Source organism: Clytia hemisphaerica, unplaced genomic scaffold, assembly GCF_902728285.1.
Source record: "Clytia hemisphaerica strain Z4C2 unplaced genomic scaffold, Clytia hemisphaerica genome assembly, whole genome shotgun sequence".
Taxonomy (NCBI): Eukaryota; Metazoa; Cnidaria; class Hydrozoa; order Leptothecata; family Clytiidae; genus Clytia; species Clytia hemisphaerica.
Genome location: NW_027103445.1, coordinates 50,041 through 194,219, shown reverse-complemented (window position 1 = coordinate 194,219; position 144,179 = coordinate 50,041). Strand labels below are relative to the sequence as shown.

Genomic DNA, 144,179 nt, shown 5'->3' with positions numbered 1-144,179 from the left:
TCAAAAGAATATACTAATATAAACTAAAGAAGGCAGCGCCAGAGCGGTCCTTATAAGCAACCAATGACAACAAAAACAAGCCAGACAAACCAACTTCTATCAAAAACATATGGCGACATGCCTACTTTTACATGCCCCTATGGCAGCATTTTTATAAATGCTCCGAAAACACTTCATAACGCTTTATCAATAAGCACCAGTATTATCCAAATACTGTAGTAAAATTCATCAAAACCATCAAGTAATCAAAAACAAGCCAATCACAACAGTCAAACATACACTTTCCAGATTCCAAAACATTCAACAGCTTTTTCGCATCTGCTCCCTGTTTTGTAAGAGAGTCAGCAAGTTGGGACTCACTAGGCAACCATTTAACGATTCATTTCATTCTTTGTCAACATATCTTTGATGTATCGCGATATCGACACGTAAACGACGCTCTTCAGCCATTGTCGTAGAATGAGCATTTCGGTAAAGTGATTCATTGTCCGTCAATGCGTTGATTGGTATGGTATTAAATCCTTTGGCACCAGGATTTCGGTTAAGACGGTTGAAAGGTAGGAAAGCTGTATCGAGGGTATCCACCATAGCACTTGTTTCAGCAGCCAGTGTGCTACGAACAACTCGACGTAGTGTTTTTACTTTTCCCAGGATAGCGGTGCGCATTCCCTTCATTATCGTGAAGAAGACAATATATCCCCCTGAACTTTGACTGTTTTGGAGATTCCCAATGAAGCATCACTGAAGCAAGTAATGAAGCACTTTTCGAGATTAATTCTTGGAAATTTGATTTTCAAAGGATTGGATTTGACTTTTCGTAACACTTTGTTTGCTTTCAAATGTCATTGACGGTAGGTGATTTCATTGAAGAACTAAGGCGAGATACATCAAATGAAATATCTGACGGTTTGTGTTGCAATCCAATTTAGTTTACCGACTATTTACAGTATTCGTTGGCTTCAGACACGGTACAAGGTGAATCCTTCAAGGTTTGACGATTCCTCTCCATCACGATCGGTTCAGTTTTCTCAATATAGTCTAGCTGTCAAGAGTGATACTGCCATCACTGTTTTGCTGCATATTGGCACCGACATACTGAAGGATTTTGAAGCTGTGTGACTAACTTCAAAACGATTACAGATACTATCAATAATTTGTTTTGAACTCAGGTGTACCCGCCCAAAGAAATCGTCTACATGGGCAAATAGTACACCAGAAAGTTTATCATTTGAGTCTTTCCAGTAAAGATTCCATAATCGATGGACGATCGCTTACATCCGAGACGTTCCAATTCATCCCAATTGCAAAATACCACATACGGGCTGCATCGTTTAGCCCGTAAACACATTTTTCTAGCTTCCACAGTTTATTCCCTTTGGTTTTGATTGGAGGGACAATATAAACATCACGTTCGATAGGTTTACCTTGTAAGAACTCAGCTTTAATGTCTAGTGTTTTGTAGCGTCCAGTTCTTACTAGCCACGATGGAAAGAATAAGCGATTGCTTTCTTTGCTACCAGTTGGCGAGTCAGCAGGGATTGAAGATTTCTCTTGAAAACCTTTCACAACAAACCTTGCTTTAGGGAATGTTTCACCACCATTAACAGTTTTACGAGTGCAAACCCATCTGCCTGACAATGTTTCTTGGGCCGACATCATCAACTTCAGTGTATGCTCCATACTTTTTCCACTTTTCAAGTTCTTGTAATTTAGCGTCTCTGAATCATCAGGAACGGAAGGCTACGGAAACACAAATCTCATCTTTGGAAGGATCGATATTGCTAGATAGTTTCCACTCGTCCACCAAACTCCAATCGATCGAATAAGTTGATTCGTCACTTCTGACATCAACCAGTTTTGATGGACTCCTCCTTTCTTTCCAGCCGGCCAAGTAAACTTAACGGTTTTCCATTGACTGTTTCTGGACATTTGTATGACACGGTCTGGTTTCGTTTTGGCAACATAATTTGGTCAATGATAACTGGAGCAGTTTTGTGTCCGTCAGCATCTTGAACCACGTCCCCAGTTGGCTTTTCGACAGTATTTTCAATACTTTCATCAGGGATTGGAGCTTCGGGATCAGTTTGGGTCTCAATGTTTTTTATTTCAGTTTTTTCATGTTTCTCAGAAGCCTTTGGTTCTGTTGTATACTGCAGTCTACATGGATGTACTCGACGAACAACACTTCCATGTCTTAGCATAACAACCTTTCCGTCTACTCCAATTACTGTGGCGGGTCCTTGCCATCTACGGTCATCGGGCAATTTATAAAAAACATGATCACCATATTGATACACACGATCACAATATTCACGAATGGGATGTTGTAATGCTTTCCTGAGTTTCGAGCTTGTCTGGCATGAATGAAAGCTTTCCGAGCAGAAGCAATAGCATTTAGATGGGTAGCAATGTTTGGACTAGTTGTGACTCTCCTTCCAGAGCAGGCAAATCGTCATGGAGTGCTGATGGTAATCTTGGGTTTTGTCCAATGGCGAGCTGTGCTGGGGTAAAACCATGTACAACATGCACGTGTTACGGATGGATGTGGCATATTGCAGGGCAAGAGATTCCGAGAGCTTTGGATTGTCCTCTAGCATTTTCTCCATCATAATGTCTATGGTGCAATGATTTCTCTCGTTAAGACCGTTAGCCCCACGGCTGTATGCTGCGTATGTTTGATCGATATACCAAATTGATTTCCAAGTTCTCTCATTTCATCATTTGCAAATTCTCCCCCGTTATCCATATGAAATGTATTTGCAGCTCCAAAAATTGGTACCATAGTTCAATAATTTTTGAATTAACAACATGCTTTTCCTTTGATTTGACGAAATCTGCTCGAGTGTAACGCGTTACCATATCAATGAGGTATAGTATATGTTTACCCGTTTCTTTCTTTGAGATCAATGCTGAAAACTTCATTAAATTTCATTTTATCGGGAGTAAAACAAATTACCGACAGCTGGTTTTGGAATCGATGGTTTGTAGCGTTTACACACTTCACAGTTCTTGGTAATTTTCAAGGATGTTCAAAAATTCCTTGTCAGGATCATTCAAGCCACTCAAGACTTTTTCATAAATTCGAAAGTTGGATGGCAAAACTGTCGATGAATTTGTTTGGCTGCATGCGTTTTTTGCTCTCTGGACATTTCTTTGACGGAAAACATAACATCAACTACTTCAACGGGAAATCCAGGTTGAATATTAATACACCAGTGACCAGACGGAGCATTAAACAGCTCTACATTGTTCTTAACCGAATTTATTGTAATTTCTGCAGTGTCATCACCTGTATTTATCAAACGTTCCACTCTTTCATGTTGTGTTTCCCAGAAGTAGTGGAAGATCGGTTTCAACAACATCAAATTCGATGAATGTTATTTGATTTGAATCATGATAGGTGCTTTGATTTTTCTTTATCGATTTAAAACTCGTCCACCACCAAATTGAATTTATTACTACTACTCTGTTCAGTGACCTTTTACGCATACTGTCACTCATTGAATCAAGAAAGCAATCAGTCCATACAGATCCTGCAACATTCTGTGGGCAACCTGTGTCTAGGATCATGTAATTCAAAGCTCCTCCAGCAGATGTGTCAGCAGATCGACATCAATGATGTTGTGTGTTCTCGGTTTTACTCATGGATGAAACAAATGTATGGTTTTCATCTGAAGAATTGTCTCGATTTTTCTTCTTTTCACGATGCGGGCAATCTCTTGCAAAATGTGCGATGGATCGGCAGATACGACATGTTAACGGTCTACATCCGAGTTTAGTGGATTAGTGCGAATTGGGGAGCGTGGGGTATATCGGTTGTTTGGTGGCGGTTTATCCTTTGATCGATATTGTTTCCATGCCACATACGATTCATATTCTTCAACGGATGTAAACAATGTTTCTGTTTTAACATTTACAGCTGCAGATTGCTCCGGTTGCGGTTGGTTACTCGAAACGGCAGATAACCCAAATATTTTCTTTAGTGCTTTCTTAGCTTGTTTATACATCTCATTTGGTTGGTCACCGTCAACCTCTCTCATAGCTAATCTTAGGTCAGAGTCATTTAGATTGCCCCACAAAGAAGATTCAGGCCATGAATTCTATCACCCAGGTTCATGTTGTATCTTTCCATTCGAACTTTGTACTTTTCATAGTGGCATTATATATTGTTCAATTGTCTGTCCTTCTTTCCGAGAAAGAGTTCGAAATTCCTTCCATGTTTCAATGCGGAAGTATTATCATCCTTACTATAGTAAGTCTCAATCAATTCAATGACTCTCTCCCAGCCATTATCTCCTTTCATTTCATTAGTATCAAAGTGTGTCAAAAAACCTGGCGACGAATTTCACTACTGTTCGGTAAGTGTAATGCCAGTTGTAAACCATGAACATTTTTAAGTCCTGCAACTCCTGCAGTAGCCTCTTTCCAGGCTTTCACTTCACGTAACCATAAAGAAAACTCCTTGTTTTCTTCGTCCCACTGAGGTGGGTTTAGAAAACCACTACTTGCCATCACAACCAACGTCTGCTACCATGAAAGAATTGATACGGATCGAGTGATTGATAGTGTAAAACCCACCAAAGTGTTAATGTACTACTCTATAAAATATAAACGTAAGATAATGTAGAAACAACAGGAATGTTGACAATCGAGACTCGGATTCTCCATAAATAATGCTTTCCCTTGGATATACAAAGCGTTTTTATATTGAGTGAAACATTTTATGGAAGACATTCGAAAAACATATTTTCAATTTTTTTTAATTTGATACAATATTCTCATTACATTAAGTCAAATTATAAAGTTTTGAAGTATTGCAAACAACAAAATGGCTAGCTTTAAATCGAGGACATTTTTGCTACTAAATAGAAAAATTGAGAAACTTGACGCTTTCCGAATGAAAAATTTGGCTTTCAAATCTTCCAGTATTTCCAATTATATAAATAATCATTGTATGAAGAGTCAGGGGAATTAGCTTATCTGGCAGAGCACTTGCTTCGCATGCGAGAGGTACCGAGATCGAGACTCGGATTCTCCATCAATAATTCTTTCCTTTAAAAATGGGAAGTGTTTTAAAATTGAGTGAAACATTATATTAAGACAGTGGAAAAAGATATTTTCAAATTTTCTTATTTTGATACAATATTCTCATTACATTAAGCCAAATCATAAAGGTTTAAAATATTGGAAACAACAAAAATTATTTTTCGAGATTCTTGAGTCAATATTCTAATTTGTTTTAAATGGAGGACATTTTTGCTACTAGATAGAAAAATTGAAAAAACTGACGCTTTCCTAATGAAAATTTCGCCTTCCAATCTTCCAATCTTTCCAATGATATAAATATTTATTGTAGTTAGAGTCAGGGGAATTAGCTCATCTGGTAGAGCACTCGCTTCGCATGCGAGAGGTACCGAGATCGAGACTCGGATTCTCCATCAATAATGCTTTCCCTTGGACATAAAAAGTGTTTTTATATTGAGTGAAACATTTTATGGAAGACAGTCGAAAAACGTATTTTCAATTTTTTTTAATTTGATACAATATTCTCATTAGATTAAGTCAAATCATAAAGTTTTGAAGTATTGCAAACAACAAAAATTATTTCTAGGGAACCTTGAGTCAATTGTCTGGCTAGCTTTAAATCGAGGACATTTTTACTCTTAGATAGAAAAATTGGAAAACCTGACGCTTTCCGAATGAAAAATTTGGCTTTCAAATCTTCCCATATTTTCAATTATATAAATAATCATTGTATGAAGAGTCAGGGGAATTAGCTCATTTGGAAGAGCACTCGCTTCGCATGCGAAAGGTACCGAGATCGAGACTCGGATTCTCCATCAATAAATTCTTCCATTAAAAATGAGAAGTGTTTTTAAATTGAGTGAAACATTATATTAAGACAGTGGAAAAAAGAAATTTTTAAATTTTCTTATTTTGATACAATATTCTCATTAGATTAAGCCAAATCATAAAGGTTTAAATCATTGGAAACAACAAAAATTATTTTTCGAGATTCTTGAGTCAATATTCTAATTTGTTGTAAATGGAGGACATTTTTGCTACTAAATAGAAAAATTAAAAAAGCTGACGCTTTCCTAATGAAAATTTCGGCTTTCCAATCTTCCAATCTTTCCAATGATATAAATATTTATTGTAGGTAGAGTCAGGGGAATTAGCTCATCTGGTAGAGCACTCGCTTCGCATGCGAGAGGTACCGAGATCGAGACTCGGATTCTCCATCAATAATGCTTTCCCTTGGATATAAAAAGTGTTTTTATATTGAGTGAAACATTTTATGGAAGACAGTCGAAAAACGTATTTTCAATTTTTTTTTAATTTGATACAATATTCTCATTAGATTAAGTCAAATCATAAAGTTTTGAAGTATTGCGAACAACAAAAGATATTTCTGGAGAACCTTGAGTCAATACTCTGGCTAGCTTTAAATTGAGGACATCTCTGCTAATAGATAGAAAAATTGAAAAACCTGACGCTTTCCGAATGAAAAATTTGGCTTTCAAATCTTCCAATATTTTCAATTATATAAATATTTATTGTAGTTAGAGTCAGGGGAATTAGTTCATCTGGTAGAGCACTCGCTTCGCATGCGAGAGGTACCGAGATCGAGACTCGGATTCTCCATCAATAATGCTTTCCCTTGGACATAAAAAGTGTTTTTATATTGAGTGAAACAGTTTATGGAAGACAGTCGAAAAACGTATTTTAAATTTTTTTTAATTTGATACAATATTCTCATTCAGTTTTGAAGTATTGCAAACAACAAAAATTATTTCTAAGGAACCTTGAGTCAATTGTCTGGCAAGCTTTAAATCGAGGACATTTTTGCTACTAGATAGAAAAATTGGAAAACCTGACGCTTTCCTAATGAAAATTTCGCCTTTCAATCTTCCAATCTATCCGATGATATAAATATTTATTGTAAGTAGAGTCAGGAGAATTAGCTCATCTGGTAGAGCACTCGCTTCGCATGCGAGAGGTACCGAGATCGAGACTCGGATTCTCCATCAATAATGCTTTCCCTTGGATATAAAAAGTGTTTTTATATTGAGTGAAACATTTTATGGAAGACAGTCGAAGAACGTATTTTCAAATTTTTTTTAATTTGATACAATATTCTCATTAGATTAAGTCAAATCATAAAGTTTTGAAGTATTGCAAACAACAAAAATTATTTCTAGAGAACCTTGAGTCAATTGTCTGGCTAGCTTTAAATCGAGGACATTTTTGCTACTAGATAGAAAAATTGGAAAACCTGACACTTTCCGAATGAAAAATTTGGCTTTCAAATCTTCCAATATTTTCAATTATATAAATAATCATTGTATGAAGAGTCAGGGGAATTAGCTCATCTGGAGGAGCACTCGCTTCGCAGGCGAGAGGTACCGAGATCGAGACTCGGATTCTCCATCAATAATTTCTTCCTTTAAAAATGAGAAGTGTTTTTAAATTGAGTGAAACATTATATTAAGACAGTGGAAAAAGGTATTTTCAAATTTTCTTATTTTGATACAATATTCTCATTACATTAAACCAAATCATAAAGGTTTAAAATATTGGAAACAACAAAAATTATTTGTCGAGATTCTTGAGTCAATAATCTAATTTGTTTTAAATGGAGGACATTTTTGCTACTAGATAGAAAAATTGGAAAACCTGACGCTTTTCGAATGAAAAATTTGGCTTTCAAATCTTCCAATATTTTCAATTATATAAATATTTATTGTAGTTAGAGTAAGGGGAATTAGCTCATCTGGTAGAGCACTCGCTTCGCATGCGAAAGGTACCGAGATCGAGACTCGGATTCTCCATCAATAATGCTTTCCCTTGGACATAATTAGTGTTTTTATATTGAGTGAAACATTTTATGGAAGACACTCGAAAAACGTATTTTAATTTTTTTTTAATTTGATACAATATTCTCATTAGATTAACCCAAATCATAAAGTTTTGAAGTATTGCAAACAACAAAAATTATTTCTAGGGAACCTTGAGTCAATTGTCTGGCTAGCTTTAAATCGAGGACATTTTTGCTACTAGATAGAAAAATTGGAAAACCTGACGCTTTCCTAATGAAAATTTCGCCTTTCAATCTTCCAATCTATCCGATGATATAAATATTTATTGTAAGTAGAGTCAGGAGAATTAGCTCATCTGGTAGAGAACTCGCTTCGCATGCGAGAGGTACCGAGATCGAGACTCAGATTCTCCATCAATAATGCTTTCCCTTGGATATAAAAAGTGTTTTTATATTGAGTGAAACATTTTATGGAAGACAGTCGAAAAACGTATTTTCAAATTTTTTTTAATTTGATACAATATTCTCATTAGATTAAGTCAAATCATAAAGTTTTGAAGTATTGCAAACATCAAAAATTATTTCTAGAGAACCTTGAGTCAATTGTCTGGCTAGCCTTAAATCGAGGACATTTTTGCTACTAGATAGAAAAATTGGAAAACCTGACGCTTTCCTAATGAAAATTTCGCCTTTCAATCTTCCAATCTATCCGATGATATAAAGATTTATTGTAAATAAAGTCAGGGGAATTAGCTCATCTGGTAGAGCACTCGCTTCGCATGCGAGAGGTTTTTAATTTGATACAATATCCTCATTAGATTAAGTCAAATCATAAAGTTTTGAAGTATTGCAAACAACAAAAATTATTGCTAGGGAACCTTGAGTCAATTGTCTGGCTAGCTTTAAATCGAGGACATTTTTGCTACTAGATAGAAAAATTGGAAAACCTGACGCTTACCTAATGAAAATTTCGCCTTTCAATCTTCCAATCTATCCGATGATATAAATATTTATTGTAAGTAGAGTAAGGGGAATTAGCTCATCTGGTAGAGCACTCGCGTCGCATGCGAGAGGTACCGAGATCGAGACTCGGATTCTCCATCAATAATGCTTTCCCTTGGACATAAAAAGTGTTTTTATATTGAGTGAAACATTTTATGGAAGACAGTCGAAAAACGTATTTTAATTTTTTTTTAATTTGATACAATATTCTCATTAGATTAACCCAAATCATAAAGTTTTGAAGTATTGCAACAAAACAAAATTATTTCTAGGGAACTTGAGTCAATTGTCTGGCTAGCTTTAAATCGAGGACATTTTTGCTACTAGATAGAAAAATTGGAAAACCTGACGCTTTCCTAATGAAAATTTCGCCTTTCAATCTTCCAATCTATCCGATGATATAAATATTTATTGTACGTAGAGTCAGGAGAATTAGCTCATCTGGTAGAGCACTCGCTTCGCATGCGAGAGGTACCGAGATCGAGACTCGGATTTTCCATCAATAATTTCTTCCTTTAAAAATGAGAAGTGTTTTTAAATTGAGTGAAACATTATATTGAAGACAGTGGAAAAAGACATTTTCAAATTTTCTTATTTTGATACAATATTCTCATAACATTAAACCAAATCATAAAGGTTTAAAATATTGGAAACAACGAAAAGTATTTTTCGAGATTCTTGAGTCAATAATCTAATTTGTTTTAAATGGAGGACTTTTTTGCTACTAGATAGAAAAATTAAAAAAACTGACGCTTTCCTAATGAAAATTTCGACTTCCAATCTTCCAATCTTTCCAATGATATAAATATTTATTGTGGTTAGAGTCAGGGGAATTAGCTCATCTGGTAGAGCACTCGCTTCGCATGCGAGAGGTACCGAGATCGAGACTCGGATTCTCCACCAATAATGCTTTCCCTTGGACATAGAAAGTGGTTTTATATTGAGTGAAACATTTTATGGAAGACAGTAAAAAACGTATTTTAAATTTTTTTTAATTTGATACAATATTCTCATTCGATTAAGTCAAATCATAAAGTTTTGAAGTATTGCAAACAACAAAAATTATTTCTGGAGAACCTTGAGTCAATACTCTGGCTAGCTTTAAATTGAGGACATCTTTGCTAATAGATAGAAAAATTGAAAAACCTGACGCTTTCCGAATGAAAAATTTGGCTTTCAAATCTTCCAATATTTCCAATTATATAAAAAATCATTGTTTGAAGAGTCAGGGGAATTAGTTCATCTGGTAGATTACTCGCTTTGCATGCGAGGGGTACCGAAATCGAGACTTGGATTCTCTAACAGTAATTTCTTCCTTTGAAAATGAGAATTGTTTTTAAATTAAGTGAAACATTATATTAAGACAGTGGAAAAAAGGTATTTTTAAATTTTCTTATTTTGATATAATATTCTTTTTACATTAAGCCAAATCATAAAGGTTTAAAACATTGGAAACAACAAAAATTATTTCTTCGAGATTCTTGAGTCAATATTCTAATTTATTTTAAATGGAGGACATTTTCGCTACTAGATAGAAAAATTAAAAAAACTGACGCTTTCCTAATGAAAATTTCGGCTTTCCAATCTTCCAACCTTTCCAATAATATAAATATTTATTGAAGTTAGAGTCAGGGGAATTAGCTCATCTGGTAGAGCACTCGCTTCGCATGCAAGAGGTACCTAGACCGAGACTCGGATTCTCCATCAATAATGCTTTCCCTTGGATATAAAAAGTGTTTTTATATTGAGTGAAACATTTTATGGAACACAGTCGAAAAACGTATTTTCAATTTTTTTATTTTGATACAATATTCTCATTCGATTAAGTCAAATCATAAAGTTTTGAATTATTGCAAACAACAAAAGATATTTCTGGAGAACCTTGAGTCAATTGTCTGGCTAGCTTTAAATCGAGGATATTTTTGCTACTAGATAGAAAAATTGGAAAACCTGACGCTTTGCGAATGAAAAATTTGGCTTTCAAATCTTCCAATATTTTCAATTATATAAATAATCAATGTATGAAGAGTCAGGGGAATTAGCTCATCTGGTAGAGCACTAGCTTCGCATGGGAGAAGTACCGAGTTCGAGACACGGATTATCTATCAATAATTTCTTCCTTTAAAAATGAGAAGTGTTTTGAAATTGAGTGAAACATTATATTGAAGACAGTGGAAAAAGGTATTTTCAAATTTTCTTATTTTGATACAATATTCTCATTACATTAAGCCAAATCATAAAGGTTTAAAATATTGGAAACAACAAAAATTATTTCTCGAGATTCTTGAGTCAATATTCTAATTTGTTTTAAATGGAGGACATTTTTGCTACTAAATAGAAAAATAAAAAAAAACTGACGCTTTCCTAATTAAAATTTCGCCTTCCAATCTTCCAATTTTTCCATTGATATAAATATTTATTGTAGGTAGAGTCAGGGGAATTAGCTCATCTGGTAGAGCACTCGCTTCGCATGCGAGAGGTACCGAGATCGAGACTCGGATTCTCCATAAATAATGCTTTCCCTTGGATATACAAAGCGTTTTTATATTGAGTGAAACATTTTATGGAAGACATTCGAAAAACATATTTTCAATTTTTTTTAATTTGCTACAATATTCTCATTACATTAAGTCAAATTATAAAGTTTTGAAGTATTGCAAACAACAAAATGGCTAGCTTTAAATCGAGGACATTTTTGCTATTAGATAGAAAGATTAAAAAAACGGATGCTTTCCGAATGAAAAATTTGGCTTTCAAATCTTCCAATATTTTCAATTATAAAAATAATCATTGTATGAAGAGTCAGGGGAATTGGCTCATCTGGAGGAGCACTCGCTTCGCATGCGAGAGGTACCGAGATCGAGACTCGGATTCTCCATCAATAATTTCTTCCTTTAAAAATGAGAAGTGTTTTTAAATTGAGTGAAACATTATATTAAGACAGTGGAAAAAGGTATTTTCAAATTTTCTTATTTTGATACAATATTCTCATTACATTAAGCCAAATCATAAAGGTTTAAAATATTGGAAACAACAAAAATTATTTTTCGAGATTCTTGAGTCAATATTCTAATTTGTTTTAAATGGAGGACATTTTTGCTACTAGATAGAAAAATTAAAAAAACTGACGCTTTCCTAATGAAAATTTCGCCTTCCAATCTTCCAATCTTTCCAATGATATAAATATTTATTGTAGTTAGAGTCAGGGGAATTAGCTCATCTGGTAGAGCACTCGTTTCGCATGCGAGAGGTACCGAGATCGAGATTCGGATTCTCCATCAATAATGCTTTCCTTTGGACATAAAAAGTGTTTTTATATTGAGTGAAACATTTTATGGAAGACAGTCGAAAAACGTATTTTAAATTTTTTTTAATTTGATACAATATTCTCATTAGATTAAGTCAAATCACAAAGTTTTGAAGTATTGCAAAAAACAAAAATTATTTCTAGGGAACCTTGAGTCAACACTCTGGCTAGCTTTAAATTGAGGACATCTTTGCTAATAGATAGAAAAATTGAAAAACCTGACGCTTTCCGAATGAAAAATTTGGCTTTCAAATCTTCCAATATTTCCAATTATATAAATAATCATTGTTTGAAGAGTCAGGGGAATTAGTTCATCTGGTAGATTACTCGCTTTGCATGCGAGAGGTACCGAGATCGAGACTTGGATTCTCTAACAGTAATTTCTTCCTTTGAAAATGAGAATTGTTTTTAAATTGAGTGAAACATTATATTAAGACAGTGGAAAAAAGGTATTTTTAAATTTTCTTATTTTGATACAATATTCTTATTACATTAAGCCAAATCATAAAGGTTTAAAACATTGGAAACAACAAAAATTATTTTTCGAGATTCTTGAGTCAATAATCTAATTTTTTGTAAATGGAGGACATTTTTGCTACTAGATAGAAAAATTAAAAAAACTGACGCTTTCCTAATGAAAATTTCGGCTTTCCAATCTTCCAACCTTTCCAATAATATAAATATTTATTGAAGTTAGAGTCAGGGGAATTAGCTCATCTGGTAGAGCACTCGCTTCGCATGGGAGAAGTACCGAGTTCGAGACACGGATTATCTATCAATAATTTCTTCCTTTAAAAATGAGAAGTGTTTTCAAATTGAGTGAAACATTATATTGAAGACAGTGGAAAAAGGTATTTTCAAATTTTCTTATTTTGATACAATATTCTCATTACATTAAGCCAAATCATAAAGGTTTTAAATATTGGAAACAACAAAAATTATTTCTTCGAGATTCTTGAGTCAATATTCTAATTTGTTTTAAATGGAGGACTTTTTTGCTACTAAATAGAAAAATAAAAAAAAACTGACGCTTTCCTGATTAAAATTTCGCCTTCCAATCTTCCAATTTTTCCATTGATATAAATATTTACTGTAGGTAGAGTCAGGGGAATTAGCCCATCTGGTAGAGCACTCGCTTCGCATGCGAGAGGTACCGAGATGGAGACTCAGATTCTCCATAAATAATGCTTTCCCTTGGATATACAAAGCGTTTTCATATTGAGTGAAACATTTTATGGAAGACATTCGAAAAACATATTTTCAATTTTTTTTAATTTGGTACAATATTCTCATTACATTAAGTCAAATTATAAAGTTTTGAAGTATTGCAAACAACAAAATGGCTAGCTTTAAATCGAGGACATTCTTGCTATTAGATAGAAAAATTGAAAAACCGGACGCTTTCCGAATGAAAAATTTGGCTTTCAAAGTTTCCAATATTTTCAATTATATAAATAATCATTGTATGAAGAGTCAGGGGAATTAGCTCATCTGGTAGAGCACTCGCTTCGCATGCTTGAGGTACTGAGATCGAGACTCGGATTCTCCATCAATAATGCTTTCCCTTGGATATAAAAAGTGTTTTTATATTGAGTGAAACATTTTATGGAAGACAGTGGAAAAAGTTATTTTCAAGTCTTCTTATTTTGATACAATATTCTCATTACATTAAGCCAAATCATAAAGGTTTAAAACATTGGAAACAACAAAAATTATTTTTCGAGATTCTTGAGTCAATATTCTAATTTGTTGTAAATGGAGGACATTTTTGCTACTAGATAGAAATATTAAAAAAATATTTACTGTAAACAGAGTCAGGGGAATTAGCCCATCTGGTAGAGCACTCGCTTCGCATGCGAGCGGTACCAAGCGCGAGACTCGGATTCTCCATAAATAATGCTTTCCCTTGGATATACAAAGCGTTTTTATATTGAGTGAAACATTTTATGGAAGACATTCGAAAAACATATTTTCAATTTTTTTTAATTTGGTACAATATTCTCATTACATTAAGTCAAATTATAAAGTTTTGAAGTATTGCAAACAACAAAATGGCTAGCATTAAATCGAGGACATTTTTACTATTAGATAGAAAGATTAAAAAAACGGACGCTTTCCGAATGAAAAATTTGGCTTTCAAATCTTCCAATATTTTCAATTATAAAAATAATCATTGTATGAAGAGTCAGGGGAATTGGCTCATCTGGAGAAGCACTCGCTTCGCATGCGAGAGGTACAGAGATCGAGACTCGGATTCTCCATCAATAATTTCTTCCTTTAAAAATGAGAAGTGTTTTTAAATTGAGTGAAACATTATATTGAAGACAGTGGAAAAAGATATTTTCAAATTTTCTTATTTTGATACAATATTCTCATTACATTAAGCCAAATCATAAAGGTTTAAAATATTGGAAACAACAAAAATTATTTTTCGAGATTCTTGAGTCAATATTCTAATTTGTCTTAAATGGAGGACTTTTTTGCTACTAGATAGAAAAATTAAATAAACTGACGCTTTCCTAAAGAAAATTTCGCCTTCCAATCTTCCAATCTTTCCAATGATATAAATATTTATTGTAGTTAGAGTCAGGGAAATTAGCTCATCTGGTAGAGCACTCGTTTCGCATGCGAGAGGTACCGAGATCGAGATTCGGATTCTCCATCAATAATGCTTTCCTTTGGACATAAAAAGTGTTTTTATATTGAGTGAAACATTTTATGGAAGACAGTCGAAAAACGTATTTTAAATTTTTTTTAATTTGATACAATATTCTCATTAGATTAAGTCAAATCACAAAGTTTTGAAGTATTGCAAAAAACAAAAATTATTTCTAGGGAACCTTGAGTCAATTGTCTGGCTAGCTTTAAATCGAGGACATTTTTGCTACTAGATAGAAAAATTGGAAAACCTGACGCTTTCCGAATGAAAAATTTGGCTTTCAAATCTTCCAATATTTTCAATTATATAAATAATCATTGTATGAAGAGTCAGGGGAATTAGCTCATCTGGAAGAGCACTCGCTTCGCATGCGAGAGGTACCGAGATCGAGACTCGGATTCTCCATCAATAATTTCTTCCTTTAAAAATGAGAAGTGTTTTTAAATTGAGTGAAACATTATATTAAGACAGTGGAAAAAGGTATTTTCAAATTTTCTTATTTTGATACAATATTCTCATTACATTAAGCCAAATCATAAAGGTTTAAAATATTGGAAACAACAAAAATTATTTTTCGAGATTCTTGAGTCAATATTCTAATTTGTTTTAAATGGAGGACATTTTTGCTACTAAATAGAAAAATAAAAAAAACTGACGCTTTCCTAATGAAAATTTCGCCTTCCAATCTTCCAATCTTTCCAATGATATAAATATTTATTGTAGAAAGAGACAGGGGAATTAGCTCATCTGGTAGAGCACTCGATTTGCATGCGAGAGGTACCTAGATCGAGACTCGCATTCTCCATCAATAATGCTTTCCCTTGGATATAAAAAGTGTTTCTATATTGAGTGAAACATTTTATGGAAGACATTCGAAAAAGATATTTTTAATTTTTTTTAATTTGATACAATATTCTCATTCGATTAAGTCAAATCATAAAGTTTTGAAGTATTGCAAACAACAAAAATTATTTCTGGAGAACCTTGAGTCAATACTCTGGCTAGCTTTAAATCGATGACATTTTGCTACTAGATAGAAAAGTTGAAAAACCTGACGCTTTCCGAATGAAAAATTTGGCTTTCAAATCTTCCAATATTTCCAATTATATAGATAATTATATGACTGATTTTATTTAGGTTGTGTACCCTTATCCTCCGGCGGGTTATTGTTTCGTAATAGTCCGCTTGATTTGTAATACCCCACCGCTTCATTTGTAATATCCTGCGCCACAAAAAAGACTTAGTTTACCCAATGAATACTTATTTTCTCCTAACGAAAACTGCGACGCACCATTTAGGAGAAATTCAGGTTCTATGCTTCATTCTTAGAAGAAATGATTCTGATCAAAAATATTTCCTCCCAACATGATTTCATGCGCCGTACAAGTGTTCGAATTTCCAAAACATTCGATTTAATTTTAGCAACATTCGATCTCCAAGGTGAACGAATTTGTATAAACAAACACAATTTTGATGTGGTCGTCGTTGTAAGAAGAATGCAGGATGAAAACGACAGATTCGAGCTACTGGACGATGATGTCATTCTTTCTCTATGGCAAAAATCTAAAAACCAAAATACAAATAAAATCACGAACACTTGGTTAAACGCGTTCAAAAATTGGGCAAAATTTCGTGGTCTTAATGAGAGCATAAATGAATACGAACCGAATAATTTGAACAATGTGTTGGAAAGGTTTTATGCCGAGATTCGAAAGAAAGATCTCAGGTAAGTTATGGCATGTCTCAAAAACCTGAAAATTACCATAATTTTTGAAGAACATTAGCCGGCAGAAAATGAGGAAACCAATGATTTGCAACGAATGATACCATGATGAAGTTTCGCTGTAGGGGTGTTACCTAATTGTTTACGCCCTTATTTTCGCGAAAAACCGCAAAAACCAAAAAGTGCTGACGTCAGCAAAATTTGTTTTTTAAATATCTCCAGTTTGGCTAATGTTAGAAACATGAAATTTGGACCAACGTTGAATATCATTAAAAGGATCATTTTGCAAAAAAAAATTTTTCGAAATTTTGCTGTCGTCAGCAGAAATCAGCAAAATACGAAATTTTGCAATAAAGTGCTGATGTCAGCAAAATTTCAAAAATTTTTTTTTGAAAAATGATCCTTTAAATGATGTCTAACTTCAGTCCAAATTTCATGTTTCTATCTTTGGCCAAACTGGAGTTATTCAAAAAACAAGTTTTGCTGACGTCAGCATTTTTTAGTTTTTGCGGTTTTTCGCGAAAATAAGGGCGTAAACAATTAGGTAACACCCCTACAGCGAAACTTCATCATGGTATCCTTCGTTGCAAATCATTGGTTTCCTCATTTTCTGCCGGCTAATGGCCTTCAAAAATTATGGTAATTTTCAGGTTTTTGAGACATGCCATAACTTACCTGAGATGGCACCGAATACGAACCAGATTCACTCAGAGTAATGCAGGCAGCTTTGCATCGTCATTGAGTTGAACAAAACTCTCCAAAGTCGATCATTTCAGATCTTGAATTCGTAAACAGTAGACGTGTTTTGGAAGGTAAAGCCAAAGCTTTAAGAGAACAAGGGAAAGGTAAAAAGCCAAACAAAAGTAAACCTATGACTATTGAGGAAGAGAAAATGTTATGGGAAGCTGGTAAACTTGGTGATTCTTCTCCTTCGTCACTTGTCCATACCATGTGGTTTTTGAATTTCCAACATTTTGGTCAGAGAGGATAACAGGAACATTCTAGCATGACAATAGAAAATTTTGTCAGAAAGACCGATGAATCCACTGGAGCCGTTTACATTGAGTTTTTAGAAAATCCCTCGAAAATACGTCAAGGAGGACTTCGTCCGAATCAACGTGTAACTAACCCAAAAATGTTCCAATTTCCATCGGACAGGTTACGATGTCCTGTTACCTTGTTTGGAAAGTACGTGTCTAAAAGACCAGCTGCTTTGAAAACTACTGGACGATTTTATTTATCACCGAGAGATGATTACAGAGACTCTGGGCAATGGTATAAGCAAGTACCACTAGGCAAAAATCCCGGAGGAGGGGGGTACTAGGGCAATATGGGTTACGGGGATGCTCCGCTGGTCAGGGTACCTTTTTCAAACTCTACGAGTCCCAGGTAGGGTCGCAAAAACACCAAAATAGAAAAATCAGTCCCTCGTAGAGTGCCTATTTTTGGCAAATTTGGGGAAAAAGTAGAAAGTTTTGGAATTTCAGTCCCATTCAGGGTCACTTTTTTCGCAAAGTTCGAGTCCCACGTAGGGTCCATTTTTCGAACCTCAGCGGAGCACCCCCGTCGGTCGACAAGGGTAGTACCCCCCCGCCCCCGGGGCAAAAATAAAATTACAGGCTTCATGAAATCGATCATCAAAGATACAAGTTTAGAGCATTCATGTCTTTTTTTAATCTTTACTGTTTTGCATATTATCCAACTAAATCCAACCACGGCTTTTTTGTTCCTCTATTTTTGCATACAAATCAAGATGGCGGATGGAAAGGCGAAAAGGTCTATGAATTTTCAAGCTTTATCAACAAATGTTGTTCCAGTAAAAAGAGCACCTTGATCATCTTCAAACCTAGTTTCTAATACAATTAATTATGAAAGGTAGATGTTATTTTGTTTATTTTTCGTCTGATGTGTGTTCTTTTTTATGAAATTAACATTTAGCATAATTTCTCTCTGTCTGTATCATAACTTAATGATATAAATATAAAATACAGATCGTCACTCCAGTATCTGAAGGGGCATTTAATTGTAACTGACAATAAATTACAGCTTTATGTACTTCAATCATGTGTAAATTCTTATTTTTTTAAAGACCAATCAATGTCTTTTTTCTCAGAATGGTAACAAACTTTAAATATTTTTGGGTAATGTTACTTTATATAGGACGAGTTCGATTAACATTGCTCTAATTTTTCACTAAACTCTATTCAATCAAACCTTCGGAATTATACCTGGGCAGCACAATATAATACAGGCTAAATAACATATATCCATTTTTGAACCTATGCTAAAATTGTTGAAAATATAATATAAAAAGGATATTAATTACAACTTTCATGCATTTAAAACCTTTTTGTTTACCCAAATTTTGTAATATCGAAAACTTGTGAAATAAGTTCCAAAATCAAGGCTTGGAATAAATGAAGAAATGTTAGGGTCAGTCTGGGGTTTTTATAAGATACAAATACTTTGAATTTTACAGAACAATAAGAAAAGAATTTACTTGCTCACCCTCTAAAATTCATTTAAACAAAAGACTTAGATTTGTTAAAAATGAGACATGTAATGTAAATGTAGAAACACTATTCCCTCTACAATATTCATTTATCCAAGGTCCCGAAGGTCCCGAGGTCCCAAGATGAGAATATACCAAATACACCCCAAAATATACATATACCCCCTTGGTCCCGAAGGTCCCGAGGTCCCGAGATGAGAATATACCAAATACACCCCAAAATATACATATACCCCCTTGGTCCCGAAGGTCCCGAGGTCCCGAGATGAGAATACACCAAATACACCCCAAAATATACATATACCCCATTGGTCCCGAAGGTCCCGAGGTCCCGAGATGAGAATACACCAAATACACCCCAGAATATACATATACCCCCTTGGTCCCGAAGGTCCCGAGGTCCCGAGATGAGAATACACCAAATACACCACAAAATATACATATACCCCCTTGGTCCCGAAGGTCCCGAGGTCCCGAGATGAGAATATACCAATTACACCCCCAAAATATACATATACCCCCTTGGTCCCGAAGGTCCCGAGGTCCCGAGATGAGAATACACCAAATCATTCTCATCTCGGGACCTTCGGGACCAAAGGGGTATATGTATATTTTGGGGTGTATTTGGTTTATTCTCATCTCGGGACCTTGGGACCTTCGGGACCAAGGGGGTATATGTGTATTTTGGGGTGTATTTGGTATATTCTAATCTCGGGACCTTGGGACCTTCGGGACCTATGAGTACAAGTATTTTATGGGGGGTATTTTCATCTCGGGACCTCGGGACCTTCGGGACCTAAGCGTACAACTATTTTTTGCAGGGATTTTTATCTCGGGACCTCGGGAACTTCGGGACCAAGGGGGTATATGTATATTTTGGGGTGTATTTTGTGTATTCTCATCTCGGGACCTCGGGACCGTCGGGACCAAGGGGGTATATGTGTATTTTGGGGTGTATTTGGTATATTCTAATCTCGGGACCTTGGGACCTTCGGGACCTATGGGTACAAGTATTTTATGGGAGGTATTTTCATCTCGGGACCTCGGGACCTTCGGGACCTAAGCGTACATCTATTTTTTGCAGGGATTCTCATCTCGGGACCTCGGGACCTTCGGGACCTATGGGGTATATGTATATTTCGGGGTGTATTTGGTGTATTCTCATCTCGGGACCTTGGGACCTTCGGGACCCATGGGTACAAGTATTTTAAGGGGGTATTTTCATCTCGGGACCTCGGGACCTTCGGGACCTAAGGGTACAACTATTTTTTGCAGGGATTCTCATCTCGGGACCTTTGGGACAAGGGGGTATATGTGTATTTTGGGGTGTATTTGGTATATTCTAATCTCGGGACCTCGGGACCTATGGGCACAAGTATTTTGTGGGGGTGTAAGAACTGGTTTGGTAAAATACACAGGAACAAATCATTAGCCGACGTTGTAAAAACTCCAGATCATCTGAAATGTTAAGTAAGTTAAAAATTGATTTAAAGGTAGCAAGCATACAATAAGAAGTCAAAGCTGTTGAGAAATAAGCTCAGATTTCATGGTTTTCACTTAGAAACAGTCCATAATTTGTTTTACTTTTATGTATGGAACATATTTACCAGGACAATGGTTAACTGGCACAACAAACATGGTGTTAAATTTCTTATAGAATACAAAAAGGGTCTCAATAAAAAATAATTTTCAATAGTTTTTCATCAAGTCAAAATTTGAAGAACTAGGATTCTGTGTTAGAAGATAAATTTATCATAAAACATTGTCCAATTAAAACATGATCATTAGGCCTTCTAAACACGTAAAAACTTATCAAATTCACCAACAGAAATTCTTTAAAAAAGAATTTCAATTAAGATCATCTCAAGCATGTAAGCTTACCAGAGCTGACAGATTTTGAAAACTGGAGAAGCCAACTGTGTTTAATTCAGGGGGGAGGGTACTTCGGCAAAATGGATACCAGGTATGTGCGAGCCATAAGTGTCTCTTTCTCATACCCTCGAAAGTCTCTCAAAGGGGTAAAAAACCTTTAAAAAGAAAATTGAGTCTCTTTTAAGGGTCCACGCCCGGGTGTTTAATTAACTATAGAGAGTTACAAATCTGCTCAAAAATTCAAGAATTTAATAAAATTTTAAATAAACTTTTAATAAAATACAGTTCTACGTTACTATTCATAAATCTCAATAACCATTGTATAAAAAATAGAAAAATATCAAGAAGTCTCACAAAGTATGAGATAGAAAGACAAAAGAAAAATCATTTCACTGTAGTGCAATTCGACCCCGACTGTCTAACCAAAGGGCAGGGCGATAATGCAAGTATCATATTTTCATTTCACATTTGTATTCATTGTCCATAAATAAAACTTTAAAGCTAACATTTCATCTTTCAATTCATCTCGATCTGTTAGTGTCATACTGTCATAGTTTCCTAGATCGAAAGATTTCTGATAGAAAGTTGCTTTAGTTTTCTTCAAGCTTGTATCATACACACCAATTTATTGTTCACACAAAAATCACGAAATCATAATAATTGATATGCAGCCTTTAGTTAAGATTGATATGTGGCCTTTAGTTAAGATTCTCATTATGTCATACAAGGATCCAATGATTCTAGTTCGTAACTCCAGTCTTTCTGTCAGTCTGTATGTAAAAAGAAACAAAAATTTATAAGGGGTGTGTGTATAAAATGAGACGATGACTAAAGATTATATATAGTGATTTTTAGAGGCAAGTTCACTTGAGTAGCTTTTAAAATTCCTTGATTGACAACCTTAAATCTGCCCTCCTCTTCCACTATTTTGAGTGTTATTGTGGTACTTTATAGAGTTGAAAAATACTTTAAATTTCATTAAAAAATAAATGTGATATACCTTAAGTGGTTAAATTTTGGCGTGGACTTAATTTGGCGATTGGCCAAAATACAATTTTTGACGGGGATTTAATTTGGCGATAGATCAATTTAGTAAAACTTGGCGGGGATTTAATTTGGCGAATTGGAAATTTTGTCACATTGAAATGGGTGAAAAATATACTAAAAGTTGTGATTTTTCAAATACTTCTCTTTTTGTTAAATTTGGCGGTGATTTAATTTGGCGAATTTCCAAATTTGGAAATTTTGGCGAGGATTTAAGTTGGTGAATTTTGGCAAAATTCGCCAAATTCGCCAAATTCGCCAAATTTAATCCCCGCTAAAATCTATCCACTTAAGGTAGGTGCTAAAAGCACTACCACTGAGGACGCCACTGATCACAATAAAATAAAATGAATAGAGCCCCTCGACCATGAATAGGTGTGAATCCAATTCAATCCGTTCGAGCAACTCTTCATCTATCACCAATCGAAGCAGCAATCCTATTCATTCAGGGAAAACCAAGATATTGCTCCATCTCTAACAGCCCCTATTTCAAAATGAAAGCCTGTCGGGCTTTCAAAGGTGCAAGTGTCGGTTTGCTTATCTCGATGAATACACTGCGATCTTTAGAGTAATGTTTAAAAATCGGGGAAATCTTAAGTCTGTTTTTGTAAAAAGTGAATAATGCCCTAGCATGTACAATTTTAACACAAAACTTTTTTTTAAGACAGTTGATTGAAATCGGATAATTTTGGAAATGTTTACTTTCAGCTCCCTCAATATCCCGCCACATCCCGCGTGAGCTCCCTCAAAATCGGAATTGGAATTAATCCGGATTGGAAAGGAGTAGAACTTTGAATTTTTCACTGTATATTCGCTTTTTAGTTCTTCATCAGATAAAGGAAAAATCAAGTCTTTAGACATCATCGATTTTTATTTATGACCAAAATTGAACATTTTTGAATCCGATTAAAGATCGCCGTGATAGAAAGTTTGAGAATTATTCCTTCTTGATATTAGTACAACACAATCTATGAATCCTCTATAAAAAACTCCATAGTGATAGCATAACGTTCGGCCCTTAAGGATAGGTTTTTCATAGTTCAGCTAGTGCACTGTAAGGGTAGGAAATTGCGATAAAAGGCCAATTTTTTGGTAAGATTGGCACAAAATTTGTCAATTTTGGAGGAAAAATTCCACATTTTCTTTGAAAATTGCAAAAATGTTCGCCCTTACGGGCGAAACATTCTGGTGAAGTGCACTGTAAGGGTATGATTTTTCATGGTAATTAACTGAATTGTAAGGGGCCGATTTTAGAAGCAAAATTTTGGGCCGAACGTATGGTCGTTTTCAGATCGAGTGCCCCCCCCCGGGTAGCATAAGCACAAAGAAAGATATTCTAGCTGCAGTGGTTGTTATGCAGGCGATGTCAGAAAATTTATTTTCGTCGCCATGTTGAAAATCTCCAAAATTCAAATTTTTGGCGGCAACGCGCTCCCTGCACAAAGGATAAAGCCGCGCTTTGTTTTTGAAACAATGAGTTATCCGTCCATCCGTTAGAGGTCGATGCTTAACCGCAATTAAGTAAATAGCTCAGAAGAATTATATTTTACATCTTTTTAGCCATCGTGGCCAGCCATCATGAAAGTTATGGGAGTCGCTATTATAATCAGAAAGTTTTAAAGAGCATCTGAATAAGAATTCTTCAAAAGTAATAATTATATTTGGGAGGAAGGTTAAATTTAACTCATCCAGTTCCATTCTCCCTGTATAGAAAATATTGTTTTGGCGTCTCAAAGTTAGTCTAGTGATAGGAAATCTGCATGAGGGGCAAAAATACCATGGGGAGAAGGCTTTGTAGAGCTTTGTTATTTCGTAAACTTTAAGCAAGGAATTATAAGAAACACTGGATAAATGACTCATAAAACGGTGGAGAGCGACCATTGTATTTCTTTTGTTTCAGAAAAAAATGATGCTCTAGCTTTGTTTCGCAAAGGACAACTGTCATGGCGGCTCGAATGTATCTGATTTTTAAAATTGTTTAATAATCTTATTTTAAAAAAGTTCTCTAGCGTTTTCTTTTCGTACCAGGGAAGAAACTTTAAAAGTATGGCTATAATACCAAGCTGGATGTGAAATGTAATGTGAGGAAATCATCATTAGATAAGAGAATCCAACCAAAATGCTTATAGTAACACGAAATTTTAAATTGGGAATATCTTTCAAAAATTGTTACCACAAGAGCTTAAAGTAACAAACATTAGACTTGAATGTCTTGCTGTCACTGGGGTATGAAAATATTTTGGAGGCACGTGGTGGCAAGGTGATTTTTTGTAGTTGAAGTTTGAATATTTCCGGTGTCAACATTCAATTTCTTATACACAACGCATCTTTTGCATCTTTCTCACAATTTGAAACGTCATAACGACATATAATTGGGAATTAAATAAAAAAATCTGACACTCACAGGAAAATTTTAACTCTTTTTTTGGAATTGGATGATATATTTTCGATAAAAACGCAATTAAAATGTTTCGAAAAATCATTTATAAACAGGGAAGGAGAGTTAACAGTAATATCATTAGTGCGGACATAGCTAGAACATGAGAAATCAGCAAAAATAAATTTAAAAAATCCTTGCTTCAACGATACGCTAAAATAGGCCTTTTCATATATTATTTTGAGTGCAACTTCTGTGTCCTTTGAGATTTCAGATCGTACTTTTATAGATAGAATAAACTTTTTATGAATTCCTCTATAGTAATCATAATTACCTTATGACATTACATTACGGATGACACGCCGAAATTCAGATGGCGTGCTGAAATTCGGATGGTACGGCGAAATTCGGATGGCAGGCTGAAATTCGAATGACATGCCGGGTGGCACACTGAAATTCGGATGGCAGACGCCTAAATTTCAGCGCTTATTTGCTTTTTCACCTTAAAAATCGCAGTTTTTGGCCAAGAAGAAAAAAGTGTATACCCCGAAGCTTTCGTAGTTGCTTCTCTCGCGTAATTCTTAAAAAGATATTTACTTTTTAAAAGGACGCCAAAGTCAAAATCTTCTAAAATTACCTCCCCAATTCGTTCAATTTTTAGACCCCACATCGTTATTGATTGAATCAACAAAATATCAAGCTCGTTGAATGAATCCGCTTGAAAATCATTTCGAAATCCTATTTACTGATTAATTCAAATTAATCTGGAATTAACTTTGCATGAACTAAATATGACATGTAATTTGCAATCATCTTTATTGAAAACAAGGTCAAGCTCTTTATTTCAACATTTTTTTAGACCTCTATAGCACAATGACTTATTTCGCAAGTACGTTCTATATATCAAATAAATGAATAAATTGAAAGCAATAAAGACCATATTTGTCATATCAATGTTTTAAGACGTGTACAAGTGCAAAACAACTTTCTTTTGGAAAGAAGATACAGCATATTGATCAATTGCTAGCTTAGAGGATGATTTTTTTTTTTGAAACTAGGCTATTTTTAAGGGATTATTATTTTTATAGATCTTAGGCAGGTATTCTTGCATCTTAAGGAAGTATTACTGCAAGGGAGTTTTGTAATATCATTTAACGTATCATGGACGTTGTGAACGTTAGATAAACGTTGAAACAACGTTGTGTGCCAGCTGGGAAGATACAGCATATTGATCAATTGCTATCTTAGAGTGATGATTATTTTTTAGAATGCAAAGTTAGGCTATTTTTAAGGGGGAAAGGTGTAGATCTTAGTCAGGAAGTATTATTGCAAGGGAGTTTTGTAATATCAATATGTTGATGAAGAGGTTCTGATTTCTGAAACACCGTAGAATATTGTCGTGTCGATGATGATTATTGTTAATACCACTAGAGAAGGGTGACGGATTTACGAGGAGGATGGAATTAGGAGGGAGTTACCCAGCTGGCACAGAACGTTGTTTCAACGTTTATCTAACGTTCACAACGTCCATATAACGTTAGATGAACGTTGAAAGAACGTTGTGTGCCAGCTGGGTATCGACGTTAGCCTATATTTTGGATTAACTAAGAAGTTTTATTTTTACATAATGTGCTCCCGTTTCAAATGTCTCATATTGTTATAGTGTGCTGAATAGACAAAAATGTTTAATTTGTTTCTCTTCCCGACCAATCTTGCTCCACATCTGTGTCAATTCAATGTGAAAAAGTTTGTAAATTAAAATTGACGTCTAAGCAAACGATATCACTTCTATTTAGCAAACGTATTTAAAAACAAAACCTTTAAGGTAGGAAAGTTCTATTTGCATACTTGTTCTAATTGATATTATGTCTTAGTGCTAAATACAGATAGCATTTTTGAAAAAGGTTCAAATCTTATAGATTAATCTTTCAAAGTCATGGATAATAGGCGATAAGCCTGTGCAAATCAGCTTGGTAATCATAACAACAAAATTCAATACAAACACTATAGACATAGAGAGAATCATGCAGAGCATAGGCATTTTATGAATAGATTTTTGAACACTATCTATACTTTGAAAAACATTTGTTGAGTAGTTAAGATATAAGTTATAATATTGATCCATATAAAACTTGACTGTCTGTCACATCTTGAAGTGTTGAAATCAATGAAAAAACGCTTATGTTTTGTCTACGATAGCAAATTAAGCTCACTGCCGTTAGTTTAATGAGGTTTTATTGAATGAAAAAGTTACTCCATATTTTTATTTAGTTGTTTGAAAATACCCAGTGTTGGAAAAAAGTTACTTAATAAAAAGTTTGATTAACAATCGAATACACTCATCACAGGTTAAAAATATTCATTCACAAACCAAAGAAAAATGTTGATGTGTGGTTAACAAAAAACTCTTTGGTAAAAGACTCTGAAATCACCGTGGAAAAGTTTTTCTTTGTATTCCTTAAAATTTGGGTAGACGAGCTAAAAGACGAACGAACGAAAATGATGTTTGTCCACCTCGTCCACCTCCCTGCATATATATAAAGCGAAATAGCCTCATTTCTTAATCTGTTAAAGTTATAAGAGAATGGGCGGCAGTTATTATTTAATTAGGTAGTTAGAGAGACAGAAAAATACTTGAAGTCTTTTGATAAAATAATATTGTAAAAAGCGTGGTTTCATTTCCCGTCCAAGAGATTCCCGTCTCCAATTCAAACTTTAAATTCAACGATAGGAGCCCATTCTACTAGCAAATTAGCGTTGCACATTCCGAAGAAGTATTGTAGAATGACACATTTTATAAGTCACTGCTAAAAGTTTTTTTGGTTTTCCTTTGTATCTTAATCAATTTTCATTCTAGAAAAGATTGACATACTCGGAGTAAATATACAACATTTCTAAAAGATTAAAAAATAACAAGAGAGTAATGGAAAAAGATACAACAATTCAAACTCAAGAAGCGGATGTACAACGTTACAGAGAAGCGTTTCGTCTCTTCGACATTCACGATACTGGTGACATTAGACTGGATGAGCTTAAAGAAGTTCTTAAAAATCTCGGTGTAGAGGCTAGCGATGACGATATTAGCCGCCGATTGGCTGAGGTTGATATTCGTAACAACGGTGTGATCAATTTCGATGAATTTGTTAGATTCGTATCTAAGGGAAACACAGAAATGACACCTGCTGACGAGATGAGGCAAATGTTTCGAATTTTCGATCCAGATCAAAAAGGTTATGTCACCAAGGACGAATTAAAAGTAGTTTTGAACAAGCTTGGATTACCATTTACTGAACAACAAATTAAAGGGATGTTGGATTATGCAGACATTGCTGGTGACGGTCGAATCAATTATTATGAATTCATACAAATGATGCGTTAAATGATATTTTATCCAGGGAAGCTTTTGTTATCGGTTTTATGTTCGCTGAGTGACATATGTGAGAAGCTCTGGAATAGGAACAAATCAGCTTTTCTAAAGCTCTCCAACGGACAGGGCTTAAAGTTTCGGTTAACACTCACACGCATCCTTTAGCCCTTACAGTGCCCAGGCTTTGAATAGCTCCCGGGGGGGGGGCACTGGGTTTGCGGACTGACGGTATGTGCGGACCAACAATTGGCTTTTAAAATTGCACCCTTACAGTGCAGCAAAAATCAGCGAAAATCATACCCTTAGGGTGCATTTTCCCCCAAATTTTCGATCCCTTTCGTGTAAAAAACGGTCAAAATTCTAGCATTTTTAGTCAAAATATCTAGATTTTTCAAGAATTTTCTGAAATTTCTACCCTTACAGTGCATCTCTAGTTTTTCCCACCCTTACAGTGCATTTTAAACATATTCGAAAAAGGTACCCTTAGGACCCGCACATACCCGTCGGTCCTTTTGCCCAGCTGCCCCCCCCCCGGGGAATAGCTTCACTCAATGATAAGGGCTCTGTGGGACTGGTTGCAGTGATTGAAGAAGATATAGAATTTTCTACTTCTAACGGTCTTTTTGTATAAAATATATATTTTCCTTTCCAATATTTGTAAATTAAAATATGTTTTATTTATTTCGTAACATATCAAGACTTCAATTCGTATTTCGTTCACTTAATGCAGATGTGATGGAGTTTTTATAATATACTTTAATAATTGGTTATTTGAATATGATAAAAATAACGCGTTCTTTTTAGAATAAGTTAAAAACTTTCATTACTGGTTAGCGACCAACCAAATCAAATAAAAAATTGAAAAAACTCCATCCCATCCCACCCAATGCTACCCAATATCATGGCCCCCGTCACCTGGGGGGCCAGGGGGGCCATGGCCCCCCCAATATTTTGCAAAGTATTTTTTTTTACTTTGAAAAATCTTATATATACCGTTTAGAGGGGAGAAATAAGGGCAAAAAGTCGAAAATTTTCTTCGTCGCCCAACCATGGTGGGCGACATATTTTTTTTGGCCCCCTCAATTCGATGCACACGCCGGGGGCCATGAATATCACAGACTTAGTGCAAAAATTTGGCCAAAAGTTTTGTCTCAAGAAATATCACTGAGATGCCCTCTCTCCCTTAATGGGGAGAATGTAATATGAAACCAGCAGGATATTTGAACTGCGACCAATCAAATACAAAACAGCCCACTCGTGATAAGCCCCTGTGTCACAGACTCGCTCGAAAAGTAAGCAAAAATTTCGTCCCCGGTGGGAAAATACCCTTGAATTTCAACCCCACTGGGAAATTGACTTTGATTTCATCCCTACTCGAAATTCCATGTTTAAAAATTGCACTCCAAAACCATCTCCGCTGGATTTTCTGGAATTTATATCCCCATTAGGATTTCAATAGGAATTTTTATCCTCACTGAGCAAAAAAGTTCCTCCGGGACTGTGAGACAGGGGTGTCTGTGATGAGCAAATAGAAATTTTCAGCACTCATTAGCGAGTACTGGGCTCAAAACATTCGAAAAAGTCGAAAAGTGAAATGGACGTTAATTGGGTAGAAAAATGCGGGTGACGTCTAGTATATGCTATACAATCATCTGCAGGGAGTTATTTTTTTAAATATACTGTCGCTACAAATTTATCTACGTGGTCACAGTGATAGGGGCTGTTATGTAATACACAAAGACAAGGAGACTAATGATGGTACCGCTTTTTTACAGGAATCGTAATCTAGTGAGATGCATTTGACTAAAACATCGTCTCAGTGAGAATGAGCTCAAGAAATATAGCAGAAATCACAGATTATTGTTTTAACCGAATATTTATATTGTTCTTTTACAAAACTGTTGTTTTCTAACAAAGCCTTAAAAAAGAAAATTTGCATGAGTCTGAAATACTCATTTTATGATAAATATTCAATAAATTACGGTTTAAACAATATATTTGACATATATAACATTTGTGCTGAAAATGTGTCAATTTTATAAAACCTTAATGTCAGAGAGGTGTGAAAACTTTAACGGTGTTGAAAATTATTTTATCAAACTGTAATATTTCAGGAGCTTCAAACAATAGTTTCCCTACCGAGCAACGAAAAGCTCCCTCAGTACGAATAGGGTTCTAAAATAAAGTAAAAGTCTGAAAACATAAAATTTAAAATAACAAAAAACTCTTAAATAACAAAATTCTTAAACATAAAAAAATCTTAAAATTTTAAATAAAGTAACAAAAAGACAGTAGATTAATATTAACTTTACACTCCAAAAAATTCATATGTCTAAATGGCTGGTTTTAACCAGTTTTTAACCATTGCGCTGCTTTTTTATTGCCCCTTGGGGTGTCCCTTCCCCGGTCCGAGCCTTTTGAATGTTTTTTTCAAAAAATGAAAAACTCTGAGACTGAAAGAGTTAAAAATCAGAAACAACTTATAGGATTTTGCGAATTGTTTTCCATCGCCAGGACTAATTTTACATATAAGACATTCACTCACATATCTCATCGTTGAGCTAAGCTCGAGTTTAGACGGCCCACTTTTCGACCTGCCCATTCTAATTGTGAATTAAAGTTGGCAAATAGTTGGCTGTCTAAAGTAAATGCTTTGCCCTCTTTTGACGTCTTCCTTCAGTCTCTTCCAAGCAAAGATTTTAACTGTCAACTTTGCGCCAACTTTTCGCCTACTCAAACAATTTGAATGTGCAGTGCAGAAAGTCGACCTTCTAAACTAGAGATACTTCTATGTACAAATTACAATTAATTAAAATATTCTGTTTCCAGAACAAATGTCTGGAAAAATTGAAACATATAATTTAAAAATATACAAAGCTTGCACTAAAAATGCCACCGTTGTAATAGGTTTTTATAAATTAATATGCTGATATTGTACAATTCTTTGTTTTGCTTTGTTAAAACTAATCACCTAAAAGTATATGACCGTCTTCAAGAATTAGAAATTTGATTCTTGTAGTATACAAAACGTAACATATAATTTTATTGCTTAAAAATTTATTTTCCAGGTGTTATTAACAAAATAAGAGAAGGTGCCAATTAACCTTATGACATATCTAGGCTAAGCCCGTTTTCACAAGGATAAGACAAAGGGCTTAGGCAAAATAATATTTTCGACGCTTTAAAGATTTTTTAATATTTATGGATTTTAAGTTTGCCTTTGAAGTCCCTTTGAATACTGGCTTACGGAAAAGCGAGTTCAAAAATATAAACACAGCTCTCGGTGGGCTTCTTATTGGCCAGATCAGGTCACATGATGTAAAAAAAAAGAGAATCGAGCTGAAAAAAAAAGTTGAATTCTAAAATTTCTTATTTCATACCATTTGGTCCAGAGTTGCGATCAATAAATCAAAAGAAAGATTTGTGATCTAACATTGAAGATCGTATGGTATGCAACATATTGGAGCAAGGACTTGCAAAAATTCTTACTAGTATGGTATTCTGATTCCAATTTCTGGACATAAAATTTCATATATTAAGACACCCCTGTGTCACAGACCCACTGGGACCCCAGCCCCACTGAAAAATTTGGTAAAAATTTCGTCCCAGTGGGAAAATACCCTGGAATTTAGCCCTACTGGGGAAATGATTTTGATTTCACCCACATTCGAAATTCAATGTTTAAAAATTGTAATCCAAAACCATCCCTGCTGGAATTTTTAATCTTTGAACAAGAATTTCTATCCCCATTGGGAATTCAATAGGAATGTTTATTATCCCCACTGAGGAAAAAAGTGGGGCTGTGAGACAGGGGTGTATTAAGGATAGTTACAAGATAGCATGAAGATAGACAGTTCTTGGTTTTGGATTGATTTGTGGCTATTAATATTTACGACTTGTCCATTCTAGTAATGTTTAAATTTTGAATTTTCTTTTGTAGCTAATGATTGTAAGAATGAAACTTTCAGTTTTCCATAAAAAAAAAGTTTAAACTTGTATTTATAATTTTCCTTTACCTCAGGTAAATTAACGCATGTCCAAAGTTTGAGTAATTTTTCAATATGATGAATCATACATCAAAAGAAACGTATTTCGATGTAGAAAATAAAAGTCACTGTTACTTAAATTTATTTTTTGCGTTTTTTTGCCATTTTGGCTCAAAATCTGTTTTTCAGGCCATTTGTGATGACGTCATAAAACAAAACAAAAATGAAATTTACAAGAGTTTTTTAACATAACTTCATGAAACTTTCACCAATAATAGCCATTAGCACAAGAATGATTTGGACATGTGTTAATTTACCTGAAGACGTACAGCACTGTCTTTTGTGATACTAACCCACCTTTAATCTTGATATGATTCACAACCATTTTCACATTCAGAGATGGGTGGTGTACTACCGGGACATGAGTCACGATTACAACTGTAACAAGGATAGAAATAATGTCCATGGTAATCAGGATAACAATCTGAATCCATGGGTCTCTGACATATCAATTTACAATCTGTGATAGAAGAACCCATTTGACGTAGTTTGCATGCATTAGAGCAAGAAAACTTCTGATTGCATCCAAAAACTGGCCGGATATCAGTGGCGCATGTCTTTCTGCATTCATCAAAACAAGCTTCAAGTAATTGCTCTGTAAACATAATATAAAGATACTAGCCGGTACCCGGCGTGGTACGCCGGTTTAGCTGTTCGCTGAACGCATTTAAAGTCCTTTAGATGTTGGGAAGGTGGCTTAAACACGATGAAATCAAAATTAAAGAGAAAAATTCTCTTCAAAGTTTGATGTCAAGATAAGCGGAGTGAAATAATCGAAAGCAGCCGGCGAGGCGACCTTTTTTTCCGATGTGTTCTGAGAGCATATTTCAGCTAGAAATTTTGATCTGTTTTGATCAGATCTTCGAAAATTAATCAGCTAGAAATGTCTAGAAATGATAATGTGTTCTGACGAGACAGGGGTATAATCAAGGTCATCTAACGTGTTCTTGTTGTCTAGGTAACCCTAGAAAGCTTCAGAACACATCTTTTAAGGAGACGGGTATAATCGAGCAAAAATTGATGTAATCTTGTTGCCTAGTAACCCTAGAAATTTTCAGAACACATCTTTCGTAGAGAAAAACAATTATCTTACAAGTTTGTTTTGGCGAACAGTTTTTCCAAGATTTTAGAACACATCAAGTCATAAAGTAGTGATAAGTTTAGGGAGACAAATAGTGCGCTAAAGGTTTCCTAGAAATCAGAACACATCATTTGGATAAAAAATTGAAAGGTCATAACATTTTGTCTCCTAGAAGATAAGAACACATATTTCTTAAAAATCCCTTCGCCGGCTGCTTCTAAATAATAGACATGACACGAAATTCGTCGAAAAAAAGGCAGCCGGGGGGGGGGGGGTACTTAGGCAAGAGAAGGGTATGGGTATGTGCCGGCCTTAAGGGTGCCTTTTTTGAAACATGGCAGTTTGAAAAATCGGAAAATCAAACTACAGTCCCACTAAGAATCGGAAAAATATTTTTGCCCCCAGAAAGATAGAAATTTGGTCAAATTAGTTCCAAAAAGTGAATTAAAATGCACACAATTTCCCTTGTTTCTTCTCCTCTTTATTCTGCTAAGGGTCCGAGGGGCAGGGCCGAAAGTCAGCTCGCAACCATAGTCCCCCTGGACGGCAGCTAGGACACGCAGACAAAAAAGCGGGATTGCGCAATTTTATGTTGCTTTTTATAAAATAAATTCGTCATAACTTCGATAACTTTTCAAATTCAACAATGACTTAGATTTACAGCAAAATAATTATCGACATAGATGTTTAAAGGTCCCTTTTTACGAAGAAAGAACTGTAGTTTTTACCGCCTTTTTGAATGTATTTTTAATGTTGCTGTTGTTCTACAAACTTGTCTTGTGATTCTTATGTTTTATTTTATATTTGTTCTTTTTCTTTACACGATTCTGTTTAAAAGATTTTTCTTTGTTTTTGAAAAGAATTCGAATGTCTCAAATCAAATAAGGTCGTTAATTACATTCGAAAACATAAAACAAAAGAAAAGAAAGAAAAAAAAAAGAAAAAAGTCTAATCTATCAATCAAAACAAAGTCTTTATAAAACGGCGCGAATCTGATTTGACACATTTGTGGAGCAAGAAGCAAAAGTCATCTTTTAAAAGAACAAAACATTGCTTGCGAAAACGAAAGTGACACACAAAAAACGAACCAACAAAAAACAAACACACATACAGACTACGGCTATTAATATATAGATTATAAAAACAATTATTAAAAACTTTTAAGGCTTGTCAGGGACTCAAAAACTTCAAACTCTTTGGGTAATAGAAAAAAAAAATGGTGAAAATAAAAACATTTTAAGAAATTATTTCGGCTTCAAACTCTTTAAGGCTTTAAAACGAAACTGCGACGTTCTTGAAATAATAAAGCATGTAAACATTTATGCCAAAAAAACTTGTCGGGTTGAGAAATCTTGAAATTTGGCAAATTTACTTTATCGCGAATTTGAAGAAAATGTGATTAATATACAAAAATGATTGTCTTTTGTCGAGGTGCTAAAGGTTCGAGCTTGCAAGTGAAATATTTCTCAATACAACCCTCACAAATCGGTGATTATCGTATTAGTACAACCCTCAGTAACCGGTCATTATCGTATTAGTACAACCCTCACTAACCGGTCATTATCGTATTAGTACAGCCCTCACTAACCGGTCACTATCGTATTAGTACAACCCTCACTAACCGGTCATTATCGTATTAGTACAACCCTCGCTAACCGTTCATTATCGTATTAGTACAATCCTCACTAACCGGCCATTATCGTATTAGTACAACCCTCACTAACCGGTCATTATCGTATTAGTACAGCCCTCACTAACCGGTCACTATCGTATTAGTACAACCTTCACTAACCGGTCATTATCGTATTAGTATAACCCTCACTAACCGGTCATTATCGTATTAGTACAGCCCTCACTAACCGGTCATTATCGTATTAGTACAACCCTCACTAACCGGTCATTATCGTATTAGTACAACCCTCACTAACCGGTCATTATCGTATTAGTACAACCCTCACTAACCGGTTATTATCGTATTAGTACAACCCTCACTAACCGGTCATTATCGTATTAGTACAGCCCTCACTAACCGGTCACTATCGTATTAGTACAACCCTCACTAACCGGTCATTATCGTATTAGTACAACCCTCACTAACCGTTCATTATCGTATTAGTACAATCCTCACTAACCGGCCATTATCGTATTAGTACAACCCTCACTAACCGGTCATTATCGTATTAGTACAGCCCTCACTAACCGGTCACTATCGTATTAGTACAACCCTCACTAACCGGTCATTATCGTATTAGTACAACCCTCACTAACCGGTCATTATCGTATTAGTACAGCTATCACTAACCGGTCATAATTGTGAGTGTTAATAATGCAAGAGGTCAAGTAACTGATCGAGGGAAATTTTTCAGAGTACGGCCCGATAAGAACTAGCCTATCTTTATACCAACACGCGATTTTTTTATCACTCTGTTGAACAGTGTCGAAGAAAAAGCCGTGGTCGTCTGGCACAGGTAAGATAAGAACCAATTGCATTGCGCAAAAAGCCCTGTAGCCTACCCTAAGTATCAGAGGTTGAGAATTTTTCAACCTCTGAAGACCATTAATATAAATTTTATCGCGCATGTGTCAATCTAATCACTATAGAAAAAGCCAAAGATGAAGAGCAAATATTACCATATTAATGTCTAGCAGACGTAATGCAGTTTATTATTTACGAATTCCCCAGAAACCTCTAAGTGTTATTGAAACGGGTTTCTTTCAAAATAAATCTTTTACATGATTCCCAAATGTATTACAGTAATTACTAGCATTAACTATCGCTATAAATGCCCCCCATAGCCCTGAATTTATGATAATTTAATAAGGAATGCTACTTTTATCCTGAGTAATCGTAGCTGTAAACTACTTCACAGTCTAGTTGTTGATACTTTATGTTCTGGTTTACAGCCTAGGTCTTCCTAGAGTGATTTGCATTCTCCATATGAGAATGCAGTCCGCTTGCTTGCGCTCACTTCGCTAAAGCCGTAAGGACCAATCTACACGGTGCGGAGCAATTCTGAAGCGAAAATAGGATAGTCCTCCACTTGCTAGTGAAGATAGAGCTTTCTGTTACACGAAAGCATGAAAAAGAAGAAACAGAGGCAAGTTCATTTTCCAAGAAAACATGGTTGGTCATGATAATGCATGCAAACTTGTTCATGGACTCTTGTGTAATCTTTGGATGTTTTAAATGGTTTTAGATCTTGTAAGGCTGCTTTTATTAAGTTCTGTTTTGCTGCCCTGGGTTGGCTAGGAAAGTTTTGGAAACATGGGTTTGTACTTTCATTCTCTAGGAAGACCCAAGCTCTACAATTTTAGAACTTTGTATGTTGAGGTAAATTTTGTTTTTTCTAAGATTTTGAGCTTGGATATCCAGGATAGAGTAATCGCTGTACCGTTACACTCTTATTTATTTATAAGCATAACACTTATAAGTACAATTTAGCTAAAATTTGGAAAATAATAAGGCATAATCCATGAAAGATAAGCACGAAGAGCTAGAATTGAATCTTCTTGGTAGGATTTGAAGCCTTCCTTCCCACAAAAGTTGCGCGGTCTTGAGCGGCTCGCCTGGCTTTTCTACAAATGACAGACTGAAGCTAACATTTTCCGCTAGCTTTCAAAAAATATACCATTCAAAAACCAAATCCGCCATTAAAAATTGCATTTATAAGGCTTTACTTTTTGTTGCTTGAGAAAGGTTAGAGATTTCCATGCTAGAGTCCTAGCCTATTCGAGCTCATACTTCATCGGATTGCTAGAAATGTTTCTTATCGCAAAAAAGCCATGGTATCAAAGTATTGAATTCTCAAATTTCAAATAAGCAATTATAATGACTAATGTCCTAAATTTTCTGGTCTACTTTCTTAATTATGAACATCTTTTCAACAAAAATTGTTATCAAATCAAATAAGATCATTAGCTATAGCTACCATTTGAGTGTAATGAATGGAAAACTTCTTTATATTTTATACAAATGGTATAAATATATAATAAGTTTGATAAAAGTACAACCTAAATAATATGTACACTTAAAAACGATTAATAGTATATATGCCGATGATTGCATAAAAATACTTTCTTTTTAAAGATTTAACAAACCATTATCTATTTCGTTTAAATATATCATAAGGCTTGTTCTGCATGTGTATTTTTTTGAAAGACAAAACAGTATCACGTGTAAATACTGTAATCCTGACAAATATCTGCTAGATTACCGTTTTACCGTTAGTTTTAAGGGCTCTGGACATATTTTGATTTTACACCAAATTAAATGACAATTTCTGCATTTTAAAAAGATTAATGTATAACTTATTTTTTTTGTCCTGTTAAACCTTCCTTTTTAGAATTTAAAAATCGAAAAATTGAAATGAAAAAATTAAATGAAGAAGAAAACGAAGAGTTTTTCAAAGATGAGTATTTCACCTTTCAAAGCCCTAATCACGGTAAAAATCAAACATTTTGGAATTTTTTTTGGTTCAGGTGATGTATCTATTTAGTATCTCAAAATGCAATTTCGGAAATTTTTTGTGGAATTATCTTTCCCTTAAAATCTCCAAAAAACCTCATTTTTGGCAATTTTCTCCATAAATTTCCATATGAAAACAGCCATAACTTGGGATCAAGGATTTATTATACACTGGATATACAAGTAACAGATTTTTGCCGATTTCTCGTGTACTAGCTATGTCCGCAGTAATGATATTATTGTTCACTCTCCTTCCCTCATTAAACGTTTTTTCGAAGCATTTTTATTGCATTTCTTATCGAAAATCACTCATCCAATTCCCAAAAGAGACTTAAAACTTTCCTGTGAGAGTCAGATTCTTCCACTTAATTGATAATTATAAGTCGTTATGACGTTTCAAGCTGCTCAAAGAGGCAAAAGACGTGTTGTGTATAAGAAATTGAATGTTGACACCGGAAATTTTCAAACTTCAACCTCAAAAAAACCACCTTGCCACCACGTGCCTCCAAAGGATTTTCATACTACAGTGGAGCCAAGACACTCAAGTCTAATGTATGCTAATTTCAGCTCTTCTGGCGACAGTCTTGGAAAGATATTTCCAATTGAAAATTTCGTGTCACTATAAGCATTTTGTCTGAATTTCTTGTCTAATGATGGTTTTCTTACACCAGATTTCACAAATGTATCTAGCTTGGTATGCTAGCCTTACTTTCAAACCTTTTTTCTGCAAATGTACAAAAAGAAAGAGCTAGAGAACTTTTTTAAAATAAGACTGATAAACATTTTTTTAAATCAGACATCTTCGAGCCGCCATGACAGTTGTCCTTTGCGGACAAAGCTTGAACATCAATTGTTTTCTGAAACAATGAAAATACAATGATCGCTCTCCATCGTTTTAGAGTCATTTATCCAGTGTATAATAAATCTTTGTTGGGATGTAGCCGAATAGAAAATTTTTCCGAAAAAATCTAAATAAAGAAATTGTCATTAACTTAAAAAAAGTTTGAAACAATAAAATGATTTCCCCAAGGTGATTAGGCTTTTTTGTGAAAAGTATTTGAATAGCGTCGTTATGACGTTTTATTAAGGTCCATGCCACACTTATTCCTTAATTACTCATGATGTAATTACTTAAATTCACTTAAACGCAGTTTGTTCTTAAACATGCCAAAAAAGCGAAAACATAAGGTTTTATATTCAAATTCTGAACTTGATTTTTCACTTTTCTTTGCCACGGAAAGTCATGTGACATCTTTCTCAGCCAATAAAATTTAATGATTTCGTGGATAAAACAAACACTATGGTTTAACTCACTAAAAGATTATGTTTACTGAAAACAAATAATTAATCTTTATTAAGTGTTCTTTTGTACCCCAGCTCTGACGTCATGCCGTGGCGAAGAATGGCCAGAGCCCTTAAGGGAGAAATCCCGGTATCGGTGGAGGGCTCCAATTCCGTTTTCCCGTCACTTTTCTTGCAAATCCCGAAATACCGCTCATAAATAGGCCCGATCCCGTTATCCCGTTATCTCGGATGCCCCCATAAAAGCACACAATCATACTGTCAAATTACTATCAAGCAGGAGGTGGGACTATTTGGTTGTCTTTTACAAAATTTTATCTTTAGTTTACATTGTAACATTTTCTTTTTTGCAGAAATTCCTAACACTTCACACCCTGTATAAGTAAATTTTGACAGTTAGAAAATCAAACAAGACGACTTGAAGTCGAAAATTTCGCCGAAAATTTAAACAAGAAGTAGAGATGGAAAGGTAATCTGAAATCTACATTACATGAAACAATTTTATAAGTACAACTAGGCTCAAAATCGATTAAAAATTTAACCAATTTAAGCACAATGGTTGTTTAGTTCTTAAGATCTAATAGCCGAGGGGTAAATAACGGAAGGGTATATCACCGTCCATCAAGAGTTATTAATTTGATTCTTGTATAGTATATGCTTATAAGAAAAATAAATATACTCATATTGTGCGCCATCCCTTGTTTACTTTCTAAAAACTAATTCCCAAAGGTATATCATCATCTATCGAGAGTTATCGATGTGATTATTATAAAGTATATGCTTATAAGAAAAATAAATATATGCTCATATTGTGTGCCATCCCTTGTTTACTTTGTAAAAACTAATTCCCGAAGGTATATCACCGTCTATCGAGAGTTATCGATTTGATTCTTATATAGTATATGCTTATAAGAAAAATAAATATGCTCATATTGTGTGCCATCCCTTGTTTACTTTGTAAAAACTAATTCCCGAAGGTATATCACCGTCTATCGAGAGTTATTGATTTGACTCTTATAAAGTATATGCTTATAAGAAAAATAATCTAATTAAAACGAGAAGAAATAAATAAAAACTAGCCGTATGTGCAGCGTCGCACGCTGCGTGTCCCAATCCAGCGAAACACTATACATATAAAAAATCTCTGAAGGAAGAAAGATAGCTGCCGAAATAGGTAGATTCGCTGGAGTTAGGTATTCGGTATTCGGGATTCGGGATTCGCATTCGGGATTCGAAAAAGCTCACTAAAAACTTAACGAAAAAAGATATTAACTTGAAATAAAAAACAGATGCATGTACACATACTAAGGAATAAATCCAAGTAAAAAAAATTCAGAATATGAGCTCAGTTGTCACGTGACTATGGGAAATTCCCCTATTCGGGATTCAAATCCTGTCAGGGACCTTTCTTCAAAAGCTCGCCAGTCGTCAGTAAATGGTTGAATTGACTTCAAATAAAAAACGGATGCAAGTTCACATGTCAAGGAAGATATTCCAAAAAAAAAAATTCAGAATATGAGCTTAGTTGTCACGTGACTACGGGAAATTCCCCTATTCGGGATTCAAATTATTTCAGGGACTTTTTTCAAAAGCTTACCAGTCATCAGGAAATGGTTGGATTGACTTCAAATAAAAAACGGATGCAAGCTCACATGTTAAGGAAATATTCCAAAAAAGAAATTCAGAATATGAGCTTAGTTGTCACGTGACTATGGGAAATTCCCCTCTTTGGGAGTTATTTCAATTTAGAGACCATTTTTAAAAAGCTCGCCAGTCGTCAGTAAATGGTTGAATTGACTTCAAATAAAAAACGGATACAAGTTCACATGTCAAGGAAGATATTCCAAAAAAAAAATATTCAGAATATGAGCTTAGTTGTCACATGACTACGGGAAATTCCCCTTTTTGAGAGTTATTTCAGTTTAGAAACCCTTTTTGAAAAGCTCATAAAAACTCAAGGAAGAAAGGTATCGACTTCAAATAACAAACGGATGCAAGTTCACATATCTGGGAAAATATTCCAAAAAAGATTATTCAGAATATGAGCTTAGTTGTCACGGAAATTCCCCTTTTCAAGAGTTCAATTATTTTAGGGACCTTTCTTAAAAATGATTTGATTGACTTCAAATAACAAACGGATGCAAGTTCACATATCTGAGAAAATATTCCAAAAAAAATTATTCAGAATATGAGCTTAGTTGTCACGTGACTACGGGAGATTCCCCTATTCGGGATTCAAATTATTTCAGGGACCTTTTTCAAAAGCTTACCAGTCATCAGGAAATGGTTGGATCGACTTCAAATAAAAAACGGATGCAAGTTCACATGTCAAGGAAAATATTCCAAGAATGTAAATTCAGAATATGAGCTTAGTTGTCACGTGACTATGGGAAATTCCCCTTTTTGGGAGTTATTTCAGTTTAGGGACCCTTTTTGAAAAGCTCATAAAAACTCAAGGAAGAAAGGTATCGACTTCAAATAACAAACGGATGCAAGTTCACATATCTTGGAAAATATTCCAAGAAAAATTATTCAGAATATGAGCTTAGTTGTCATGTGACTATGGGAAATTCCCCTTTTCAAAAGTTCAATTATTTTAGAGACATTTCTTAAAAATGATTTGATTGACTTTAAATAACAAACGGATGCAAGTTAACATGCTAAGGAACAAATTCCAAAAAAAGAAATTCAGAATATCAGCTTAGTTGTCACGTGACTATGGGAAATTCCCCTCTTTGGGAGTTATTTCAATTTAGAGACCATTTTTAAAAAGCTCGCCAGTCGTCAGTAAATGGTTGAATTGACTTCAAATAAAAAACGGATGCAAGTTCACATGTCAAGGAAGATATTCCAAAAAAAAATATTCAGAATATGAGCTTAGTTGTCACATGACTACGGGAAATTCCCCTTTTTGAGAGTTATTTCAGTTTAGGGACCCTTTTTGAAAAGCTCATAAAAACTCAAGGAAGAAAGGTATCGACTTCAAATAACAAACGGATGCAAGTTCACATATCTGGGAAAATATTCCAAAAAAGATTATTCAGAATATGAGCTTAGTTGTCACGTGACTATGGGAAATTCCCCTTTTCAAGAGTTCAATTATTTTAGGGACCTTTCTTAAAAATGATTTGATTGACTTCAAATAACAAACGGATGCAAGTTCACATATCTAAGAAAATATTCCAAAAAAAATTATTCAGAATATGAGCTTTGTTGTCACGTGACTACGGGAGATTCCCCTATTCGGGATTCAAATTATTTCAGGGACCTTTTTCAAAAGCTTACCAGTCATCAGGAAATGGTTGGATCGACTTCAAATAAAAAACAGATGCAAGTTCACATGTCAAGGAAAATATTCCAAGAATGTAAATTCAGAATATGAGCTTAGTTGTCACGTGACTATGGGAAATTCCCCTTTTTGGGAGTTATTTCAATTTAGGGACCATTTTTGAAAAGCTCATAAAAACTCAAGGAAGAAAGGTATCGACTTCAAATAACAAACGGATGCAAGTTCACAAATCTGGGAAAATATTCCAACAAAAATTATTCAGAATATGAGCTTAGTTGTCACGTGACTATGGGAAGTTCCCCTTTTTGAGAGTTTCCCTTTTTGGGAGTTATTTCAATTTAGAGACCTTTTTTAAAAGATAACCATGGATTGATCATGGATTGACTTCATTAGCGTTTTCTTATTTTTTTTTTTGAAGGACATTGATGTTTCTTTTATTAGAACACCTAAATTTTGATTGAGGCTGAATGTTCTTATTTTTTCAACCATTTTTAGCCTTAGATGTTCTTGTTAATGTTCCTATATCTGGGTCCAAATAACAAAAGAAATGTATTGTCTCGAGTGAACCGTAATAAACCCAACAGGTACTGAACGTTATCATAACGTCTAAACAATGTTGTCTCAACATCAGAACGTCAAATCTTTAAAATTTTCCCATAGATTAGTTTACTCCCTTTTGTGTCTTATACACCATCATCTGTTTCACCCACTATTATTCTGTCTCATTTTTCTCTACGCCCAAGCTACCTTTTTAACGCACCTTCCTTCTCTTCATATACACGCAGAGACGCTCCACTAAAATAATCAACTAGTCACTTACCATAGGTAAAAAATAATTCATAATAAATTCTTGGTGTTGAGTTAAATTCTTAATAAGGATGATTTCACAACTTATTGGTAATAACAACTTATTGTTAATAATTGCTGAAAATTAAGCAACTGTGAACCGGAAAAACTCCCTCCGAACCTGAAAAAAACTCCCTGTCAATCAAACATAACAACTTCCAATCAACAACTACAATCGGAGAGTTTGAATAAATAGAAGATGGGCAACTGCCAATCAAATTACAGCGAACAAATAAGAATAGCGAAAACAAAACATTATGTCTTCTTAAAACATTACGTCTTCCTAAAATATCAAACAATAGAATTACAAGGACTGCAGAACATCATCCTTTTTGAAAATTGCTGTAGAAGAAGAAGGACATCACTCTGAAAAAATGTTAGATGGTACGAATATATCTTTATCTCATTTTAGACTATCCCAATTAAGGACATTTACATCCAATCAACAAATAGAGTAATCAAAATAATTTATGAAACCATTTATTTAGCGCTACAATCAGTGACAAAATACTTGGCACAAAAGGGAAATTCACCGGGGTGTTTTGAAACCACAATCGATTTGTAAGTGCTCTAAAGTAGGTTCGAAGGGTAGAGTTTTAACGCTAGACTTAAGACTTAGGACCTCTCCCAGATAGAAATAATCGATGAAATCAAGTTGAGGGCCTGAAATTGACATTCTCACATCGAACTTTGAATTTTCGAAAAATGGTAAATTAGCCAAAAGTGCAAATATATTATGGCACGGATTGTACTTTTAAAATAACTACTGAGCTTGAGGATGTAGTATCTTAGATAGTATTGATACTACATGGCCCGCTGATCTATGAGAAGTTATTGAATTAAAGGGTCGAAAACTTCATATGAGTAGATCTGAGTCAACTGATGACCTCCTAAAAGCTCTTCAATCTAACAAAACGCAACAGATGATCCTTAAAATCCATGACATACAACAACAAACATTATCTGATATAAAAACATTATCTTAAAAAATCTCAATAATCCCAGAAGATAATGGGTTGTAAACCATAAAACTATATTATCTGTTGTACCAAATCATAAAAATAAAAAACTATTTCATTCATATCTTAATTGTTTGACTTCTTTGACCTTCAGAAATCTGACTTCATTATTTACATTACACGTTTTTTGTTTTATTAGAACACCTAAAATTTGGCTGAGCCTGGATGTGCTTATTTTTTTTGCAGTTTTCAGCCTAAAATGTTCTTAAATGCGTTCTTAATTGTTCAGACTACTCTAAATCGATAATATCATGCAAAATAAAGAGCACTTAAAATTGGTAAAATTGGGTAACATTCGACTCTCGATTTTAGAAAATCCATGCCTAAGTTCGGTTAAAACTGCTTGAAAAGAGTAGTAGAGGCCACTATGTCTTCCCGTGTGCAGCAGCTTGTGCAAAGGGATTTTATGATTGAATATTGTTCCTTGAATGTAGAAGATCAAAATTTGAGAGGTGGGGCCGGGTGTGACTACTCGTTGCTATGGAAACTGACGTCATTGGTTACTATGGCAACCAAAATAAAAAGTCGTCAAAATTGAAAAATTTTTGTTTCATTCGAAAGAGCATGAAAAACTGATGAAGAAAAAGGTCACAACCTATATCTGAAAATGAATATATTAGGAGATATAAAGGAAATAAGGCAAAATGACGTCATAAAACGATGACGTCATCGAAAAATAAAACTTTACCAAAATTCAAAAATTTTTGGTTTTTTGGAAAGAATACCTTCCAGTGAACAAAAAATATTATTACGAAAAAGTCTGAAAATCCTTTTTAAGAAGTCTATGAGCAAAAATTGATATTTTTAAATTTTGCCTGTAATGTGCTTGGGCAAGCTCCAACCTTCGACAGGCAAAAAATGAAATTGTCAATTTTGACCAATAGACTTTTTTTAACGAATTTTCAAACGTTTTCGTAATAACATTTTATGTTCACTGGAGGGTCTTCTTTTCAAAAAAGCAAGAATTTTCGAATTTTGGCAAATTTTGATTTTTCGATGACGTCATCGTTTTATGACGTCATTTTGCCTTATTTCCTTTATATCTCCTGATATATTCATTTTCAGATATAGGTTGTGACCTTTTTCATTATCAGTATCTCATGCTCTTTCGAATGAAACAAAAATTTTTCAATTTTGACGACCTTTTATTTTGGTTGCCATAGTAACCAATGACGTCAGTTTCCATAGCAACCGGTGGTTACACCCGGCCCCACCTCTCAAATTTTGATCTTCTACATTCAAGGAACAATATTCAATCATAAAATTCCTTTGCACAAGCTGCTGCACACGGGAAGCTTTTTCGCGACATAGTGGCCCCTACTAGAGGAAAAAATTGTAGTTTCTTGTCATTTTTTTCCAAACTGAGGCTGGAACATGTTCTTACGATGTTCTTAATTTTTCAACGAATTTCAGGCTCAATGTTCTTATAAACTAGGTTCTAATAAAAAAAAACGTGTATCTCTCTGTTACAGCTTAAGGTCTCTATTTCTTTATAAATCTTATCGGCAGTATTCTGACCTAATATATTTTTTTTGTTTTTGTTTTTCTTTTCTTTATATTCATCCATAGACATATGATAGTAAGAAAGACTCACAATGGCTATTTTCTTTTGTTCTAGCCGTACATGTTGAACTGGTGGTACATTCATAAAAAAATTCTTTCTCTTTTGTTAAAATTTTGATTGATAAGAAATGTGACGTAACCATACCATTGTTTTGCGAAAGGGGAGATAATTATGCGTGAAAGTATGAATAAATTTTCTTCCATGAATTTGTTATTTTTGTGTTTGTAGAGAAATATTTCAGTCAGACAGCAGGCTTCTTGTCGATTTATGGTAAAAGTCAGGAAGCATAACATATAGAAAACTTCCAAAAAACTCTTGCAAAATTGAATTTATGAAGCAAAAGTTTTAAGTTTGTTCTCGATGGTTTTACTTGGATTTACCCGTAACTCATTGATTTATATTGCAATTTTATGTTTAATTAAGTGTATTTAGAACAATTAATTTTATGGATTAAAACCTCCCAATTACTTACTTAATTTCCATGTTAACAAAAAATGCTACAAGCCCGCTAGATTGATTGATAAAAAAAGTTGCATTCACAAAATATCACTAATTATGCAAAAAAAATAAAGAAAAAAATTACTGACGAAAAATACTGTAACTTTGGATAGCCAAATGGCTGAACATTAAAATTTGGAGGGAAGGTACCTTTTATCATTGTTAACAATATATCCTATAGCCTTTTTGTAGCCCTTTGTAGTTAAGAAGATATGTGCTGGAGAATACGAAATACCTCGAAAACTGAAGTGTTATATTCAAGTATGAATATCTCCTCTTGTAATCAGTGAAAACTCCTAATTCTTTCTCCCAGTGAAAACAGAGGAAACCCTTGACAGATGGACATATTATTTGCTATTTGATTACTTAGGAAAACCCGCTAAATTTTACTGTAAAGCAAGCAACACTCTCTAAGAAAAACCCAAATGGCATAATTTATGCGTAAAAAATGTTGTTTATGCGCAAAAGAGAATGAGTTCTAACAGTTACGCTTCGGGACATATTGTTCTCGAAAAACAATAGGAAACCATGGCAACCCGAGCTTCGTTGTGAGTCTTTCTTACTATCATATGTCTATGATTCATCGAAATAACTCCCAAAAAGGGGAATTTCCCATAGTCACGTGACAACTAAGCTCATATTCTGAATAATTATTTTTGGAATTTGTTCCTTAGCATGTAAACTTGCATCCGTTTGTTATTTGAAGTCAATACCTTTCTTCCTTGAGTTTTTATGAGCTTTTCAAAAAAGGTCCCTAAGCTGAAATAACTCCTAAAAAGGGGAATTTCCCATAGTCACGTGACAACTAAGCTCATATTCTGAATAAATTTTTTTGGAATATTTTTCCAGATATGTGAACTTGCATCTGTTTGTTACTTGAAGTCGATACCTTTCTTCCTTGAATTTTTATGAGTTTTTCAAAAAAGGTCCCTAAACTGAAATAACTCCCAAAAAGTGGGAATCTCCCATAGTCACGTGACAACTAAGCTCATATTCTGAATAATTTTTTTTGGAATATTTTTCCAGATATGTGAAATTGCATCCGTTTGTTATTTGAAGTCGATACTTTTCTTCCTTGAGTTTTTATGAGCTTTTCAAAAAAGGTCCTTAAACTGATATAACTCCCAAAAAGGGGAATTTCCCATAGTCACGTGACAACTAAGCTCATATTCTGAATAATTTTTGTTGGAATATTTTCCCAGATATGTGAACTTGCATCCGTTTGTTATTTGAAGTCGATACCTTTCTTCCTTGAGTTTTTATGAGCTTTTCAAAAAGGGTCCCTAAACTGAAATAACTCCCAAAAAGGGGAATTTCCCTGAATAATTTTTTTTGTAATATTTTTCCAGATATGTGAACTTGCATCCATTTGTTATTTGAAGTCAATACCTTTCTTCCTTGAGTTTTTATGAGCTTTTCAAAAAAGGTCCTTAAACTGATATAACTCCCCAAAAGGGGAATTTCCCATAGTCACGTGACAACTAAGCTCATATTCTGAATTTACATTCTTGGAATATTTTCCTTGACATGTGAACTTGCATCTGTTTTTTATTTGAAGTCGATCCAACCATTTCCTGATGACTGGTAAGCTTTTGAAAAAGGTCCCTGAAATAATTTGAATCCCGAATAGGGGAATCTCCCGTAGTCACGTGACAACTAAGCTCATATTCTGAATAATTTTTTTTGGAATATTTTCTCAGATATGTGAACTTGCATCCGTTTGTTATTTGAAGTCAATCAAATCATTTTTAAGAAAGGTCCCTAAAATAATTGAACTCTTGAAAAGGGGAATTTCCCATAGTCACGTGACAACTAAGCTCATATTCTGAATAATCTTTTTTGGAATATTTTCCCAGATATGTGAACTTGCATCCGTTTGTTATTTGAAGTCGATACCTTTCTTCCTTGAGTTTTTATGAGCTTTTCAAAAAGGGTTTCTAAACTGAAATAACTCTCAAAAAGGGGAATTTCCCGTAGTCATGTGACAACTAAGCTCATATTCTGAATATTTTTTTTTGGAATATCTTCCTTGACATGTGAACTTGCATCCGTTTTTTATTTGAAGTCAATTCAACCATTTACTGACGACTGGCGAGCTTTTTAAAAATGGTCTCTAAATTGAAATAACTCCCAAAGAGGGGAATTTCCCATAGTCACGTGACAACTAAGCTCATATTCTGAATTTCTTTTTTTGGAATATTTTCCTTAACATGTGAGCTTGCATCCGTTTTTTATTTGAAGTCAATCCAACCATTTCCTGATGACTGGTAAGCTTTTGAAAAAAGTCCCTGAAATAATTTGAATCCCGAATAGGGGAATTTCCCGTAGTCACGTGACAACTGAGCTCATATTCTGAATTTTTTTTACTTGGATTTATTCCTTAGTATGTGTACATGCATCCGTTTTTTATGTCAAGTTAATATCTTTTTTCGTTAAGTTTTTAGTGAGCTTTTTCGAATCCCGAATGCGAATCCCGAATCCCGAATACCGAATACCTAACTCCAGCGAATCTACCGCCGAAATAATGATACGATTTCCATTTAATGAAAAAAAGGAAATAAAAGATAACATTGCATTGCAATTTTTAACCACAATTAAGTAAATGGCTTAGAAGAATTATATTTTCGATCTTTTTAGCCATCGTGGCTAGCCATCATGGGCACGGCTGGACATTCGAGAGTGACTTTGAAAGACTTTGAAAAGTGATAGGGAGCCGCTATAGTAAACAGAAAGTTTTAAAGAGCATCTGAATAAGAAATCTTCGAAAGCAAAAATTATATTTGTGAAGAAGTGTGATTTTAACCCATTCAGCTCCAATGTTGCTGTAGAGAAAATAGTATATTGTCGTCTCAAAGTTAGTCTAGTGGTAGGAAAACTGCATGGGTTGCAAAAAGACGTTGGTTCAACGCTGTGAAGGAGAGGCTATGTAGAGCTTTGTTAGAATTTCGAAAACCTTTTACAGAACGTTGAAAACACACACATTTTAGCGTATTAATATATAGATTTGTCCACTTTTATTGGGACACACTGTATCTTAAAAAGGCTTTTCATCAGGCTTAATAGAGTTGGCGATCACCTGAAACTATCGGAAAAGTGTTTCATTGTCAGGTGGTTCTATTTTGAATAAGTGAAAGGCGATGATTGACATAAAAAGAAAATTTTTCGTCACCAGATCGGTCATAAACCACATCATTGGGATTCGCTGCAGTTAATGCTTTTTAAGCTCCTAATCATATGGATTACTCGTTTACAAAAACGAGGATGGGAGTAATTTGGGTTGTCCAGGGGGGTCAACTGATGCTAGGCCGTAGGGGGGTAACAACAGTTGTCTGGGGGGCCAAAAGACACTTTGTCCGGGGGTAAATCACTGAAAGTTGTTATATCCTCTACCCCCATATTCAGATTTTTTCTGGAAAAGCCGATTAACTACTTTTACTCTCAGTGACCAGGATCTAGGGAATAAAAAATAACAAGCAATGTCAAGGAAACACAAAGCATAACCAGCTGGAATAACACAACGTCGCTTCAACGTTTTTCTAATATTCACAACGTCCATATAACGTTAGGTGAACGTTGAAACAACGTTGTGTGCCATCTGGGTAAAAAGATAAACCCGCTAATTTCCCCATGGCGTTGGTTACTCTTACCAGGACATAGATTGGTATTGCATGATTGTTCTTCTCGTTCATAGCCTTCACAATGCTTTCCTCCGTACTGACTTGCTGGATTATCACAAGCTCGTGTTCGATGCTGCGTACCACTTGCACAACTTTGTGTGCACGAAGAAAAACCACTCCAGCTAGACCAACCACCATCCACTAGAACAAAGAGATAAGTTACAAATACCCTTCATGCATCTTAGCGTCCCTGAAATTTCTCACAGCGACTTAGGTGGTCAATATACCTATCATTGGTAAAACTTTCAATTCAGAAGCTCCAATAGTTCCTGAGTTCCAGAGATAGGTTCATATTTGTTTTATAGACCGGTAGGAAGATGAGATACTTTTTGATGCTTTATAAATCTAATTTAGGGAAGATTGAATGATGTCGGAGATTTATTTCGCGAAATACATCAAGTTGTTATTCCTTTTCAGCTCCGTTGAAATAATTGTTAAATAACTGTTATAACAACCTTTTAAATAAGTCATAGAACAGGAATGTAAGGTCTGGATGGGGATTGTAGTCACGCAAATTGACCGGCGGCGGTATGTGCGGCAGTTAAGGGTATTTTTTAAAGATAACTGAACCGCACTGTAGGGTTGACTTTTTTTAAATGCAGGGTGGAACTTTCAGCAAATCCAGGAACAGTTGCACATTTTTGCCCGAAAATTCTGATTATTTTGCTCAAAAAGAGTTGAACATTCTAGGAAAATGCACTGTAAGGGTATGAATATTACCAATTTTTTGTTGCACTGTAATGTAAGGGTGTGATTCTAATGATTTTTTCCATACACTGGGCGAAATAAGAGATTTCCAATCCTGGGAATATCTTTAAAATATGATATTTCCATATAAATAGCAAAGGTGCTAAAGGTTCGAGAACAAGTCAGTCATTATCGTATTAGTACAGCCCTCACAAATCGGAAAATTTTTCTAAATTGATGTTTCAAAAGTTATGACTCTTTTTGTTCGAAAAGTTGGGATGAAAAATTGGCGAAAAGTTACTATTTTCAAGATATTGAGATAAAGAAGCTTTCCGAAAATCTATTTTTAGTTTGGTTAAAGATACACCATCTAGTGCAAAAATTTTTTTTTAAACTATTTTTATTAGCCGAAAATAAACTCCTCAAAGTTCAAATGCTTGTCTTCGCAAATGTCTTCATTTTCTTCGTCATCAAATTCTTTCAATGCAATTTTTGCATTTTCAGATTCAGGTATAGTTTACCTAATAGAAAATGTATAACATGCCATAGTTTTGTTAGTTACACCAGTCAGAAAACACATTTTATACACGACAATTATGAAATATTCACTATGGTCAGAGCTCTTAAAGTAAGAAATTTTGCGGAAAGTAGTTGGGCAGTTGAAGGATACCATTGGCGGCCGAAATAGCTTAAAAATAACTAACGTGGTGGAATACTTGAGATGGTTTGAATGTTACTTGCCAATTCTTTTGAATAAAAAACTTTGATTTCACGATCAGTAAGATTTGTGTCAGTTATCATAAGGACTGGAAATACATGGTGGATCCTTTTTCGTGTGATTTCTAATCTCTGTTGATTGGGTGTATCGTGACTCCTGGTAAAATCTACGAAGAAAATAATTTGAATTAGCCTGTTAGAAGAAAACCGCTTTTTTATCGCGATTTAACCTTTCTAAATTAAGAGACTGTTCACAATACCATTAATTGGAGCAGATTGAAGACTTAATTGGAAACTTTTTTGCTTCTATAGTTCTTTCGTTATAAAAGGGTTGTATCAAAATAATTTCCATAGCTCGCCAAAACTTCATCCCGATCCCGAGGATTCTTTTGTTTCGATTTTATGCACAGAACTTAAAAATTGAGACTAGATTGGACATCAACGCAAATCCTCTCCTTCCTATTCAATTGTCCATTCCAGTCTTTTTTTTCGAGTTCCGTGTTTTCCCGCCTTTATGCACTCCGCACGGAATCGACGTCACCCTCCACCACAGTGCGATAACTTTCGAAAAGCGCTTCAAAGTGTAACTGACCACAAACCAAAGAACAAATTTGGTTTGTGGGAAGGCACTGGCTAAATTTGAATATGATTTCTAAATCATCGCATCAAGCACATAACCTAAAGAATGAATTGATCCACCTTCGATGAAACACCCGATAGGGTATAAGAAAAACGATTAAGGGGTATTTTTTGACACCATAAGGGGTGGTTTAGGCATGGGCGTAGATGAGCTCCAAACTAGTGTAAATTCAGATTGATTCATAATAGCCTTGAATCCTGTCAGCTTTGCTTTATACCGCCCCCTCGATTTATCTCGAATACATAAAATCGCTACTGACCGACTGACGGGGGTGTGCCGTTGAAGTTCGAAAGATGGACTATAAGTGGGACTCGTTTTTTTGAAAAAAGGGACCCTGAATGGGACTGAAATTCCGAAATTTTCTCAACATTTTCTGTAAAAATCACTTTAAAGACAATGCCAGGAAATTATCTGGCGCTATCACCATAGATACTATGATATCACTGTCCTACATATACCCCTGGACAAAGTTATATCCGTCATCTTTGATCAAACTTTTGTGATACCCCCAAACAAGCAATTGTATTGTTAAAAATCATCAATGTTTAACGGCGCTACATCATCAAAAATAGTTGAGGAAAAGCAGATCTAGTGCTCTCGATGCATTTACACCGCTATTGACTAGTGCTTCCATTAGGGTACCACTTTTTAAAAAACTCTGATCGATGATTTTGCTTGACTTGGATTGAGAAACGTTTTCCAGGATATATAAAGGTCAATGGGCGCTATCAGTAAGCATAAAAAATGCGTTGAAACACCCCAGCTAGCACACAACGTTTTTTCGACGTCCATCTAATGTTCACAACGTCCATATAACGTAAGACGAACGTTGAAACAACGTTGTGTGGCAGCTGGGACAGGGAACGAGGTTATTCGTTGGTCTTACTCAATATTATGCTGTCACCATTTTGTACGAAGGGGATCAGTTGTTCATGTTGAGTTCCGTCACGTTCAAAAGTCACTACCAACTGGTCGAATGTTTTCTTTTTCACACTTAAAACAATGGAGTTAATATCACTTTGATTGGTAACACGAATGATTTCTCCGGTTCGTTGGTCGTTCCCGTCGGCTCCGGTCATGTGAACGTCGAAGGAAAATTGCCAATTCCATGGGGTATAAGATGGACTTGGAACAGCTGAGAATAAAATAATGTTTATCAATGATATTATCAAATGAAATAATTTTGATTAACATGCGTGAGATAAGACGATGCTATTGTCTGTTAGTAATAAAGTAAAGTAAAGGCGGGAGTTTACAGCCGCAATGACAGTATACGGGAAAAAGAGCGTTAGAGTAAGGTAAGGACAGGAAGAAATTTTGTCATTTAATCACCACCCTTTCACTAAGTTTTGCTCATTGTCTTACGCAACTTCAATTTTAGCTTGCTACCTTCATGTCCCCACACCCTCTGACATGGACCCTGAGTATCAGAGGTTGAGAATATTTCAACCTCTGAAGACCAATAATATAAATTTTATCGCGCATGTGTCAATCTAATCACTATAGAAAAAGCCAAAGATGAAGAGCAAACATTACCATATTAATGTCTAGCAGACTGTATCAGTATACAGTTTACTATTTACGAATCCCCCAGAAACCTCCAAGTGTAATTGAGATGAGTTTCTTTCAAAAGAAATCTTTTACATGATCCCCAAATGTATAACAGTAATTACTAAACTTTTAATTAATGGAAATGTCACTTTAATTGAATCGAAATAATAGGCAGACTTTATGTTATGATTCTCTATCGCCGACTCTTTTTAAAAAGCATTGATGACTTTTTGTAAGTTGTGTTTTCAACGACGGGAATAAAAATATCAACTTTGAACTTCATCCAAGATCTTCGATGGTCGTCATGGTTACTTTTCTCTGCGTTGATTGGACGCTGAATAGAAACTGGATTGGTCGGCACAGCGTCAATATATGATTTCGACCTGTGCTTTTCACGGTATCTGACTTTCCCGCCTATTTCCCGATTTACTATGGTTGGTTGCACTTACCATGTTAAAATACAAATTCGTAAATGTAAAGTCAATTTAGTGAGTTTGTCCGTAGAACGTTCGAGTCGTTCGAAAAGTTGCAAAAAAGTGGAAGATTTGAAAAATGCAACAGGCATAGTATTGATTTTCGGGTTAATTTCGGTTTCTTTTCGCACGCCCGCCCGCTGTTGGAAAAAGGGGCGCACTCGCCCTCTGACATGATAAAATACTAACCTTCTTTGTTGATAAGCTTCACTGGCTTCATAAATGTTTGATCGAAATCAACCTGAAAAGTAATCGATGAAAAGTTTTTTCTATTCAAAAAATGATGTAATACCTAATAAACAGGAGGCTTACTATGTGATTCGGGTCATTTTTTTACACTTTTATCTTTACCTTTAGATGCGAAAAAAACACACTGGGATGGTTTTAGGGGGTACAATGGACAAAAAACACCCGCGTGGTAATTGGTGGCTACGGTCGAAAGCACATAAAAATTTCGATTCAAAGCGTGATTTGTCTTCAGACTTTAATTTTGCAACCTGCTTATTGCTGAGTATCAAGCAGACCTGACTTACAAGGGGTTCGGTGGCTTTTAGGCTATATTCTAAGCCTGATCGAAACAATTTTCCTGAGATCCTAAGGTCACAAGTCTTTAAAACTCTACTTTAACACGCTTAAAATCATTTGTGGGGTTTAAATTTTCACAGGGAAATCCCCTTTGTCTCAAATATTTCGTGTGGGATTGTAGATTGAACTCACAGCCTTGCACACCGTAGTTGGTCATCACTTTAAAACTAAATAACGTATTACTTCGAATAAACGCCTCTTCTTTCAAACGCCCCTCGAATAAACGCCCCTCCTAAAATCGAAAATATTAGATAAATATTCGAAGTAATACGGTAATTACCGGTTGTTCATTTTTCTTGTAATAGACCCAACCAGGAGCAGAAACCGTCAATTCATTATCTCCATCATTTTCATTGCCATCATTTTTGACGATATGACAATTCTTATCTCCATTATGCCAACTGATTGATTGACATCCACCTTCAACGAAATTGCATGCTGCCAAACAGTGTCCAATGTTTGGTTTTTGGAGCACGATGGCATTTTCATCTGTTGTTTTTGTGTCTTTCAAAGCATTTGTAAATGAAGCGGAAAAGGCGCTCGCTTCGTAAGATAACGCAGCAATGACAGACAACCTATGGTAATTGAATATATATTGATCGTTAAAGGATATATATCCAACGTATCGCCTACTATACGCTGACACAGCAATAACTTATACCTCTAGTCTTATCACTTATAAATGAAAAAAATGCCAAATATTGTATTGATTGTCATCAGAATAATAAAAAAGCAAGCTAAGTGATTGGCTTCTACCTTGGACATTAGCCTTTTTCTTAGGATTCGTATTTTTATCTTTTGAATTAAGTAGCGATTTTACTCTCGTTGAAAAGACAAACAAGAGTTGGATATTGTGATAAAGAAAAAACTCAAAAAAGATAAGTGATTCTTTGATCTTAGAACATCATTAATGTGAAAAAAGATTTCATAAATATTTATTCCATCGAAAGACATACCCAAAGTTTATTAATGATTGACTTCAAAAATCATCAAAAGGGCAAACCAGGCAAAGTTTTAAGCTGTATTTTTAGATTGAATTAATATTTTTTAAATATTTTTTCGTATTTATGACGTTCTAAGATTGAAGAGTTTCTGATACAAAAATGAAGATCATAGCATTATTTTAAAAGAGGTTGATTTTCTTCTTCTTCACTTCCATTTTTTGAATTTTTTTTCTTTCTTGATAATATTCCACTCCGGATTATCTTTTTAACGAGCACGAAACCGCTGACAAATTTAAATTCTATCAAAAGTTATTGAGGTTTGAAAAAGTACTGCCAGCTAATTTGAAATAGACTTTTTTAGCTTATGATATTTTGCTACGGCATTGCAGTAATCGATTTTCTATGGTTTTTATGGTACAAAATCAAAAACAATGAAAAAGAGTTCTTGAATTCTCAAGCAAGTCAATTGAATGATGATAGGAAATTTCTTCAACATCTTTCTTGAAGGGAAATCTGCGTGCACAGATGTGTGCATTTGTTTCTCTTTAAATTCAATCGAAAATAGCAATGTAAAAGATATACACGAATCCTATATAAAATAGGGTATAACTCTTTTTGACCCAGAGCTGTTCATATATTTATTGAAAATCAAAATTCAAAACATTTCGAGCCGACATCTTACGTCAGCAAGACGCCCTATTAAAGGAGAGGGGCGCCGGAAAACCAACCTATCTTATACAAAATTTCATGGTCTTTTTCATGATAGCTACAAATATTCTGAAAATTTCTTTGTTCTAGATATAAAGCCGGTAAAAGCTAGGTTCCGTAGGCACCTGTTATGCGGGTGCTTGGAATTGAAATTTTTACCTGAAGAAAAAATACCCATCCACCATGATGTTTCTTGGTACAAATGAAGTTCTCACATATACCGAGACCATATATTGGAAAAAACCATGTGACCCAGAAAGTAAAAATTAATATTGATGAGTAAAAAAACACGAAATACATAATTAAATAATATTTCCCACAAACTCAATATCAGCACCCGCCACCAGTAACCATAAAATTAAATATGAACGAAGTAGAGGAAAAACTTGTATATTTTTTACAAACAACATTTTCTTCACTTTCCAGTAGTCACGATAATAGTAGTAGTCGATAATAGTAGTAAAACGAAATCTTAGTGTGAAGAATCAAAAATCTTATGGTAACTTGTTATATTCATTATTCTTTATTTATGATTCTGAAATAAATTTTAATTTTCCATCCAATTCGTCACTTTTTCTATTTTTTGATTGACGTACACATTTTTTTTTATTGGAACACCTAAAATTTGGATGTGCTTATTTCTTTAGTAATTTTCAGCCTAAATTGTTCTTAAATGCGTCCTCAAGTTTTCAGACTACTCTAAATCGACAATATCATGCAAAATAAAGTGCACTTAAAATTGGTGTCGTTAAATTTAGGCAATATTTAACTATCGATTTTAGAAAATCCATCCCTAAGTTCGGTTAAAACTGCTTGAAAAGAGGAAAAATTGTAATTTCTTGTTTTTCCAAACTGAGGCTGGGCATGTTCTTACGATGTTCTTAATTTTTCAACAAAATTCAGCCTCATTATTCTTATAAACTGGGATCTAATAAAAAAAAAACGTGTATTAGGTGGAAAATTTTAAAAGTTATCGTCTCACGCGATTCTCTCGCTTTCCCACCAATACATCGTTACTAGCCAGCTGGCACACAACGTTGTTTCAACGTTTATTTAACGTTCACAACGTCCATATAACGTTAGATGAACGTTGAAACAACGTTGTGTGCCAGCTGGGTAGCCTGTTTCACCCAACACCCAAGCGTATTTTTTATTCATTACCCAGTTCCCCGTGGCGTGGTCAGAGATTCTTAGGAAATTCTTGTGGGGATTCAAAATGGTAGCCAAAATAAAATTATTTTTTGGAAACGCGAAAGCTTGGAGAATGTCACAATAAACTTAAAAAAACCGTGACACCTTCTTCTGGAAGCGCAACACCAACAGTCTGAAAAATATCACGACAACTTGAAAAATAGAGCGACACCTTTTGGAAATGTGACATTTTTTCAAATGAAAACGCGACAGCTTGCAAAATATCGCGACAGTTTGAAAAATGTCTCGACAGCTAACAAATAGATCGCTACTCTAAGGTCCCGAATAGTAGGGGGGTCTGAATAAAAGGGGGGGGTCCGAAATTTTTGCAAAATATAATAAACGGGGGGGGGGGTCTGAATAAACGGGGGGGGTCTGAAAAAAATTAGGTAAATAAAGGCTACAATCAGGCTATTTAGAGCAAAATAAGGGTCCTTCTCTTTAGCAGCTTAAAATATTCTTAAAAACTAATAAACGGGGGGGGTCCTAATAAGAACGGGGGGGGGGGGGTTCGAAATATTTTCGAAAATTAATAAGTCGGGGGGGAACTTTGTTTGGGACCTTAGAGGACAGCTTGAAAAAGAATTTGACATGTTTTAAAAAACTTTTGCGCGCTGACCCCTCAGCTTTCCTCCATAGGAGATTCTCTTTAGCCCTTCGGGGGTGGGGCCTGGAATTCCCGAGTTATTTTTTCCCGAGTTATTCTTTTTTCGACTTAATTTTCCGAGTTATTTTTCATAATTACAGTTTTGTGACGTCATTATGACGTCATAACAAAAATGATAATTCGAGTTTCTTTTTAGCTTTTAACTTTTTGAGTTATTTGGTGTGTTTTTTAACTCGTTTTTTTTCGTGCCTTTAAATTTTTTACATTATAATATATACACATTTTACCACATACTCCAAGATGTGTAAAAAGAAAAGAAAATCTATGTGAAAAAAAATATACTAGTCTGGAACCAGCCCCGGTATGGATCTTTTGATATTATCTCAAACGTAAGTAGTCAATAGTAATAATTTAGAAATCTTTGAACAATGAAATTAAAAAGCACAAAATCACCTCACAGTAACTTTTCGTGAGTGAAAAGGAGAGGTGGTATTTGCTAGATGGAGCTGCCGCGGAGGCACAAAAAGCCCAAACTTAAGGGCTCTGGTCATAGTGATAAAAATCAATTTCAGAATTTGAAGATAAAACCTTATGTTTTCGCTTCTTTGACATGTTTAAGAACAAACTGCTTTTGAAAAAATAAATTTAAGTAATTACATCATGAGTAATTAAGGAATAAGTGTGGCATGGACCTTAATAAAATGTCATAAAAACGCTATTCATATACTTTTTACAAAAAAAAGCCTAATCACCTTGGGGAAATCATTTTATTGTTTCAAACTTTTTTTAAGTTAATGACAAATAATTTCTTTATTTATATTTTTGCGGAATAATTTTCTATTTGGCTCCATTCCAAGTTAAAGCTGTTTTCGTATGGAAATTTAGTGGAGAAAATCGCCAAAAATGAGGTTTTTTGGAGATTTTAAAGGAAAGATACTTCCATAAATTTTCCGAAATTGTATCTTTAGATACTAAATAGATACATCACCTGAACCAAAAAAAAAATCCAAAATGTTTGATTTTACCGAGGTTAGGGCTTTGAAAGGTAAAATACTCTTCTTCGAAAAACTCTTCGTTTTCTTCTTCATTCTTCTTCGAGATCGTCGTATTCTTATGAGAAAACGTAAAAGACTCTCCAAAAAGAATTTCAAAACCAATAAAACAAATCAGAAACGAATTGACATTGAACTGATGCTACAGCAATCCCACAAAAATGAACGCGATAAAGCAGAGCTGGATGCCTCACTGAAAATCAAAAGCAATCCTAAATACTTCTACTCCTATGCAAAAAGATTCTCAAAAACTAAACCTAAAGTTGGCCCACTGAAAAATCGAACCACTAACAAATTAACATCTGACTCGCAAGAGATGGCAAACATCTTACAAAGGCAATACTGTTCAGTATTTACCACTCCCAAAACAGACTACAGTTTTCTGAATTCAAATGAGACAAAAAACTCCTCAACCCTTGAGCACATTATTTTCACAGAAGATGATTTCATCCAACAAATTGACACTATTCCAGCCAACTCGTCAGCCGGACCAGATGGCTTGCCAGCAAAGTTTTTCAAAATGAAACACTTTCTAAGCCACTTAAGATGATATGGCAAAACAACTTTGACAAAGGAATCACACCTGAAATTCTCAAAACAAGCCACATTACACCAATCTTCAAGAAAGGAGATCAAGGTTTACCAGAGAATTATCGACCTGTTGCCCTGACATCAATTACCACTAAAATATTTGAGAAAATAGTACACTCAGTCTACAAGAGAAATTGCAAACCCGCCTGGAAGAAAACAACCTATACAATCCAACACAACACGGTTTCAGACCAGGGCGATTTTGCTTGCGTCAACTATTGGCTCATGTAGAAAGACTGATATCTCACCTACAAAACAATGAAAATGTTGATGTAATCTACCTTGACTTCAGCAAGGCCTTTGACAAGGTGGACCATAAATCTTGCTACGTAAGCTAAAAATCAATGGAATCAAACTATTGAACTGGATACAATCTTTCCTTACTGAGAGATACCAAAAAGTTTCCATAAACACGTTCCTGTCAGATGAAGCGAAAGTTACAAGCAGAGTTCCACAAGGCTCAGTTCTGGGCCCCCTCTTGTTTCTGATAATGATTAGTGACATCAACGAAAAGATTAAACATTCCATCCTCTCATCTTTTGCTGACGACACAAGACTTATGAAGGCAATATCTTGCGCTGCAGATGTGAGTCTGCTTCAAGATAATCTAGACATTGTCTATGACTGGACATCTATCAACAATATGGAGCTCAATGGAAAAAAGTTTGAACACATTGCATACGGAAAAAAATGAACAACTGAAAGTACACTCAGTCTACAAATCAGATGTACAGCAGCCACTCGAAATAAAAAGTGCAGTGAAAGACCTGGGTATCCTACTCTCAAACAACCTGTCATATGAAATGCAAATTCAAACGATCACTGACAGAGTCAAGGGTATAAGTGCCTGGATATACAGAACCTTCAAGTCCAGAGATAAATCAGTAATGATCACTCTTTGGAAGACATTGGTACTTCAACATCTGGAATACTACTCCCAGCTATAGTCTCCTACAAAGAGATCCCTGATGCAAGAACTGGAGTATCTGCAAAAATCCTTTATAAAAGGGATCCAACTTCCACCCAATTTGAATTATTTGGAGAAGCTCAAACACCTCAATATGTACAGTCTCGAGAGAAGACGCGAAAGATACCAAATTATATATACATGGTGTATAATCGAACAACTGGTGCCAAATTGTAACTATGGTGAAGGGGAAGGCGGTATTTATTCATATACAAACCAACGCCTGGGAAGAAAATGCCACCTCAAACCAGTGAATACAACGAACAAGAACATTTGGAAGAGCTGCCTTTCAGACACCGGCCCAAGACTATTCAATGTGTTATCAAGAAAAATACGTGACATGACCAAATGTTCCAAAAATTCCTTCAAAAAACAACTTGATCAATTTCTCCAAGATGTTCCCGACCAGCCACTGCTCCCTGCCTATCTCGCTTACAGGATCGCTGACTCGAATTCAATTGTTGAAATAGTCAAACACCGGACCCCACGGGTTGAGTGAGCAGAGAATTTGCTGAAACACATCAAAGGTAATCAAAGGTAGGTTTAATTTTTTCATTTCAATTTTTCGATTTTTAAATTCTAAAAAGGTAGGTTTAACAGGAAATATAAAAAACTTTTTTTAAATGCAGAAATTGCCATTTAAATTGGTGTAAAATAGAAAAATTAGGTTAGAATTAGGTTAAAATTAGCCCTTAATAATGCAAAGATCACCTTTCTTCTTACCCAAGTCTTGTGACTGACAAGTTTTCTTCACGTTTTTCAGACAGAAGTTCACTGAGTCTCATATAAAAACATTTTGTTTGTCTCCCTTCCAATGTCCCCCATGGCGGTGAAAACGATTGCCGTGAATGACGACTTGTTAGATACGGGAGCCGTACGTGCGTTTCTTTTCATTTCGTTGACATCGCACGCTTGAGAGATACCAGAGTTCCTGAATCGTTTAGCGATTGGGTTGAAAAAGTCAAAAAATCCCTTTTGGTCAGGAATCCAAATTCCGCTAGGAGCAATATCAAGACGGGCATTGTGTTGAGTGTTTCAAAGTTCTCACCTGACAGTGGAGTCAACGCTGGCTCAACTTTCACGTCTTTGCAGACTTGCACAAGGAGGGACGCGGTAATGTCATGAATCGAGTTATGGAGAAAAGCAACAAAGCCACCCTTCTTTCTCGTCAGCGCGTGCTCCAAGTTGAACGAAAATCCACATCCACAAAGGTTTGGTAAACGATTAACTTGGTGACCGTAGCGGATCTTGACCAGGTCGCAGAATAATTGCTTGTCAAGCTGGAAATCTTTGTCTTGAACGAGGAGTGTAGATAGTCAGAGGGATGATCCAGGCTCGCGGTTAACTTTGAGGAGCTTTTTCATCTCGTCTTGCGATTGATCTTTGATGTTTTCCAGCTTCAGTCGCTGAGACTGTGTGTGTTTGAGTTTGAATGGCGCTTTCAATTTCTTGATTTCGTTTTCTTTAATGACCTTATCTTCTTGTTTAATAATGTTTTTACGGAGCTGTTGGGCGAGCAACTGTGAGTTACGGAATTCAGATTCGGCCAGACCACTGAACTTCGGAATTCCTAAACCACCGAGACTTCAGGGAGGGTAAACAACTTGCGCTCTACGTTGTTAGCATGGATTCCTCCTGTGATGGCTGTGATGAGAACTTGGTAGTGATGATTTCATCTAGCTTTTGGAGGTGGTGTTGAATGTTGGGGATGGTTCTCATGGTGAAGAACAACTTGTGTTTGTAAGCTGCCGTGAAGCAAGTGTAGGCTTATTGAGGGGCGATTTTTATGATCTCTGACAATAACTCAATTTCGCCGATCCAGCTGCTGATCTTCTCATTGACGAACTTATCGCAGTAGTCGTCTGAACCGATGGTAGCTCCGAGGTGTTTTTTCCTTCGGTAGTGATGCGGATGTTCGTGTCTTTTTTTGTGATTTGACGATGATCTAAGTTTTGTCTGCGCGCTAGAAGTAGCCCTATTTGGCGGGCCTCAGCGAAGAATCGTTTCTCACATTCACTTGAATACCCACGAATCGTAAGGCCTCCGAATATGTCGTCGGCATATCCTGCTGCTCGAGTCTTGCTGGTGACTAAGAGAATCAAAGGGATTGTTGCGATGGCGTAAAGTAAGCCGGCGATCGGGTCAATCTGCACAGTGCCTTCGGATGATAGAATTTCGACAGCACCAAGGACGAAGAGTCTGGACAGCGTATTATAGCAATTGGAGGCAAATGTTGCGATTGAGGGGCAGGTGACTTTTACATTGTGTAAGAATGCTTTACAGTTGACTGCGTTGAAGGCGTTTGATGCGTCGACTAACATCATGGCTTCATATTTGTCATTGTCTCTCTCAGGGCGTGAATAGTGGCTCCACAACCTGCATCTTGGCCGGCACATACTTGCAATGAACCGACGGAATCGGTGATGTCTTGTTTGAGCAGTTTTGATCCTGTCTTGCCGATGATTCTTCGTATTGTTTCTCCGATACCGATCGGTCGTAGGCCTGGGTTTTTGTTCAAGGGGATCCAGCCGGCTGCAAATCTTTTGATTCGGTCTTGAATAAAGCTGATGTGTCACCATGCGTCTCCATCCAGTCCTGAAGACCCTGCAACACCTTTCGTCTTCAATGTCGATTGTCTGATCATTTCACCGTTGATATGATCGAATCTGACTGGATGAACTCGGGCGAAACAAGGCATGTCCCAAATATATTTTGCGTGACGCATACCGCTTCCCATTATTCATTAACTTTCATATATAGCTCAAAAGAATCGTATCAACGAGAGGATTTCGAAAAGTGCTGGGTCAAAAATTTACATCAAGCCAATCTCAAGATATCGGCCAAAAACTGATTTTGACGTTATAAAATACAACAAAAAAACACGTCAAAAAGACAATTTAAATGACGTCATTATTGAAAAAAGGCGATAATTCCGATTAACTTACTCAAATCAACTGGAGACTGGAGATGTAAATTAACGATTCTAAAATATTTCATGAAAAAAAAATTGAAAATTCATAATGACGTCAGCATTTTTTGACGTATTTTAATTTTTCCCGAGAACAAATGACGTCATTCAAATTTTCTGAAAATTTTTGAGCAAATATTTCAGAATCATTAATTTACAACTCCAGTCAAAATTTGGTGTTGATTGCATTAATAAAATTGAAGTTATCGCTGTTTTTCAATAATGACGTCATTTGAATCTTACTTATGACGTCTTTTTTCGATGTATTTTATAACGTCAAAATCAATCTTTGACCGATATCTTGAGATTGGCTTAATGCAAATTTTTGACCCAGCACCTTTCGAAATCCGCACGTTGATATGATTCTTTTGAGCTATATATGAACGTTAAGGAATAATTGGAAGCGGTGCGCGTCACGCAAAATATATTTGGGACATGCCTTGTTTCACCCGAGAAGTTTGATTTGCGCGTGTCATCGAGGAGAATAGCATGATCGGCTGGCTTAGATGGCAGATGTTTTTGTTTCACCTCAGCGCGTTCAATGTCGCGACATCGAGGGGAAGTAATCCGTTGCTCATGTTTGTGTTTACTGAGTAGTTTTATTGCACCGTTTACGTTGCCGGTTGCTTTACGACATTTTCTTGATGAACTTCCTTGTGATCTCTTTAACGCGTTCTTTTGGTTTTAGCAAGTGTCCTTGGTTTTAGATGACAGTATCTATTCTTCGTGTAGAAGATTGAAAAAAGGTCTCCTTTTTCTCCCATAGCTCGAGGCGTTTTGAGAATATGATGTTGCTTGCTCTTTAGATTTCAATTTCCATTTCATTTTCGTATATTCGATTTATGGAAAATTCGACTTGTTTATATGGGTTTACTTCCTAAAGTGACAGATTTGTGTTATATATCAACAAATAACTCAAAAAGTTAAAGACACGAAAAAACCCCGAGTTAAAAAATACCAAATAACTCGAAAAATTAAAGGCACGAAAAAAAAAGGAGTTATAGAATTTATCAAATAACTCGAAGTCGAAAAGTTAAAAGCTAAAGTAAAAAAAAACTCGAGTTATCACTTTTTTAGTGACGTCTTAAAAACTGGAATTATGACGTCACATGCAAAATAACTCGGAAAAAGAAACTCGGGAATTCCAGGCCCCTTCGCGGGCTTCTCTTAGACTTAGAGTATCCTAACTCTATTTTTTTTATTGCTTCTGTTTCTATTCTATTCTATTTCTGCCGACAAATTATTCTCAAAACACTTACCTAACTCTTGCACTCACTTTTCCCACGTGATATTGTTCCGATTATCTGACGAGTTATCTGGTACCAGATGTGGAAAAATATGCTACGACACGCTTTACTCTGAAGGTCGGGCATATTTTAACGGTTTTTTTTAACGGTTTTTGACGGTCGGCGCAGCAGACATTTTCATGCTAAATTTTTGTTCAGTCGAGACGAACAAAATTCTTTGGGCAAGCGAAGATATAGCCATTGAACTCGACTGTTGTTGGCACATCAATGGGCCACTACTAAATCTCTCCGATGGTATATTGGTCCGCTCCTTTTAGAGCTTTAGCGTGGGCGGCCGCCAATACGCCATCGGAATATCAAATACCTGACGAGGAAAAATTCTCGGATGTCGTAATCTTATTTTTCCCGCACAGAAATCCCATGGAACGCATGCGCACAAGTTTCATCAAGAAAGACGACGACATTTTTAAACCGGTGAGTTCGATGTCTATCTATGTCAAACACTCAGTCAATCATAATTGTACATAAAAGGCAAAGTGATTTTCGGTCTGAAAACAAATTTGTTTTTTCTAATTTAACGTTGAATGACCTAAATGGGTAACCAGAAACTTTTGATACTTATTTATCTTAGGGAATTTCATCAAAATCAAAAATAAAGTTCGAAATAACTGGTAGTTTCGTCAAAAAGAAAACACGTGGGTACAAAATTCATTCAAAGCAATTTAGTGACGGAAGTGTTTGGTAATACGTTGGTATATTAATTTGACAAACTCGCTTACATTTTTGTAAATTGAAGAGAGAAAAAGGATTTTGAAATGGGTGAAACAATGGTTGAGACTGCAAGACCCGAAGAAAAAACAGAAGAAGAACAGGTAAAAGTTTTTGCTGAGTTGGGTCCTCCTGTTTATCCTCATATTATACAGTATACAATCAAAAGCTTTTTCCAATCAATGACATATCAATAACCAATGGATTGATTGGATATTGATTGATTCTGATAATCAATAGGTAATCAAGACTATTATATATACTGTAAAATCTTGAGTATCGATTGATCATTGAATGTTTTTTCATCAAATTGCCTATGGATTGTCCCGACGGTGTCAATCAAATAACTTTGAACAAAAATCGCAATTGAACCAATTGAATGAATGTAACCGAGCGTGATCGAATAGAATAATTGCGATTCAATTGTCGAACGTTATCGAATCTCAATTGAACGGCTGATTCCTGGGTAATATTCGATTGTGTTTCATTGCGTTCGAGTAAGGTTAGATTGGCTCGATTGATAGTTGACTATGTTCGATATTGGTTTGATTGATTTTCAATTACATTGGATTAATCTTCGATTTCGTTCGATTACAATTATGTCCAATGAGTTTTATTGCGATTAAATTAAATTGGATCACTCTGTTAGAGCTCTTTAGCGTGGGCGGCCGGGTTCTTGAAGTACCATACCAAAGCAAATAAAATCTAATACAATTGAATGAATCAAACTTAATCGAATACAATCAAACGTAATCGAATACAATAGACCTTTTCGCCTTTCCATCCACCATATTGAATTGTATGCAAAAATTATAGCGGCCGAATTGCTGTGGTGAAATTCCCTTAGAAAGTATGCACAACATATGCAAAAAGAAAGTATTATAAAACTTACATGCATAATTGGCATTATATTAAAGTGTAATCTTGTAGAAGAAAGATTAAATTTGCTTCTCTTGAAAACTAAAAATAATTATATTCGCTCAATAATATTTGACATAAATTCAAACTGAAAAATCATCAGCAAAGGTAAATTATTCACCTGGGAATAGAGCCGTCAAATGATCAAATCAAAACATTGATAATGTGTGACGTCATAATTACTGCTTTTCAGTTTGCGTGTTTTGAAAGGTTGATGTGTGTACTCCAACTTTGTGGAATTTCTTAATGGCATGAAAACAGAATATGTGACCCCCCCAAGCGATTTGGAGTACATTAAAAGTGAGACCGGTCTTGGTGCGGACAGATCGATAATATGTGCGGCAAAAAAGCGGCGAAAAGATTACCGTTCGGTAAAATGATACCTTTGTATCTACCAGAAATTAACCAAAAATCTTTTCTAGAAATTCCATTCAAACGCACTTGATCGGTCACTAAAGAGCACCATTAGAATGAGTGCGGTATTCAGTGCGGTCATGGTGCAGACATTTTGTTTTTATTGTTTTGCTTGTTTGAACTCGAGGCTGAAATTCTTACGGCAATCGAAAGAAATGTAAACAAACCGCGGGGACCGCACCATCGTCTGCTTTCGTCGGCTTTCGTCGGCACTTTGTCCGCACGGACCATACGGTACTGTGCGGTCTTCTGGCTGCTTTTTTCAGCTTTTAGTCGCACAATTAACCAGTCCAAAAGCGGCAGAAGCATGACCGGACCAATACCGGTCTCATTTTTAATGTACTCCAAATCGCTTGGGGGGTCACATATGCTATGTCTTAAAAGAACAAATTTCTAAAAGGCTTTTGTTGTTCTGTGAATATTTCTATTTGGATTGAGAAATTCCATCTTTTATTGTTCTCATGATTATAATAATTATTTATAAGATGCTTTGTTGTCTTTTTAATCTTTGTGTAAACTTGCCTATGTTTTGCATACTTTCCAACTAAATCCAACCACAGCTTTTTTGTTCCTCTATTTTTGCATACAATTCAAGATGGCAGATGGAAAGGCGAAAAGGTCTATCGAACGTAATCAAAGCAATCAAACAGCGAATCCTAGGTAATATTCAATTGCGATTCAATTGCGTTCGACAATCGAATTGCAAATTATTTGATTGCATTCAAATGCGTTCGATTGATTCGGCGTTCGATTGATTCGGCGTTCGATTCGTTCGATTGACACCGTCTGGGATTGTGATCAAACGATCATCTTGGAGTCAGTCAATGAATAATCCATCAATACACTGTTTAGGAGTGTTGACTGCGCATAACGTCCAAACAATTTTTCATTGTTTTGATTTTAGCAACCGCAGGAAACTTAACCCTCTCCCGTAAAAAAACGCTAGGTAAAAATCCGATTCTCTTAAAAGGAAACCCAGCAGAGAAACGGTAGGTACAGTAACTAAAGAACTCCTTTTAATCATATTCTTTTCTTAAATGAATTTTTGTGAAATTCTCAGGAGAGATCCCTAAAATTTATCATTGTTTTATGTTTAAATCTAAATCATTCTCTTTAAACCAGACGGTTCTAATCAATAAGGGGTCACTCACAAATCGATTTTAGGTTAGAAAAATGTCAATTGACGTTTTTAGTGGTAGTAAGACCACAGTAAGACCAAAGCTAGGTATTCAATCCTTGTAAGCTTTGCTGACGATACTAGAATCCTTAATAAAGAAATCCAAGGAATAATTAAGACATATTCAAGTTGCAACATGATCTCAACATAGTTTATGATTGGACTCATAACAATAACATGAAACTAAATAGTTGTAAATTCGAACATTTCAAATACGGTAAAGATACTGAATCAAAAAGTTTATCAACCTATTTCACTAATGACAAAATTGTAATTGAAAACAAAAACTCTGTTAAAGATTTTGGAGTTTGGATGAGTAGTGACTGCTCATTCACAGATCACATTAATAAAATGATAGCAAAAGCTAAGGACATTTCTAGTTGGATTTTGAGAACATTCAACAACAGAAGCAGTGATGTTATGATAACGTTATGGAAATCCTTAGTTTCTCCCTCACCTCGACTACTGTTCTCAGCTTTGGTCACCAAACAGCATCCACCAAATTGAACAGATTCATTCTGTACAAAAGAACTTCTTCAATAAAATCAAAGGCCTTAGTGCTTTCGTTTATTGGGAACAAATTGAAAATGTTGAAAATGTATTCTCTACAAAGGAGGAGGGAGAGATCCAGAATTATTTATATCTGGTCGATACTAGAGTGTACAGTACAAAATTTCAGCCACACTGAAGGAGATGGCACTTTAAAAGGTGGTGTCTCATCTTCAACTACGAGCTGGGTTGGTCGAAAATGCCAACTACAAACAATCAAACGAAGTAGCTTTCGCAAATTTATTTTTGAGAGCTTGGCTGTACAGGGTCCAAAACTCTTCAACAGTATTCCCTCTGACATACGAAATATCACTGGCTGTTCAAAAGACTCATTCAAGAAACAACTCGATAAATATCTGTGCTCTATACCCGACGAACATCACACTACGTCGCCACAAACAAGATTGGTTGAATCAAATGCTCTTTTCGATCAAATTATACGTGTTGGGCTCAACGAGCTGGACAGATTAATATCATCAAATTAAACTGAAGTAAACTGAAGTATAAGTATAGTGGGTGGATGGGTTAAAGGTTGTTAACGTTTTTTTTTTCAAATCTAGAAACATGAATTTTTAATTCCATGCCAAATATTACTGCCCGCCATTTTTCTGTTTAATCACTTTGTCTGTTTTGAAAACCAAAACAAACGGCCTAATGTTAATGTCTTTTCTTTGTTTGACGGCCCGAACAGAGGTGCAAACTCTCACGCATTGGACGCATTCCAACACTGTCTCATGCAATTTTTCAAAAGTTTGATTTCTCACGCATTTTTTTATATTTTGAAAGAAATTTCCTCCTTTTTCCGATTTTTTGGAAAAAGTTTCCCAGATTTTCTGATTTTCAGAAAATTTTTTTCCTGATTTCTCCATTTTTGAATTTTTGGAAAATTTTTTCCCAGGTTTCCAATTTTTTGGAAAACCTTTTCCGTTTTCCGATGTCAAAAAATCAGGCTAAGATTTCGGATTTCGCTTCAAAATTTTTATCTTGCGCAAAATGAACATCTCAAGTTGGCAGGTCTGCCCGAACGGCCCTTGAATTTTTGCAGATGGGCAAAATTATTTTAAAGGGAACCAGAGACCACCTTGATTTCAAAAGGATACTGTGCATAAAGTGGAGATTGTCATTGAATGATTTTAATTTCAGAGGATGCACAATAATAAAAAATGCTGAAAAATGAGAGCTCATGCGAGTCTGTAGCACAAGCGAAACTAAAGTTATGGCATTTTAAAGCTCAAAAACTGCCCATTTTTTCCATGAAACAGAGTGTCACCCAAAAATTTGCATTATTAAAGTGGTTAATAAATTGACACTGACTGATGATCATGCTATCAAAGTCATGATTTTTAGCCATAGCAACTATAACACTTTGAGAAAATCAAAAAGATTTTTGGTAACACTCAACCAATTTTTTAAATTCAATATGAATGCGGTACACATGATATGAAACAGAATCAGCTGTAAAAATTTTATTTAACTTTAAACCCTATATAGGGTTAATGGAAAGGTTTTCAAGATAGATCAAATGCTTAGATTTTGATACAAAGTTACTGTATCAGCTTAAAAATGGTTAAGTGAAAATTTCATAATTTTTATCTCAGTAAAGTAAGATAATTTTCCGTCATTCCGTAACCAAAAATGATTTCTCAATTAAAAACCAGTCTTCCCCCAATGGCAATTAATTTATGCCTGGTTCGAAAGTACTCAGTAAGAGGTAGAAACTTGCCAAATATTTTACTCTAAAAATGTTTCCTTAAAACTTTCCAGCATTTTTTATTTTTCCGTCATTCCGTAACCAAGATTTTTGGAAAATAAAATCCTCAACCGTTCAATCCAGGGAAGGCCAAACATGCTGTAAATGAGTAAATGATGTTGGATTTTGAACAACTAAAACTGAAGCATTCATTGTATTTTTTGTGATATGGCTGTGGCTGTTTTTTAGGCTAAAAAGCTTTAATTTCAAGGCTTTTTAGCCTAAAAAATGGCAAATTCATGTTTCGGAAGTGCTGTAGCTCTAAAACAACTGCAAACTAGTTTCAGATACTATGAGAAATGATACATATAAATTTGAAAATGTTAACTGAAAAAAAATTTTCAGCTCCCAGATGCACTTTTTGGTTCCCTTTAAAATAATTTTGCACAGATGGGCGTTCTTTCTGTCGCTATAATACTACAGAGATAATTAATTACAGGAATTGTAAACAAGTTTAGAAATTCGCGACCTTACTTCAACAAGGTTCCAACTCTGCAAATAGCGGTTGTTAGTAAAATGCATTTGTTTGAAGCTTGGGTCTTTACTTTGCTTTTTGGACCTACCTCTGGGTACCCCTGTGGAGGTTCTATAAATTAACCCATGTTCGTTCGTTCGCCCGTCTGTTACCAGCTTTTCTCAGGATTGGTTCATTAGTTTTTTCTGATTTTTTGCACAATGATGCAAAATGGCAATGCCCAGAACGTGACGGAGCCCGATTTTTGAGAAAAAAATTATTTCAAGGGCAAATTTGGGCCAAAAATCATGGCTCGCAACCCCCCCCTGCCTGAGCGGGGGGAGCTACTCCTAAATTTGCCATATAAGAGGTGGGAGCTGCTTCTCTTTCCAGACAGGCGGGGGGAGCTCTATCTTGGGGGGAGCTCTATCTTGGGGGGACCTGCATTAGTTTATGTAACTCTGGGGGCTAAATAACACTATCTAAATATTTTTCTTTACTGTTGTTTTTTAATTTCTCTAAACCTTTATGTTTTCATGCAAAGTGTGATCTGATCCTTAAAATGCAAAAATGAAGACATTCTATTGCATTCTCTAAAAGTGCACACACATGTAAATAGACCTTTGTGAATGGCATAAAATTTTCCCCCTATACTGGGACCTAAAATTTTATCAGGCTGGGGGGACCTTGTTCTCAGGGGGGACTTAAATTTGACAGGGACCTAGAACCCCAGTTGGAGCCATGTTTCAGTTTCATATCAATATAATCTTCTATTTTCATGATAGTTCTAGGTTCTAACCTTCAAGGCTCTAGGTTCTAACCTTCTAGGTTCTAGGTTCTAACCTTGTTGACCTTAAAATTATTGGAAAAGGCATTTATCACGAATCGTGCTAAGAATTTTTCCTTGAAAATTTCCGATAGAACTTTGTTGTGATGTGCCAAAGACCAAATTAACTGATAGAACTTAGTGGAATATGTTATTTTGAGCCATGGAATTAAGATGTAGTTGGCGTCGTGGTATAGTGGACATCAACCTTGATTCCTGTACAGGCGACCAAGGTTTGATTCCCACTCACGGTTCACTTGGCAAGTGAACAAACTTCAACAGGGTCAACTCATGCCATGTGAGGGGAATTGGGTAGTCAGTTCAAGGTGCTGACGGAATGCTTACTCATAGCATCTGTAGTTGCGAGAATGGGCTCCAGAGCCTCCTGTAACTCAACCACAATGACAATAGAATAGAATAGAATGGAAGATAATTTGAAAGTTTACAGCATTAAATATTAGTTTTTGGCATATTAAACGTTATGAACCAAAAAACTCAATTTTTTCAAAATTCATGATAGAACCTTGTTGAAGTAAGGTCGCATATTATCCCTGTTTCTTTTTTTCAAATATAAACTATGCGAGCCATAGTGAAAATCAAGATTGCTGACGAAACATCGATGAAGGCAATTTTCATCGATTTTCGGGAATTTCAAATGTTTGACGTTTTAGGGTGTGGGTGGGTGGTTCAGCTTTTAAAACGTCAATTAACGTTTTTCTAACCTAAAATCGATTTGTGAGTGACCTCTAAATTCGATTATTGAAGTAATCGATAATGATCGAAGAAGTAGAACAACCATTAATATTGATTTACAATCAAATTTGGAGTATCAAAATTTCAAAAATGTTGTGAGTATTTGATCACTTCCTTAACAATCCTTTGAAGACTCGATAACCGTTTGAGTACTCTGATTGTTATTGATTACTTTCGATAACTTTGGTATTGGTTAATCCCATCAGGCGATAGACGGTTAAGTAAGTAAGTCTGCGACTGCAGTCGGAGGCGACCCGAAGGCTCCTCTTTCGATAGCTATCTACCCGAAGGTAGGGGAGGGCGCCACTCTTTCTCCCTGGATTTCTCCACTTACCCTTGATCCTTCTCTTAATTGCTGAGCATCAAGCAGAGAGGCATCAAGTACCATTTTGGGAATCTTTGGTATGACCCGGCTGGGGGTTGAACCCACAACCTTGCGAACCGTAGCCGGATGCTCTACCACTGTACTACGGTACTAGACGGTTAGGTGGTGGGTGTTCTCTAATTCTAGAGCAGTTGACGGTACTATCATATATCTTTAAGCAAAACCAAAAACATTGACCTAAAACCAAAGCACAAAAAGAAGCACCAGCCATAAGATTGGCCCCCTATTTCCCCCACTATTTTGTGTGCCTTCGCCCTGGGTTTCCTCAAGTAACTCATATTGCGCATTCTGATTGGTCGGAGAAAACAAAAGTGGTTTTCGCACATGAATTGCATTTGATAAAATCGAAGGTATTTGATACAATTGAAGGTATTCAATATGATCGAAGGTAATCGAAAAGTAATTGAAATGATTGAACAAATTGAAAATTCTAAAGAGAAATTCTACACAACAAGAATAGAGTAACCCACCACTTGCTAAGTGAAGATACAGCTTTCTGTTACATGAAAACAGGCAGCTTGGTAAAATCTGTGTGTTTCAAGAAATTTTGCGCAAGTCATCGATGACGCAAGAAACCAAAAAAAAAAACCAAGAAAAGATAGAAGAGAAAAGCCGTAAGTGGGATAAAATGTTTGTTCGCCAATCTTTGAGATTTCCCAAGCTCATGATTACGTTATATGAAGACTCCCCGGATTGGCTAACATAAAAAAATAGAAGAAAAACTAAAAATTCATCCCCTGGAAAATATTTAGATTGTTTTAAATTTTGTTCAATTGCAAACGCTTGTGAAAGCGCCAAATATTTTAAAATGGTAGAACTTAGCTGTGGTAGCTGGTGATAGATCATTTTCATGGAAGCTGTTGGAATGTTAATAAGGTTCTTGACACAGCTTGACAGAAAATCCTTTTAACAGAAAATTCTAAGTTTAAGATAAAATATTTTACACACTTTCTATGAAAATATTGCCCGGCAGGCAAAAAATTTTCATATTCATGAGCTTCAATTTGAGTAATTGAAGCCAACTATTAAGCTGAATTATTTTAGCCCCCAAAGTGATGCCCCTCATAAATGGTAGCATAACGGCATCAGATGAGAATGTTTAGATGGTTAGGAACCCTCCACCATCAGAGATGGACATAGATCAATGGAGTGTATTCACTCTAAAAGCTATGGCTATGGCTATGGCTCCGTAAAAGGATCTGCCTAGCTTGGGGAGCATCGCTTTGATCTTTTCATCCAGATTGGGAATGAATATTAAATGGAGCAGGCTGATTGTCGCTAAAGCAAAATAATCAGGCCAAAATCAACTGTTAATCACATGAACATTTGCATCAGTTGTTTTGCTTTCCTTATCAAGCAAAAGCAAGGCGGTTTTGATTGTTTTGGCTGAACAACAAGGCCAGATTGTCACACTCACCATGTCCCATTTAGAGAAGAGCGTGGTTTGCCCAGAATGGATGATATGTCAGTAAATCACAGACCAAAATTGAAGTTTTAAATAAATCTAAAGGAATTTTTATTCTCATCTTCCAGAGTACGATAGCAAAAGAATTGATGGTGAAACACCCTTTACAAAATCGCTGGTCGCTGTGGTTCTTTAAAAACGACAAATCAAAGAATTGGGCAGCTAACTTGAGACGAATCACCACATTTGACTCAGTAGAAGACTTTTGGAGCATTTACAATCACATTCAGTTGGCTAGTAAATTAAGTTTAGGTTGTGATTATTCATTATTCAAGGTAAGAAAAATTTGCTTGTCTTCAATTTGGAAAAAGAGATACATCATCATTTTAATTTTTACACCACTCTTCAACACATTGAATCAGGCGGTCTGTTTAGATTTTAAATTTAGATTTTCATCTTCTCACTATGAATAATTTCTGTAAATGAGCCATTACATTTCGCTACCTTAATAACGGTTTTATTTTTACATAAGTGGTCCCGTTTTATATCAGACACATATTTCATATCAGGACCGTTTCTCTCTATTGTTATATTATGCTTATAAGCAAAAAATTTTGTTATTTTCCTCTTTCTGCCCGATCTTGCTCCACATCCGTGTCAATTCAATGTTAAAAAGCTTGTAAATTCAAATTGATGAGTAGGCATACGATACGACTCTTATTAAAAAAAACCTTTAATTCAAAAGTCCATTAAACCTGATTTTCTTCTTTTACATCCTGAACTTGTTATTTCAGGAAGGAGTGCAGCCTATGTGGGAAGACGACAGAAACAGAATGGGTGGTAGATGGCTGGTCAATATGAGCAAAGCACAAAGAAATTCTGATTTGGACAGAGTTTGGCTGGAAACGGTTTGTATTAGTAGTTTGATTCGCTCCCAATTTCTGTCTTTGAATCCCTTGGTAACTTTGTAGTCGACTGTGAATCAAAAATAAGAAAAAGTCATCTGTGGAAAGTATGTCTTTTCTGTGGAAAATTTAAAATAATGTAACCAGCTGTAATCCCTTTGATTCCCACATACCTTTCAATTTTGTGAAACGCGTGATTAAACTAGGTAAACTAGGTAAAAAAACTATCCTAGTAATTACAAGATGTAGAAAGGATTACAGGCTAATGCAAAGATGATGTCAGAAAAATAGAGGCACTAAATAGAAAGCCAATCTGAAAATGAGTAATGGGATTTTAAGGTAGAAGTTTGTTTGATTTCATTCTCCATTTGTCAAATCTTTTTATCAAACTAAATATCTTGGATATCTTTTTTCCGGTAGCTTCTTTGTCTCATTGGTGAAGCATTTGGTGAAGACTCCGATCAAGTTTGTGGTGCTGTTGTCAATATTCGTGCAAAAGGAGATAAACTAGCAGTATGGACACAATTTGCAGATAAATCTGAATCAGTTTTACACATAGGGTATGTCTGGATTTTCTTCAGTAATCCTTGTTATTTTGATCCTCCATTTTAATTAGCCACAAATTGTTGGCTACCTAACCAAATAAACAGCCAAAGATTTCTTGTCAGCAACAAGTCTTTCTTGTTTTTTTGACAAATAAAAAGCTTGCTAATTTGGTGTTGTAATTAACACTTTGATAAACTGTGGCCGGCTGCATGAGGTGGGGAAATTGCTTTTTTTCTGGAAGATTGCTTGCCATTTACCTACCTTCTTTACCGGTAGATATATAGCTGGATATTTCTCTTGCCAGCAAAAGTGCCTTTTCACGATTGTTGCCAGAAAACTTTTATATCAGCTTATTGCATGTGGCGATTTATAAATAGTCAATCTGATCAAGAGTGTTGCCGGCAAGATGTCCATTTATTTGGCTGGAATCACTTTATTTTTATGCACTTAAACTGACTTAAAATTTGGCTATTTCATTTAATTTCCATACAGAGGGTCAACAAACCTTTTTAAAAGCCAAAAAAAAATATGTAATAGCCCCATGGCTTGGAGAATCACCTATGGGCTTTTCAAAGTAAACATCAACCCTCGAGCAAAAAAGAAAGTTCTTTTAAAAGTTTTGCTGAAAAACTCTGTTTTACACTGTAGTGCTCCTAAGCCCTTGCTGGAGCTGGCTGCACCAGGCTAGATAGAAGGTCCCTTTTGGATCAGTTTCAATAGTGCACATTATTATGAAGTATTTTATTGCTTGTCTAGCAAAAATTAATTGTTTTTGATTTCTTTGTCGTATAATATTCATTCTGTCCAAACTTGTTATTTTCTTACTTAGAAAAATGTTCAAGGAAAGGCTGACATTACCTGCTAAATTCCCAATTATGTACGAGGTAATGATATTTTAATGGGCTTTTCTTTACAATTGCTTTGAATGAATACCTTGGGGACATCAAAGTTTTAAAGTAAAAGGTGTTTCAGAAAAATTCGCTGAGTGGCTGTAATTTTTTGGGAGAGTAATTTTTGTCTGACTTTCGGCCCGTTTTCAAATAAGAAGTTCCTCAATGACTAACTTTATAGTAGTTTCAAAAATACCCTTCGATAGATTTAATGATTGTGCTATCTTGTAATTATTCAGGTTCCTAAGGATTTTCTTACTTAGCAAATAACTTTTTACGCTTTTACATGTTATTTACTCTCATAGAAACACATGGATACGGCCAACAAAACTGGATCACAGACAAAAAATAAATACCAATTATAGTAGACTAAGTAATTTAGAATTTTTTAAATGAAAAAAAAAGGAATGATTTCAAAATTATTTTTTGGGTGAGCGCTGCTGATAGGTGTTTTAATTCTATTATGTGGCACACACAAACTTAATGTGAAACCTTTGGACATTTTGGTATTTTGAATTGGTTTTAAAAGATCTGACCATGGAATGGATTGGTGGAGTGCTATATTAAGAATTACCAGAAATTGAGAGAGTATGTACATAAAAATCACGGTACACAGATATTGCAAACAATATTATTGAGTTTCCGCCATTATGAATCCAAATCATGCTGGAGAGACAGAGCCACGATGGAGTTGTTCATTGTGCAACCAAACATTTTGAACAGTAAAGAGATGATTCTATTGGAATTTTTGCTACATTTGTGTTGGAACTTTAGAAAAACTAAATGACTTTTTGGAATCATGGTTTGAGTATTGGAAGATTACACCTATCCACCTTTAAAGCTTGAGGAGACTGGGGTAAAGTTTGCCAGAGGGGAGCGATGAGAGATGAGAAAATCGATGTAACAACTATTCTATCCATGATATGCACCACTGCAATGACTCTACGAAATTATGCAACTTTTCTGTTTTTGTGCCACCCAATACGTCACTGTTTCTATTGTTTAAGTGACGTATTTGGTGGAAAATTTTAAAAGTTCTCAGAAGACTCTCCAGCAATGCATATCATGAATAGACATAAGACGACAATCCTGCTTGGCAAACTCTGTCCATGATCTCCTCGCGCTTTGAGGGTTGTTATAAGGTACATTAATAATATTTCTCCTCCTAGACAAAACAATTTCATAAATGATATTTTATCTATATTATTCAGTTATTTTTCAGTCTTCAATAAGTTTTTTCCTATTTTATTTTATTGGTAGATTTTTTTTTCTTTAAAAAGAGAGAGAGAATTTTTAAATAGTTAAAAGTAATGAATTTGATAGTTTATTCGTCATGTTTTTCTTCAAATAATTTTTTTCTTCACCCGAAACCTCCTAAATTATTTCATACTTTTATTAACATTAGTTGGAGGCGTCTAACCTAGCTTTCAACCATGCCTATTATTATGCTTTGAAGTCAAGGCAAAATCACAAAAGGGAATGAGATATTATTTTGGACACCCACAAGGATTTTATTCGTAGGATTTTGGTTTTTCTGGTTCTTTGCTGTTGTGTGAGTAAATTTCCCTTTTACATTAACCTCAGATATTATAATCTCGATTTTGTTTTTTTATGGTTCTTTCTCTAGCAAGTCTTTAAAAGCTAGCCTTTGTAAATCATATCAAAGGATTTTTTTTACTTTGACCCAAGGATCAAAGTCCTTATTACAGGAACTGTCTGTTGAATTTCCTGTCAAACCCACATCACTCACACCACGCTAGTAAGGGGAGACGATTTATCAACAATAATATAAGATGATCTTTTTTATATAAGAACTATGATACAACACTATGTGCTTTTAAAGAACCATAGTAGTAAATCAATATGCACTCTACTCGATATGTGAATCATCGTTGGCCTTGTTTTCAAATGGAACGGTTACTTCAACGGACACCATTAATTCGTATTCCCGAAATACTTTCTTCAATTTTGATATAAATCACACGTAAACAACTACCTCAAACGATCATTTCCTAGAGTCTAATGGTAATTTTTTTCAACTTTCTTCCTTAGAAAATATTGTTTTCAAACAAATCCTGCCACGATTTCACGCATTTCGAAAAGAGTGTATTGATATTGTTTTGATGTAGAGATTTTTCCTCTCCTCTCCTATCGATTCCCTTCCTGCCAATTTCAAACATAAACACTCCACTTCTTATTTTCTTTCATTATAGTTCTTATTAATTAGCTTTAAATTAAAAGCCCTTTCTCTGATTTCTCAAAATGATTACTTTTTTGAAAGCCCAACACAGTTTTGTTTTAAACGAACATATTCTATTGATAGCCTGATGAAAAGAGAAAACAAATTGGCTGAGATTTTTTAAACAGCGAGTTTTTTTTGTTTGTTCTTTTGATAAGCTGTATCATGTAAACTGAGCCTTTTGAAGAATTTTTTTTCAAATATTTTTGGGCATTTACGCCATATAATGAATAGTTGATATTTCACGTATGTCCTAATAGAACTAATGTTTTCAACAGTTATTGTGTTATTTTATTAGGAAAAGTTATAAATTTTTTACATTCTTGCTATCTAATCTAGTTTGTGAAAAAAAAAAGATATCGTTGGTTGATCTTCTTCGAAACTTGTTTTAGCATTTCCTTTTCGTGCAATCTGTTCCTCACGCATGTATAATTTTTCGTTCTTTTAACCATTTGAAGCTAATCTTTGTTATAAACGAAGATGAATCAAAGCATTGGGGTGGACAAACTGGATTTGTCGTTCTCTTTGAAATTTCTTGTTTCTCTATTTTAGTAACGGTACACTTTTTTATAAGAACATTCATTATTTTTGAAGCCTTTAGGTGTTCTTAACTTTTTGGGTTTTAAGGCTAAAAAATATATTCTTAACAAGTTCTTATTTTCACCATTTTGGTTAATTTTTCTAAGAAATCGGGTGTTTTGGGGTCCGCAAAGCCTTAAAATGTTCTTAAGATTTTGACCACCGAAGCCTTAGATTTGCTCTTATAAAAAAAGAACGTGTAGGGTTCCTTAAATGAACTGCCTCGTTTCTAAATATTCTGTCTGTTTATGTTAATTGTAGAATTAGACAGTGTTTAGGTTTTGTAGGCTGTGATGCAGACGGCTGTTGATTGTTGTCACCTTAAATCGCCCGTTGGCGTTCGAGTTGTCACAGTGTGGGATTTTTTCCACCATTTTGTACAAAATTGACTTCAGCATTGCTACTTTATCTTGTTTCAATCGTCATTTACTTATAGTGATAGAAAGATAACAAAATGTCATACAAAAAGATAAAATAATACAGAAAATGAAAACAAAAACACGATAATATCTCATCAGTCATGCAGCGCCAACCTTCGCCAGAAAAGAAGATGAAAACGCCCTTAACAACACTAATGAATGAATTCAATGATTGGGAAAATGCACCAGACCCTCCAATCATAGGGAAAGTCACATATTGTTCCTTGGAACTTGTCTGGAATAAAGACCTTATTGATGGAATCACTGGTGCTCCCAAGACGAAGAGTAACACGTCAGTTTACTCATTACACAGTACTGCATCCACCAGAAGTAATGGTGGTTGTCGGATGAAGTATATCGTGCAAGAAGAAGAGATTGGGGGACTGGTTACTAAAGGATTTGGAACGGTAAGAAATCGATCGTACAATTTTTAGGTAGTTTACTCAGTCCACATGGCCCCCGGCGTGCGCATCGAACTGGGGCCAAAAAAGTATGTCACCCACCATGGTTGGGTGATGAAGAAAATTTTCGACTTTTTGCCCTTATTTCACCCCTCTAAACGGTATATATAAGATTTTTCAAAGTAAAAAAAAATACTTTGAAAAATATTGGGGGGCCATGGCCCCTCTGGCCCCCCGTTGACGGGGGCTGTTGAACTTTGCAAAGGCAAAGGAATTCATTCGAAGGATACCTCAGTAAATTATAAGGACAATCATGCAACTTTATTTCCAGCCATATTTCATCTTTAACAAACTCTAGTCCTTTATCATAATTTGCACTGATGTCCTCATCGTTATAATAAAATGAATTCGCCTATCTACAAATGTTGTGGGGTTTTATACACTCTCATAATTTCCCTAGGTAATACGCAAATAGTAATTGGTAATAAAATGACGTAGCAATATGTTCTATAAATTCTCTAGGTAATATAGCCGTATGCTAGTAAACAAATTTCTATAAAATGAAATTCTCAAAGGGAACGCGATAACAGGGGCCATGCTCCAATCTTCAGGCATTATATTCAAAACATATTTAGAATCTAGTAAAGTACGCAACCTCTATTAAATACACGCTTTTTTTTAATAAGAATACAGTACACTTTATAAGAATCTCCATGATGAAAATGGCCAAAAAATTAAGAATATGGTAAGAAACTTTTTGATAAATAACGAGATTGCTCACGGGAATTTTTTGACCTGCATTCCGCGCGATCGTGTTTAATCGCCCGCGCGTGTACGCTCTGGGAATTCTGTGTGCTTATGGGTACTGTATGCAAGAAAAAGCTCCTCTCCTCAGTCTTTTGAGACTTTAAGGAGATTGGAGAGTGTCCTAACCCACCCTAGATGAAAATTCTAATTTTACAGGCACTAGCAGGGTTTACAGCCCGTTTGCTGCAGTCCCATTAAAGTTAAGAGTCCTGAAAATCCCCTGAAAATCTTGATGAGTGATCGGCTCCTGCATGTCGGAAATGATCTAAAATCATTTGTTTAAGTCGGTGTTTTTTTAGATTGTACCAAAATGTCTTTTTTGGGTATCTCCTGTTTGAGGCAACCTTTCTTAATGAAAACTTTTAAATGAATAGTTCAATTTATTTTGAGAAAAAGAGATCGGATGAAATATTACGATTTTTTTAGTCTGGCTTTAATTGGATGAGTTGAACAGCTACAATTTAAGGACAAAATTAGGAGTAATCTAGGATGAGAGCTTTCTTATGTGCGGATGGATGAAAAATTCCACAGTTAATGACTCCTTATCTATGAAAGATTCCGTCTTGAAATTATACTCTCAAATGGTGTACCATATAAATTATCAGAAAATTTAAGCAAAATGATGGAAGGAGTAGAAAAGGATGAGATATTCATATTCCAAAGAACGGGTTGTCGAAAAGAATGTTTTAAAAACTGATGGATATTATTTTGAGGATGAAAATCACATGAGTGTAATAGTAAAGAGTGTATCTTTCAGAAAATAGCAATATATTCACCGAAAGAGTGACATAGAATGAAATATTCCACTTTTTATGTCACCCGAAATCGAAAATTGTGGAATTTTCATCCTTTTCTACTCCTTAAATTTAAATTTGAAGATTTATGGTATCAACAATAGATTTCCGAAGAGTTTAGATGATAAAACCGTTTTAAAAAACTGCTAAAAAAATCAAATATGCGAAACCTATATATCATCGGAATCCTCGTGGAAAAATACGTCATTTCTGAAAATAATGTCAAAAAATTCCTAACATCAAAGAAGATATCGCAAAAAAGATAATTTTAAAGATCTCTGAAAAGTCCATCAGGTACATTCTAAAAAAAACACCGACTTAAGAAGTTAATACTTTGACATGATAAATAAAATTACACAGGTCATGGCAAATAAAGGTTTGGTATTGTAAATCATTGTTAACTAATTCTCTATATACTGAGTGACCGAGTGGATAGCGCGGTGAGCAATCAAGGATAAGTAAGTCACTTTTGAGAGTTCGAATCCTATACGGTGCGTTGAAGTTTGTGTTAATATTTTGTCAGCATTGACCAAACTTTTTCTGCTTTTATGAGCGCTTATTGATATTTTTGAAAATTCCTTTTATAATTTTAAGAAACAAAAATTTTCTAAGTAGTGTCACTTCAGTGCAGTATTTCAAAATGGATCAGGTTGGTTAGCGGGTGAAGAGTCAAAAGTCACGACTTTCCGTTCTCTTGAAAATCCAGTATTCCAAAACTTTCAACTAAAAAAATGCATAAAAATCGACTTTAGTCTTTTTCTATTATCTTACAAACACTTTTTTCAGAACCACAAGTAACTGAATGTGATGCTAAAAAATAATTGATAGGTCTAAAAAATAATTGATAGGTCTAAAAAATGATTGACAGATGCGGGTTTGCTCGCGCGGGTTATAAATTCTCGTGATGAGGAATCTCGTTATTTATCAGAATGTGGTAAGAATATCACCATCATGGAATTTAGCAACTGAACCTAAGAATGCCATTTTTAATGCATTTTAACCTGTAGATTGCCAATTTCGATCTTAACCTAAGAATACCGTAAGAATATTTTGGATGATTTTCGCCAAAAAGTTATAGATATCCATGATGAAATGAAAAAACACCATTCTTATAAAAAAAATCGTGTAATGCAAAATACTACTGAACTGAAGTAATTTCAGATATGGTTAAGCTTGCTCAAAATTAAAAAAACTATGAATTTATAATGATTACAAAAAACAAAAAGTTTGATGCTTCATTAGTGAAATATTCCATAAATTCCTAGTTTCAATTTTCAGTGGGCATTTTTTAGCGCTACGTTCGCTTAAATTCCACGTGACATATTCTAGGACTTCATAGTCAATGTTTTGCCACCTACCGATATCATGTATTTTACAGACTGTTCTGCAAAGTAGAAAATACTGTTGGAGTTAAATTTTTTCTGTTACTTATCATTTTAATTTGACAAACCAACCCGCTTTCGATCAATACTTGCCTTTAGCTAAACTTACATTCTTGAGAGCGAACCCCTCCCCCTCCCAAAGATGCTTCCTACACTGAGATGCTTCAAAAATAAAGGTTTATAAAACGATCAAGGTTTTGTAATTTATTTAAGTCAATGTAAGGGTGCTGAAACAAAATGTTATATGTGAATATAACCAACTTTAGCGTTTCAAGGAAAAACTGTCAGCTCCATAATTTTCAGAGGATGTCCAAAATTGAAATAGACCAGCACGTGATAAAGAGCTCTTTATAAACTGAGTAAGAAAATGTATTACATCAAATTTTAAACTTTCCCCGACCAAAATTTATGGGCCTTTTTCTGGAAAAAATATCAAAATGAAAAGCAGAATTTCCTCCAGAGTTCGCATAATTTATGCAAAGTGAAGCCATGTTTTCTTTGCAGTCTGTTCCTCTAAAGGATGCATTGTAACACGCATGCGTAATTAGTCGTTCTTTTAAACCACATGTAGTTAATTCCCGTGAAAAAGGAAGGGGATCGAATCGCTAGGGGTAGTACAGGCACTTTCGGTCGGGGTTGTGGACGGCGAAATATGTCGTTTTTTAGTAATACAGGATTCTTTGAATAAACCCCCTCTTTGATTCTCCTGGATGTGAAACTCTGATTGCAGAACTCTGAAGTGGATGTTGTCCGAAAATAATGCTCATAACAGCTCATAATATATTACATTACTTTTTTTTTTGTCACCAACTTTACTGAACTGAAGTTGATTTAAATTATTTAAAACGAAGAAGAAAAACGTTTAAATTCGTATGTCAAAGTGAAAGAGATCACAAGATTCTGTTTCAACGATATCTTTTCAAACCTCGATTTTTTTTCAATTTCGATGTAGGTTTACAGCGGCTTTGCTCAGCGAAACACATTCAACGGTCTTGACGCACGCACCATGTACCGCTATCGAATCAAATACAAAGGAAACGGTAAGGAGACGCCCTGGAGCCGCCCTGTTGAAGTGATGACAACCAAAAAGCCACCATCTGCAGAGGATCTACACAAGGCGGTGTTAAAAAATGACTTAGAGGCTGTTCAGTCATTACTAGAAGGTGAGTTACTGATCTCTTGTTACTGATGACTTGATACTCTTATAATAATTTACCTTTTTAAAGTCAGTGTAAAAAGGGTGTGCAGTGTTTTTATTTTTTTGGCAATAACTTTCCAACCAGATGTTAAAATAAAAGTTTGGGTTTGTTGGAAATAATATGCACAAAACTAAATTTCCCCATGTTTTGTAGTTTCTGAATTTCCAATAACCGGCAGTCTACTGTATACCTTAGAGAGCCAGGGCGGAAGGACGGCGGCGACAAAACATCCAATGTCTTATAAAATGCTCGAAGGTGATCGAAAAGTTATCAAACTTGGAGGGTTAGATGTTATCATGTTTGGACATTTTAAGAAAAACAAGAAAGCCTAAGCACTGTCAGCATATTTTTCCGCTGCAGAATCGCCATACAACAGGAGCGATGTTTTTCAATTTATAGACTCGAGTTCATGGCTGGAACCCCCCCCCCCCTGGCCTGAGGGGGGGCTAAAAGGTCAAACAGCGATTGGTACCTAATTTTGGCCTGTGGCTAGGGGGACTAACCATGTTAGGGGTCACCTAAATTTATTCAGATGGATCTGCCTGGGGGCATACTATGTTATTGTTTGGTGATTTTTTTCTGAACATGCTTTTCGTCATAAGCAGCCTACCAGACCATAGGTTGGCACTTTCTCATCTTATATTTTGTTGGGCAGTTCCAGAAAAAAACCATTATCACAGCTGTGGACGACAAGGTTTTTAGGATTTTTTTTCACTTGGAAATCCTGAGAAATTTGAAAAAGGTTTAGGAAAATCCAGGATTTTTCCTCATTATTTAGTCATATGTATTGGAAAATCCATAAAATTTGCTCTATTTTCTTGCCAAGTTTCGGAAAGTCCAAGATTTTCCCATAAAAAATCTTGAATGTTACGGAAATCCTGAAGTTTTTCAAAAGTAAATTGTTACGAAAAATCCATGTCGTTCACATGGGGTTAACAGACTATAACTTGAACCGCCCAATCTAAGCAATGCTCAAAAACTGGAAATTTGGTATCTAATATATTATCTGTAAACATTTTTTAATTCTGTTGCATTACTTAGATAAAAAATCTGTCTGGCAAGGGATTTGCCCCTTGACTTACAAAACCTTGATAATCTGGCATGAACCTTCAGTACTTAGCTTATTTCCTATTTCTTAGTATAGGGCATTTATTCTATTTAGCAATAAGCTAAACTAACTATTGTATTTGTTTGATTGTCTGAATGAAAAGGATTTTCGAAAAAATTTGACGTGTCATTGGCTTAGGGGTCACCTAAAATATTCGGCAACCAGGGGTTACCTAAATCTTAGGGGTCACCTGAATTCTTAGGGGGCACCTAAAACCTGCTGCCAAGCCATGGAGTTGGGCGAGCAATAAAGATTTAATTACTTTATAAACTTTTTTCTACTAATTAAGAAAGAAAGATTTGACCATATAAGTTGGAGGTATTAATTATATGTGGTTTTTTCTTACGCATGCGCACAATAGAAAGTCAGGCAGTTCGACTTTAGCCTGGAAAAGTCGATTAGGCCACGACAAAGTCAAAAATTTTCGGCCAGTTGTGTTTTAAAGGTCCATTTTGCTGCGCGCTGGGCCAAAAATGGTATTATACATTCCTTGACATTTCGTCAACACTTGAAGTAGGAATAGGTTTTTTTAATCAGTTTTAATGTTCTGAAAGCCAATTAAATTCCCAAATACCGTTTTTAGATCAATTTGCAAACGCTCTCACTTTGCAATTCCCCCCATTATGCCAATGATAGAAAATATTTTTCACAATACCTCAAAAAGTATACCTTGTTTTAGGTTTACACATTCAATCTGGTATGTTTTGATATAGGGGATGCGTAAGTATCGTGTATAAAATTCCCGTCCGATAGTTGTCCTATGTGTTTTTTAGTTCTGAAACAGGTTACCCCTGAATTGGGGGTAACTCTCGGATGGGATTTTTATACACGATAAGCATCCCCTATATCAAAAGATAGAGGGGATGCGTGCAGCCTAGTTAAGGATACAATAGCAAGAGTGGTTTATACACAGAATAGACTTGAAGGCCATTTTGTTTAAAAGGCTCTAGTTCGATAACAAAATTTTACGATAATTTTTCCCTAAACCTCTGCTCTAGTCTCAGTCTAAACAAGAATTATGGGTTTGATAAGAAAGATCTTGGTTTTTCTCACAGAAAGATTTGTTTTCAAAAGTCATGGTGAGAAAGTATAAAGTCAAGTACCAATTTGAAAATGTATGCTAAAATATTTAAATATTTCACACTAAAGGACTATCTTGAGATATGGCAAAAAAAAATATTTCACAAAAATCTGCTATGAAAAATATAATTGCGTGACTATTTGACAGACTTTAAAATTAAAACGAAAAAAAATAATAAGCACAGTCGTTTTGGTCATTTCGATTTCGATTCCAGAACTGAGAAGTTTCCAATGACTTATCTGCGATGTTTTTTCTGCCTACCTGCTTGACAAATCAATTCCAAAGGGATGGAAAAGTGTCTGACTTTATCAACTGGCTTTGGAAAGTCATTTACATAGATTCTGAGTCCTAGCGGTTTTTTCCAAACATTTCAGTCATCCTTCGTCGAAGACACGATACAGAAAGTTGTATATATTCTTTGGAGAATAGAGGAGATATTAAAGCAGCCGACAGTTTTGTCCCGGTAAAAGTGCAGATTAAACGTTGTCATCAGTCAGTTATGCATACATTAACTAGCTTATTTGCCGTTGGAAAATGGCAAGTGGAATTTTAGTCAAGGAATGGCAATCGTAACGAAATATAACGACGCGCTTAGACCATGTTCAGACGTTATGGTCCCGTTTCGCTCCGAAACGAAACTTTTTCGAAACAAGTGTGAACGTCAAAATTCGAAAGGTCAAAAAAGAAGACGTTACTCAGCAAAACAGATTGAAACATTTTCGCTCCACTATTTTCATCGGAACGGAACTGCTCCGTTTTCTTGCTCCGAAACAACGTTCCAAAACTAAAATCAGTAACGAAAATTGCACTGGAGCGAAAGAGAACCGTAACCAACGTCTGAACATGGTCCTAGTTTCTCAGTCTTTACGAGCTTCAGCGACTCTGATCACAGGTAGCGGTTGACGTGGCTCAAGAATAGCTATCCTGTTCCTTCGCACTCGATTTCTAACTGTGCGACGTCTCAAACCAAATAGGTTTTTCAAAACGTCTCTATATGAAGAGCTTCTCAATACGTAGATGACAGGATTACAAAGCGAGTTCATGTTATATATCAATACACCGATATCGATATCAATTTGTGTTTGCGGTGTTTTATTGATGATGTGACGTAATATAAAACCATAATGGCAGCCTGAACACGTGATATACGCCGTCAGTAAGATGACGACGTTCCAACTGATTTGTCTTTGACGTCGCGGAATTCTATCCTCGTTACGCCGCATTGAGCGCACGGCAACGGAAGAATTGTTCACCGTTCGCAAGATTAAGCAGTAAAAGGTGATAATGACGCACAGCTCTAGAACGCAAAACATCATATTCAAGGATCCGAATACAGGCAAATAGATGATGATTAAAGTTGGGACAAGCAGACCAATACCAACAGCTGACACCAATAAGATTGTCACACGTCTCCTGGTCAATATTGCTTGATGACTGAACGGTCGCGAAACAGCTAAATAACGGTTGAGAGCAACCAAGGTGATCAAGAAGGTCGAACACCACGTATTAATTGATCCAATGTATTTAATGATGTGCGGTTTGTCATAATGCAGATGTTCGGCCGTCATGTAATATATACATCTGGCTGGCACAAGAACCAAGCAAGTGAACGTGTCCCATAAGTTTAAAGCAAGCAAGAACCGGTTAGCACTGGACAGTTCCAATCCTCGACTGCTTTTCCATAAACAATACAAAGCCAGGCAATTGATGATGAAACCGACCATCGCTACTGGGATGTTAGCAACGCCGTAATAGTAATATTGATGATACATACTAGAAAAAGAATTTGATGTGCATTTGACTCTTTCTTTAATTCGATCTCTAAAAGGGACCAAGAGTTTTCTTCGAATTATAGAAATATTACAATTATAGAAAGTATTTTTATGAAACTTCCCATTCCTGCTGAGGAAAGACTACTTTAGGCGTAGAAACTTTCGCGAGCAGAAACTTTCGCGATTTTCGCGAATTTTGGCCCTTTTCGCGAAAGTAAATGTCTTTAAAAATTCTAGGAAGGGCCATTCGCGAAAGTTTATGCTCGCGAAAAACTCTTGATACATACTAGAAAAAGAATTTGATGTGCATTTGACTCTTTCTTTAATTCGATCTCTAAAAGGGACCAAAAGTTTTCTTCGAATTATAGAAATATTACAATTATAGAAAGTATTTTTATGAAACTTCCCATTCCTGCTGAGGAAAGACTACTTTAGGCGTAGAAACTTTCGCGAGCAGAAACTTTCGCGATTTTCGCGAATTTTGTCCCTTTTCGCGAAAGTAAATGTCTTTAAAAATTCTAGGAAGGGCCATTCGCGAAAGTTTATGCTCGCGAAAAACTCTTGACAAAATAGAAAATCTGTTAAACTTCAAACTTTGAATAAAATGTAACTTTTATGGCACTTTTTAGCCTGCTAAAATACTAATAAGTCAAAAGACAAATATTTCAAGCCAATCCAAGAAGTATTTGACCCTCTAAGCCATTTTTTCATGTGAAAATTCTCAATTTTACGTCTTGATTCGCAAAAGTTTATGCTCGCAAAAATAATTTTCCGTTAAATTCGCGAAAGTAAATGTCGTGAATTTCGCGATTTTTCGTCCTCGCGAAAGTTTCTGCTCGCGAAAGTTTGTACGCCTAAAGTAACGTTCTAGTTCGAATTAGAGAGAGTGAGCTCTACGTTCCACAGTATAGAGGCTCGACAGATTTGGGAAGAATATGAAATTTCCGCCATTATTGAAGAAAACTTTTGATTTCCATAAGATTTGCCTTTTCAAATTCAAATGCTGGATTTTCCAGATGATCGATCTCAAATATGTCTCCAATGATTATATTAGGGTCTTAACTTTATTAACAGGCTAGTAAAAAAGACTATTATTTTGCATTTCTACAATGCTTTAAAGGACTCCTTTCACTTTAACAGCCGTTCTCTCTTACATTTCACAAATTTCGATCACCTACAATCACCAACGATCACCAACCCTAACGATATTAGAAGGAGTAAACCTAAAACAGAACTTTTAAAGAAAAAATTCAGTTCCAATTTCGTAAATCTACTTGAAAAAATTCTCAGAAGGCAACAAACCACAATGTCAATGACCTAGCTATGACCTATCACTTGACCTGACATGAAAAAAGTCGCGAAGAGATATAACGCCTTTTAATGAGATTTCCGTATCAGAAAAAATATTTATTCTTTCAGATTCTTTAATAATGTTAAGAATGATTCCCTGCTAACAAGATTAACTGGAGGTGATTATGGTTAGTTTAATGCCAATAAAAAAGGCGATAAAAATTAATAATCTAGTAGCCCATCATCACCTTTGTAAAATAGGCTGAACTGACAAAATTAAACGTTCTATTATTTATTGGACCATTTCATTTTATATCCTTACTGGAGGTAGGTAAATGAACATTTCCAGGGGGGGGGGTATAAAGGAGCATTGACTGATTTTAGTTCATCCATTCCCACTTTCAAGGAATAAAAAGAACTAGCCGTATGCGCAGCGTCGCACGCTGCGTGTCCCAATCCAGCGAAATACTATAGATATAAAAAACTAAAAAACTCTAAAAAAAGAACGATAGCTGCCGAAATAATGATACGATTTTCATTTTATGAAATAAAGGAGAAAAAAGATAACATTGCATTGCAATTTTTAACCACAAATTAAGTAAATGGCTTAGAAGAATTTATATTTCAGATCTTTTTAGCCATCGTGACTAGCCATTGTGACTCGACATTCGAGAGTGAATTTGAAAGACTTTGAAAAGTTTTAAAAGTGATAGGTATTTGTACATTGTACACAGAAAGTTTTAAAGAGCATCTGTATAAAAATTCTTCAAAGGCAAAAATTATATTTGGGAAGAAGGTTGATTTTAACCCATTCAGCTCCAATGTTCCTGTATAGAAACTAGTATCTTGGCATCTCAAAGTTAGTCTAGTGGTAAAGAAATCTGCATAAGGTGCGAAAAGACGATACCCCGTGGAAAATAGCAAATTTTGCAAAAAAAGAACCTGGAAAAAATTCTTTTCATGACTTAAAGTGGGGGTGTACGAACTAATATCAGTCCTTTACCCCCTGAAAGGTTTAAGAATAGCTTTTTACCCCCTGGAAACACGAAAAAACACTTCTTTAGACCTCCTGTGGAAGTTCCTCCCGAATTACCCCCTGGAAATATTCGTTCACCCCCTGTATGGTTATAAAATGAAATAGCCCAATACAGCCATCTTTCTTTAAAATTCGAATTTTCCTGTAATTATTTAGGCCATGAAATTTATTTATTATTGGTAGATAGATATAGAGCAGAATGTTAAAATGACTAAAAAATGAATTGGGTGATTGTCTTGGGTTTTTCTAACAGCTACGCAAGAAATAAAACTACCATATGATGGGATACTTAAATTAATTACCCTAGTGATAATTGATCTTACTGTGAACAATACTGACCAGTCTCTAAAATATACACACCTTTGTCTCTAGAACAAAGGAACTTTCTGGTTGAAATGTAGACTTGACCGTCAGAGGCAATGTGTTGAATTTCATGTCGACCACCTGCTAATCTCAATAACCACTAATGACTTCTTTTTCCACTTCTAGAATTGGACAAAGGAGTGATCGACGCATGTGATAAGTTTGGATATACATCACTGATGACTGCAGGTGAGATATTCTATTTGCTCTTAGATTGGCCGGTTGTGGAATGTTGGTGGAATGAATGCCTCACTTATCAACTCAAATGACATAATGGGTGGAGGCTATTCTAGAAAAATTTTTTACATGGTTTTGGCGCTGCTGATTTTTTTTTTCCGTCAATGAACAAAGACCTACGCTAGCGGCTGAAAACCTTCAGAACTCTAGCTTGCGGTTTTCCAGCGATCGAAGACCTGCGCTAACGACCGAATACCTACAATTTTAATGTGTGATCAGTTTCCAGCGGCCGAAAGGTCGCACAAACGATGAAGACCTGTATAACTAAATGTGACAAAACGCTCGTTTCAACGTTCATTTGACGTTATATGGACGTTGTGAACGTTAGATAAACGTTGAATCAACCTTGTGTGCCAGTTTGGATAGTTCCAAATTGTCATTCAAGCTTTAATCTCATTTCGATTTAATTGACGTTTAATTACTTAGATTAATATAAAGTTTCCCACCGTTCTTTTTATTCCTACTTTTTCTTTTTTTAATTTCAAGTTAAGTCGGGAAATTTCCTTCAATAAGGGAGAGCTCACATCAGCCACAGTAACGTATTAAAGTATGAAATACACGACAACGAGGGTGGTGGAATAGTTAAAAAGGACAAGATCCTAGGTACAAGGCTACGAAAAGAATCTTTTCCTCTCAAAACAAGGACTTCAATAGTTTGATAGCCAATGCGGCCCAAATAATTTGATTTTTAAACTTAAGGTACTCATCCGCTGGTTACATTTAAATTTTCAAATGTCTAAGTCATACAGGTCTTTGTTTGGTTGTGAAGGTCTTCAGTCGCTGGAAACTGATTTCACATTATATTTGTAGGTATTAGGCCGCTAGCGGGGGTCTTCGACTGCTGGAAAATCGAAAGTTAAAGTTTTGAAGGTATTCGGCCGCTAGCGTATGTTTTCGTTTGTTGACTGAAAAGAATCCGCTACGGTGCTGTTAGGTGTAGGCTTAGGATTAATGGACGAGAGATCCGTAGAACTCGTTTAATAAAAGTGAAAGTGTTTCATTTCTGATGTAGTTTAGTAATCCGATCGAACCAAGAGTTTTGTTTCATTTCACCCGGAGATTGTTGAGATGAGCTTGATAAAGTATGGATACCTGTTCGAAGCTTGTTGAAATATAGGGATGGTTTTTGATGATGATTGATGGATGTAAATTTTTACGGGGATTTCATTTGACGGAGGGGAAGAGATAAAACACTGGTAGAAACTTGAACTAAAAGATTACGTTAAGTTTGGCGTTTGAATGTTTTTGAAAATTTTAGCGGGTATTTAATTTGCCAAATTTGATAACCGCTAAAATTAATACCCTTCCTTCACAGTCTCCAAAGGTCACAAAGACATTGCCAGGTTGTTGATCAAGAATCACGCTGATGTCGATTGTCAAACATCAAGCAACAAAAATGCTCTAATGGTCGCCTCCTTTACTGGTGAGTAACTACAATTGTTTGATCTTCAGTACTATCTCTGTATATTTCTGTGTGTCTATTTGAGGCTGCATTACATTTCATTCGCAAAGCGTTTCCACGAATGATTGTCTTGTTGGTCGTAATCTCAGGATTCTCCAAATCTGCTAAAAATAAGTTTAGTAAATGTAAGTGAGCTAGAGTAAAAAAAACTTCCAACGTAATTTTTTAGGTGAATTCAAAATTCACTGAGAATTATTTCAGAAAGGTTTCAGCTTTTTGACATTTAATTTACCTAAAATTTCAACGTTTTAGATTTTTTCATTCGGTATGGTCCACGTGTCCGTTTTGCTATTATTTGGTTCTCATTTGACTGTCTTCTTCTTTTTTGACAGGAAATTTTGAAATGGTGCGATTGTTACACGATCACGGCTGTCGGAACACAATGACGGATAATAGCGGATCTACCGCTTTACATTATGCGGTTGACAGCGGTAATATTGACGTCATCAGGTACCTGATCGGTAAAGGATTGAACGTAAGTGATTAATGTTTTTTATTCAATGAATATAAAATCAAAGACATGAGAAGGGGATAAGTGTTTTTGCTAATTTTTCAAAATCTCTTAATCTGAAAACATCTGTTTAGGCTAAATCTTATTCTACTTGCGTTTCGAACCAAAAGGAGCATCTAGGAATAGTTAGTAACATTTCCAGGCTCGGATACAGAGCGGAGGCTATAACGAATGGAGGAAAGTGCACTTTCTTATCATATTACCTTATATGGAATTACTCTCCATGAATAAGATAGCCTACCTCCTGTATCCGACCCTGATTGCAAGCATTTTGACACCGCCTTACTCCCCTGGAGTAGTCTAACGACTCTAGCTACCATTTTTCGGACACAAACATAGTTTATAATACATAATCATAGTTCGAATCGCACCCCATATTCTTGATCGCTTTTCTCGCATTCTATCTTAAACAATTTTCAGAAGGAATACAAACTCCAAAGCACCTCTTTTCAAGAATGATGTTCTATCATTTTAGTTAATATCAATGGTGCATAATGTCTTGGAAGTTGGAAAAAATCCCAATGACACCACGATTTTGAGGTGGCTTCCATCAAATCTTTAAAGGGGGTAGAACCTAGAGTTGGGGGTTACTCTAGACTAGGGCTGGTTAGAGAACCCTTCTGAACAATGACTAATAACGACTTCGTCTTGGTCAGAGAAATTTTTAAAATATAAGGACACATAAAGTAGCCCTAACGTAACGAAACAACAAATGAGCGTGGACAAAAAAACGTGGTTACAGTATTCAAAATGAAAATGGACAGGCAATATTTTGGACATCAAAATGGAGTAAAAACCTAGTCTACAACATACGCTAAATAATAATGTAACACCATAATCTGCTATGTTACACAATAGACGATATCGGCTTTACCGAATTCTCCCCGAATGATTACCCATGATGCATTGTGCAAAAAAAATTCACGGACGATATTGATGACGATACCAATGCATCATGGGTAATCATTCGGGGAGGATTCGGAAAAGCCGATATCGTCTATTACCAAGTAGCTTTGTTGCAAAGTCCTCCTTTTTCATTCATTTCAGGTCGACCAGAAAGATTTCACTTCAGGATGGACACCCCTAATGCGACTCGCCTCCACCAGCGGTGATCTAACAGTTGCGCGCGTTCTCCTACAAAATCGCGCGGACGCCAACGCGTTCGACACAACACACAAATCAGTACTCATGATGGCAGCACTGAATGGTCACACTTCCCTGGTGAAACTACTGGTAGAAAAAGGTGCCAAAGTCGATTTGACGTCTGCCCACAACAAAACGGCACTGGATTTTGCGCGATCCTTCGATCACAGACAAATCATCATTTTCTTGGAATCGAAAACAAAAGAACTAAGAAAAGGAAATAATCAAATCCCTCCCATTGGGACTAAAAAGAGAATGACCACGGTCTCAGGGTAGAACTTAACGATTTTGTGAGAACCTCTGTTGTTCAAATCTTTCTATGATGGGCCATTTCACAGTCGCAAAGCGTGATGGGTAATCAGGACCACTGCGCGCTAATGACGACCTATTGGTCCAAAGCACAGATATCTGTAAAGCCCGAAGGGCTAGATAGGCAACTTTAAGCTTTCTCCAGCAAAAAAAAGTGAAGCAAAAATTTGACTTTTTAAATTTCGTGCCGATGGATAGGATCTAGCATTTTAATTTTTATCGGAGCGCGAGATAAAAAAAGTAGGCGGCAAACGCTATTTCACATCTCTCAAACCGGTGAAATTGCATATTTTAGTCACGTGACTTTGGTAGGAAATCCTTCCAAACCTAGGCTTCACTTTTCGATAAAAGCCGCAAATCTAGCCCTTCGGGCTTTACAGATCTGTGGTCCAAAGTTATCGGGGTGCAATCAGTCCTGATTACCCATGATCCATTTCGACTGTCTTCAAGGCTCCCTTTTCTATCCTCTTAAAATACTCTCTATTATTCGAATCATTCTGTAATTCGAAAAACAAACTAGAATTCGTGTTCGAGTTCGAATTAGCGATAGGCCTTGTACGAATACACTTGTCGAGATGTATGAAATCATTGTTTTAATGTCATTTAAAGTTATTTTTCGATTTGAAATGAATGATTTGATACAATGATTTTGATATATCTCGAGAAGATTTGAAAAAAGTGCTCGATTCGCTAAATTATTTGCGGAATCTTTATGTCATTTAAGTTAGCAACTCTTCGCATCAAAACGATTATTTTGGTGATGGACATATTATTTCTCACAATATCCTACAGAGAATTATCGATATGAGATGCATGCTTTCCTTCGAGTTCAATTCACGATTTTATTTCCGTTGATTTTATTTAATATAGAAAGGTTCTATTTTTCAATAAGTTTTATTCTTTAACTTTTTTGCATATTATTCTGTATATTTAAAATGATAGGGTTGAAAATTAATTGCTTAATATATTTAGATACGTTGTAAATTTGGTATATTTTTAAATTTCTTAAAAAAGTAAAGCAAAGAAACAGACTAAACAGATTCAGCCACGAAAATTTATTTGTTGTATACTTGAATTAACGATACGGGCTTGAATAAAATTGTCATATGTTCCTGTGTTAGTAGAGACATGAATTTAATATAGACACTGGATGAACAACGCATGAAACGGTGGAGAGCGAAGTATTGTCTTTCAATTGTTAAAGAAAACAATCGTGGATCGCCATGGAATGTCAAGGCTGCTCGGAATTCTCTGACTTTGAAAATCATTAAATAATCACATTTCTAAAACATCAATTATCTTTGTCTGCTTGTACTTTTACTCGCCGAAAAACTAAAATACTTAACAGATACATGCACTTTTTACTGAATGTTTGTCGGAAAAGAGTTTTTCAGGTACCTTATTGGAACTAATTTTCGCGGGTTTTAATTTTAGCGTTTTTCGCGGTTTTTCGTCAAAATCGCGAAAATTTGAACCCGCGAAAAATTTTGAGAGTCGAAAACCGCGAAAATTAATTCCCGCGAAATACAATTTTTTCCAATTTTATCGAAAAAATTTGGAAAATCCCTAGGAAAATGAAAGAAATTTGTCCAAAAAAAGGCAAACCCGCGAAAATTCCTGAATGGAAAAAACCGCGAAAATTAAAACCCGCGAAATGCAATTTTTCGGGAATTTTTTTTCGACCGCGAAAATTAGTTCCCGCGAAAATTAGTTCCAATAAGGTAATAATTTTCTTCTTGACACCAATATATTTTTCATTTAAAAACATAGCCAGGCTATTGGTTGGACTTGATAACGATATATTATCATAGATGATCTTAGTCTCATTTCACCCAAATGTCTACGTTCATGTTGTAAAAAACGACGGAGAATTGCGCAAATGTGACATAATGACTAAAATATTTTAACTTTTTTCAAAGTCTTCTTTCTCTTCAATCAATATATGCTATAATACATATTGTTCTTTGGCGATTGTATTTCTCGCGACCACGCGACCGTCGTTTGAGTGGTAAGATTCCACTTCTTGTAACTTAGATTCCGCTGCCACTTTTTTCTAGTGGAGAAAAAAGCAAAACGGGTAGTTCAAAAAATGAGCTTCGGAAAACTAGGCAGTTTCCTCGATTTTGCATGAATATTTTCATCCAAGGACAGCTTCGTTATACAAGTGTCCTTGTTTCAAGAGCAGCCACCGGCTAGGAGCTAGGAAGTATGAAATATCTGTTCTTGAGGTCCCTTTCTCCTGGAAAAACTATCTGTTCTGTATCCTGGGCTCTCCTGGATTATATATAATCTGTTCTGGGAAAAAATGGGACTCCTGGAAAATCTGTTCTCTAGAAATATTATGCTCCTGGAAAAATATAACAGCTATTCTCTAAGAAAGTTAAAATGCTCATAGAAAACGAGATCTTTGAAGAAAATTACGAAGCTCCCTGGAAAAAAATATGACATCTCTATTCTGGTTGTGTTTTCACAATATAATTTAGCTCCTGGATTTTTGAACAGATTGCCCGATTTTACGCTGCGTTTCATTTGACGCGCGCTGCGCTGACGACTCTTATTCGTGAGTCTCTTATCACGACTCCACGCTACCGAAATAAACAAATGGTGGCAAATCGAATCAGATTTCGCTGATGGCTGACAGGCTGGTCTTTTTATGTATTTTCTCCTTTTTCTCTTTAATTCCAAGTGTAAGCAATGGCTACCCTTTCAAATTCAAACAGCTTCAACGTTACTGACTATCCAACAGAGGAACATCTTGAAGAAGCCAGAGGCACATTGAAACCACCAGGAATTTTATCAAATGTGAGTATTGGATCATAGTTTTATTGTGGTTTCATTGTTTATTAGCTATCCAGTATTTTTGGCAGTTTTGTATACCAAAGTTTTGGATTAAAAGCACTCAATAGTCAGTCACAAACGTGTTGATATTAAATAAACTCGCTTAAGGGGTCACTCACATATCGATTTTTCCTGGCAACTAACGTCATTGTGACGCTATCTGAAGAACCCCCCCACCCCCCCAGACTTATGACTTTTACATTTGTTTGTCCCCAGACAAACTGCTCATTGTTTTGTCATATTCATGTAGACGGTCCATCAGCGCGGCCCTTGTATATCAAAATAGACCTTTTTTCAAAGAGGCCACCCTGTTGAATAATTATGTAGTCCAGCAGAAAAACAATGATAAAACCATGCATAATTATTACAATATGCATGATACAGTAATTATGCATGGCTCTATCATTGTTTTTATGGCTGGACTACATAATTATTCAACAGGACGTCCTCTTTGAAAAAAGGTCTATACGGCCCATCTATTTTTTATTGCGGTATCTCTGTTTTTATGATGATTAGGCAGGCAGTATAGACCTAACTGTTCATACAAAAATTACGGGAAACACATATTTGGACTTTGTACCCTATGCTGCAATCAAGCACTTATAAGCCAAAGTCCTGCAAATGCGGGACAAAAATCAGTTTTTTGAAGTTTGCAAAAAAACGCCACATAGAAGATCTTTCAAATTCAGTATGTGAATAGAGCAGTAAAAAATACAACTTTTCTATTTTTCCTTTCTTTTGCAAAAGTTCTAGGAATGAAAACAAAGGGATAATGATAATTGAATACTATCTATTGATGACCCGCGGTACTATCGTAAAGCTAGAATCGCTTCGCATACTCTTCGCTTGAGAAAATGATTGACAGATTGAAGTTTGTCAACCGCGCAGGAGTTCGCGGAGCGTTCTCGGCTCAATCCTCGGACCGCGCTAAAAATGGTAGACTGAGCTGTGATAGATCATTTCGATGGAAGTTGTTGGAATGTTTACAAGGCTCTTGACAGAAAATTGTTTGTTTTATTGTCAATGATGACAGTGCGGTTATTAATTTTGTTAGATCTGACAAATTGATGTTTGTAAGTGCACTTTATAGTTTTGATTCCCGTTGAAGAATCATATTCTGGTTTTCATGTTATTAGATGCTGCTTTAGAGCTTTAGGTCTACACTGTTAGGGAGATAATAACATATTCCCACAAACGTAACGGAAGGGTATTGGATATCATCTCTGTTGTTATATTTTATGCGTTTGAATTAAGATGGCAGGTGTAGCAAAGGATGGAATACAAAATGTTACAGGTTTGAAAATCGATATTCTGTTGAAATTTCTTAGCGTCATAGGCTCTGACCACCCCACCCCCTCGCGTCACAATGACGTTAGTTGCAGGAAACATCGATATGTGAGTGACCCCTAAACATGTTTGTCTTTTTATTTATCCCAAACATTATTGTTTTATCTTAGGGGTCACTCACATATAAAAAAATTCACTCCATTAAGAATTAGTGAATTAGTGAATAAGCCTTGGAGAGCTGAGGCCATTGTTTTTTCAGAGCAACAGAAAAAACATAAACATAAACAAAAGTCAAGAAGAAAACGAATACCGGGTAGAGGCTGCTGATCCCGGGGCCTAGGCCAAAGGTAGCCCAACCCACCTGAGTTGTTTTATACTCAGAAGTGGCCGATCAAGCGGAACTTGTTTGGCTTGTGCTGGCTATCAAGTATCAACCTGGACAAAAGACCAAAGACCGCATAGCTTAAACACACCAGGTTAGCCCTGGACTATTGAGGTATTACTTTACTTTTTGCTTCTTTCCGTCCAACGCTTCATTCAATCTCACGTCTCAATACAAGGGTCCTGTGGCTGGTCACCCAGGCATTTCGCCAAATCCTGAGGAGCAGCTGCACATGACAGTGAATGGTTTCCCATGTGCAGCTGATCAGGTATCTCTTATCCTGAATTATCTGCTTTTTTTTGTTCGTCCAACTAATTCGTTCAACTAGTTCTCCTGTTGGCAATGTAATTTTACTGAATCACTGAGTTAAGTACCTACCACCCAGTCTCTGGTTTGGTGCTGTTTGTTTGCAGCCATGCCGACTCAACAAAACTCTCAAAACACCATGAGGAATGTTGTGTCGGTTGAACTCATCAATAGTTGGAAGCAAGTTCTTGCTGAACTAGCGGAAGAGGCCAGCAACGAAACAATTAGAAATTGCATCAGACTCTACGATCCAGAAAAGCCAACCAAAGATAACGTAAAAACGCTGAAATCGTGTCGAAAGGATCCTATTATGGAAACATTGAACTTCCTGTCAAAAAAGACTAACTCTATGAACAAAGATGAAGCCATTGAAAAATTATGTGTGGTTATACAAAGCTATTTTCCAGATATATGCCAAATATGCAACCAGTCATACAGAATAAAAATACATGACAGTTCACTCCTAAAATGCGGCTCCTGTGGGCAAGAAGTCCATCGACCGTGTTACCTAAATCTGTTAAAGAGCGTGAATTTTATTGATCAAGATGAGGAATTGAGAGACTTGGTATACCAAATTCCTGGTATGTTTTATCTTTGCCAACATTGCCAGGAAAACACAATCAACTTTCCACACAATACATATAAAGCTGCCAATGCTAATGTCAACAATGTCAACACTAACTCTACCCAAACACCTACACAAATAACCACAACAACTAACACTACTATCCTTACTGACTCTCCTGAACAAACACCTACACCCTCACCTGCCAAAAGTAACACTGATCTCTCATCAGACACCTCAATACCCCCTCTACAAAGACGATCAAGAACTCTTCCACCAATCCCACTTACACCAAATGTTATTCTAGACAATAAAAATGAAGAAGCAAACAAAAACCTTGATGATGTTAATCATCTAGGGAGAACAGATTTCATGAAGAAAAGATTTCTTAGAGAGATTGAGAACAACACAAAGCTCACATCTGCAACCTCCCAACCCTCTGAAGAATCAAAAGATCTCAACAAGACCAACAACAATACACCTCCAACCTGTCGATTCTATATGAAAGGAAAATGTAAGCATGGTATTCGCGGTAAAAACTGCCAGTACACCCATCCTACAGCCTGTCCAAAACTCTTGAAATACGGAAACAAAGGTCCAAGAGGATGTAATGCTGGAACTAACTGTGCACAGTTTCACCCCAGATTGTGCTCTTCCTCAATTAAAAGTGGTACATGCTTCAATACCCACTGCACTTTTGCACACGTCAAAGGGACCAGATCCATGTCAAAGAAATCAGATCTTCCAACAAAGAACCACAGAGAAACTAACGATTCATTGGATTTTCTCAAAATACTGGACAACTTTCGCCTGCAAATGATCTCATTCATCAACGAAAGTCTCAAACTGCCACCACAAACTTACCCTGCTCAAGAAGTGTCCAAGCTGGTAAATCAACAACGATACCAAACCCAAGCCACAATTCCACCACCACTTCACTTGGGGAATCTGAACTTCAACCAATCAAACCAACTATCCAATCCAAACTTCAAGATGATGCAACATTGAGAAACTTCATGTTTTTAAACATCCAAGGTCTTTGCCCTCAGACCAAACACTCCTCAGTACCATATCTGAGGGAAATTTTGAAGTCAGAGAATCACATTTTTCTAGGACTGACAGAAACATGGCTATCCAAAGGTCATAACGAGGCGGAGCTAGAAATTGACGGATATAAGCTATTTCGAAAAGACAGAAATAGAAAGAAATCTAGATATGGCAGATACAGCGGCGGAGTGGCTTTTCTATTACAGGATGATATTGCTCCTCTTTTCGAACCACTATTGGAATTCTCCAATGGGGTAAACGAAGCTCTCCTTCTACACTCTAAGCAACTTAATGTTATTCTTGGAATACTTTACAGACAACCGACCAACAAAATTCACAAATCAGATGGTCCTGAGTTCATTCAAATGCTCGCTTCAATCACTTCAAAGATTGATACCATTAGCGACTGCACCCCAGACATTTATATTTGTGGAGACTTCAATATTCCACACACATTGATCAACGATACATACACACAAACAAAAAGCTGTGACAATCAGCTTATATATATTTTAACAGATTTTATGATGCACCTAAACTTAAATCAGACAATTCATAAACCAACACATAAAGACGGAAATATTTTAGACTTTTTACTAACAAACAATCCAGATATGGTTTTCGACTACCAAGTCACTCCTACCATTCATTCAGATCACCATATGGTCCAAGTTGCAACCCATATGACTTTCGACAAAACTTGTAAAAATTTTACCAAGAAAACCTCACACAACAAATTTGACAATTTTAATTTTCACAGCCACAAAATTAATTGGGAAAATATTAAAAAAGATTTACTAAATATTGACTGGCATGCTATTTTAAACCCCATCTCAGACCAAGACGAACAATATGATACTTTTCTTGATAAATGCATAAACGTTATCACTGAAAATCAAGTCCCTTCAAGAATGTCAAAGAAATCAACAAAAACCATTATACCCAGAGATAGAAGAGTGCTGATGCGAAAACGCCTAAAGCTAAAGAAAAGGAAATCAACTAAAAAGATTCACCAAAAACTTATCGATATTGAACTTAAACTTCAAGAATCATACTCCAATGAAAGAAAGAACCAAGAAACAAATGCTACTTCGAAAATAAAATCCAATCCAAAATATTTTTATTCGTACGCAAAACGCTTTTCAAAACACAAACCGAAGGTTGGACCATTGAAGGATCCAAAAACCAATCAACTGACAAATGACAGTCAAAAAATGGCAAACATTCTACAAGATCAATATACCTCCGTTTTTATGGAACCACTACCCAACTATAACTTGCCAGAAATCACCGAAAATCAACCAAATCTAAGTGATATCGACTTCTCAGAACAAAATATTATAGAGGAGATTGACACTTTATCCTCCAATGCTGCAGCAGGACCTGACGGCTTCCCTGCAATTTTCTTAAAACAAGTCAAGTCACAGATTGCGGCCCCTCTCTCTCTAATCTGGAGAAATATACTTGACAAAGGCTACACACCTCAACTTTTGAAAACCAGTTTCATCACACCCATCTTTAAAAAAGGCAACCAAGGCCTACCTGAAAACTATCGACCTGTAGCATTAACTTCGCATGTAACAAAGATCTTCGAGAAGATTGTCAGAAAACGGCTACAAAATCATCTAGAAAAAAACGACCTCTTTAACGATAATCAACATGGATTCAGGTCTGGAAGATCATGTCTAAGCCAACTTCTTTCGCACACAGAACGACTCATCCATCACATTGAAAAAGGACGTAACGTTGACGTTATTTACCTTGATTTCAGCAAGGCATTTGACCGTGTAGATCATACAATCTTACTCCATAAAATCGAGAGAAATGGTATAACTGGCAAATTACTGCAATGGATCAGATCCTTCCTTACCGGTAGGACCCAACAAGTATCTGTTGACTACATCCTCTCCAAAAAAGCAGAAGTCATTTCTGGCGTCCCCCAAGGATCAGTTCTTGGTCCACTTCTCTTCCTGATAATGATCCAAGATATTGACACTAACATCCTACATTCATTTCTATCTTCATTTGCCGACGATACACGTTTAATGAAGGAGATCTCTAATAACACTGATGTTCAATTTCTACAAAACGACCTTGATGTGGTGTATCAATGGACATCATTAAACAACATGCAGCTCAATGGCTTGAAGTTTGAACATCTTAAATACGGAAAAAATGAAGAACTGAAAGAACACTCAAGTTACCTCTCAGACACTGGCTCTCCTATCGAAACCAAGATGGACGTGAAGGATTTAGGAGTCACTCTGGATGTTAACATGACATACAGCAAACACATTACAAACCAGATCGAGAAAGTCAAAAGTATCATTGCTTGGATCCATCGAACGTTCAAAACAAGAGATTGTCAAGTAATGCTAACTCTTTGGAAGTCACTGGTACTACCACACATTGACTATTGCTCCCAGCTGTGGTCACCTTCAAAAAGATATCTGATCCAACAACTGGAATCACTTCAAAAATCTTACCTGAATAGAATCCCTACACTTCAACATCTCAACTATTGGGAGAAGCTCAAAGAACTTAAACTATACAGCCTGGAGCGGCGCAGAGAAAGATACAGGATTATCTACACCTGGAGCATCCTAGAACAGCTTGTACCAAATTTTAACTATGCTGAAAACAAAGGTGGCATCTTCAGTTACGATAACCAGAGACTGGGTAGAAAATGTCATCTAAAAGAGGTGAACATAAAGCAAAAAAACATATGGAGAGACTCCCTGTCAGAAGAAGGTCCCAGACTATTTAATGCCCTCCCACAATCCATCCGTAACCTCAAAAACTGCTCCAAAACTAGTTTTAAACATCAATTGGACCATTTTCTCAATTCACTACCGGACGAGCCACTGCTGCCGAATTACTTTCCTCTTAGGAGAGCTGATTCAAATAGCATCAAAGTCATGGTCCATCATCGGATTTCTCAAATTGGATGATTGTTGAGACGAACAAAGAAGCCTTCAAAAAGTATCAAAAAAAGTAAAGTATCATATCGATTTTTCCTGCAACTAACGTCATTGTGACGCTATCTGAAGAACCCCCCCACCCCCTTTCTTAGCCAGTTGCGGCCTGGCATAATTTTCTTGTTGGTGCAAACTATGAAAATTGGTGCCCTTGGTATTTTTGTCCTTATTTGCGCCCTCCATCATTAAGTGAAAATATTAAACTGTAAGAGCAGTGACTGATTGAAAGTAACGCCCCTTATCTTTGAAATGGAAATTTTATACCTAGTAAGTCGATTTAGTCTATATTTTTTGCTTTCTAAAATTGTTATCAGAAAAATTACTTTACTCTCCATTAAATTTTGGCGCAGCAGGCAAAAAATTTTGGTGTAAGAAAGGTCAAACAGCTTAAAAGATCTTCTAAAATGGAGGAAGTTCGTCAGTATAAGACCACAAAAACCACAGCTAGAATCAACAAGTTTTGATTATTTTGGCAATCTCTCATTTTGGGGGTGAGCATTTGTAACTAGGGGAAAGTGAGCAATAAATTTGATTCGAATCGGGTTTGCTAAATAATGTTAAATTTCTCTTCTTGCAACAAAACTTAGATGTCGAATGAAACAACAGCCGCCATCTTGGATTTCCATCAGAACTGACTTTCGTATCCGTCAATTAAACATTTCTAGCAGGCCGCGGAAGAGCACTCTCATACGCCCAATTCATAAGGGCGGCACATTTTCTTTAACCCCTGGTGGATACACAACACTTGTCTTACTTCTGATTCAATATTATAGAAGTGTTGAAAAAATTCAAGAGAAAGGATGCAAGAGGGTAAAATAAAGCGCAGCAGACGAAAAAAATTAACATTGTACTCATAGAAGGCGCTATAAACGTGCCAAAGGGCGCCGAATTGCCCAAAACATCAACAAAATTTTGGCGCCCCCTTGAAAAGCTCTTTTGGCGCCCCTCCTAGATCTTTCTGGGTGGTGCACTGCACACCCTGCACCCCCTGACAGGCCGCCACTGTACTTAGCGTCATTTACATAAATATACCAAAAATCGATGAAAGTAATTTTTCTTCTCTATTACAGATATTGATATTCCAGCCACATTGATTTTTGTGCTTCGTTTCGCATGGTTTAAAACAAGTGGTTTTGACTTATGACTTTTACATTTGTTTGTCCCCAAACAAACGGCTCGTTGTTTTGTCATATTTATGTAGACGGTCTGTCAGCGCGGCCCTTGTATATCAAAATACGGCCCATCTATTTTTTATTGCGGTATCTCTGTTTTTATGATTAGGGAGATAATAACATATTCCTACAAACGTAACTGAAGGGTATTGGATATCATCTCTGTTATATTTTATCCGTTTGAATTAAGATGGCAGGTGTAGCGAAGGATGGAATACAAAATGTTACAAGTTTGAAAATCGATATAGTATTCTGTTGAAATTTCTTAGCGTCATAGGCTCTGACCCCCCCACCCCCTTGCGTCACAATGAGGTTAGTTGCAGGAAACATCAATATGTGAGTGACCCCTTATGTGTTCTTCAACAATAATTTATGTAATTGCAATTTTTGTCAGTCAGGTTCAGCATATACGTGTTTCTTCCAAACAACTAAAACAATCCAGGGGTAAAAGTGTAGAAGGAACACAGATTATTTTTAAAGTTGAAGAATAAATCTTTTGGCATTAGGCGGTAATCAAAAATATGTTGCGTTCGGGTTGTCTGACCGACTGTTTATTTACAAGAAAACCCGATTTGGAAAGTCGGTAAAATCGTCGGGTTTTTTTAGGCGCTGTTCGCAGGTTCGGATCTTTCCCATAATGGCGGGCACGGCGAATGGAGCATTTCTTTGAATCATTATTTTTTGTTTACTTAACCCACATTGAGTTCCGTTCAAGTTTTTTCATGTACCCTTATTGAAATTTTCATGTCAAAATTCAGCAACGCGGTAGGGCCAATACCCTGGGGGCCAAAAATAAGGGTCACTTTAAGGTTAACACATGCACGCGCACATTTAGTTTAGCAAATTAAAGATGGAGGCATAAGATAGACCTTTTTTTAAAGAGGCAGCCATGTTGAATAATTATGTACTCCAGCATAGAAACAATGATACAGCCTTGCATAATTACTGTATCATGCATATTTTAAAAATTATGCATGGCTGTATCATTTTTTTTTCTGGATACATAACCGACCGACCGACCGACCGACGAAGATGTCTTAGGACCCAAATGGAACATATTTTTGATTGCCGTATTTATGATGAAGTCTACAATCGCAAATAACTTCTTTTGTTTGCGTCATTTTTAAGTAAAGAAAGTCGGCAAAATAAAATGTTGCAAAAATGTATTTTCAAATTATGAGTCCAGGAATTGAAAATACATTACAGTAAGGGATTCTCGACAAAAAACTTTCAAATTTTTTATCGGCATTGGGCTGATAAGGGGGTGGGGGTCCAACTACATACCAATAAAAAAACAAGTATTGGGACTAAAATCTTTTCAGCCAATTTCTTTCTGATTTCGTCCACAAACTCCACTGAAAGCATACGATTTAACTTGCTTTCACCTTTGTGCACAAATTCGCAACTTTAAAAGTATAATATACAGTTTTGAATTAGCTTAGATAAAAAAACTATTTTTTCATTGGGCAGCCTGCTACTGTTTCATTCTGCTTCATTGCGTCTTTTTAACTTTCATTTTGACTACCAATATCAATGCGGGTATGAACAAACTCAATGTTGGTGCAAATAGACAAAAATTAAACGATGACATTATGGGAAGGAGGGATCAACGCAATGACACACATGATTGGAGAAAATTGTGTTCTCGAAGATGTAAAAGTTGGTTTTGAAAAATTTTAGCCGATAAGAGCAAGGGGGGAATGGGTCTGAAGCTTATTGGCCCAATGCAATGTCGATAAAAAATTTGAAATATTTTGTCGAAGACCCCTAAACGATTCGCTGTTTTGGTGTTTATATATGTAGACATTCCGTAACCACGTTCCTTGGATTTAACAATTAACCCCCTCTTTTTTTATGACTAGGGGTGATAATAACACATTCCTGAACCTAGTAGAAGGAAAGCGTTGGATATTATCTCCATTATATTTTGAAATTGAATTCTTGTGTGATCAATCAATCAGTCACACTAGGAAATCAAGGATCCAGAAATAACAGCATATGGCATCTGGCATATGTTTGAAACAACAAGAGAAAGTTACCTGAATCAAGTTGAAGATCCCATGACTAAGTAAAAATCAAAAGCTTATTGAAACAAAATGACCAATTACTAACGTGCAGCATCCAGCTTACAAACCAACCAAAATTTGTTATTCAATTCCTGAGATAGCACCTCGATTGTAAGACCTTGATTACACACTAAATTAAAAATAATTCTGCACATGTAAATGGGTTGGTGTATGAGCTCCCGTAAAATTTCCGGGAAGTAGCCTATCCAGTGGTGCAGTTCTCACCCGTAGATCTTTTTCTTGGAAAGTTGCTCTTCAAATTAGTTTTTTAGGTTGGCTTGGTTCAAATCTTTTCATCTATGGCTTAACATTTAGATAATTTTTCATAGTTTAATCTAGTGTTAATTTTATTAAAAAGCGCTGGTTTATTTTTTCATAAATCCCTTTAGAAGTTTTGCGGCGCATTTTTTTGCTCACAAGTCAAGTAGTTGATAAAGCGCTTCTGCATCATTAATCTTTGAAAAATAGATGGGATTAGATAAAAATCTGACAATTCTTGCTACTTCGAAAATCATCTGTTCAAAAATGAACATCAGAAGACTTTTGTGAAATTTGCTTCGGGTGGAGTCCTTCACCCATCAAAACCATAATGTTGCTCTTTTTCATTAAAAAAAAGAAGTCATTATATACGTAGTAAAGCAAAATAAACCAAATAATTTAGATTTTTAAGCTCTCAAACAGTACAATCTTTGATTGGTAATTTAAATTAGAGAGACAAGTAGTATCTTTTGTTGGAAGTTTTTTATTCGTCTAGTTTTTAGATGATAACAATCCTCTAAGCCTATTTTAAATTTTTTTAATTCATTTTTAAAATACATTCTAATCATATTTTTCTGTCTTAGAACTACAACAAACAAGGCTTAAAGAAAGTTGAGGTATGTCCTTTTGTTTTCTGTTTTTAAAGCCTTTACATATTGAAAAATCTGATTTACTCAGAATTTTTTCCATTTGAGGTCTCGACAGCTTTGGCTATTGAAAGTCAAGTTTGGTCCATGAAAAACAAGTTTGTCTTCTCAAAGACGCCTTTTCATAAATTGATTTGAGTACAACGACTGCCTCGTTTTGAACCATTTCCATGGTGATTATGAGTCTTCAAGTGTAACTTTATGAAATGGACAGAAATGGAGAAAACTTATGAACTCCTCTGAGAATCAATTAACATACACAGCCAAGTAAGGCTTCAGCCCTGAAATAGACCAGTTTTTTTCACTATCCCGTAAAGGACCAAATAAGCATAAATAGGGTATAATATCAGGGATGGTTAAAAGCAAATTTTCAGAAAATGAGCTAGAATGCTAAGCAACCCTAGCCCTGACCCAAAAATTGGAGTTACTTATAAAAAAAGTGTAGCAAGATTTAAAAATGAGGTAACCGAACACGTTTTATATCCCTTTGGAATTTTTTGATTTGTCTTCGATTAACAACACTTTTAACTTTTATTCTTATAGAGGACATTCGTTCCATCAAAAACGACATCAGGACTAAGAGAAAGTAACAATTTCATGCATCAAACAAACTACCAACCTTCCATACCATCAGATGAAAAACAATCCACCACTTATTTTGACATCACCACTAAGGTAGGTTAAAATCTCTTTATTTCGATTCTGGTTAGTATATTCATCTGGTGTCTGTCGGCGGAGCCAGGAGTGCAGGGGAGTGAGGGAGTCTATTTCTTTTTCCATTGCGCTAGACCTGGGATGTTGAATGCTGAGGTGGAGTGCCACACCTACTCTCAGCTCCCAGTAACTTACTGGAAATTGAAAATTGATACAAACATATATATCAATAAAAAAAACCGTACATCCTGTGCCCAAGTTCAGGAGTTGCCATAAAGCCATTATGGTAATAACCGGGAGGGCACATTGCTATACATTGGATCATAAACATATATAAATATTTCAAAATCAATCTGATGACAAATTTAAATGTCAGGGAGGGCTAAATGGTTGTGTGTCTATTTTCTGACTGAGACTTTTAAGCTTAATTAGACTACTAAAATTAAGGCGTAGTGGTGTTGTGGTTTCGCACTTGACTCCTGTCTTGGAGCTCCGAGTTCGAGCTAAGAACTAGCGGTGTTTGGACAGCGCTTTGCATTCCTACTTGGATAAAGGAGGAATTCCAACTTTATAAGGAGTGGGACCATTTGAGTTTCAAGCCCGAAGGGCTAAACTTTAACTATTCTCAGGCAAGAGAAATTGAAGCCACTTACTTCACATCCAAAACGCATCATTACGACGGATTGTATTTAGCGGTTCCTTTGTTTTGGAGGACTACATTTTTTGAAATCTAGCGATAGATCCTGATTAAGCTTCGATCCTGCGTTTGTGTAAAAACTATGCGTGGGCGTTCTTGATGGGAAATCAGTGGTTTCATTTCCCATCCAGGAGTCTCGCCTCTAGCCCTTCGGGCTTGAAACTCGATAAGTGGAACCCATTTTCCATGGGGAGGGCTCGTACCATTATATCATCACTGAAATTAAATTTTGTTATATTTCACAATTTTAGCACAATTCGACGAGTGCTTACGATCGTGTTCATCACATGACTGAAGGCTACAATCAAAAGTTGCATCGTGACGATCGTCTACACGCAAAACAACACGGTTTGAGTTTACACAAAGAGGTATGAAAAGTAATATTATTTTTGTTGTGTGGATTCCTTATATTTAAAATTTAGTTTTTGAAGGGTAACACAACTCATGAATAGCAGGATTTCAGGGAAATATTGTCTCGTATTGAATTAAGTTTTGGCGGGAACCTTCTCGGTTTATTTGTAGAGGCAGTTTAAAAATGCTGTTCAAAAAAGTTCCATGTAAATTTATCACCAATCTCCTCAAGGGAGCCGTAAAGGGTTGATAATCGTCCTACCTTGCTTGGTATGAAAAAGCTGAAGAAGCTTACACGTTTTTTATAAGAGCAAACTATATAAGAACATAAGGCTTCGATGGCCGAAATGTTAAGAACAAGTTAAGAACATTTTAAGGCTTTGCCGACTCTAAAACAGCCGGTTTCTTAGAAAAATAGGCAAAAATAGGCAAAAATTGGTGAAAATAAGAAAATGCTAAGAACATCCGAAGGCTTTAAAAATTTTGGATGTTCTTATAAAAAAACTTGTATCAGTCTAGTGTTTTTAAATATGATATCTGTATAGGAAGGTGATGTCGGTTTTTTTTTGTTTTTTGTAGGAATCTCAACGAAGAGTACCAGTAACAAGTAACGCACAGTATGGTGCGCCAAATCGATTATTATTGGAATCGCACTCCAAAGAACATGGTCACATCGAGATTTGTAAACAGGATTTTAATCGAAGATGTGGGATCAATTTCAAATGAGTGAGTTTCTTTGTTGATTTTGTTTTTATGGCAATGGCATTATTTAGACTGGATTCTGGAACCAACTTTCTCATTGAAGAGAGTTCTTACAATTATAACTTTTACAAGCATAGAATAAAGTCGACATATGGGTTGGCACTGAATATTTTCAAAAAACACAACATTTTGCAATTGCAATAAAGCTGTGATGAAACCTGGCATAAACGTTTTGATAATTGGTTGATTGATTGTTCGTGCGCTTCATTATTTTTCTTGAGGGATGTCATTTTAAATGGAGTACCTTCAAATACCACACTTCGTCGTTCACATAACTTAATGCTCAATCTCAAAATTAGTACCTTACAAAATTTAAATTTTACTGTGGTGTTCACCTTTGTATTTGAGATTCGTCATTTGTCATACAGAAGAATATTCAATGTTTTCATATGACAAAAAGGCCAATCTTAAAAACAAAACAGAATTAAAAGATTTTCAATTTTCCAAGGCACTTATTTTAAGGCACTTTAGTCATGTGGACGACGATTTACAATATGCATTTATGAAAATAGATTATTTTTGGATTTTTTATAAACTGTGACGTCACATAAGTTTTCGAATTACTTTTAATGGGATAAATTTTCGCGGTGATTAATTTCGCGGATTTCGTGAATTTATTTGTCATCTGCGAAATTTAAAGTCTGGCTCAAAAGTATGTGGACGCTTTGGTTTTTGAGCATTTTCTCAGCACCCATTTATGCTATGTTAGAAAGTTATTGAAAATTATAGCACCATGAAGTTGGACACTTTTGCTGTTTTTGGTCATTTTTGGCCGCCTTAGGCCTACTTCAAAGGGCTATGACTTTTTACCCAGGAATGCCACGAAAAATCCGAACACAGATTTGAAATGAAATCGGCAAGGTTTAAAGTTTCTAAATATTCTGATGTCATAATTTCAAACAGTAGAAAAAATATTTTTTTATCTTCATTTTCCTTCATAATTTTTAATTTTTCAAAAATCTCTTATCAATTAGATTATTCTACTTGGAAATATCTTTCCAACGTGTATAACTTTCTAACATAGCATAAATGGGTGTCGAGAAAAAGGTCAAAAAACGAAAGTGTCCACATACTTCTGAGACAGACTTTAAGTCTTAATGGAAATTTGTTATATCCGTGAAATATTTTTGAACAGCTCCAAAAAAGATTTTTATGCGTTTTTCAATAACTGAGTTGTTCAATTTGACAGTAAAAGGCACAAAATCGTGAAAATCTTGTCTTCTTCCCCGCGGAACTTAATCTTCGCGAAAATTTATCCCATTAAATTAGATCGTTTGGGACCCCAAATAATCATAAAACTTCAATCAAATGGTTCATCCAGCTTGTCAAAATCAATGGAGAAAGAGAAAGAACTACTGCATTTTTTTTTGAGCACTTAAAATTCGCTTAGTCGAATACCAAGAAAACCGCTAATGGCAGAGATAATGTATTATAATTAGGAATCAAAGCCAGCTACTGGCGTGGGATGCTTGCTAATTATCGAATTAATGATGTTTGAGAAACAATGTTTTAATTGTGATTTTAACGACTTATAAATGTCACTATATTAATGATGATTGGTGTTATAATTCACGTTTATGAAGGCTAATGTATGTTGCATTGCAAAACTTTTGCGATTTTGTTCAAAATAGTACACAGTAACGTTCTCAGGGGTGTCGGAAAACTTATGTAGAAGAGTAGACTTTTATGATAAAACAATTATCTATTCATAACATTAAAAAAAGAATTACTTCGTAACAAAATTGTGATCTCCTACACAAATTATCCGACACCCCTGAGAACGCTATTGAGAGTCTTTTTAAACTCGAACCTCTATAAATCGAACAACCTTCATTGTTCCTTCAGTTAATTATGCTTTATAAACCTTACTCCATCACTCGAAAATTTCCTTAACTCGAACAGATTTATATTCCCCTTGCGTGTTCGATTTATGGAGACTCCGCAGGGCTCCGTAGTCTTAGTTGTAATTCACGCTTATGAAGTCTAATGTATGTATGTTACATTGCAAATCTTTCATACGTTTTTATTCGAAATGCCAATTTTGTTCTTGTCTCTTAATTCTGCACTTTGCTCCAATTGATTAAAAAAGTTAGCTCTTAAAATGAATTGATTGGCAAATAAAGATTCCTTTCTAAAAGCTCTCTAAATGGCCTTTTTAAGGTATAGTTAACTATTATCATCGAAATAAATTGATACTCCAATCATGCTCTAACGAAAATTGGTATCCGATCAGAGAGGATAAGCCCTAGTGAAGCTTAATGAGTAGAACTCTCTCTTTGAACGGTTTGTCTTAATGTGTAATAATCATTATAAGACTCATGGTTCAAGGAAATGGAAAACTAATTTTTGATTGCTGTACACCTTGCCTGTGTATTCATTGAGATTGCTGCTAACTTTTTGAAGGACTTGTACTTAGATCCCTTTTATTTCCTATTTTATGATCTCCCTAGAAATCTTTTGCACAAATTTCACTAATTTTTTGAGATATATTTCAAATAAAAAAACTTAATTCTAATTTATTTTTAATGATTTTTAAATAATCTTTTACAGTGTAAATAAAATTCAAAACTCAGAGCATAATAATTTAGTAAAATCAAACAACTTATTTTTTCTAAATTCCTTTATTAATTTTACTGCGAATACCGTTAATTTTTTTTACATCGACATACACCCCCTCCCCCGTCAAAGACCCTGTAGATTTCCTCCAAAAGAAAAGATTTCCAGGGCGAAAAAAAAGTACCCTGAAACTATTTGTATTTGAACGAAATAGTTGTATGTGTAGAAAATAAATAATTGGAACTAAATATGTAATGTTCTCTTTCGAAAGATTTAAGCTAAGGGGACACGGAAACAATTTTTGTGCAATTGCAACAAAAACAAATTGTCGCAATCGCAATAAAATTTTACACCGTGTCGCATAGGCCTAGCACCCGAAACAAAATTATAAAAATGAAATCAAAGCAACTCCACCATTTTGAACTCATGTCTTGCGTGTTAAAAATGGGAAGATTATGTCATAATTTGTTTTGAGTTGTATAAACCACTTTGATTGGGTAAAATAAAAAAATGTTGCAAAAAATCTTCTCAAGGTGAGGGGACACGAGGGTTTTTGTATAATTCTCAATTGCAACATGAAAATTTTGTTGCAGAAACAAAAATAAAATTCAAATCGATTTGAATTTTTTTTTTGTTTCAGCAACAAAAACTTTTAGCGAAAAAAGTTGCCAATCAAGGAGATTTAACGTGGGGACACAGTGAAACATATTTATGCGATTGCAACAAAAAAATGTTTTTGTTGCAATCGCATAAAAATTGTTTCCGTGTCCCCGTAGCTTTAGTTTCGTCAAATACTGGTTTATTTTATTTCAGCTAATGCTAATGTAAGAAAGCCTATTATAGAAAAAGTAACATCGCTTCTTTCTGGCGGAATATCTCAGCCGTCAACCTTTTGAACGCGCTATTTTAGATGGTTTCATTACATCACTGACATGATGTTGTTGTTATAACGTTTTTATAAGAAGGGTGGATTAGCTTTGCGAGATGGTATGTCCACGTCAATGAAAAAATATTCACGCTTTTGAAAGAAAAACATCTGAAAAAGGTACCTGGTATCTGCTTCACATGCTTAAACTTTCAAAGCGGATTTTTAAACGATTACCTTATCGGTAGAAAATTCGTCGGTCAAAAATTTCGCTGGTCAAAAATATTCGTCGGTAAAAAATTTCGTCACTTGGCAATAATTTTGTCACTTTTTGCCGACGAATATTTTTGACCGACGAATTTATTTTCCTTTATTGTTCTAAATTTCCCCTGCTGTACAGTATTTTTCTTTACTAAAGAGCTCTAAAATGAAATAATATGTTATATTCAATACTTCCAAAGGTAAAACGGACGATTTTACGAAAATTTCGTCACCAAGCGATTTTTTCGTCACTTTTTGCCGACGAATTTTCTACCAATAAGGTATCCTGAAATGAGCCGCCCTTTTTCCAAAATGTTCCCACCCTTCGCATCTGCCCTTCGCCTCAGCCCGCCTTTTCAATATCGTTCACAATCTTCGATAGGTTTGGGTGGAGTTTCAATTTCTTTTTATGAAGAAGTAGAAATTTATTTTTAGCCGTGATTTGTACTGTGGAAAATTTTGATCATTACATATTACGCAAAAAGTGGGCGAACGTTATATCCTATATGTTGCTTCACTGCAAGTAATAGTAAATATTAGAAGCAATATTTTTAATAGCTTCTATATGACTTTTAACGAGTTTTAGATTTTCCGATCATAATAATTTGTTTCACCTGGCTTCGCAAAGTTTATTTATTAACCCTTTAGCTACCGTTGGACAGTGTATATATTGTGAGTGTTGTCTAATAAAGTATTTGTCTTTTTTTATTAGAACCTAGTTTATAAGAACATTTAGGCTGAAATTCATCGAAAAATTAAGAACATGCCCCGCCTCAGTTTGGAAAAAATGACAAGAAACTGCAATTTTTTCCTCTTTTTAAGCAGTTTTAACCGCACTTAGAGATGGATTTTCTAAAATCGAGAGTCAAATATTGTTCAAATTTTACCAATTTTAAGTGCTCTTTATTTTGCATGATATCGACGATTTAGAGTAGTCTGAAAAATTTAAAACGCATTTAAGAACATTTTAGGCTGAAAATTGCTAAAAAAAAACAAGCACATCTAGGTTCAGCCAAATTTTAGGTGTTCTAATAAAAAAAGACGTGTATTTTTCAAAATAAGGTGTACAGGTTACTCTCGCTAATTCGAACGTCCATTGATTGAACTTTTCTGTAATTCGAACTTAATCTCAGTTCCCATCAAGGGTAAACCTTCGTAAAAAAATGCTGTCTATTATTTGAATTTCTCTGTAATAAATAGACAAAGCCGCTTGCTCGAATTCGCATTGATGAGAGTTATGAAATTTAGTTGACAGACAGTCACCCCCTTCTCACAGACCCACTGAAAAATTGGCTAAAATATCATCCCCGGTGGAAAATTATCCTCCAATTTCGGTCCCGACTGAAAATAATCAAATAAACCCATCCTCACTGCTAAATATTGTGCTTGAAAACAAAAAAATTTGAATCCTCAACCATAAAAAAATATGGGAATATCAAGCATTATCGAGTTTTAGTCCGTTATTTTTATCCCCACTGGGTGAAAGATTCTTACCGGGTCTGTGAGAAGGGGGTGTGTTAGGCAAGAGAATATGTCGGCTCAATGCTACACTTTCTTTATAAGAACCAGTCAATTTTTTATGAGGCTCGGTTGTTCTTATTTTTTGGCACTTTGAGCCCTTTGCGGGATATTTTAGGACTTTTACCCAATTTTTACTACTTTAACCCCTAAATTGCTTAAAATTGAGTAATCCAGGCTAAGGATTTTTCCTAAATAGTTCTTTTTTTGGCGATTTTGAGCCTTATTGTTCTTATAAGGTTGTTCTCATAAAATTGTTCTTAAAAAAGGTGTAACCCTTCATTTCGTTTGGGAGACTTTCAAAGAAGGTTTGTTTTTTTCGCTGTGTTGAACTTTATCTAGCGGTAATTGGTGCTTTTAATGTAACTGTTCATATGAAAGCACACAAGTATAGTCGACTCTCTCTAAATCGATTTTCATGGGACCAAGTGTTTTCTTCGGATTACAGAATCTTAATCTCACGCGAGTTTCCCAGCTTTCAGGACTACAGTTTAGGTTGAAAAATGATAAACCATTTTTAAGCTACCGTTGAGTTTCTGATTTTTAAAACCCTTCGGGAATAGAATGGGACTATTTTCACTAGAGGTGACGTGCCTATGGTATAAGATTCGGTAGCTAAAGGGTTCAAGGGAAGTCATTTTTATCTCATCGTGCCAGAGTGATTTAAAGGTTTTTTAATGCTTTTTCGAAATGAGTGGGCTCCTAACAGTTCAATTTTGTTGCAATTTCATGAAAGTATTGGTTAAGAGTAAATACTCATTTAATGAATAAATCTCTTTCTGGTTTTACGAAATAGGCAGATAATGTTTTTTGTATTGCTCTAAAACGTGATGATCGTCATTTGAAATGCTTAAAACGACACTGTGGATATGTAAAGTAGGCTCCATGGCTACAGTCAACTCTCTCTAATTTGAACTTCCATTATTCAAATGTTTCTGTAAATCAAATTTTAATATTTGGTCCGGTCAGTTGGAAAGTGAAAGAAAATACCCCCGTAATTCGAATCTTTCTGTATTTTGAGGATAATTTTTGGTCCCTTGAATATCGAATTAGAGAGGTCAGCTATATATTTCCAATTGGAATGATGCGTATAAACCTCTCAATATTCTTACCGTATTCTTATAGGCTAGAATCCAAACCCAGCCTAATCTAGCATCCAATACATACATTAAGCTGAACTTGGCATTTTTGTGAAACATTTTAACATTGCTTGGGGATTATTGGCAATTTAAAGGTAAATTGTTCTAAAATTGGCATTCTTAGCCTACATTCAGATAAAAAAGCCTATGATGGTGAGAATACCTTAGCATCATTTCATCAAAAATATTTTTATAAAGTACATTCTAAGAATGTAAAAGCGTATAGGGCATGGAGAAGGGGTGAAGTTCTCCTGTAACCATCATATTTTTTTTTGAAATCTTATCCTTTTTTTGTTCGAAATTGCAGAAATAGTATTGTGTTTCATGATTCAACAGAGAAAAAAAATTGAAAATTGGTTTATTGACCTTAAGACACCCCCTTCTCACACACCCACTGGGACTCCTCCCCACTGGAAAATTGTACTCTGATTTTTTTGCCGCCGCTGAAAATACCCAAAATAATCAGATAAGCAAATCCTTACTGCAAAATATTGTCCTAATTTTTCCATCCCCGCTGAATTTTCTGGCTCAAAGTCAATGGAATTCATATCCCCAGCCATTTAAAAGATGGGAACATCATTCCCGATTGACTTTTGGTCCGTTATTTTTATCCCAATTGGCTGAAAAGATCCTACAAGATCTGTGACAAGGGGTTGTCTTATGTGCATTCATTTAAGTTTTCCTCGTTTATAGTCCACGCAATATGGGGCATGTACCCCTTGATGGTGAAAAAGGTTTGACATTGTTTTTGAGTTCCAACTTTATTTTGGGATTCAGGATGCCAACTAGGTGATAACCTTGCAGGGTAGGGGTAGAAGGGAGGTAGGTAGACGAGATTTCAATTAAACCTGACTCCTGGTAGGTCACTAATTTATATTTATTAGTGAAAGTTTTCTAATCAAGATAGAAAAGGCTAGCATCAAAAAGCAGCTAATGGAAAACTTATAAGAGAAAAGAGAGAGGCATCTATCAATCATTCAGCTAGTTTGTGGTTAAATTCAAATTACAATTAATGTCTTACATTTTCTTGAAATGTGTTTTTATGAAATCATTTATTTTCTCAAACTTATTATATTATAATGTCGTTACTAGGAAATAATCTTTCATCGATTCTTCTAATAAATTCAAATATTTATAGTTACATCTCAAAGCTCTGCATGACTCCTCAGTGGGACCCCCACCCTAATTGAAGTTTTGCCACAATTTCTACCATTGGGAAAAATACCCTACAATTTCAGCCCCACTGGAAAATAAATTTCAATCCCTAATGGAATTTCGATAGAAATTTTTTATCCCCAATGTAAGAAGAAGGTCCACTACGGCATTTTAAAACACGTAACTTCTTAAAGAACTTTGAAAAAGATTTGGAATCTAACATAATTTCAAGGAGATTAAGATTAAATAATTTCAAACTTACTCCAGATCTTTCTGACCCAGGCTCGTCTTAACCCAGTCAATATATATCATTGTCATTTGGGAATGATGTTCTTGAGTGTGCACGCCACACCCCCGGAGAGAGTTTAGAAGGTGAATGTCATTTTTTAAACGAGCATGATTTAAGGTTAGTGAAGTGGTCTCTTCACAACTCAATCATACACGGAAGTAAAATTTTATTTTTTGAGACTTGTTTCAAGGATTCTTTTAAGGAAAGCTCTTGCAAGTCAAAGAGGTTGGATCTATAGCGAGAAAATGTCGTGAAATCGAAACTGTCCATTCTGTGGTTACGCCTCTCTAAAGAAATTATGACATTTATAAACTAACGCCAAAGTAAAATTAAAGATAATTTTATTGGAATGTTTTTAATTTTAAAGTAGGAAAATGTAAACACGACGTTTAAGTTTTTCTGCAAAATGATTACCATAAAATTGGTGAAATTGCGAGTATCATATTTACAAAATTATAAAGTAATTTCTTTAGTCTACCTTAAAGAATTCTGCGTACGTTTATTTATTGGTTAGGAAAAATGATAGAAAATGTGTCTATTAGATTTTATAAACCCCGAAACTAGTTTATGGATGACAATACTTCAACAAAACGTTACAGCAAACTGCTTGCTGACGGCGTTTTATAATATCTCTTTTAGGCCTTTATAACAGGTTTTTTCTTATTTTGTAGCGTTTTTGGTCAAAAAATATCCTTCATCCGCAAAATCAAAATCTCTCTAAAAAAACTTTTTTGTCGATCGGTCAAATTGAATTCCAGCAAAATTTCTTCCCGCAGTGATATTTGGAACACATAAAAAGACACTGGTAATGTTTTATCATAAATTAAATAAATCATTATTTAATTGAATTAAATCTTTATTTAAAACCAAAATAAAATTAAACGAATAGATGAATACACAGAACAGATCGAAAAAAATATTCAGCATTATATAGAATAATATGGGGGCAATATGATATTTACATCAGCCAAAATATTATCTCTCTAAAGAATAATGATAAAGTTGATAAAATATTAAAATATTGATATATAATTACATTTTTTTACAATCGTAATATACATAATGTTATAAAAATTATAAAACTCCATATAAATTGCCACTCAATATCCGAGAATTTTAATCTACATTATCACAAATCCTTTAAAATCATGTACTACGTTCAATTCTCAAAATAATAATTCAATTTCAGTTTGACCAAAAAAAACCTCGTCTAGAACTTGTACAAATTCAAAATTGATTTTTATCTCAAATACGACTTCCAAAGCTTAACATACCAAAAAATTTAGTCCGGCGTGATTCTAATCAGAGTTTAATATAAAGTGGTAGTAGAAAACTTCTTCCGTTAAAAGGCCTCGCAAAATACTTGAAATAGTGTACCCACCTGACACACAACGTTGTTCCAACGTTCATCTAACGTTTTATGAATGTTGTCGAGACAGCCTTGTGTGCCGGTGGTTGGGATAAGTACGTCATTATATGAAATACATAAGGAGTGCAAACTTAGTTGTATAAAAATTTCGTGGTTTAAAATTTATGTAGGAAATTTCTTCACTTTTGTAAAAAACTTTGTCACGACTCCCTTGAAGTTGACTAAAACGTTTATCATCAGGGAAAAACTTCGTCAGTTTTCCCGACGCATTTCGTCTTTAAAACATTTTAAACAGTAACCGTCTCAGAATGCATGTCTTTCGTCAATGAAGCATTCCTCTTTTTACAGCACAATTTCAATAGTTCACGTCTTAAAGATTTCTGTGTTAAAAAGTACATGACGGGGTTGAAAGCACTAACGGCCCAGGGTACAAACATCATTGCCATGTTTAGAGCTTTGGATTCTAAATAAACATTGTTTATCATTTCGTACGTTTGAATACCGAGATAGAAAGACCATCCCGCTAAAAATGGTAAAGGTGCAATACAACTCCATACAGCTTCGGTTATCCTCTTTGTTGTGTTCTTTTGTCGCTTAGCAACTTCTTGTTTACCAATCAGAGTAATGATAAGCGAATCACGTGATTTGATTCCACCAATCAGACGATGTTTTGTGAAAACAAGAGCGATGAAGATATAACAGAAAGCTGTCACCACAATGGCGACTAGAAAAGCAACAATGATGGCCAGCCAGAAAACAATAGTGTTATATTTGAATGACGTTACAGTAAATGCACGTGTCATTGAAAGTCCGAAAAGAACAAAACAATAACCCCAAACAATTCCGATTCCCGATTTTACGATGATTGAATTCCGTTTACGATACCATTGTGCGATCCCGATGCTTAACATCCGATCAAATGCGATCAAAGACACCGACAACATTGATGCCGACGATAAAAACATATCGAGAGACGGAAACAAAAACATTTTCAAACGTCCCGACATCGGGAATGTCGGTAACAAAATGCTTATGACGAACGCAGCCATGTTTAATAAAACCAATACGTCGGCGATGACCAAATTAAAAACGCAATACCATGACGGTTTGAAAAATCGTTTTTGTGTGAAAAGTAAAAACATCATTCCGCCGTTAGCGATGAATCCGAAAATGAAGATTATGACGCTGATTATTAGGATCACACGTCCTTGACTCGTGTCCAAGCCACTCTTATTAGAATTTGTTGTAGGAACATGTTGTGGTTGATTAGCATTTAAATCGTCTACTTGTGAAGTTGGGTTGCAAGTGACGTTAAATAATTGCTGAATGACTAACGGGTTGAATTCGTCGTTGCAGAATAACAGTCTGATCATATTGTGTGTCAAAGTGATATTGCCGTATTGAAAAGTCGCCATTTTTGTTTGTCGTGTTTTTATTTTTTCTTCTGTCTTTTTTATTTTCCTGAAAAATAGAAGAACTAAAATGATTAGATTTAAAGTATTAACATATCAAGCTATGCTATTACCATTTCCCCCAAAACTTATCAAAGTATGTGGACAATTTCCACCAGATCTGTGGAGTTGAGTCTAGCTTTATTTATACATGAAAGTATGTAGGTACATTTAACGTCAGCGTTACAAACAATTGGTTGGTGATTCCAATTCTCGCTCCTTCAAATGCTCCGTTCATTTTAATGATGGCTGAGTCCACTGGCTAAGAACCCCATGAAAACAATCGAAAGATTGTCTAAAAATCACAGATTACTGGGCCATCTGCTCTATCCATTTATCTATCCATCTCATGTGAGAGCTACATAAAGTCCGTCACATAAAGTATTCCTCAGCCTGACTTGTTCCATCATCGTTTTGCAGAAAATGCAAGAAAGATGTCCACATGCACCACAGATTGATGTTACCTCTTGAGATGTTTTATTACAACTGAATGAGTATGAGAAATGAGCATTTCCTTTTATACTGCCCATTCATCTAATACTCATTAATTAGGGATTAAAATGTGTAATTAGTTTGTTGTAGCGAAATGATGTAGGAGTTCTACAACTCATTAGCATTCTTTCTGTATTTCTGGTACTTTGAATATGTTTTCCAAAATTCATAACTAACTGATAATTTAGACTAATAAAGAATATTCCAAGAAAAGTCTTAGGAAATTCATTAAGCCAAGATATTCAAAGCAAAAGATGAAAAATCTGTTTTTATCTTTGGGTTTAGATACCACGCTTTTGAGTGTATTGCTTGACTGAATATGATAGGATGGTCCCCATTGACCCCGATGAGCGACGTTGACGTGGACGTGCCACTTGAGATTGAATAGACCTATTCTTTCTTTATTTCTTGATTGTACTGTACTAAAGTTTGGATGTTTTTATCGACTTTTGGTTGAAGCCATGCTATCGAGTGTTATGGTAGCTTATTCCCGACAAGACTAGACTTTACTTCTGCCTGAGCTTTGCTTTACGATTTCGATAGCGCTGATTTCAGCAAAGTAGACTGGAAGATTCCGCCATCTTGAAATCTTGAAAATGCTCAAAGTACAAAAAGATATTAAGTCAAATATGCTTTCGAAACCAGTTATAGCGGTCACATGCGTTATACCAAAGCCATTTACTAACACTTGCTGTTTTTATAAGAGTTAAAAGCTTAACATACGATTTCATCTTTCGACATCCCTGATTTTCAGCGTAACTGCATATACACCTATTACTGCAGAACGAACTTTTAAAGTTATGACAACTCTTTGACCTATTCACAAATTTATGTTCTGGCAAATATTGGAAATCCTCTGGAATGCAGCCAGTCGTGTTTACATGATTATTAACACAAGTCTTTTTATAAGAACAAACTATATAGGAACATAAGGTCGTTAGCCGAATATTTTGAAGCTTCCAAGACTATAAAACGCCATAATATTTAGGAAATCGCACAAAGATACTCACAAAACGGGGAACATATAAGAACATTTTAAGAACAGTTTTAGACTTGAAACTCAAAAGGTTAAGAACATCCGAAGAATTATTTAAATTATTGATGCTCTTATAAAAAACGTGGCTAATCTCTTTGATGACTAGATGAATATTTGACGAACTTGGTTAGCCAGAATCCTAAAAAGTGGAACACTGTTCTGCCTGAAACCCAGAAAGCTAATCACATTCAAAGCTTTCAAAATTCATATTTCAAAGATTCTTATACGAGGAACAGTTACAGGTGAGATTTAATGACAGAGAGCTCCTCTGTGTCACCATTATTCCTTATCCTGATTGCCTTAGTCCATGGCGTTCTAAATTTAGAATTAGAACGCCATGCTTTAGTCCTATCTTTGTACGTTAATTTTAAAATTTTTTCGTAGCCTCCGTTGGCAGTGGGGACCTTTAAGAAAGCTCAAAAACATATGTTTGCTTGCTAACTATAATCTTGTTTTGAATGTTTTTATTTGTTCATCAAATTCCAGTATAGAAAGATATCCCGACTGGCACACAACGTTGTTTCAACGTTAATCTAACGTTTTATGGACGTTGTGAACGTTAGATAAACGTTGAAACAACGTTGTGTATCAGCTGGGATCAATCTATAACTCACTATCTAACATGAATAGAATCGCAGCGTGAATGCACGCCATAATTAGAAACATAACTTCCTGACCTCTATTTTAAGGAATTAAGGTTTTAAAATATTTAAAAGGAGACTTAGGCTTTCAAAAATAGAGGTGTTTGCACTCGTGCTAAATCTGTAACTTGAAGTGACCCCTTTTAGAAACTGTCTTGACCCTATAAGGGGTGGACTTGGACTCAGCTTTAAAAGAATGGGAGGTCTAATGATCCGCTATATATACTTAATATTAAAAGGGCCTATTTTCTATATTCTATACTCTATATTTCTATATACTATACAACCTTATGGAGAGCAGATTGAGTCATCGCAATGCATTTATAAGTCGGAAGCCTGAGGTCACTCTTCACGCACGCGCTCTCTTTTAATAAAAACCAGTCAATTTTTGATGAGGCTCGGCTGTTCTTATTTTTTAGCATTTTGAGCCTCATTTTCTCTTTTCCGATCAGAGAAAAGTTTAAAGTTTACGTCCCTTTGACTTACTTGACTTCACTTAAGTGTATAATCCCACGGGGATCTTTGCACACAAACTCTTTCCCCTTTTCTCTGTCAAGGGGCACGACACTCAGTAGTAAGAAGTGGGATCCTTGTGTCTTCTCGGATTAGATCGCTCCATCTTTTAGGGGAACGGCCACGACATTTCTTTTTCTTAAAATCACGCTTATAAGCCTTGTGCACATAGTTGAAATTGCCGGGTCTCTTCTTGCGATGTGACCAAACCAGTTCATTCTCCCCCTTTTGATCATATCAAGGATACCCATCTTAACGTCTCTTTGTACACTTTTTAAAACCCATCTTTGAAAAAATTATTGGAGGGCTTAGCTCTAGTTTAGACGGCCTACTTTTCACCCTGCCTATTCAAATTGTTAGTCAAAGTGGGCATAAAGTTGGCTGTCTAAAGTTAATGCATTGCCCTCTTTTGAAGTCAATGCAATGTCTTCTTTCGACCCTTTTCAAGCAAAGATTTTAACTCCAACTTTGTGCCCACTTTTTGTCTGCTCAAACAATTAGAATAGGCAGGGCAAAAAGTGGGTCGTCTAAACTAGAGCTTAAACACTGTGTAGCTTTACTACCAAAGCACAAGAACAACGTATCGCATGAAAAGATTGATCTTTATTAAGTAAGGATAAGCCTGAAACGATAACCCTTCCCATTAAGCTTAACAGATTTCCAAGTTCTAATTTTTGCTTAATGAATCTTTTGAATTCGTTTCTATTTATATTAGCAACGATACACCACCACCACTCGGTCAGTGAATTGGGGGAGGTCCTTTTAAATTATATCTAGCTTGTTTTGCTCTGCAGAGGATTGAGGTGTTTAGAATTTTATGAATGAACAAACGCAGCGTCTAGCGGTTTAGTAAAACATGTTTCTTTAAGTGTCTATATGGCGCGTGCCATTCTTTGTAAATATTTGTTGATTATGTCTCTTGTTTTGAAAGTGATGACAGATAAATAAACAAGAAAACAGATATAAACAAATAAACAAAACAACTGAACTGATTTCTCTTTAGAAATAAAATATACATTAATCAGCTATCGATCTGTGACGTTGGTGTTTAGGGGTGTTGTAGTTCCTTTAACTACCTTTACCCATTGGGGATTTTAGTTATTTTACTTAAGTTTCTGTACCCAGCCTACTGAACTTGTGCGTCAAAATAGCTTTGCTCTATCATAAGAAATTTGTCGGCAAAAAATTAGACGACCCTAATAGTTTGGCTGAGAGTGGAAGTCGTGAGTTTGACATAGCTAAGAAATCAAATTTATACACATCAGCCGTAAAAATAGCCTTGAGATCCATGCTATTTACTTTGCTATTTACCTTGAGGAACCTGGTCAAAATTTTGTCTGCAAAAATTTTTGTCTCATTGGTTCAGATAGATTGAAATGATATCTATCCTTGTAGATTCATCATTCAGACTAAAAACAACGAGTTATGATTAGGGTTTATGCCGCCCTTAAGGGTGCCTTTTTGGACCTTCAATGTACCTATTAGGATCGCAAAACTCACAATTAAAAAATATCTAATTGCAGTCCCCCTAAGGGTTACAAAAATCCAAAACTCCAATAATGCAATATGTATCGCTAAAAGGGCTAAACTTGAAAAAAGTTTCCCTTCCCCTCAATTTTAGACCCTAAAATTTCCGATTTAAAAAAATCGAGCGTTACCCTCCGTGATTTCACAAACACAGTAACCTCCCCTCCCCCCCAGCCTCACTGTACAGTGCTTTGTTCTGTATCCTGTCTACCTCATGCTGGAGCCAATGTTATCGTCACAAACAAAAGGTCCATTCACAAACTAGTGTCTACTTCAAATCCTAAGCGATAAAATACCCTACGGATTAACTTGTGTTAACACAAGCAATCCTTTGTTCAAAGCTTGTATATATCTATCGTTGGTACGTTGGCTCCAGCAGGGCTTTTTCCAAGGATTTACATGATTGGCCCGCACAGACATAGGTGATTTGACGACCACGGCTTTTCCCTCGACACCGAGTGATAAAAAAATCGCGTGTGGGGATAGAGATAAGTTAATAAGTGATAAGGGTTTAATTATAAGTCTGTATTTTCCGAAGATGACACAAACTTGGTTCTCAAAGGACATCTTTTAACGCATCGTATATCCTTATAATTTGCTTACAATGTATTTTTTAACAAAATAAAGAATAAAACTTTTCCGCTGTTGGGACCGTGCGAGCACAAATTTTGAGAAATTGTGTAGTTGATTCTGCTTCGTCAGCATAGAAAAGAAAAACTTCAAAAAGAATAATACCGATTGTTCTCAGTTCTATTCACTTACCTTATCGGCCCTTTTTACGCCGACCCTAATTTAACACCGGCCCTTTTAACGGCGGCCCTTATTACACCACAAGCCCAAAAATAACACAAATAAGTGCCGTTGTAAAAAGGGCCAATAAGGTATATAACTTGAAAGCATCATGGTTTGTTGTTTAAAAAAACTGATGCCCTTCTCTGTAGCATGACCAATTATATCATTTATTAAAAGATCTTTATCAAGTCAAATCGAATTATCAAAACATCAATGAACCCACACACACACATAAATCTTAAATCACAACCCGGAAGCAAATTGTTTTTAATTGAATTCAATGCTTTAGCGACGCGTCAAACATGGGTTAACAAGATCATTTGAAAGACAACCTACTCTCCATCAATTATTGTCCCCCAAAACGTTAGACAAACCCGTTCAGATCACCATAGTAACAGGAGGGACATTCCAGACCCAATTAAGGTTGGATTATGTTACCTTATCTCTGCAACATAATAAATATGATGACACACGTTTAATGAGCGTAAAACATGCGTGCTATTTCATAGATTTGTAATCCCCTTGTTACAACCTTTGCTAGTATCCACCAATGATCTCTCTTCTGACTGCTTTGACTGGGTTGGGTTTCCTTTATAATAGGGAGTGTGCCCAGCTTTTGATCTGACTAGACTGCGATTTTGCTTTCTATTCTTTTTAAGTTCGAAAATTTGAAATGCTTGGGTGACTGAGAAAACAGCATGGTGGTCTAGGCGATTTTAAAACTACTTCAAGACCTATGTAGTATTGTAAAGGAATATGAATTGTTAGGTGTTAGCTCGTTGTTTTTTCTATTATGCGACATGATACAAAAATGATGTCACGTGTTCGATGAGCGTCAAACACGCGCGCTATTTCATTGGTTTTAAAAGATGAGCGCGCTTTGTTGTAATCCCCTTGTTACTGCAATCGAAAATACATCTAAAGGCTAGAAGCGAATCTTCAACCTTTCCAAAGCAAGTCACCCAATATTTCCTCACTCATTGATCGAAACGGTGCACTTTCAGAAACGTAAAACAAGCTGAGTCAACCGTGAATTCCTTAAGCTCGTTTCTATAATTATGATGTTGTCGGCAGCGTGAGAAATCGAATGTGATACCATCTTGTGTGCTTTATCATATTAAAATAACGATCAATAGAAACCATGCGCCAAAACTGTCTGTGTGGGACTTAATATAAGCCTTTCGCGAAAAACATGTCGTCTGAAGAAAACACGATTGCTTCTCTAAGTACGACGCACCAGGTACGGCAAAAAAATGGCGAAATTTTCCTCTTCATCGGTAAAATCGCTTAAATTTACTCGTTCGCCGTACCAGATTTCCGTCGTGCCTGTTCTCCTTAAATCCAAACTCGAACGCAGTGCTTCTTTATGATTCTTATAATAGAATAACACTAACGGCGGCTCTAGGTAGATTGCCTTAAATCGAACGCCACTAGAGAATGGGAAATCTGATACAAGAACGGTGAGACAGGGATTGCTAAGATGAAAATTACCACGAAGCAGACACAAGTTTTCTTTTCAAATTCATTTCATGCTTTATACATGAATGTTAGATGAACATCGAACTAGCGTTGTGAACCACATAAACAACTTACTTTGAGAGAATCTGAAATATGGAATGCCCCATCCATGACATCAATACATTCACCATAACGGGACCATAACACAGTGGGGCGATTTTTACCGGTGATATAGCTTTTCATGAGCAAAAGACGTCATGTTTTCAGATGCTAATTTATCTAAATTCGCATCTCATTCTCTCACAAAAAGGTTTCATTCCAAAAAGTGATCGAATTTCAAGCTTAAGTACTGTCTCTCTCGTTTTGCATATATCCAGTTACCGAAACTATGACCTGACTTTTTAAACTTTTATGTCATACATTGGCTTGCAAATGCTCTCTCTAATTCGAACTTCTACAGTTAATCTTTCTTTAATTTACTGTTATTTTCTTACATACTATTATTCTGATAGAAAAATGTTGTTTAGAATCGTAGACCTCTATATCATATAATTCCTGATAAGAGACTCTTTTCGCTAGAGGATGAGAATAAACATACAAAAAAAGTACACAGCAAATTCCTGAAAGTCATCCGAAGCAAAAAACAAAATTCGGCTCAAAGCCGATTCTTAACATTGTCTAAATGAACTAGATTTTGAAAAATAATAGACATGAATTACAACAGTTCAAATTTAGTGAAACAAATCTCACCCATGAAAAAAGAATAAAAGAGAAAGACATGTAATTTCCTTTGCCAAGAGAGAGAAAACATTTTCATCAAATCCGTTTGACTGTGGCTCCAGTGCTGGAAAAATAAACGATGTTGCGTATGATATTTTCAAAGTATTTTCAAAAAACCAACATCAAAAGGAAATTACCCCTGAATTAATTAAATGTGATGAGTTTTGTGTAATGAGTTTAATGATGCGGTAATTATCTATGGGACCACAAGGACTAAACAACACTTTTGATATTGGAAATAGGATAAATTCCTTGCCTCCAGCTACAATGTGCATCAGACTGGCAGATGTTTTTCTTTTTGAGTTCTTAATTGGTCAGGCTAAATGATGAACCAGGCTAAATCTTTTCTAAATTTAGGATAAAGAATTCAAAACCTGTAAATTGTCTATACAGGTGTTGCAGTCAAGTGTATTTCCTCTGTAGTAAGAAAGAAATTCTCAATTTTCCACTTTTTTTATAAGAACAAACCTTATAAGTTTTTAAGCATTTATATACATAAATCTTTGATTAATAGAATATTACAAAAAAACAAGTTAAGAACATTTTAAGGCATCAGGAACTCTAAAACAACCAATTTCTTAGGAATTTGCACTAAAATTCTCACTCACACATGTCAAAAAAGAGACAGACGATCTTTCAAAGGACCAGAAAAAACCTTCGAATTAAGGTTCGAGTCATTGAAATTCGATTTGGGAAGGTCTCAAATGTAGAAGTTTTTATAAAAGTTTAAAATAAAGACAATTTTTCAATTTTACATAAATTCTCTCGTAAATTTAAAGACGACATCAACTTTACTGACACCCCCTTTCTCACAGACCCGGTAGGATTTTTCCGGTGGGGATAGGAAATAACGGAATGAAACTGGGGGTTGATCTTCCCATATTTCTTATTTATGGATGGGGATATCTAAATTATTTTGTTTTCAAGTCAGAAAATTCAGTGGTGATGGGAAAAAGAGCATGATACTTTGCAGCGAGGATCGTTTTTTTATTGTTTTCAGTGGGGACGAAAATTATAGTATAATTTTCCACAGGAGATGATATTTTGGCCAATTTTTCCAATGGGAAGGGGTCCCAGTGTTGTGGGGCTGTGAACAGGGGATGTTTACTGATTTGACTAAACCCACACATCTTGTGAGTGATCTTGTGAGTGCTATTCTGTCATAAAATGAGTGGAGTGAGATTTGAAATTCTATCTTTTTAAATCTCTTCGACATGTGAAATCTTATGAGTGTATGACCTCTTTAAAAAGGGTTTAGCACTTGATTAGAAATCAGCAAGATGTTGTATTTCCTAGCCAATATCAAACGTAACCGCTTTTTTTACTATGCAGTAACGATCACGGGCTCTAAAACCATTCGAAATAACAAGAAATGATAAAAAATTTGAACTACTACTGTATTTCTCTAAATTCTGACAATGGTCAGCATTAAACGTAGTCTAGAAGTGATTTTTAACATTTACACAGGAATACCTCATAGCCTCCTTGAACTCTATAATTATTTCTGACATTTAAGGAGATACGCCTCTCTGCTGAGACAAAGCAGAATAAACAAAATAATATCTGTGTGCTTTTGATTTGCAAGTATTGCATCTAATGCAGGAACAGCGGTGTGGTTTGATAAGTTGTCAACAACTTTGATAAACGACATATACTCATTTCTTCATATTCAAGAAACATCGGAATCGGATATTGGCTTTTACCTTAACTTCACCGCCCAGATCTTTTCATCCTTTAAAACGAATGAAGCTACTACCTACGGTTTTGTAGGGATGGCATTCGAGATCGTTGTATCAACACATAAATTCCATGAATCAAACCCGTTCATTTTAAAGCCACGAACGGGCTACTAGAGATGTGAAACTCTTGAATAGGAATTGAAACCATTTATTTAGCATCTCTTCATGATCCACGTGGATCTCTCACAAACACCGGATTCAATGTAGAATCGTTCGCCGGATTACGCAAAATTCCGTGTGAAAACAAGAAACTGTGTGCCAGCTGGGAAGTGCTAGATCTAAAAGCGAATATTAAGGTCTGACAATCAGAGAAGAAGCTGTAAAATTAGTGTAAATCTGCAACATTTTCCTTTACAAATTCTCAAAAAGTACTTTTCATTTCGGCAAAATAATTACCTACTTGCTTTATTGATCTGATGAATTGCATTGGAGCCTGGATTTTAGTATCCAAATCAGAACAATGCTTTCCATTTAATACAAAAGCATGCACATGCAGGGGTAATTAAAAAGCAATTAATTTGCAGCGGAAGAGTAGAGCCAGACGGCCATTAATGAAAATAATTGTCAATTTTCTCCTAATTTATTTTTATAAAGATTTTGTTTTTTGATTTGTTTTCGTTGTTGGCTGTGCCAGATTTATTTGCATCGAACAAGAAATTAGTACAGGAAAAACTTTTTGTAATTAGTATTAATCAGATAAATGCTGACTCGACAAATTTGTTGGATTATGCATAAGCTTTTCACTTCATTTGTGTCAAACATATTTGTTTGCTTTAAACCACTCTTTTTTAAAACAGTCAATATAAAATCATTTTAATGTCTTTACATGTTACTAACTTTTCAGATTGTCGTGTTCTCAATACGTTCTTACATTTTTGTCAATGAGACCATTATATACTTTACAGTGTTCTTTTGAAAGTATATCCTCCCACGATTGAGATTTTCAAAACTTGAATGACTTTTCCACACCACATCTATAATAAACAACCGACCCCGCCCATTAAAAGGTATTTTATAAATGTTTATGTTTTCTTTGCCAGGCCTGGATACATTCAAACTGTACGTGACAATCCGCTTGTTGACGTCATCTTAAAAGAACTGCAGGTGTGGTCGAATGAACGAAAACCACATCTCTTTTTAAGACTCCACAAGAAGGTCGTTTAATATTTGAGAAGATTCTGATTACTTATCTGACTAGGAGTAGTGGTACAGTGGTAATCTTTCTTGCCTTCCATACAGGAAGTTCGAGTTCTATACCCATTGTGATAATACGGTGGTATACTTGGCAAGTGGGCATATAACGTAAGATAAACGTTGAAACAACATTGTGTGCCAGCTGGGAATTTTTCAAATCTAGTCTCTTCGAGGAATTGAAATCAATGGTGACGAGATTCTTCCCGTTCTACTTTCAGGATGAACATTGATGTGTTATTTTGCGTAGATTGTGTGTCATCGCTATGTATCATAGTAGCTTTGTGTCTCCAGAACTAGCAAACCACCAGTGGTCTAAGAGTGTCCCAACTTGAAAAAGGAGTGTATAGCCCGTTCCCGCTCATCACTAGGTAAGAGGATGTTTGATCAAGGATTGACAAAATAAACTTTTCAGTATCAAGATTTGTAAAAGCTGCACTTATAGCGCAGAAAACATTACATATAAGTATTTTTAGTGTTTTTTTTTTGGTCACCTGATTAAAAGTTAGAAAACAAACATTCCAACGGGAATTTTTCATTTTTTGATAAAAATTATAAGACCATCATATTCGTATGCCCCAAACAGACAAACGAATCTATGTATACAGATACAAAAAAGTTTACCCGGCGGAGGTACTACCCTTGCCGACCAACGGGGGTGCTCCGCTGAGGTTCAAAAAATGGACCCTACGTGGGACTCGTTTGCGAAAAAGGTTTTTTTCAAATTTTCTACTTTTTCCTCAAATTTTCCAAAAAAGGCACCCTACGAGGGACAGATTTTTCTATTTTGGTATTTTTGCGACCCTACCTGGAACTTGTGTAAGTTAAAAAACTTACCCTGACCAGCGGCGCATTCATGTAACCCATTTTGCCCAAGAATCTCCCCCCCCCCGGGAACGTTTAACCAAAAATCAAGTATCGCCTCATCAGAGCTCCTTAATCCCATTTTTTGAAAGCCATTTGCAAGATTCCAGCCCACCTCTGCGTTTTGGATCAACACAGTAGAAATATTTGAACCTTATTTTTCACAACCATACATCTTTTTCATAAGAATAGTTCATTCTACGAACCACATTAAAAGTCAGTTACAAAGTTGAATAGGCATTAGTGCGCGACGTTTAGTCTAGGATAATAATTACTGGATTATCCCCGTAAAGCTTTTTTCACATGCACGTAAAACTTTACTTAAGACCTTAGGGAACGGGGAATTACGCAGTGTTTTAAGGCCTTAGTAGAGTTTGCTTACGTTCAAAAAGTTTTAACGGAAGGAAAAGTCACTTAAGACCCTCTTACGGGACAAATACTGTACGTAAGGGCGGAGAAATTCCCAAAAGACAACTTTAAGAGCGATTTTCAGTAAGGTCTAAAGTAAAATTTTACGTGCATGTGAAAAAAGCTTTACGGGACAAAAACTGTACGTAAAAGGCCGGAGAAATTCCCAAAAGATAACTTTAAGAACAATTTTCAGTAAGGTCTAAAGTAAGATTTTATGTACATGCGAAAAAAGCTTAAAACATCGGCTATATCTATAAAAACAGCCGCAGCCTTGCCTAAAATGGCTAGTTCTTATAAAAAAGTGCCTCATCAATCAATCTCGATAATATTGGACTGGAAACTTGTTTATGGTTTTGAGGACAGTTTAGTTGGAGACACCCTGACGAAGCAACGTTTTGGAGGTCTTCCAGAAAGAAACCGCTTGTGGTTGATATTACTGCCTTGCATCTTAATCGCTGTTTCTAGAAATTGTGTAAAACTAGAAATCAGATATTAAAAGATAGAAACTGATGACATTCTTTCACAAGCAAGTACGTAGTTCCCAGCTGGCATACAACGTTGCTTCAACGTTCATCCAACGTTATATGGACGTTATGAACATTAGGTGGACGTTTAAACAACGTTGTGTGCCAGCTGGGTTACCTTAAGTGAAAGAATTATGGGCCTATGTTTAAAAATCGAAGCTCTGAGCGTTATATCTGTCCATAATTTCAGCCTTTCTAAGATTTTCAACTTTATAGATTTCCTTAACTTGAAGTAAATTTTACTTTCCCTGTCAGCATTTGACATAAGAATTGTCTGTAAATTTTCTTCAAATCAATTTGAGAAGGTTTTCCAAATGATTTTCACGCCCACGTAAAGAACCACCCTTGGATCATCCTACCCTTGAGTGCAAACATATCAATATTTTTTTCGATCCATTGTCTAAGTAATGTTTGGCACAATCTATATCAAATTACTTACAAAACCACATTTTCTGGGTCTTTTCCCCATCATTTGCATAATGGAAGATTGACGTAACTCAAGAAGTTCTTAATTTCCTACTATTAAAGAAAGAATGTTAAATGACCTTTGAAATTTTGATATTGGTCAAGGAATTTCTTCTCTTAAAGGAAGTTGGTTACAAAATTTCACCCGATAAGGATTAGCTTGACATGTGTGTTTGTTTTTAAAAATTTCCTGTTCAAGGGAAATTTTTCTTAAAACGGTGCGCTTTCTCCTCCTTTTCCAGTGCGCGGTTTTTTACCGCCATTCTACGCCCATGTACAGTATTACGCCACCGCCCTTCTGTCTGTCCGTTTTGGTAGAAGCGGCGCTTGATACCAGTAACGTCTCGACAGGGAAAAGCTTGCTAAAGTCGGGTACTGGCTATAAAAGATATATTTTCTGATTCCGCGCTCCTTAAACAACAAACGTTTTCAAAACAAAACAAGATGGCGGTCGAAGCGAGGAGATTGATTTCGTTTGATTCATACTTTCTCTGTTCTTGAACATTTTCTTTGCTTTAGTGGTCAAGAGACTTTCAAACCAAAGAAACTTTGTATTGATTTTTCTTTGTAAACCTTTTCAACATTCTGTCATATAATCGTATAGTTTTTGCTCAAGTTTTCATAAAGCTTTCTGACAGTCTGAGTGAAAATTCTACCTTAAATCAGTTTCATTTTTAGTTCCTTGTTTTCAAAAAGATTTTATTTTTAGGAATTTAATGGCTTCTAATATATGATATAGAAATAAATAAACAGAAATGCAGCTCATGTGTTTGAATAAGTTGGAACATATTTCTTGATGCTACACAAGGTTACTTCTGGATCTGTCGCTGTTTGTTAACAACCGTCAGGCACAGTCAGGTGTGGCATGATTTTCAAACTCGACACAAAATCATTTCAAGTAAACTGATTCTGGAATTTGTTGATGGACACTAAAATGGAGTTCATGTGTAAATTAGAACAGGATTGGAACTTTCTCCATGATGCTACGTGTGAAAATGGTTATTTCCAGATCTGTCCTATCCTCGTTTAAGGAATTTTTGGCTTTGATTTTTCAAACTTGACACAGAATTATTTCAATACCAATTAAATGGAATATGGCAATGGAGACTAAAATGCAGCTCATGTGTAAATTTGAACAAGATTGAAACTTTTTCCATGATGCTACGTGTGAAAATGGTTATTTCTAGTTCGGTCTCGTTTAACGAATTATTTGGTGGCTTGATTTTTCAAACTCGACACAGAATTATTTCAAATACCGATTAAAAGGAATATGACAATGGAGACTAAAATGCAGCTCATGTGTAAATTTGAACAAGATTGGAACTTTTTTCGTGATGCTATACATTAAATGAAATGGTCATTTCTGGAGCTGTCGCATTTAACGGTCAATGGCTTGGATTATTCAAACTCGACTCACATAATTGTTTATAAGTCGAATTGACCTTGATGGAGGAAAGAGGGAGAAGATGAACAAAGACAATACAATGTAGTAGCTCAATAAATCGATGTGGCACCATTTTTACATTTTTTGATGTTGTTTCTTATGGAAGTTAAATTTAATGATATTTTGAGTTGACCTTTGGGTAGAAAGTTTCGAGCTTTCAACATTCAATTCATTTTTGATTGACTACATTACATTGCAAAAAGTCTAATTTTTACATTTTTTTTATTGACACTGTCGTTATGTATATTATATAGATGTTATGGAGGAAATTTTTAACCGCATCTTTTGCGGCTCTTGTTCTTGAGTACAATACAGTGTATGCAAAACGTAGCTTCAATGTCACAACCCCTTCTCACAGACCCACTGGAAAAATTGGCAAAAATATCGTCCCCAGTGGAAAATTATCATCCTATTTTTGTTCCCACTGAAAATAACCAAATAAACCGATCCTCACTGTAAAATATTCACTATTTTCCCCATCCCCACTGAATTTTATGACTTGAAAACAAAAGAATTGAAATCCCCAGCCATAAAAACTATGAGAATATCAATCCCCATCGAGTTTCATTCCGTTATTTTTACCCCCACTGGTTGAAAGAATCCTACAGGGTCTGTGAGAAGGTCGGAGGTGTAATGTTTAGTTAGTGTAAGAACAGGTCTAGGACATTGCACAAAAATACTCACAAAATGGTGAAAATAAGAACATTTTGAAAGCTTTTTTCAGGCTCAAAACTCAAAAAGGCTTGGACGCTGTTATGAAAAATATTTTGGCTCGGACATACCCGTTACCTTGCAAACTTATAGTACCTCCGGGCTTCACGCCAACTAGAATAAGTTAAAATATTTTCCCATTAAATTCATTCCTGAGCAGCTCCTTAACAATTCCTTATTTTTACTACCATTTTCAGCCTCGACTTCCTTATAAAGACAAGTAGCTAAAATGCTCAGAACGCCTGATGACTTAGATTTTTTTTCAAAACTGCAGATTTGACCACGGCTCGAACCACCAAAGTAATTTCTCAGTGATTTATAATTCATTTAAGTTCAGACTGAAATTGTCTCAAAGATGAGGTTCAAATAATTTCCAAAACTTTGTATATTTAACCGAAAAATCTCAAATCTCAAACAACGGAAACAGTAGTATACACACCTTTCAAAATTTATATTTCCGTCAATCTTATTACACCTAATTATCTTTGGAATGCATTGATATGTCCAGATATTGGAAGGGGTGATATTGTGTACCCAATTAATCAATAATTAAGAGTTGTTAGAAATGCGCCTGGATGTAAACTTCCTGATTATCTGTTGACATCCTGTCCTATTATTCAAACTTGTTTCTCCAAGCATTACATTATCCTTGTTTGGAAAGATAGCTGAGATTTTTGGGTATTTATTGTTTTTTTCTAAAAGCTAGGCCAACAGCAACAACTCTGCTTTACTTATTGCCTATTTTTATTTCAAAAATATATTATTTTATAAATATTCTCTGAATTATTGGACCTTTTTTTTTGCTTTATGAACCTGAGGTCTAATAATAAAACTTAAAATAAAAAAACTCCTGTAAATAAAACTCCTGGAACAACATTTTGAAATTCGCAAAGAATACTTTTTTCATATCAAATATGATGATGAATGTAGCTCACACAAGGACCGTTGAGAAAAGATAATTCAAAGTACTATAATTTTTGCGAAGAACACCCGGTGGTACTTTTGGATGAGGATGAAATCGAAGTCAATTTCTCAGTGGGGTTGAAATTTCCAGGCTATTTTTCCGACCAGGGAGTGAAACTTTTGCAAAATTTTCTATTGGGGCTGTGAAAAATAATTCAAAAATCTTCGAAAAGGAAGATGAAAAATGAACTTGTCATCTTTTAATGGTGAAGAGGAACTTTGAAGCCTACTGAAATCAAGCACCCTAATGATACAAAGCGAATATAGACTTTCGTACTTTGTTAAGGTAAGATTAATTCTCAAACAATGGCCTTGACAGTGCACATGTCAACCAATAAGTAAGTAATTCGTTACTCCAAATTTTGATCATTTTACACTAAACTTATAACTAAAAGATTTCATAAAATATCTTTGCATCCATCACTCCCTATGCATCAAACATAAAAGCCAAAATGAAAAATACATCATCGAAATGACAATCTTAAGGTAACGAATGGGTGTAGATAGAAAAAGAGATACAATTTGTGTAATGCTATAATACTTGACATCTAATCAACAATTAGTGGATAGTGAGGTAAATTTTCGAAACAGAGATGTATTCAAATTATACTAGAACTGTTTCTTCTTGACGGGGCTGTGAATTAAAGTAGTCAGGCTCGCAAAACAATCACAATCTCAAAGAAGTGGATTTTTGTCAAACAATGTTTACATTTTCTTATTCTTTGGTTTGAAATCTCGCTAGAAAGACTAACATTTGAATTGTTTTTTGCTTGACCATGAAGCACAATCCAATTCCTGAAGATTTCTAACTCAAACTGGGCATTACATTGGCACTTAAAGGGTCAAAACTTGAGTAGAGTTTTCGCACTGCAATCCTGTGGAAAGGGCGGAAAAAACTTTAAAGCACCGCCTTTTGGAACGTTACTGCTGCTAGACAACTTTAATACACGAAAAATTGAAAGATGAATTTCTTTGTTTGATCACCATAAACTTTGTATTCCTCGCTAATGAAGTATTTCAAGAATGCTAAAAACCAGATTTCTTGAAAGATAGTGTTCTGATAATGGATCTTTTGAAGAGGCCGTAAAATTTATCTTTCGTAAAAACGAGTTTTTATGAATTCCAAGAATTATAAACCCGTCTCTTTTTAAATACTCTTGAATGATAACACTACGATAACAAATTCTTTTGAAGTAAAGATATGGCAGTAAATGCTTTGTTGATGTGTTGATTAGTTTTTTAAATCTTTGAGAAACCATGTAAAGTTACGTAATGAATAGAAAAAAGAAAAATGCTATCTCGCATGGTACAAAAACAAAAGGTGCGTGGAACAAGTCACTTCTTTCTTGCAACGTTCATCTACGGCTATAAGCCTATCATCACATTGAAACCTTTCTTTTGAACAAGCCTTGATGTTAATCGTTAAACCATTAGAGAAATATCAGGCAAACACTGGAAACCTGGAACTTTGGAATTTCTCCAGTGAAATTAAAAGACAATTAAGAAAGAAAAACTGAATCCTAGAAATTTTCAGAGCTTTTTTAACGGCGGAATTGAATCTTTTGCTTTTCATGAGAGGCATATTATCGTGGAAACAACACAGACGGCGCAACTTGTAAAAATAAACCAGATTCCATTCGAGTATTTACGGCGATATTAATTCTTGAAAAGGTCCGTTATCTTTTGATGTTGTCACTCATGAGAAGTGAAAGATACGTTTTCATAAATTCTTGGAATACATTAAAATGTTATCGTAACATTATCGTTTAAGTGTGTCGAAAGGCACACTGAAATTTCATGTTATGCAAGAATATAAGGCTTTGATTGCTAATATATGATAAGGACAAGAACAAGTTAAGAACATTCGTCTAAGGCATTATGGAATCTAAAGCATCTATTTTTTTTAGGAAATTGCACATAAATACCAGTAAAGAACATTTTAAGAACAACTTTTTTTTAAGTTGAAACCCAAAATGTTTCAAAGAGTCTCAAGATGTTCTTAATAAATTACGTGTATGTGTGGTAAAAATGGTTGGATGATAGATGTCCTTAAAATTTGTTCTTTATAATCATATTCAACCAAAAAAATGTCCAAATGCTGTACACACACAAGCCAAAAAACCAGCATTTCAGTTTCAAATTAAAAGCAAAACGTCTAGTGTGTTCTACCAACAAAGCACAACTGAACTCAATACAAAATTTAGTAAAACTTTTGATCATTTTTAAGTATTGCATTATTTTTACCGCATTGTATAATCGACTATCGGCTCAAATAAGTTTCTAAATCTATCAGCTCTTTTATATGTCAATCAAAACAACTTAAAAAAAGAACAGATTTAGATTATTGCTAATTATAAATGTTTGTTTTCTTGTTAATTGATAAATATGGAAAGTTTAAACGTTTTCAATATTCGGCTTTTTTTGGAATCAATAAACTGTTAGAATTTAGAATCAACCGGTATCTGTGAATATGCTAAAAAGAATCAAAAATTTCCGAGGTAGCGTGAAATTCGAAAGCTGCTAAAATAGGACCTGCGACGACATACATTCCGATTCTACTGCGTTTTGAAACCATCAAATAATGTCACTCGGCTTGAATTTGAGATGAAAAGGGGAAAACTTTTCACATCGCGCAGAATTGATGTTGTGCTTTTTGTCATCTCAAAAATGAAGTGGTTGCATCGGTGAGTCTTGATTAATGTGATTTTTGTGCCAAGGCACAATAATACATTTCCAACATTAAACCAGGGTAGAGAATTTCAATAAATTTTGACCGGGCTCACGCATTATCCACTGGAGCTTAATTTTTTTCATCGGGTTATCCATCGATGGCAGGTCTCACCGGATCATAAAGGTACAGGGGAAAAAGTTTTTTTATTATTATGAACATGTTTTTTATAAAAACAACGACCTGGATGAGAGCATGAGAGCAATGGATGAAACAAGCAATACATTTCAATATCTTTAAAGATTTATGAAGGCCCCTTGCAAGAAATTTTATTTCATAGTCGGTTGTTTTCTGGTTCGAGCTCAATCAATCACTTAACTTTCAAATAAGTTACTGTTCTTATAGGTTTCTTATAATTTTCAGCTTCAACAACGCTTATTATTTTGTATGCTCGATTATCTCACTTGATAAAACTTTTCGCACCTAACGCAACAGATAAATCGATTATGTATATTCTAAACTTTTATGGTTCAATACACCCTCTTTCACAGGTTTAGTAGCATTTTTAAGCCATCCTTTAATTAATTTCAGCCTTGTTTTTATATTCGTAAGAAACAAAACAACTATTATTTTTGCAACAGCGGATATTAATTATCCAGGATTTGTTGAAAGATTTCCGTTGCTAAACTTTCACACAAGCTTTCAGCTCAAAAGATGATCGGGAATTTCTTATCATTTCAGATTATCGTTTTCTTACAGAACAGGTCAATCTCGCACTTATTTCTACCATATGTGTAGATATGTAAAAATCCATAAATCTACAATATTGGTATAGTTACGGTAAATACTATCCAAACAATATAAAAAGAACGACAAATAACTATTAAAAAGTGACAGAAAGAATGACAAACCTAACCCTAACTATCAAAGAACAAAACGACCTATTTTAATGTAATTTCTTGGTGCAGCATTTTCTAATTCTAGGTTTTCATGGTAGTCCTTGGATGAAAAATATGATATCCTCACAGTATGAATGGAGAGGAATGAAATTTTTTCTGATGACCATAATTTATCGCTTTACCTTGGTCTAAAATGAAGTATCGAACTAACAACCGAAATTTACGAGTAAAATTTAACAACAACCACCTCAAACCAAACATAAATCCTTCTGCAACCTGCAACTCAAAAAGAACGATGACTGGTTCATATTGGCAAGCCTTGCAAGTTGACACATGACACTGTCTCATACATTCCTGTGTCACAGACCTGTCCCTACTATAAAATTTAGCCAAACTTTCGTCCCCGGTGGGAAAAATACCGTTCAATTACAACCCAACTGGCAAATTGTCTTTGTTTTCATCCGTAAGTTCAGTGAAAAAAAATCCTCCTCACTTTTTTCAAATTGAGGCGAGGCCAAATTAATTTGTTGTTTTACGGGCCAAGCTACCCAAAGAGCGTTGATCGGTCGGCGAAAAATAAGATAAAAAGTAGTTTATTTCGATTTTTGGAATTTCAGGGTCGGTCAGGCCCGTTAAACAACTAATCAGATTGCTCTCGTCTGAGAACAGAATTTATAGAACTTATATCCCGTAGGGCCCCTTAGAGGGATATCGATACAAATATTCACCCACCAGGGCTATGAGACACAACCGTAAACGTGCGTACTTGTTTCAGTTGACATGATCATCTCCACTAGTGGTTGTGTAATCTCCACAAAGGTACCATAACTTCTGAATCGATATTTTCAAATATTCATTCTCCACATCCAATCATTGCAGCATGAAAAAACAAGCGCTTTTATCGCTTTTTTTCCCGTTCTGGCAATGTATTGTTTTAGGTTTTTGTTCAATTTTCTTTTGTTAGAAACAAAAGACAAGTTGCGGATTTGCATACTTTTTTTATCACGTTACCAAAATATCCTCTCAGGATTGGTCTATTTTCCAATCACATGATCAAAAGGTTTGCAAAATGAACCGGTTTTGGTACGTAAGCTTATCTCTTAACAATACACGTTTTTTTTTATAAGAACGTCAAAAATTTTCGAAGCCTTCGGATGTTCTTAGTTTTTTGGATTTGAAGCCTAAAAATGTTCTTAAAATGTTCTTATTTTCAGCATTTGTTGAGCCTTTTGATGTAATTTCTTAAGAAATTGCATGTTTTTAAGTCTCCAAAGCCTTAGTATGTTCTTAGAATGTTCTTAAATTTTTGGGCCTCGAAGCCTTATGTTCTTATAAAAAAAAACGTGTAAAGAGAAACAAAAACCTTCCAGGCCAGTGTTTTTATAATGAATATGGATTAAGTCAGTGTACAAAGGTCTATTGAAAAATTCCATTAAATTTTATATGCTAATGTAATTTATGTAACTCATAAGAATTCTTGGTAAAACAGCTTAAAAGTAGAAAAGTCTCATGTTTGAGTGTCACGTACACAGTTTGTGAGTCAATTTCAAAATGGGAAATCAAAATTTTACATAATATTATTACGGTGCGACTTATGACGTAGAAAGCCTTTTATGTCACTTAAGATTTATCAGTGGTCTTATGTTGAAAGCCCAATATTCTACCAATCCATTTATTTAAAGGAAAAAAACCTGGAAATTTTGTAACAATATATAGAACAACCAAGAAATTGATTTCTTTGGATGAAGAACTTGAACAGTCTTTTTTCATAATTCAAAAAAATTGATTTTCGGGTGCCTGAAGACGAATTCTTTAGAATTGGGCCTAGTGTGGTCTGCACCATTAAGATTAAATCCTGAGGGGTTAGAGAGGAATTTTCAGCCTTTCTGTAGCAAGGAAAAGTGAAGCTTTAACATTTGCGCCGTTCCATAGATGGAATCTAACACTTTTTTTGCCCAGCATATTATTCAAAATCTGTCTTGCTGTAGATTTTACTCTTTATCCAGCGTTTGTGTGAGAGCCACGTAGGCCATACTATTTAAATGGCTTCATTTAAGAGTTTCCTCTCCAGTCCCTTCTTATAATATACGGCCGACTTTTGATGGATGAGTCATCTTGAAATTTTCAAAAGATTTTAACAGTTGTATTGCATTGAAGTTTTTACAAGATGCTCACATAATTGGTTATTCAAAACAATAGAGATGACGCGTTCTTAAAAGTTTTTGTTTGAATAGTTAACGACCAATCCAATGTCAAAAATTCTTGTAAATGTTCAACTTGACCCAATTTTAAGGTTGTCCTATGATGTGATAATGACATCCATTATCGATATCGTAATACAGCCTAAAATCCCCATCACCAAATGTGTTTAATCCTTTTTTGATGGCGAGGCAATTATTTACCTGATTAATATGTGTTGACGATCCATAATGGCTACCTTACCATCTGCATTTAGGCCTTTTTAGCATTTTACTGCGCTGATTATTGTGGGAAATATAATATGCTGTGTAAGCTTTACAAAATGGACTAAAATTTCGTGAACTAGTTTACCTGAACTAATCAAAATTTGACAATATGCAATACTCAAAACATTAAGATAAAAAAATCGTTTAGATCTTCTGATCACAATTCAGTTTACTTCACTGGTAAATCAAAGTAGACAGTTTTGATTAAGGCATAATATCGCACCAAAGAGGTTTCAGAGCTGAGCTATTCCTGCATTTCGAGCATTTCTAAAGTATGATTTCGTCATCAGCCCTGGAGGAACTTTTTCCCACTTCAGGGAAAAAGGTGGTTTCTATTGGAATCCCAATGGGGATAGAAGTTAAATTGTTCAAGTTTAAATTATCCAGTGGGGATGGTTTTAGAATGTAATTTTTTCCATTGAATTTCGAATGGAATGAAGTATGTTGTCAAAGTCAATTTCCCAGTAGGTTGAAATTGTAAGTTATTTTTACAACTGGGGTCTAAATTTCGGCCAAATTTTCCAATGAAGCTTGGGTTCATGGGTCTGTAACACAGGGGTTATTAGCTGATTTCATTGTTTGCGTTTTTCTGAAATGCCATGTTATTTAGTTCATTTTCAGTCATCACTTCAATTCGGAAATACTTGTAGATTTTTATCACCCAGGAAACAAGAATGGTTTTTTACAAAATGAAGAAATCTTACTCACAATGGGCTTTTGTGGGTTTTCTTCTTTCCGTCCTTTCTTTCAAAAACTTTTGTATTTGATCACCAGTTATGTGAGCTCTTCGTCAAAAACTTTACATATGAAGCAATTATTACGATATCATTTGATACTCTTGAAAATATCTATTGCAATATATTACAGAATTATTTTGTAGCCATTATTAGATTTCCTTGCCTGGGTATTTCAGAAATGCCATCCTTTAAGTACATTTTCATTGCCACTTTAATTTGTAAATTCTTATATTTTTTTCTGAAAATGAAGAAATCTAACTCATTTGTGGTTCGCTCTCCATCCTTCCTCTCTGGAACTCATGCATTTGATCATCAGTTATGTGAGCTCATCGCCAAAAAACGTTTCTTTATGATGCAATCATGAGACATTTTTAAGTTTGTTTTGAGATGAATACCTTGAATAGCTTATCAAATGAAATTTCCCTGATTTTGTGTAATGATGAGATGAAAAATCAATGTTTATTTCTTCATCTCACCTTAACCCTACTCATACTAGGCTTTTAGGGGCTGTTCCTGTATCACCTCCAAACTTTTGATCGAGTGGGTCTTTTTTGATGAAATATGGCACATAATGTAACTTTTGACAAAAATTATTTTGATGACGTCACTCATCACGCCCAAAGTGAGCAAAGACCGAAAATTGCCTTTATTCTTATAAATAGCTATTGTATTATAACAAAGGCTTTAGAAAAAAGTTCCCTGAGTCTAAAATGCTTTTTAGGCTTAATACCTACCCTGCTTTTACTATTTTAACCTTTAAACTTAATTAAAATTCTGACATTCCAGGTTTAGCCTTATATGCTTTCTTAAGTGCCGTCATTAGATTACCACTTTCAAGAAACTCCGATCCAAGATTTTGCTTGGCCGAGATGTAGAAACTTGGTCCAAGGTATGTAAAGGTCAGTGCCCGGATCCCCACAGGCATTCCGGCAAATTGATTGGCGACGGGTATGTGCGACGGTTAAGAGTATGGTTTT

The 144,179-nt window shown here is 35.4% G+C and overlaps 6 protein-coding genes across 6 annotated transcripts; 4 read left to right on the top strand and 2 right to left on the bottom strand.

The window, feature by feature from the left end:
• Nucleotides 1-27,176: 27,176 nt before the first annotated feature.
• Nucleotides 27,177-27,870, top strand: LOC136798179 (calmodulin-like). The gene has a single exon (XM_067054761.1). It carries the CDS (start codon nucleotides 27,239-27,241, stop codon nucleotides 27,692-27,694), a length of 456 nt encoding a protein of 151 aa, XP_066910862.1. The 5' UTR covers nucleotides 27,177-27,238; the 3' UTR covers nucleotides 27,695-27,870.
• Nucleotides 27,871-31,766: 3,896 nt separating this feature from the next.
• Nucleotides 31,767-56,011, bottom strand: LOC136798187 (uncharacterized). Its single transcript, XM_067054770.1, has 7 exons — nucleotides 55,934-56,011; nucleotides 54,403-54,697; nucleotides 53,727-53,778; nucleotides 52,400-52,648; nucleotides 50,861-51,040; nucleotides 49,440-49,610; nucleotides 31,767-32,323 (listed from the first exon to the last, which is right to left on the bottom strand). The coding sequence occupies exons 1-7, from the start codon at nucleotides 56,002-56,004 to the stop codon at nucleotides 32,028-32,030; spliced, it is 1,314 nt and encodes a 437-aa protein (XP_066910871.1). The 5' UTR covers nucleotides 56,005-56,011; the 3' UTR covers nucleotides 31,767-32,027.
• Nucleotides 56,012-65,028: 9,017 nt separating this feature from the next.
• Nucleotides 65,029-76,911, top strand: LOC136798186 (eukaryotic translation initiation factor 4E-1A-like). The gene is made up of 6 exons (XM_067054769.1): nucleotides 65,029-65,269; nucleotides 73,925-74,131; nucleotides 74,591-74,704; nucleotides 75,122-75,261; nucleotides 76,077-76,131; nucleotides 76,443-76,911. Exons 1-6 carry the CDS (start codon nucleotides 65,213-65,215, stop codon nucleotides 76,500-76,502), a joined length of 633 nt encoding a protein of 210 aa, XP_066910870.1. The 5' UTR covers nucleotides 65,029-65,212; the 3' UTR covers nucleotides 76,503-76,911.
• Nucleotides 76,912-79,395: 2,484 nt separating this feature from the next.
• On the top strand, nucleotides 79,396-95,309 carry LOC136798185 (fibronectin type 3 and ankyrin repeat domains 1 protein-like). The gene is made up of 6 exons (XM_067054768.1): nucleotides 79,396-79,781; nucleotides 83,711-83,921; nucleotides 90,734-90,796; nucleotides 92,160-92,267; nucleotides 92,639-92,781; nucleotides 93,865-95,309. The coding sequence occupies exons 1-6, from the start codon at nucleotides 79,476-79,478 to the stop codon at nucleotides 94,234-94,236; spliced, it is 1,203 nt and encodes a 400-aa protein (XP_066910869.1). The 5' UTR covers nucleotides 79,396-79,475; the 3' UTR covers nucleotides 94,237-95,309.
• A 1,546-nt stretch (nucleotides 95,310-96,855) lies between these two features.
• On the top strand, nucleotides 96,856-113,105 carry LOC136798184 (cilia- and flagella-associated protein 90-like). The gene is made up of 5 exons (XM_067054767.1): nucleotides 96,856-97,071; nucleotides 107,753-107,785; nucleotides 108,359-108,490; nucleotides 109,418-109,534; nucleotides 110,097-113,105. The coding sequence occupies exons 1-5, from the start codon at nucleotides 96,964-96,966 to the stop codon at nucleotides 110,241-110,243; spliced, it is 537 nt and encodes a 178-aa protein (XP_066910868.1). The 5' UTR covers nucleotides 96,856-96,963; the 3' UTR covers nucleotides 110,244-113,105.
• Nucleotides 113,106-119,718: 6,613 nt separating this feature from the next.
• LOC136798182 (sphingosine 1-phosphate receptor 1-like) lies at nucleotides 119,719-120,846 on the bottom strand. Its single transcript, XM_067054765.1, has one exon. It carries the CDS (start codon nucleotides 120,844-120,846, stop codon nucleotides 119,719-119,721), a length of 1,128 nt encoding a protein of 375 aa, XP_066910866.1.
• Between the last annotated feature and the right edge of the window lie 23,333 nt (nucleotides 120,847-144,179).

Excerpts from the sequence above, each read along its gene's own strand:
- LOC136798179 (XM_067054761.1), top strand. The coding sequence starts at position 27,239 with ATGGAAAAAGATACAACAATTCAAACTCAAGAAGCGGATGTACAACGT.
- LOC136798187 (XM_067054770.1), bottom strand. The coding sequence starts at position 56,004 with ATGGTCTCGGTATATGTGAGAACTTCATTTGTACCAAGAAACATCATG. Across the intron at positions 54,698-55,933 it reads GATGGGTATTTTTTCTTCAG|GTTGTCTGTCATTGCTGCGT; the intron begins GTAAAAATTTCA and ends CAATTACCATAG. Across the intron at positions 32,324-49,439 it reads CAATACCAATCTATGTCCTG|AGCAATTACTTGAAGCTTGT; the intron begins GTAAGAGTAACC and ends TTATGTTTACAG.
- LOC136798186 (XM_067054769.1), top strand. The coding sequence starts at position 65,213 with ATGGGTGAAACAATGGTTGAGACTGCAAGACCCGAAGAAAAAACAGAA. Across the intron at positions 65,270-73,924 it reads AAAAAACAGAAGAAGAACAG|AGTACGATAGCAAAAGAATT; the intron begins GTAAAAGTTTTT and ends CTCATCTTCCAG. Across the intron at positions 75,262-76,076 it reads GAATCAGTTTTACACATAGG|AAAAATGTTCAAGGAAAGGC; the intron begins GTATGTCTGGAT and ends TTTCTTACTTAG.
- LOC136798185 (XM_067054768.1), top strand. The coding sequence starts at position 79,476 with ATGCAGCGCCAACCTTCGCCAGAAAAGAAGATGAAAACGCCCTTAACA. Across the intron at positions 90,797-92,159 it reads TACATCACTGATGACTGCAG|TCTCCAAAGGTCACAAAGAC; the intron begins GTGAGATATTCT and ends CTTCCTTCACAG. Across the intron at positions 92,268-92,638 it reads AATGGTCGCCTCCTTTACTG|GAAATTTTGAAATGGTGCGA; the intron begins GTGAGTAACTAC and ends CTTTTTTGACAG.
- LOC136798184 (XM_067054767.1), top strand. The coding sequence starts at position 96,964 with ATGGCTACCCTTTCAAATTCAAACAGCTTCAACGTTACTGACTATCCA. Across the intron at positions 97,072-107,752 it reads CACCAGGAATTTTATCAAAT|AACTACAACAAACAAGGCTT; the intron begins GTGAGTATTGGA and ends TTTCTGTCTTAG. Across the intron at positions 109,535-110,096 it reads GTTTGAGTTTACACAAAGAG|GAATCTCAACGAAGAGTACC; the intron begins GTATGAAAAGTA and ends TGTTTTTTGTAG.
- LOC136798182 (XM_067054765.1), bottom strand. The coding sequence starts at position 120,846 with ATGGCGACTTTTCAATACGGCAATATCACTTTGACACACAATATGATC.